General features: G+C 26.8%; 4 protein-coding genes across 6 annotated transcripts; 2 read left to right on the top strand and 2 right to left on the bottom strand.

Annotated features, from left to right (window-relative positions):
• Nucleotides 1-4,621: 4,621 nt before the first annotated feature.
• Nucleotides 4,622-23,673, bottom strand: LOC129983626 (LETM1 domain-containing protein 1-like). The gene is made up of 9 exons (XM_056093162.1): nt 23,444-23,673; nt 21,755-21,918; nt 17,444-17,556; nt 16,363-16,445; nt 15,414-15,600; nt 12,525-12,626; nt 10,793-10,936; nt 7,751-7,847; nt 4,622-5,118 (listed from the first exon to the last, which is right to left on the bottom strand). Exons 1-9 carry the CDS (start codon nt 23,464-23,466, stop codon nt 5,039-5,041), a joined length of 993 nt encoding a protein of 330 aa, XP_055949137.1. The 5' UTR covers nt 23,467-23,673; the 3' UTR covers nt 4,622-5,038.
• A 375-nt stretch (nt 23,674-24,048) lies between these two features.
• On the top strand, nt 24,049-73,669 carry LOC129983624 (leucine-rich repeat and calponin homology domain-containing protein-like). Of its 2 annotated transcripts, none has more exons than XM_056093161.1 (16): nt 24,049-24,744; nt 28,347-28,491; nt 28,802-28,928; nt 29,540-29,645; nt 31,276-31,412; nt 31,537-31,655; nt 32,684-32,801; nt 33,213-33,298; nt 42,116-42,256; nt 44,679-44,766; nt 45,846-45,944; nt 49,111-49,210; nt 52,429-52,526; nt 53,009-53,146; nt 56,686-56,763; nt 70,187-73,669. In XM_056093161.1, exons 1-16 carry the CDS (start codon nt 24,576-24,578, stop codon nt 70,286-70,288), a joined length of 1,851 nt encoding a protein of 616 aa, XP_055949136.1. In that variant the 5' UTR covers nt 24,049-24,575; the 3' UTR covers nt 70,289-73,669. The 2 variants fall into 2 exon arrangements, with proteins under 2 accessions (XP_055949136.1, XP_055949135.1); XM_056093160.1 differs by lacking the exon at nt 70,187-73,669 and adding an exon at nt 59,641-59,973 and having other exon boundaries at nt 24,053-24,744.
• Nucleotides 73,670-75,511: 1,842 nt separating this feature from the next.
• Nucleotides 75,512-80,392, bottom strand: LOC129984251 (39S ribosomal protein L49, mitochondrial-like). Its single transcript, XM_056094091.1, has 4 exons — nt 80,214-80,392; nt 78,884-79,064; nt 76,883-77,010; nt 75,512-75,685 (listed from the first exon to the last, which is right to left on the bottom strand). Exons 1-4 carry the CDS (start codon nt 80,331-80,333, stop codon nt 75,539-75,541), a joined length of 576 nt encoding a protein of 191 aa, XP_055950066.1. The 5' UTR covers nt 80,334-80,392; the 3' UTR covers nt 75,512-75,538.
• Nucleotides 80,393-80,815: 423 nt separating this feature from the next.
• LOC129984617 (mitogen-activated protein kinase kinase kinase 11-like) lies at nt 80,816-109,048 on the top strand. 2 transcript variants are annotated; one of them, XM_056094540.1, is made up of 10 exons: nt 80,817-82,885; nt 86,745-86,925; nt 89,689-89,837; nt 92,065-92,240; nt 93,054-93,297; nt 95,048-95,176; nt 96,072-96,254; nt 100,133-100,378; nt 101,329-101,595; nt 107,146-109,048. In XM_056094540.1, the coding sequence occupies exons 1-10, from the start codon at nt 82,258-82,260 to the stop codon at nt 108,108-108,110; spliced, it is 3,168 nt and encodes a 1,055-aa protein (XP_055950515.1). In that variant the 5' UTR covers nt 80,817-82,257; the 3' UTR covers nt 108,111-109,048. The 2 variants fall into 2 exon arrangements, with proteins under 2 accessions (XP_055950516.1, XP_055950515.1); XM_056094541.1 differs by lacking the exon at nt 95,048-95,176 and having other exon boundaries at nt 80,816-82,885.
• The last annotated feature ends 6,666 nt before the right edge of the window (nt 109,049-115,714 follow it).

Genomic DNA, 115,714 nt, shown 5'->3' with positions numbered 1-115,714 from the left:
AGCAAGGGTTATCATCTGAAAAAAATAAATAAATAATTTAAAATAATAAAACTTAATTTTTTGTTAATTAAATGTAAAATTAATAAAATCAATGTAATTAATTAATGTAGAATTAATTATGTGTTATTTTGAAGCCAAAAAAAAAAAAAAAAAAAAATTGCGCTTGCCCCTTTGTCGGAGTTGCCTTGAACCCACGTCGGCAAATCTCTGGCTCGTGGCAATACGGTTCGTATATACAAAGTTCACTCGCCTATTGTTTTGGATTCAATTCTCTCTGTTGATTCGATTTTTTTTCTTTGCATTCAATAATTCTTCCACGTTGCTAATGATGATGAGAAACATTAATACTTCTAGCATATGATTAGCATTTTAATATTTCCATTTTTTTTTATGAAAAAGCATTTTTATTAAAGCAACATAAAAAGAAGCTAGAGCGTCTCTAAGTAAAAATGCAGGTGATCAAAGAAAAATGGAAAACCCAAATAAGAATATAATTTAGGGAGGAGAAGGGATATTTAGCATTTCGATCTGCCGATAAGCTCGCGTAGTTAGTTATTCCATCATCGCAAACGTAAATTTTATCGTAGTTATCGATAGAGTTGCCTTGCATTGCGCTACTGTTGTAAGTGAATGTTTTTTTTTTTTTTTTAATTATGGAATATTGATTTTCCCGAATAACTTAACTCATCTTTCAGCACATTTTTGTAAGTTTCGTGAGTTAGAAGAATCTAGCGAACATTTGCGAACTCCCTTAGCTGTTTTTTTTGCATGCGTTATCCCTAAACCGAAAGCTATACATCTTTGGTTTTAATCCAATAAATTTATTAATAGGTTCACATTTTCGTGTTTTACCGTTCCTACTTTCCCCCTATTAATCTCACTATATAATGAGTGGTTCTGAGGAAAATTGCTGGTGTCTGATACAGGGTGCGGCAGAAAAACCGGACAAACCATTTTTAGTATAACTTTATTAAAAATAAATTCATTAACAAAATATAACAAATAATAATAAGAGTAAAACTTTACTAATAAATAAATTCAATGGGTTTCAAAGTGACCGTCTTTTGCAGCGATGCAGAGGCGCAAACGCTAATTGAAATTTTCAGCAATAGGCAGCAAGTTTTCTAACTTTAATCCATCCCATTCCTGACGAAGCTATTGCTTTACAGAGTCCAAACTTTTGTATGGTTTAGCACAAGCCCTAGACTCCAAAATGGACCATACATTGTAATTGATGGGAATGAGATTCGGTGAGTTCTGTGCCCATTCTTCAGATGATATCACGTCCGGAAAATGCGCCTTATACCATTCTAGTGTCTTTTTGGGCTTGTGAGCTGGAGCGTAGTCTTGTTGAAACTTCCACTTTACCTTGCCGAAGTGCGTTTTGGCTCATGGAAGTAAAACAACTTCTAGAATGTCCTGCTGGTGAACTTTTTGATTTATTTTAATGCCCTCATCCACAAAAACCAGCGGTGTTTTGCTGCTTGCGCAAATTCCGCCCCAGACAAAGGTCGACTTAGGATTTTGGCGATGTTCAATTGCCGAGGTGCTTGGAATGTCTAGAGATTAGATCCTATTGTTCTGGGGAGTTATGAGCTCGTTGGACGGTAAACAGCTTCTCATAAGTGAAAAGGAATCTTTCGCAGCGCTGACTTGTGACCCGTTTCAAAAGTTTTCGGCATCATTGGGCCCACATGAATTTGTTTTTTTTTTCAGTTAGAAGCTGAACTTTTTGGAACTTGTAAGGCTTTAGTCCAAGCTCTGTTTTTGCCATTCGCCACACTGATCGGTCACTTATTTCCATTTCACAGGCGATCTTTCTCGGGGAAACCCTCGGATTTGATTGAACTCGCTTTTTGATGGCCTTACGTACGTTTTTGTTCATTTCCTGGATGCCGACCATCATTGTCAAGTTCTTTGAAATGACAGATATCCTCAGACGCCATTTGCTAAGACACATTAAGCAAACGAACGAATTGACATTGTCGTTTTCCTTGCTAAAACAACTCTAAAATAGTAGAACTTTTACTTGATATTGTAAAAAAGCAAAAAAAAAAAAAAAAAAAAAAAAACGATACGTAAATTAAAAGATACATTATAAAATATACACATTTTAAAAAAATTAGTTAACTTCTATTCTATGATGCACTAATTCTGTCCGAGTTTTTTTGGCCGCACCCTGTGTATCAGATGTTTGATATCCTCATATACATTGTTTGTGTACATGTGTAAATAGAGTGAATCTGTATATAATAATTCACAATTTTTATTATATAATTTCTTATAATTTGAATAATATAGCTCATACATTTGGAGTTTAGAAATTTCTAAAATTACAAACCCTATATATATTGGTTTGTCTAAGACTAAGTTAGGTTAACGCATCTTAAACAAAGTTAAATTTTTGTTGATTGGTTCAAAATACTCTAAGGCTGAACTTGATAGAAATTTTCGATTCATCTCAGATGTAAGCGTACCCCTTAAATTTATTCGTTTTCGCACATTTTGTAAGTATTTCCATTGAAAGAATTATTCAATTAAAAAAAAAATCCCTTTCTGTTTTACATACTATTCTTTTTGAATTATTGAAATCCATATACTCTCTCAACCATGGTTTCTAGCCAAAAGCCAAAATTCTGTGAATCTTATTCAATATTAATCCCTGTTCGAGATAAAATCTTCAAAATATATATAGTTTAAAAATATACATTGAATAACTATTACAAAGAGAATTAATAGCACTTATCAAAAAATATTGTAACTCCATAAAATTTATACAAATGTAGAATTCTGTTAGTTATCGGAAGTACAGTACACTGACGAGTATCCGGTCTAATGTAGCGGAAGAGCAGGCTGGATAAAAAAGCCGGATTTCTATGAATTCATTTCTTTGCTCACCAACACCAGAAGATGAAGTTTTTATATCAAAGCTCACTGTTATAATATGTATTTCCTCACTTCTTATTGAGTGCCAGGACTTCCATTTATCTCACGACACGTAGAATGTGAACGCGACCGCAGCTGGGTGAATCATACAAGCAGTTGCCGGTAATGCGTCCAGTTAAAATAAAAGGCTCTGTACTGGTAGTTTATATACTACAACGCACGCTTCAAGAATTAGAGAAAAAGTAAGTTAAAGAATATAAACTGACCACATTTTAACATCAATTATGTAATCTTCACTGTGATACCCTTAAAAAACGTTAAGCATACCCCGTGAGCTCTTCACGAATACTGTCAGTGCTGTGGAGTTACAATCACGAGCAACGGAGGCCCGTTAGCAGAATGCTGCTCGTTTCCGGTTACAACTTGTATTTTGCACACGACTCGTAAGAGGATCTTAAGACATCCACTTCCAATGCCTTAGCAATGTTGCCAACAACGCCTTGCCTTCCTCAATTAATTACCATAGAGAAAACTAAGCCGGATAATCGCGAACCGGATTCTCGGGTGTGTACTGTAATCAAATTATTGGCCGGTTTATTTCAAAGCTGCTGGCCGGATTAAGAAATCCAATTGATATTTAGTTGTATTCTTTTTCAACGGTGGTCTCAATTCGCTGATAACAAAATGAAGATAAAAAAAAATAATTATTTCATGCATCCTCACCCAAACATGTCGCGTGAGATTCGGAGAGTGCGGATGTCAGAGCCAGTTTAGTTTTTTAGTTTAGTTATATTAACGTCCCGTTTTAAAGCAAACTAGGGCTATTTTGGGACGGACCTCGTCATTTTGAACAGCGGTCAGATGACGGGGACGACGCCTATGCTGGCTGCTTTACTTGCAACAAAATCAATAAGACACATTTTATTTTTAACCTAAAATTTTCCTTAAATATAATTGTCAGACAAAAATAAATAGGAAACAAAATAGTGACAAAAATAAATATGAAACAAAATAGCAACAAAAATAAAATTGAACAAAATAACATAATATACTTATTCATAGTATGACAAAAATAAAATTTAAAATATTATTTTGCAGAAAAAATAGGACATATATAATCCGAAAATATTTCTTCCTCTCAAGAATCTGTATCATTATAAGCTGATTTATTTTCTTTAAATAAGATTTCTTCAGCTAATTTATCTTCCAATCTATCAATATTTTAAGAACATCATACAACATTTAATAGAAGAAATTCAATAGAAAATACAAATTTTATGAAATAAACAAATATTTAGTAATTGCAATTGATTATAACATGAAATATTTCATTGGTACTGCATGAAATCAGCATATTTTAAAATTGATTTTTTAAACTGAATGAACATAATATGTGAGACTGAAAATACAAATAATTTCTTGCTGTCAATACTATAGCAATTATTACTATAAAAATATTTAATTTAAGAAGCCATCTCTTTAAAATATTTGAATATTTCAATACATTCAGTGTTCTTTTATAAGTGAATGAGTGGTTGCACTAGTGCAATGAATTCATTTTTTGAAAGCATATTAAATTATTTAACGATACAAAATATTTTATTTTTAAGCTTTCATTTTGTCCTTACTTCACAATCATTATTATCTGAATTATTTATACAGGAAAAAATGCTACACATGCTAATATTTTACACATTTTTAGTCTTATTGAGAGAATAAAATTCAATACAAATGGTATAGTACTCCATATGGATTTTATTATTTTGTACAATGCATAATTTTTTAAATTTCAAAATATGTAGACATAATGTAAGGAATTCAAAAACAACAAACAATTTAATGATATGATTTCATTAGTCAATTTGCTACATGGAAGACATTTCTAGCGCTGGTATGAAAATGTATCATAAGAGGTGACAACCCCTTTTGTATATTTTCTGATTTATATAATTAAATAAATAATAATAAGAAGAAATTTTTATATTCTGATTCAGATATGTGCATATGCAAATGTCCACACATAAACATTCAAATTCATTTCTTTCTAATTAATTAACATACGACTTAAAAAATAAAAGAGATGCCACTTTTCAGAGTTGAATTAAATAATCTACTCAATATTGAGAAAAAGACATTTTTTTTTATTGCTAAATCAATGAATGAGGACCCAGTTGGTGGAATAATTGTAAGACAGAAATATGGGGCAATGGAGAAGCAGGGACAAGCTTTGACCTAAAAAGTAAAAATTAATAAATCAAATTCCATAAATTGAATAATAATAGAAATGTGTTTTATTTAACCATACAAAAATTCAATATACACGATTAAAATCCAGAAAAAATTATGCAATGGAAACAGCAAATTTCTAATAAACCCATATCAATAAGTTATTCACATTTAGAACATATACTTATTTGTATAAAAATAAACCAAATAAAAATTTCCAAGAAATAAAAGAAAATTATTTGTGTAAAATATGATGATGCAAATTTTAATTTGTTATTTTAAATCAGGGAATTGTAAGAAATTATATTGAAGCTATTTTAATTTTGAAGTATAAAAAAAAGAGACGAATTTGATAATTTAATAAAATAGTAGACTATCAGAAGAAAAAACAGGAAAAAAACATTACTTTTTTCACTATTAGTATTTTTAATAAAGTTATTCTAATAAGATGATTTGAAATATTAAATTAGAAAAGTGTAAAATTAAAATGTTTAGCCTTTTTCTTCTTATAGTAAACTGCCTTAAAGAAATTTTAAATATCATATTTGTTGTGGTACTCTGTCAAAACTTTCAAATTATTGCCAAGCAAGAAGCATTTACCTTAATTTTTAAAATGCAAGAAATTTATTCAAGCAAAACAAGGTAAAAACAATAAAGTTTACAAAAGAAAAAAATTGTTAGCCAACTAAAATGCAATATTTTTTATGTTAAGTATTCACTATTTTTAAATTTAGTATTCATTATTATAAATACTTAGGTTATGTTCAAATGTAGTGACTGCAGAATATGAGTTGCTTATGTGTTTAGATAATATGTGCTGGTAGGTGGCATTGCAAATTCAATTATTGCCCAACTTCATTACTCTAAAGAGATGGATGTGTAGCAAAAATATCAGGTAGAATAGTATACACTAATTGACATTTAAAATGATTAAAAAATATGCAAAATCCTAAAGTTCTGAATATAAGGGGTAAATTTGTAAAACAATGTTATTCATAACCCATTAGAGTTTCAAAATAGGGAAAACCCCTAAAACTTCATATTTTACTAAATGTAAATATATAAACTTACTCTATAATTCATTATATTTCCAAATTAAGTAATAAGTGAAATGTAGTTTTATTTGTATTTTTCATGAATTTAAAATCTTTACTGTTGTTTACAAGACTATTTACAAGACAATTGAAGATGACACTAATTTTTAAAATAATGTTTTTTTCTTCTCACTCAGTTAAAGTTATAGAATATCAAACTTACAAAATAAATCTTTGTTTCTTACTTTAAAAAATATTGTTATATATTTATCATAAGCTAAATGCTTATGATGAATATATTAATTATCTATCCATTAGTGGACACATGTATATGGTTTTCTATAAAATGAGTGTTCATATTTATTAAGTTTCTATATACAACTATTTCAAGTGTAATTAAGATTATTATTCTTTAAACATTCCAGTAAAGTTGTTCAGTACTCATACATCCAGCTCCAAATTCTATCAATTTTTATAAAATAAAGCATGTTTTCTCTTCTTTTACATATTGTAAACTATTTTAAGAATTAAAAATAAATAACAGGTTTAATATTGTTTATGATATTAAATTCAATGTAAATATATAAAAAAGGGAAGGGGGGGACCCACTAATGTACTTCCTATTTTAATTTGTTGAAAATGATTAATGAGCATCTGTTATTGAATATCTTGAAATATTTGATATTAGAGGATCACTAACATTTATTAATTTCTATATTGCTTTGAGTAGGCACTAAATTCTGTTTCTTCTCCAGGTAGCCCATCACAGGTAAAAACTATTGTTAGTTTTTGAAGCATTTAAAAGTTTTTCAATTCATTACATTCTATATGCACTTATATTTTTAATACTTCCCATTCTTCCGAAATGTATTTCTTTAAAGTTGAGTAGATTTTAATGTAATTGTTATCATTTCAGCTTTTGTTATATTTCATTTATTATCTCCACATCTAGAATTTTGTTGACTGAAATTATGACTTCTTAACCACGTTTAAATCATTATCTGCCACTGCCTTAATATGTTCTATAAGTTTATATTCTTTATTTGTGCATTCTTTTTCATATGCCTCTTCGCAACATTACACCTATTCATATTTTCTTTTTTATCTACATAAAATCATAATAACAGGTTACAATTGTTTTTTTAATATAATTAATTGAGGATTATTAATGGTTTAGAGCAGTTGAATATTATTTCACATTTTTGAAGGTGCTTATAATTAGTGCACTTTCATTTCCATATAGGAATGTCAATAAATTTGCATTTTACACAAAATGTTTCTTTTTAAGTGATAAGAAGAACTGTTCAGTTTATACAAGTTATTAACTGAACTTTTGATGGAAATTGCAAGGGATACATGGATTTGATAGAACACGAAATTATTTTAAGCAAGAGAAATGCTTGAATACATAAGCAAAATATTTTCAAACAACAAACAAATACATACATACACATACAATTTTTTAGCATTGGAAGAATCTGAAAAGTGATTTAAACATGCACATTCATAAAAAAATATAAATCATAACAGCCTAAAATTTGAAAAACATATAATGAAAAAAATAACAAATTTGAGAAACATAAAATATGACTAAAAATAATTACTTTCACAGTTTTGCGCAACATATATCCATTGTGAAAGCCAAGCTATCATTTCTTCTGTAGACAAACCTATTGGGCTCAATCCCCTTAAAAAACAAGCCTATAAGAACAACAAAAATGTTAAAGATAAAATGTTAGATACATAACAATGAGTAGCACAAATAATAATAATAATTAAAAAAAATATGAATGAAATGATGTTAAAAAATAATAAGAACGAAATAAAGTTTTTCTTTTTAAAAAAAAAATCAACTCATGCATTAGTCATAAAATATTTCAAGAATTTTTTTTAAACAAATGAAAACTGAATATAGCATTTTCTGACTCATTATTTAAGGCATGATCACTTTAAAAAATACAAATATGATTGAAAATAAATAAAGATTATTAAATTGAAGCTTTAACTTTTGGAGCCTTGAAGTCATCTTTTTACATTCTTCACTTAAAAAAAATCGTTTAATAAAACTATTTTAATAATTAATAAAAAAACATACGTGCATTATCTCCCTTTTTGTAAATTTCTTTATCATGCAGCGTAATTACTTTTAATGGGCTGGCAGTATGTTGAGTAAAAGTATTACATTTCTGTACTTTTAAAGCACACAAAAAAGTGATCCTCACAATTTAAAATTTATTCTAAATTTTGAATGCTAATCTAATTTTACAAGAGCAGAGCTTGGACATATGAGTAATATAAATCTGGTTTAACAAGAGTGCTGCACAGGCAATAGAAAATTTTACATTTTACTAAACTTATTTTTTATTGAATTTTTATTTTGAATAAAACTAAAGTGATATAGATAATACTGAAGATGAATATTTCTTAGGTCTGTCAAAATAAGAATGTTCTTATTTTAAGTTTCCTTCTGAAATTGAAAGTAATTCATATTTAGAAAACTTGAAAATGCTCATCAATGATGTTCACTGAATATAAACATTGGAAATCCAGCTTCACCATTTTCATATTCCTAGTATGTAAAGTTTCACTAATGTTCAAATAGTATATAGAAATGAATGACATGCAACATAAAGATTAAAGAAAATATTTTTTAAAAAATCAGTATTAGGGTCTCCTGAATTACATGCAGCATTTTCAATGTCTTGATCTACTTCATGTACCAGATATTGCATTGCCAATTTCTGATAATTTCTTTCTTTTTTTTTTTTTTTTTCATTTTACAGAATTTATTTTTTTCACATTTCAATTTGGTTTCATTCCATTCACTAATTTTAATAGCAGACATCTCTAAACAATAAAGTTATTTTACGGCCGTCCTGAATTTTTTTCGATGCAGCTTTCTAATCTTCAGAAATTTTGTATGCAAAAACACATAGTGAGAGAAATCTGCAATATAGAACCAAAATAATAAAACAAATAATTGAAAAATGCCATTCAGCTGAAATTTCTACTAAACCATCATCATCTAAAAGAGGGCATCCATTAAGTCTTCAATCCATCAAGTCTGAAAGACACTTCATCAGATACAGTCCACTGATAGTAATTAAATTTTGTATGTAAATGTATAATTTGTTGTTCAAAGTGGGTCAATGAAGGATAAATAAAAAGTGAAACTAGATATTTTTTGTCCACAACCTAATGTCCAACTCAGCACAATAATTGCAGTTGGATTTTTCATGAGCAATTCAGTTTTTCTAACGAAATATGAAATGTAAAAATTATGTTTAGGATAAAAATAAAACTTATTTATCACCATAAAAAGTAATTACTCTTTGTGTTGCATTTTAGTTAACTATGTAATTTAAAAATCTAATTCATTATGATATACAGAAAGTTAGCTTTGCATAAAAAAAAATTCTTTAAAGCCAGCAAGTTTCTAAATTTAAGGTCCAAAATTTCACACATACACTCAAAATCAAACTTTACATATAAAATTTTACAGAGCATGGATGGTCAAGTAAGGCTAAATTAAACCAAATTAATGCAAGCTATCCTTTTAAATACCATTATATGTATTAAATACTTTTGGAGAAATTTTTTGTATTTCAAATTTCTGTCCATGTATTGAATTTAAAAACATACATCTGCTTTCAAATTGGAGCAGGTAATTTTTCAGAATGACAGCGCAATTGAATGGCAATTTTATGCCACATATTAAATAGGCATTAAAAGCCATACATAAATCGTTATGATTGAAACAAATGAATTTTAGAATCATTATTGAATCTATTATTATTTATTGAATAATCTATTATTAATTAATTAGTTCAAGGGAAGATCAAGACAATATAAGATTGGTAGAATGTAGTTTTGACTCTTCAACTGAGAATGGCACAGACATTTCACAAAAATTTGTTTCATCTGGAAAATGCACATAACCTTTTTATCTGGAAATTCCTTTATTCATTTTCAATTAAGCTAAATTCTGCATCAACTGTTATGTATTAAAGCATAAATAAAAAAATTTAAAAATTCGTGTAACTGTTCAAATGAATAAACACAACCAGAAAAAAACTGACAAAAGCTTGCACATTCTTCATAATAATTTATTTTAAAGAAAAGTATTGGATAAAATGGAAATCCTATTAATAACAACAACAACATATTAAACAGGTAATTTGCAGTCTTTTCTCTTCAGTCTAGAATTATTAATTAAAATAGCTAGGAATAAATTTTCACATATTTTTGTCAATTATCATAAGCTATTCCCAATCATCAACTAATTCCTATGTTTAAAAATACAATTTTTTTGAAAATACATTTAAGTTAGAATTTGTCATTAGTTATTGTTACTATGAAATTCTTGAAATTGTATTGCCGATATATATTTGTAAGCAAATTTTATTTGATAACATGTATGGTACATAAAACAAACTTAAAAGAATGGTTGAAGAAATGTTCCGGAATTAGGAAACAGGAAAAAAAAAAAAAAAAAAAAAACTTAATTCATTGTTGATTTTGAGGCATTATTTACTAGAAATAAAAGCTGAATTTATTTTATCATCATTTAACTATAGATATAATAAAGATATGTGATAAAAGGCAAGTACAAAATGAGAGAAAAATGATAGGTACTGATAAATTACCTGCCGGAGATCATGGTGTGACATGCTCTGCCATCCTTCCCTGTGAATAGCCAAATCCATTTCTCTTATAAATCCAGCATGCTTCCACAGACGCCACTGTTTTCCAGGCAGAGTAGAGATACCATGCATACGACAAAGGTTATGCTGTAAATAATTATATTAATATTATTAAAATTATATTTAGTTTTCTTGTTTAGTCCATCATGCATAGCAAAAATATTGAAAAGCAATTATCATGATGCATTAAAAAATTATAAGAGTGCTTTAAAAATTAGTACTTCAAGTGCAGTGTCCTGTGACATTATTTTAAAAATTTATTTACATATCTTCATAACAACTGTCAGCATACCTTTATTGAGAAATTAACAATCATTCAAAAGGAATTGAAATAAAATGTAATTCACAATAAAAATTTCTTTTCAATCTAATCTTACCCATGAAATTTAGTTAAAAAAATATTATCAACCAGCAAAACTTGAAGTGAAGTAATTATGTAGAAAATTAGAATCATTTGGGAGGGGGGGGGGGATCTGTTATTCAGCATACCATAAAGACATATAATTAGGACAGAAAACAAGAGAAATAAATTTTTTTAGGCTGCACAAACAGACTAACCTTAATCAAAGAGAAGAATGAGAAATTAGCATTCCTCCTTGATTTAATCATTTAATTATATGTAAATCTTCCAGTAAATTTTATGCATTTATAACTTTCTTATTTCTCTTGCTATAAACCAAGTATTTAGATAAAGACAATTCTTTCCAGAGAGAAAAATTATTTTGGAATGATCATAACTGTATTCATTACTTTGGAAATGTATTTAAATACCACTGTTGTGACCACTAAGAAAGGAGAAAATTAAACATACACTAAAATTCATAAAAATCTTTGACAAATAAGGACATACTTAATTTTTTTCACTTAATATTAAATAATGCACAAAATATAGTTAGAGAACAGATTTCCCTTCCATTTTCTGCGGAATTCTACAACAGCTGAAAATTCTTTTTTCACAAAACAGTAACAACTGATCAACGTTACTCAGTTGGGAACATAGTTGAATAAATAAATACATTTCCTATTTATATTATATGGCATATATTTTTTTGGTAATGAAAATGCTTTTTTAACAATGTCCTCAAATGAAAAAAAAAAATTACAATCAAATTTATATGAATTTTTATGTTTTCAAAATGTAAAAAAAAGTAATTTTTATAAATTCTTGCCCATTGTCCCTTTCAAGTCTAAATTTGATTGCTGTATTTAATGAATCAAGCATTGATGCAGTTACAAATGACAATTTTTCTCCAAACTGAAATGCATTAATGAATTTTCAACTCAATGTTCCTAATTGGGAATATTGAATTTAGCTTTAGTGTTTAAGAGATATATAAACAATTAAAAATAGCATACATAAATGATATACACAAGAACGAAAAAGTATCCAAACAGTGATGTATAGAATTCAATTCATATAATTTTCAACAAAATACTGCAGTTTATTTATTATTTAAGATTACTAAATAGGCTATCATTAGAAACATTTTGAAAATGAAATTTTAGAAACCTAAACAATAAATAAAATGTTACTAAATATAACATGTATAAAAGGTCTCATCTACAATTTATGGAAGTGCTTATTTTTAGGACAAACTTTTCTAGAATTAAAGATAACAGAAAATTTATACACACATATTCAATTTATAAAGATATACAAATGCAAAAAACTCACCAAATGACCAGCTGATAAATTAAACACTCCATAAGGTTTATCTATAAATAATCTTTTTACACGTAAAATTTCATCAGTGCTTGGATGAGTTCCACTACCAATCTAAAAAAATTAAAACATATTTTACTTTACAATTAACTATTTATGATATAATAAAACAGTATCTGCTTCTCTCTGAAATTTATTAAATTTCCATGTTTAATAATTAAGAAATGAACACTAAAATGCATTACTAATATAGTAATAATTCTTTCTTTTACAAAAAGCATGCCAGTTAAAACGGAGATTCTATTTTTGAGGGAGGAGGGAAACAACTTTACAAATTTTAGGCTATAAAATTCAATACAGGTATTTAATAAGCTTCTGAATATTATAGAAATAAGGATAACTACAATATATTACTAATATTGAAAGAACTTTTCGTGTGCCATTTAGACAATAACTTGTTTTAGGACAGAAAAGCAGTTTATTTTAATCAATTAATACCCAGTATTCTATTCACTGGACAGTCATGTTTCATATACATAGTTAAACTGAATATATTCATTTGTTACTGCTTTTCTTTGTCAAAGAACTCAATAAATATCTCGAAACTCCTAAACAATTTTCATCTTGAATATACCATTCATTAGTTAGATGTCAAAGTTAAAACATTACATTGCATGTAAAATTTTCTATTTTTTGCTTTAATTTATTTTATAAGTAATGCAAGGAATTTGTGAGCAAATTATTTATAATATTTTACAATATATTAAAAATTGTTTAATGTATAATGTACAAAAAAAAAAAAAAAAAAAAGTCAAAATTTAGAGAATTTGACATTAGCAGGAGGATCTTTGAAGTAATAATGAAACAAATTGTTACAGAATATCTATAAGAAAATATGTAACCAGAAATTAAAATAATCTAACAAATATTCTAAAATAAAAGTAAAGGAAAAACAAATTTCCAAGCTAAAAGGACTAATGCAGTTTCTCCCAATTGAATTTATTGAAAAATATGAAATTTTAAATAAAATAGATGTTAAACTGCTAATTTTTTTCCACTATAAAAAATATGTGATATTTTTAATGTTACATAATTATTGAATATTTGTTTAAAAATCAACTCATTGTTCATAAGATATAAAATTTAAAGTTTAAGTTTTATATCATTTAAAGAAATTTTTTCCCTTTTAGAAATTTATAAATAAATCATAGTATTACCAAATAAATACAATGGTAAAAAACAAGACAGTTTGAGCTATAATTTTCTGATATTTACTAAATTTTATAATATTATATATTAAATATTTTAGGGAGTTAAATATCTAGTAAAAAAAAGTTATTTTTTAGTAAAAGTTTAGTACTTTTTTTATGTTTATATGTTAATCATTTTTTAAAATATTTATACAGAGTAGAAGTTGGAAATAAAAATAGGGCCAAAAGTTTTTTTACTTTATTCTCAATTTATTTTTACTCTGAATCAGTTATTAGATGCTACAAATAGCTTTTCCAAACAATTTTATTACATTGTTTGGAAAGAAACATTAGAGTTCAATTATAAAAGCAAATGATTTTATTAAAATTATTTAAACTACACATATTAATTAGATTAATGCAAATCATGTTTATTTTCACTATATGTTTTGGTGATAAAGTTTGACATTTATAAACTTTTTATAAATGTCAAATAAAGTCTTTCAATATAAATATCTTTGTTCTTCATTGTTATATTATTTTCATTTTCTTATTTTTTGCAACAAATACTTATTTATTAATAGTATTTCTATTAATAAATAAGTTTAAAAATGCTTTTTGTTAAAAGCATACTGAATACTTTCTTAGTTATGGCGAGAAGAAAAAGTTATATGAAGAAGAATAAGGTAACATACTTAATTTCAGAGAATGTGATTTGTCTTCCAGAGAAATTGCAGTGATATGATGCTCCAAAATGTTGTGAATAATTTCTTGAAAGACCAGATCACTATGTTATATACAAACGATCTGGTAGAAAATTAATCTCAATTTAATCGATCAAAAAGAGCCACAAGTAATCAAGCCTTTTCTCAAGACCAATTTTTTTATTCAAATTAAAAATAAACTGCAACTGTCTTGTTCGAGAACATTGCATGCGTAATGTACTTTTAAAAAAATCACATGTAAAATATACCAAAATGAGAAAACAGCCTCCACTAACAAAACTGCAAATAGTTAATCAGGTAGAATTGACAAAATTGCATAATGTCCGTGTTAATAAATGGAATGATACAATTTTCTCAGATGAAAGGAAATTTAATTTGGATGAATCAAATAGCTTCCTGTATTATTGGCATGATTTATAGCTTGAAAAAATTATTTCTTCTAAAAAACAATTAGATGGTGGTAATGTTACGATTTGGGGTAAATTTGCTTATTATGGAATAGCTCTGATAGCCTTCATGAAACCAAAAACTAACTCTGAAGGATATCAAGACATGCTTGCTGAAAATTTATTACAAGAAGCTGCTCTCATTACAAGTAGGCTTTATATTTTTCAACAAGATAATGCCTCTATCCCTGCATCATCATTTACAAAGTTGTGGTTTTAAGAAAATGAAGCAGAATTATTGGATTCAAGTTTAATTACTTCTGTTTGAAATTTTAGGGCAGCTAACAGAAAATATGAGAAATGCATGATAAAATTAACAGAATGACGTAAGATTTGTAAAATATTATGAGATATATATATATATATATTTTAAAAATTTAACCTTAAAAATATTTTGACATTAAAACCAAGTTACATAAAAAATTTTTTTGAAAATTTTAGTGACCATTAATTCTGGAAAAAGTTTTTTAAAAATTCTTTTTATAATATCAAATTATAATTAAAATCTATAGATTTATAATCATTTTGAAATCAACTTACTTTATAAAATAAGTTCTGACACTGGTTTCTCAAAGTGAGATCTTCTATAGACTCCACTCGCGCTTGAAGATTACGAAACACTGGTCTATAATATGTTAATTTTTTCTTTTGGTGAATGATTGAAAAATCAACTTTCTGTTGAAGAGTCCAAAAATGAGATGAGAGACATTTTCTAGGAAACAAATATCTGAAAAAAGAATATAAAATGTGAAGAAACAAATACTAAATATACATAAAATTTCAATTTAAAAACATTAAATAGATGATTTGCTTATTAATTAATAATTTTGTATACAAATATATCTTCACTTTTGTATTGGTGTTACAATGAAATTCACAAGATTATTTTTACCTAAAATTAATATTGTGGTTGAAAAAAACTGAAAAACCTTCATGAAGTAGATTGGATGTAATTCAGAATTTTAATATGATGCATATAAAAGGTACATACAAACATATAATATTTCAAACAGTTTCAACAGTGAATTAATATTCATATATATTAAAGTTTTACTTATTTTTTCATCAAATCCTTTTACTAAATTACTTATATTATAGTTTTTTTTTTTCAATTAAAAAGAAAAACTGTTTTTAGTTCACTTTTAAGTGCGAGATTTAAATTCTGGAATGTACAGTGTCTATATTTTTATTTGTTAAACAAAAGTTCAATATAAACAAAACAGGTCATGTAATGGTTCTAGCAAAAAATATTTCAATATTCTGATTTCAAAAAAATGTTAGTTAACATTCAACACAGTATCTAATAGAATATCCTTAACAATAGTTTATGTTTTGCCTTCTTTTTCTAATTATTACAGGTAATGTTAAACTAACATACTCTGCAAGCCATGTTATCATTATAACTCTTAATATATTCTATTAACAATGAATTCATATTTTACATTTAATAATCAATCTGTTCATTATATAACAAAAATATTATACTCACATCACAGGTAAAATAACATAATTAGCAAATGGAAGAGCAGCCAGTAAAAGAACTGGGGCTACTTTCATCAAGTCCTTTGGGACCTAATCGGAAACAGATTGAATTTTAATAAACCTCAATTATTCTGTTTTATAAGAATAAAATTATAACAAATTCAAAGAGCAAAGTTAGCCTTTTAAAATTTCAAATTAAATCCAAGAGTATAAGAATATTTGTTTAATTGAAAAGAAAGTAGCAGAGTTTGAGGGATGGAAGAATACAATTAAACCCACTGGAACTATATCAGAGCTATTTAATCTTTCCCCAAAAATAGTAAAAATGTTATGGTAAGAAATTTTAGATTTTGACAAAAAAAAAAAAAAAAAAAAAAAAAACCTCTGCATATGACATATATATATTATATTATTATGCCAGTAGGATTTTTTCCTCATAGCACTAATTTGTTAAGCTTTCAATCAACCTCTGAAAAGGGAAACTTTCTTGTTTTGCCGAAATAAAACATACATGATAGATATGCTTAATGCTAATGAAGGAAAACTAAGATTAGGTAACCACCATACATAGTATAAAAGAAGATATTTTTTAAATCATTTCATGATCTTATCTTTTAATTATGAAGAGAAGAAAACTTTCAAGTTTCTTCATCAATATAGTAATTTTAATTAGATATTTCAAATTTCACACAATCTAACATGATAAAATGCAATCTAGTAAAACTGTAATATTAAATCAATAAAGAAAAAGAAAAATATATATCTTGTGAGAGATCAAATATCATGAACATGAGATTTTATATACTAATCAGTATTATATTTAAAAAAGAAAATAAAATTTAGAGGTATAAATGATTATTTCATGTCTTTATTTTTTTATCTTTTAGTTTAAGATGATATAATACAATATACAATTATTTATAATTTGAGAAGGAAGTAATACAAAAATATTATTATAGATAAGGATGAAATTTTAGTTTTATTACCAAATTAAATTTCAATAAAAATAACATAATAGCTGATTAAGAGAACTTCTATATACTTGTCACAATAGCAAACAGGTGAAAAATAACTATAAATTCTCTAACTTGAAAGTAAACTTCAAGCTCCTTCCTTTCCAAATCTCTCACAGACTTCCCTGCACTTAGAGTTGATGATATTCGAATGTATTCTTTGATGTCTGTATACAGAGATTTTGTACCTAAAGGAGAAATAATATTAGATAAATAACAATAAAAATATTACAACATGGAATTAAATAAACTATTTATATTACTAAAGAGAAATTTTATCAAAAATGCATACAGGTCACCAATTGTAAATAGGTTAAATATGTTTACACAGAAAAATGAAGGGAAAAACTTTCTGCTTGACACACGTATGTCTACCATATCATTACAATTTCAGCACAATGCTTCATCAAAAAGGATCTTCAAACTTTTTGGATAGATGGACATTTAAAAGTTATTTTTCATATATTATAGTTTGAGTTTATTTTGAAAATGTGAATGTTTCCTCTTTTATTTCCATGGCTTTAAAAGCTTATATAAAACTATCTTTTTTACAGAAAGACTGCCAAGATTACTTTTTATTGCTCTTTCTGGTGTCTTTCTGATTTAATCTTTAAATTATTAATTATATTCCTTCTCAATTTAAATCCAAATTGGATATACAATTTTTTATATAATAATCTCATGACGCCAATAAACAAAACTTAATTAAAGTGGAATGATGGAAAATAATCTAAAACAACTGATTTTAATTAATATTCAGACATTGATAGAACAGGTATCAAAAGGGAGAAAAGTAACGAGATACATATTTGGCTATACAATTACTTTAATATATAATGTTTGGACTAAAAAGTCCAGTGTTAGTATATAATACTAGGAGTTGCGATTTTTCATATAAAGCTTAGGTAAGCCTTGCACTGAACCTCTTTTTTACTGCCTTTTGCATTGACTCCTGCTAATACTTTTTGAGTCCATCAAAAGACATATCTTTTCATAAATCTAAACCTTACACACTGTCTGCCAACTAAAAAAAACACAAATAGAGAAATTGATGCTTTTTAAACATACGTCAGACTTTATTTAAACTTGGTACTTCACATAGTAAACAAAGATAATTAGTAACTGCTTAAAATGGAAGATTACAGCTTACATGGGACACAATCTATTGAATATATGCAAATTATAACACTTGTTCCTTATATACATACTAGCAGACCCGGCCACTCGTTGCTGTGGCTAAGATTTTTGTTATATTACATAGTAGTAAACTATTCAAGGGAAACGGTAGGAGAACACCAGTCATGGGGACCACCATGCTTTTTTACATAGATGCCATTTGTAAAAAAACATGGGGACCTCCATGATTGATTTTCTACTACCGTTGATATTAAGCAAAAATCAATACAAAAAAATAAATTTAAATTTCTTTATTTTTGGTATTCAAGTTTGTAACAAATGAGTACATTACAAAGTTGTTAGTAAAAAACACGTAACACTTAAAACTTATAAATGAGGTAGGTAGGGCAGATAGTTTTAAATCTTTGACAATAATGTTTATTATTTTGAATTATAAATACTTTTAATTTCAATTTAATTTAGCACTAATCGGTGCACAATATTTTGTGGTTAACCTGTCTTTAGTTAACACAAATAGATTTGACGGTTTTCCTACACGTGAACATGCAACATATATTTGCCCATGAGAAAAACATGGATTTTCCAAATCTAAACAACTTTCCAGTTAAAATGGTAGCTTCAAGTATATTTCCAGTGATCTTTTTGATGACCAAACGCGTGCCATTGCATAATCGAGGTGGATTCAAATTATGCAGGAGAATAATAGGTGAACCAATCTTTAATCGAAGGTTATGTGGTGGCATTCCAGGTATATCTAGTGAATTTAAAAATTCAATTGGAAAATTTACACTATCATTTTCATCAACAACAGTATCGATTGATTTAAAAGACATCAGATCGCCTGGTAACAACTGTTGTATTTGGAAGTTAATTTCGTCAACATCAACATTTTTGGCTGCCAAAATAGCCCGATCACTGAGCCAGTTATGATTCAAGTAATTACTCTGTATATCCGGAAAAATACTCTGAATCAATTCATTTTTCCCCTGAAGAACAGTTCAGAAATTGTCTGGCAGTTTAATGCATTGCGAATTTGGTTGCAGTTCTATTTTACCGTTCCCAATATCTAGTAATTGTTCAGAAAATATTTGTGCTGATGGATCATTTTGCAATTGTACGCGCATGTTTATGGCCAATCGAAGTGTTTCAACACTTCGCCATAAGAATGATTGTTTTAAACATGCATTAACCTCATCCGCGAAAGTAGAGCGAGGTATAACCGGTAAGGTCTGACGGAAATCACCTGACAAAAGTAAGATAGCACCACCGAAAAGTTTATCATTGCCGTTTAAATCTTGCATAGTTCTATGTAATGCTTCGAGTGAATATTTGTGAGCCATTGTGCACTCATCCCAAATTATGATTAAACTCTTCCGCAACACTGCAGCTATTCCACTATTCTTTTTTATGTTACATATTGCATTTGGTTTATTATGAATGTCCAAAGGCAGCTTGAATGTTGAATGTGCCGTTCGCCCACCATCTAACAAAGTAGCCGCAATGCCTGACGATGCAACTGCCAATGCGATTTTCCTTTGTGACCGTATTTTGGCAAGAATCAACGATATTAAAAATGTCTTACCGGTTCCACCTGGTGCGTCCAAGAAAAAAACCCCGCCTTGCTCAGCAGCAACAGTCAGCATAATCCGATCATAAATAATTTTTTGTTCTGCTGTCAGTAATTGCTCACTGTTCACGATAATTGTTGCTAAAATACCATGGTCATATTGTTTTTCTCGTTGTAAATCGGTGTTGACTAAGTCGGTGGCTGGGCGATCAGTGATGGCATACCATAATGATTAAGTGGTAAATTTGTTCCTTCTTAATACCTTCTTTCTTAGTATAAACCTTTTATGATGTATAATAAATCCTCTAACTTCAGTGATACAGATTCTGGCTTCCTCAGCTTAGAGGAAAGATTTTTTTTAAAAAAGTTCTATATTCCACACATGAAGTTGCCATGAGATTTATTCCGTCATTGATACATTTGTCTGTTGCAATAATTCAAAATTCATTAACAAAATGAAATCAGTTTCAGAAGCATTTATTAAATAATGATAAGCATTGTAGCTGAAGTGAATGATAGCTGACATAACTTGATACGTACATGCAGTTTATTAGTAAAGAAATGAAAAACTGAAACGATTATTGTAACCATTTTTTATTATCATATCTTCAATAATTTATATAAAAAAAGATTAAATTTCATTTAGCATACAAATGAGTTAATATTTTTTTTATTATCCGATTAGAGGAACTTATTATTGGCTCGTTCACTTACCTTTTTTACGATATCGTTAACAAAAGAAATAAAATAATTTAATTGAAAATTCAATGGAGGTAACAAATGTTATTGCCATACAACATTTTTCTTAGTAAACAGTCAGATAAAGAATTGGAATTCATTCAAAACGAAAAGTAATAATTATCCGTGTGCACCTCCAAGTATTTTTCCAAACTTCTTTATAATTAAAAAAAGCAGAATTTTAGCATGTTGTATTTATCAGTGATCTGTTAAAACGTTTGTAATTAATCATTTTCAAATAAAATATCTTATTTCTGAGAATTGCCACCGTGCACAGTAATGCAAAATTCAAACATAAGATCGTGATACTTTATCCGTTGCAACGTATCAAATTTATTGTATGCATTAAAAAATAATTGTGGAAAATGATATCTTATTCCTGAGAAACGTTTTCGGATAGGATCATAAATAATTCGAACATTCGGATTCGAAACGTAACGCAAATGCGTGAGTTTTTCTACGCCAGTTGGGGCAACGCTATTCAGATTAGAAATTTTTAATTTCCTTTATTCTGTTTTATTTTAATTCAAAAGTACTTAAGAATGAATTTGAAAGATCGATTAATTAACAATGTTTAATTTTAAATGCATCAAACATTAAGAAAATAAATAGAATCGTTTCAAATAATCAGCCGAAAAATCTTAAGCCTAGCCTCATGACTGTTGGGAAAGAAACAGAAGCCGTACTCATTTGGCGGTGGGGAAAATGAAGAGATTTTTTTGGCGGGAAAGTTAGTTTTTAATTAATAATTAAAATTCTAATTAAAAATTCAATAAAAGGGCTATCCTATCTTTTTAGTTAGATCAAACTGCACATGGTGTGCAAATTTGATTAAAATCGGTTAAGTAGTTTAGGAGTCCATCGCGGACAAACAACGTGACATGTAATTTTTATATATTAAGATATATAAAAGAGACTTGGACATATATAAAATAAGACCTTACCTACAGAGAAAACCTGATAGATCTTAAAAGCACTAGGAAATTTGGTCTCAAGGATTTTCTCATAGCCTTGAACAAATCCAAAGCATTTTTGTACCAGGTACTCCTTGATACCAGTCAAAGGTTTGACATAACGACTCCCAGGAGTTACCCTCTGAGAAAAAAAACTGGGGAAAAAAAAAAAAACCACAGAAAATTAATTTATAATTTTATTTTCTGTTTCTAATTCTAAAGAAAAATGTTACTTGCATATAGAAGCTTCATTAATAAATGATGTGTCAGAATTGATAAGGAATATTTCTATCTATAAAAACATATTTTGATAAAAATAATTTGGTATTAATTTTAATCAGTTTCTTCATGAATGTAAACATAGAAATAATTTAATACACAGGTATATAGTAAAAGATTTAAATAAAGTAGTAACTAATTTCTTTAAAGAGTAATTAGTTTAATTTATTGATATTAAATGACATTTTATACATAATATTTCCATACAAGCATAAAATTTTAATAGGTAAATTTAACAAGTTTTGAGAATATATTTTAATATTGGCTTTGCTACAGCCAAAAGTAATAATTTTCATTTTAATATGATCTTATTTTGAATTTTATCATACCATATATTAAATATATTTACTAAAAACTATATAATAATAATTTCACACAAATTATTTGTAAATTTATTTCTCTACATTCTGCTATCAGCACTGATAATCTTTTTCTTTTCAGTAAATGTCTTAAGTGAATACATTTTTTATAACTAACTTTTAATCGAAATACTACATGTAAAAGGTTTTTACTTTAACATGTATTACACTTTAAAGAATGTAATTGAACTAAATTTGGATTTCATAATTCTTCAATTTTAGAAATGAAACATTATTAAACCTATCTAAGTCTAGGTCTAACAATAGGTAAATTTTTAAAATTTGTCAACATTTACATTTTTAGGCATTTTCAACAGAGTATTAAAAACACACATAAATTGTTACCTTTTATATGTGATGATTTATCAATACATATCTTCATATAATAATTAAAAAAAAGATAAAAAAATTACCTTTTTATTTTTTTTAAATACTACAAAGATACCTTATCATGCAAATGCTATAATGGGAAATCATGTTGATAGAAAAAATTATAAAATATTAAAAATGAATACAAACTAAAAAAAGAAAGAAACTGCATTATTTGAAATACAGAACATTCTTTGTTTACTAAAAAGAATAAAATAAAACTTTGGTAATTATTTTATTAGTAAATAAGATTTATTAATACAATATCTACAAATAAAATTGAAAAACAACAATGCATTTAATATAGCTACTTTTCTTTTCCTAATATATAAAAAAATACTTCGATTATGTCAATACATAGAATTTTATTTTTTAAAAATCATAATGAAATACACCATCTCCTTAAAATGTATTCCAATTGTATTTTAAAACTAACAGCAGCTTTTTCTTTCCAGTGTAAATTTTTAAATCAAAGTATGTTTTCTATCTTTTCAATAGAGATCTTTTTACCCCAGATTTATAAACTAATGATTATTAATCAATTTTTAAAACTTTTTATTCTCTTTAATTTTTTTAAAATTTTTAAATTAGTTTCCAGATTTTGCATCTAACTACCAATTACAGATAAATTAACTCCAATAATTAATACAAAGAACACATTCCGCTACCGTACCGAGTAATCATATAATATTTCATTGTGCATCCCCGTTTTTACCATCATCTTGAATAAATAGTACTGATGAATGCTTTGCTAAGGGCATCTTGAAAACCAAGGGCACATTAATAGAGCCAATACAATTCAAAAGTTGAAAACAAATTGTCCTGTCCTGTCCGCCGTAACTATATTGCATCAGTAAGATCACATGTTAAAAATGAACGAATCAGAAATAAAAATCATCTCTTCTCAGAAGAGAATAGCTTGATCAACTGCGCATACTGGTAGAAACCATGGTGACATGGTGAAACCATGTCACCATGGTAGACATGGTGAAAAAAATACCATTTTTATAACAAGGATTTAAAAATCAGTTTTTAGTTTTAAATCCAAGTAAAAAGTAACATCTTTACAACTTATTAAAAAGAACAGACATAGATGAACAAATAAAAAAGAACTTATTTATTTATTATATACTGAATGTATCAATTAGTTTTGTCATGTAATAAAAAAAAAAGAAATGATCACTGGGATCGTAATCCAGCTGCAAACGCTTCCGCTTATTTACGTTTAAAAGTTGCCAAATATTTATTGTGGAATGAGAACGAAAAATATTTTTTTCTTATTATATAGGCAAATTAACTTTTTCTTTTAAATATAATTTGTATACAAACAAAATGATGCAATCAAAAATTTTTTAATGCTTTCGATATTTCTGCAAAATGACGAGATGTGCATTAGATTTGGTACTTGTATATCGATTCGTGATTTAACTTTAACTTTTTCCCCCAGTTAAACAGATACGGATGAATGGGAGCATTGTAATATGATGTTGTTATTGGCCACAACTGGAAAGTTAGAAACTAATTTAGCTCCTTGCTATGAATCATACGATTGTTTTTATTATTAATAAGCTTTTATGTCGCATTTGTCGATTCTAACTTTCTATTTCATCCCTGCAGTAACATAGTGTTTCTATTACTAATAGCTAGTGTCGGAGTTACCGATGTTCTTTCTTCCTTGTGATTTCAGATTTTTAAAACTTAGTGCAGATATCTTTAACAAAATGAAATCGACATCATCTGTATAAAATGAAATATTTTGTGTTTCCTGACTTCCAAAGAAGATATGTGCCACATTTTCCTTAAAGATGGCCTTTGTGAACTCTATATTGAGTAGCCCCGGGACTTCAATGAGAAATATAGACAAAATATTTGAAGATGCTCAACTAAAAGGAATACTTCAACTGAATTCCCGGAAACTCAAAGAGTTTCCAAAGGTCTCTTGTAAATATGATTTATCTGATCTTGTCAAAGCTGGTAAGTTTCTTTCTTCTTTGACCCTTTATCTATTTATTTATTATTTTATTTTTTAAAATCACATTTCGGTTCGTAACTTAAGCAAACAATTTTATTTTATGATAAGGTCGCTTTGATAATTCAATTATTTTGGTATGCAGTAATTTTCATAATTTTTTTCTTTTATCCCTTCATGTTTCAACAAAGATTTAAAAGATTTGCTTTAAATTTTTAATATGAACGCAAGTGAGATACTTAATATTAAATCTGAATATTAATTTATAGATGGGGAATGGTATTGAAATAGAGAAACTGATTTTCTCTATTTGTTTGTTCTCAATTTGTTTGCTTGTATATTAAAATTTTCCATCAATCAAAATGTCAAAATGATACTTTTTTTTTTTTAGGACAAGTTTGCTTAATTATTGGGGTCGACAGGTTTGATTGTTATATGGCTTTTAAAATTCAATTTCGTCAACTTATATTATTTCAGTATTATAATACACTGAACATGAATTATTTTTTAATTGATTTTATGAAGTTTTTCAAGTATTGATGCATTTGACTGTTATAGAGAAGGAAAGTTTTATAGTATTTCATGAGTATTCATTGGTAAAAAGATGGTGATAAATCCTGATATGCATTTGAAATTCATGTTAATGTCTACAGAAGAAGAATTTCGTGTAAAAAAATGACCTAATATTTTTAACTGTAAGTCTAAAAAAGTTGCTGTATGAATAACATGATGTATCATATTTTGATTATTTACATTTCATTTTATCTGAAATATATTAAAGACCACTTCAGCAAATAATTTTTTTACTATTTGATTGAGTGTCCCTTGCAATTATAATAATGATAATTATTTATAAAACTACTTTGATACATAATTGAATCAATCCAGTTAAAATTTTTCATTGGTGCTCTGTCACTTAAGTACAATAACTTAGTCATAAATCCACTGTCATATGAATGCTACTTTTTTTGTTCAAATTTAGGTAGAGCTGTTTCAGTCTATCTGCATTAGATAAATTAATTTCTTTTCCCGTTAAAACTTGTACTGCAGATTTATACTGCATTCCAATAATTTTTCTTTCAGGTTTAGAAGAATAATTTTTAACAGTATTTAATTTTTTTTTATCTATTAGAAGATAAATCTTAACTAGATTTAATCTAAGTAAGAAAATTATATAAAAAAGGAAAATTAAAATTTTGCTTAAACTTTCATGACTGCAACTTCATTAATTTGGAGTTTTAATAATATTTTATTTTAATTCTTTCTATTTTTTAATTTGTAACTACTTTTATTGGTGACCTTGTGGTTTGCCAGTAATATTGGTTATATTTGATTTCACTTACATAGCATAGAAGTTATTTCAAGTCAATGGTTCTGCCAAATTGTCAGACATTAATTGTGAGACTTTTATTTTATTATATATATTTTTTGTTGTTGTTGTGTGCATGAATTTTACTGCACTTCATTCATTGACATATGTCGCTCATTTAACTGTGCAGTATTGAAAATTTATTTCTTGTGTATGACACAGTATTAAACAGAATCCTTATTCCTTAACTTTCAACAATTGAAGTAACTCCACGACTAAATTTTTGATAAAGCTATGGAAATGGTTTGAATTTCAGATCAAGTATAGATAGAAAGAAGTTAAAGAAAAAATATTTTAAAAAATTGACAAAAATCAGGACACAATTTTGTAATTATTAAATTTATATCATTAGAAAATAGTTTTTGGTTTTTAGAAGTTAATAAAAATATAATAAGGTATAAGAACCATTTTCACTCAATAATATTTTTGAAAGTTCACGAGTAAAAAAAATCTAAAAAAGCCCTCGCATTTATTTGGAACCCCCTCCATAAATATAATTAATTAGAAATAGTATTCATTAATTAATTAAAAAAGTGTCTGAAGATGTAAATTTACTCTTTCCAAAGTATATAACTACTAACTTATTAACTATGGGCTAAATAGTCTGGCTTGAAGATCACCAACTCACACAGACACACATTCAGTCATCATTAATACTGAATTTGTTAGCCATTTTAATTATAGTTATTAATTTTAAATATGCACTTATTTCATATTCCTTGTTTATTTTATGACATCACTATAAATAATAATGATTTTTTAAAACCATTCTTCTGAGTCGGTTTGGAAACCAAAAATTTTATTTCGAATCTTTTATAGAAAGCATTTGATCACTATATGTTATAGAAATGTATATTTTAGCATTTAATAGATAATTTACATATGTAAAATATTATTTCTTTAAAAGATAAAAGGATTATAAATTATTATTACATATGCTATAAAATATCTTCAAATATATCCGAGATAAATTCCCTGAAGTTAAATAATTCTTATCGAAATAAAAAATGTTTAAATCTTGCATTTTGTGGGCCATCCTTCATGAAAAAAAGCTTAAGAAAACTGAAATTAATATGTTTTTTTTTTTTTTTTTAATATCAAACAGTATCACATTTAAGAATTTCAAAAATGAGAAGATATGAATTATATAAAGCTCACATTCTAACTAATATATAAATTGTTCCAGCTCAAAATTCAGCTGTTGAGTTAGCTTCAAAATAACTTATTTCTTCTTTTTTTTAAAAAATTTTATGTCTTACATATTTCTGAACTTTAAAAAAAATTCTGCTTTTTAAAGTTTTAATATGATATATAATGAGATTGAAATCAAACTAATGATAATGTTTTAAAGGCTGTTTGTATAAAAATGTGATGCTTTTCACACTTGATGAAAAGTGATAAAAAATTTTGCTCATTTGATTCATTACATAAAAATGCAATTATTATCTTCAGGTGGCTGATATTTAAAAGGGGAGGGGGTTACTTGCCATCATTTTGTGCTTTTGAGGTGCAATTTTTTACCTATTTATTTATTCTTAAAAAAATCTTCTTTTTCAAAAATCAGCAAATTAAAATCAAAAAGAAAATTATTAATTAATTCAAAATAAAAGAAAATACCAATAAATTAAAACTTGATGCTGAGTAGTGTGTGTCATAGAGTAAAAATCTATATATAGCTATCTTTTGCATTTACAGTATTATTTGTATGCCATTGTCAAAAATAATCAAATTATTAGAGAATCTGTTAGCATATAATCATTGGTGATTGGGTAATACATGAGTGTACTTAATCGTATTATAAGTAAAAATATAAACAAGTACATTTATTTTGAATTGCATTTTTCTACTAAGAAATTGTAAAAACAATATGCATTTTTCCAGGTAAAAAAGTAGTAGAAACAGGGGAATTTGAGATTTTTTTTTACTTAGATGTTTCTAAAAATGATATGTATATTACTAATTTTGTCATGGTACTGTAATTTTTTATTTAATTGTTGTTGGATACAAAAAAATTAATAATTATTGAATATATATCTGTTTGATTTATTTTATTGTATCTAATTTTAAAACTTTTTTTTAATTATTCTGTTTTTGTTTCACTTTTACAAAATTGTATTTTTAAACTATTACAAAACTGTCGTAGGATTCATTTGTACTCTTCTTTGAAGTATCGGGACCTTAATGTAACAATGTAATGTCTGGTTGTATATTTAATTTTTTATGTATCTTTTTTAATAGATCTCTCAAAGAATAGATTAAGTGAACTTCCAACAGAAATATGTGGATGTGTATTGCTCGAAGATTTGGATTGCTACAACAATGTCATACGCTCAGTGCCTGATGCTGTTATACAGTTGCAGTCATTAGCATACATTGATCTCAGGTGGGGTTACTTTAAACTTTCCCTTATCCATTCTTTATATGAATGGTCCTTGTTTCAGGTGAAGAAATGCATTTTTCTCCCTCGGATTCTCTATATTTTTTTAAAGCCAAGCACTTTTTTTTCAATTAAAATTGCCTTTTGATGTTTAAATTATCTTTCATAATGGAAATTTTGAAATGATTTTTTTTAAATTTTTAGTTGTATTAATCTAGCAATGTTATTAAAAGCATTAATTGTGTTTCTTTTAATAATAAAATGTATTGTTATTTAATTTGTTTTAAGTTCATTTCAGAGTTTATTTGCTTTTCAGTCGCAACCAACTTACTGTTATACCAGTAGCTTTCTGCCATCTTCCATTACAAGTGTTAAACTTGAGGAATAATAGACTAGTTTCAATTCCAGAGGAAATTTCAGCCATGAAATGCCTCCGAGATCTGGTAAGAATCCTTTAAGCAATTTTAACTTCCTTATTGACTTCAGAATAATATTATTTTAATATTAATTTGATGCATGGCATATTCTGTACCAGATTAGAATAATCATTTAAGAACTGATTATATAGGATGTATGGTAGCTTTATTTGAAATGCATATTTATACTGTATAAAGATTAGTGAGAGTTTTTTTAAATAATTGATAAAATAATAATAAAAAAAGCCCACCTTCATAAAAAAATCTCTTTCAATTCTAAATTATTTTTCTGCTTTAAAAAGCTTTTAAAGTTTTTCAGTGAATAAATTAGTATGTTAAAGTAGGTAATTTTATTTTTGAATGTATCTTTCTGCAGAAGGCACAAAATATTAAATTAATTTCCCTTTTTTATTATTTTTTAATTATATTTTCTGTGTCAACAATGCTTAGTCCCAAAGACTAAAATAGGGAGAAAATATTTTTGGACTTCCCCTTCATTAATGTTGTAAACATTTAAAAATTTGTGAGAAAAACAACCATTGCATGAAAAAGGTGTTAACAGAAAGCTTAATAGTGATATAAATAATCTTTTAATGTATATGAAATATTGTATGTTTGATTGTCACTTAATTTTACAGGATGTTAGTTGCAATGAAATCACAATAGTTCCACCACAACTGGGTTGTGTGACATCACTGCAACGCCTCAATTTAAAGAGGAATTTGCTTTTAGAAATTCCCATTGGTATGTTTATTCTTCTAGATAAGTACAGGATTAATGATTATAAAAATATAATGCTAAATTTGTACTTTGATTGCAATTTTTCTGTTTATTTCTATATATATATTCTGTTTATTTTTATTTTCAGTCTATGTTGTGTAATACATTCAGTCAGTTTTTATTCATACAATTTACAATGTTTAATAAATTTTTTTTTTAAGGGAGGCTTTTTTTTATTGTAAATGTAAACAATATTATGTAGTATTATGTTTTTAATGATCTGTTTATTGACTATTCATTTTCCTTTATTATTATTAGAATTAATGTGCTGAAAGAATTGGCTTATTGAAAATATCTTTTATGATTTCTTGAACTCCATGATTTTCTAATTGATGCCGAATGATTAGTAGGTCTGGCCAATGACTGAATTACTTCAGCACAATACATTGTCACAGATTAATCGAGATTTCTCAATGTATCATATTATTATTCTTTATTTATTGCAATAAGAAACTATAAATATCCTCTCTTAGTATATTCACTTGTCAGAATACCTTGAAAAAAGTGGAATTTTCAGTTACTTTGCTTTTATTAATATGATTAAAATATTTGAATTTTTCCTTCTAATAAAATTATTAAAATCTAATAATATTAAAACCATTTCAGTAGAGCATGTTGCAGTAGCATTTTGTTTTAGCAATGGCTGGGTTCCTCAGTGTATCAAAATATTTTATTTCTTGAATAGTAGAGTAATTTTTTAAATACTACCTCCTCTAATGCTTTTCTTAGAAAATTTCAGCTCCTTTTATCTTTTATGTGCATATAAAATATTTATGCCCTTCACACAGTAAATTAAGTAGTTTTGAAATCTGAAGTCTAATGTCATAAAAAATTAATTTAGAATAGGTATAAAATAAATTTTTATTTAAGGAGTACTTGGGGCAGATTTCGCTTAGCTTAAATATGCAGTTAGAATTTAAACTCAATTTAAAGCTAAAATCATTACTGCTAAAGAAGCTGGAAAATAAAATTTCAGAAATTAAAGGTAATTGCTTCAGAATATGTAGGAATATTAAAAACATTTCGAGCAAAAACAGAAAGCTGATATTTTTGAAATTTTGATTTTTTTTCCATTGTATTGGTAATTGGCACAGCCTGAATGATTAGTGCCGTAACAATCTTTTGCATCTCTATTATTTTAAAATTGTATTTATTTTATTTTCTATTTAAAATTGTGCTTTTGTATTTATCTTGCCTTCAGTTACCTTTTATTTATTTAGTAGTAAAATATTAATAATCGTATTTTTTCCCAAAAGAAATAGTCTGATGCTTAATGAATATGACAATTTTATTTATATTACTGCTTTTTAAAAGTTTTTATATGTAAACACAACTTATACTTCATAATTTTTCTCTGGGAGTTTGCCAATAAAAAATTTAAGAATGCGATTATTTTGCATTATTTTTTATTTAATTTCATAGTTAAATTTTTTGAATTTTTATATTTATAACAGTTTTTTTCAATTCATTTATTAATCTAGTGTAAAAACTTTTTTTAAATTCATATCTTAATAATAATATTTTATTATTTTTTCATCTTTTAAAAAATTTTGGCATTCTTTATACATATTAATAAATCCTGCAATTTTTACAGAGTTATGTCATTTACGGCTGGTTCATCTTGATGTGTCAGCCAATCGTATCTCTGCTATTCCTACTCAGTTGCGTTTCATGACTTCCTTGCAAGATCTCATCCTTGACCATAATCCTATGACATTCCCTCCAGCTGTTGTGAGCATTGCTATTTGTTCTTCTAAATTTATTGTATTATTAGATTGTATATTATTTTTGTGATCAGTATGAAAACATTTGATGTCCAAACTATGATTTATTGTCATTTTTTTCTTTCTTTCAGCTCTGTAAAAGGGGACGCATACATGTCTTCAAATTCCTAGAAATTCAGGCCATCAAAGAAGATAAACGAGGCATTGTTTTGGAAACTGAATTCCATAAATTTAGAAGTCCATCTATCCTGTAAGTCTATTATTGTGGACAAGAAATGATGTGGGCAGTACAAATATTCATACTGTGCTGCAGACCATTGTATTTATATTGATTATCTTCTCAAACCATAAATTTAACATGTTAGTTTATTGTAAGTTAATGTTTTAACATTAATTTGCAGAAATGATATTTGTTAATTTTTTTTGATGATATACATGCTATGCCAATAGCATATTTTCCCTTTCGTATAGAATGGTTATATAAGCTGAAATATCAGACTTTTAGAATGTCCCTCCGTAACCTCCCTCCCTGAATTTGATGTATTTTTATTGCAGTGCAGATATTTTATTTGGCTATTTTTTTTTTATATCTTCATTATATGATGGTGATATTTACTATTAAATTGGAAAAAACTTTCTAATTTTTTTTAATGATTTGGCATTTATTGTATCAGTGTTAAAATAATAAAAATTTTGTTAGATGCTGTATGATTTGACAGATATTTAAATAAACATTTTACTGAGTGAGAAATATATTCCAAAGTGTAATAAAGCTATTTGAATTATTCTGCATAGTTAAGTATTTCTTCCCATTCCCAAAAATATTTTTTTTTCTCTATCTTAATATTGTCAATTGCTTTTTGTTTTTTACAATTAATATGTTATTATGTTGACTTTGAAACATATTAAATCTTTTTTAGATTTGTATTTGTGTATATTATTTATCTCCCCAATAACTGAAGGAGATTAGATTCCCAAAATTGATTCATAAGCTAGCTGATATTCCAAACTTATGATTGATGGAAATTATTTATATTATGAAATTTTTATGAGTGTCATAATTTGTATATCACTGTGATTTTTCAAGATATCCCATTCTGCATTTATCATAATTATTTTTATTTTAAGGGATCCTGAGCTAAATTGATTGTTCAGTATTAAAATTATCCATTTATATAATTTTAAGCATAAACATCTTGTGTGTGCAAGATGTTTTATTCACTATTGAAATTTTATGAATGTAAGGATGTAAATGTTTTTTGATAATTTTGCTTTCAGGTCAGATAGCAGGTTAACAAATGGTTTTGGCCCTAGTAGTTGTTGTCGTAAGAGCTACACATTTGACTCTGGCTATAGTACATCAGATGGTGATTGCCGATCTCAAGAGTCTCAAGATGTATGGCTTCTTCCTTCATTTTCCATTGTTTATTCTATACTGTTATTCAAAGCTATTTTTATTATATAAAATTATGCTACATTGCTATTTAAAATATTAACTGAGCTAAGAAATATCATTTTGTGTTGGAATTTTGCTGAAAGAATCTTACTGATCTGCAGTGTTCTCTTTCCATATTATTGTAAAATTTAACACCATAAATGAAAAATTCTTGGAAGATAAAATACGTTTATTTTCTCTTAAGCTATTCTGTGTAAAATTAAGTATTTCTGCCTTTACTGACAATGGAGCATTTCTATCATTTGATTATATTTGCCATTCTTTAATTTTTTTTCTGTAACTTGTACATTTTCCCATTAGGTTTTTCAGCTTATTTATGTAATAGATATTTTTTTTTCTTTTCTTTAATAGCTGAGTGGTGGTTTCAAGAAACCATCAGTTGAATCTCCTCGCTGGGAAACTACTGGTAATCTTTCCATTAGAAATCAAAATACTAAGTAAGTATTATTTGTATACTTACTTTGTTTACTTACTTATACAAAGTAGTGCTTATATATATATTTATATGGGGAAAGGCAACGACTAGCATTAATATGTGAAATATATTTATTAAGATTAAAGGACAAACATTACTAACATATAACATATAAAGATACATGAGCGTGATGCATCATCTCTCATCGCCCAACTCTCGTCTGCCAATAATGGTGGGAAAGCATCACATGATTAATGATGTAACATGGCACCATACAGGATACGAGATCTGTTAACAGTTCCCACATCGACCGTCATGACAGGATAGGCGACCTCGTCTTAAGGTATACAGCACATTGAAGTAAACATATCATAAAACAGTAAATACTGAAAAAATAATAAGATGCAAATTGAAATATTTACAAGATATAAAAAATAGTCATACCATCTGTGACAGCTTAAATATATAGCAATACAATAGTGTGCACAGAAAATTTTGAATAACTAACTAAAAATAAAAATAACATTAGTGTTGAGCATATAAAAATATAATAACACAAAATAAGTAGAGAAAAAAATCAAAGGCTTCTTTCGTCCAAATACACACTCACAAAAGGAAAATAGTTGTCTTTTTCTTTAAGTAGTGTTCAGTTTCTGCACAAGTTGAAGTTTTTGATGGTCCATCGAAGAAATAACACTTTTCAACATCATATATGTTGTTTGCTTTAATTTTCATCACTTTATATGGTCCAAGACCAGGGCCAAATTGAGTGCGCTTTATTGCAACAAGATCATTCAATTGAAATTTTTGAGCATATTTGTGACACAGATTGTAAGTACAGCAATTTTCTTTTTGGATTTTGAGGATTTGTTGTTATGCGTCTTTACTGAGTTCATTACGCTGTTGAAGAAATGCAGATTGGATCTCTTCGTTCACATTTTCGAGGATTTTTATATTATGCTCAGATTTCATTTTAGTTCCAAACAGAATTTCGAATGAGGTAGAATTGATACTTCGTTGAAATGTAGAATTTATAATTTGCTGAATGGCAGCAACATGGCTATATCATTTTTCAGCGTTTTCTATGGATAGCTTGGAGAGTATAGCTATGACAGTAGAATTAAGTGTTTCTACCTGACCATTTGATCTCGGAAGTCCAGCTGTAATGGAAATATGGGTGTTATGCTGATGCCGACAATATTCTTTGAATGACTTGGATGTGAAAGCAGTACCTCTGTCCGTAATGATCCTTGAAGGATTGCCGAAAACAGATCTTTGGCATTTGAGCTTATTGAGAACTTCAGCCGTGTCGGTGGACTTGATCAGATAAAGCCACACAAGCTTCGTAAAGGAATCGATGATTGTCAGAATAGGCTTATATTTCTTAGAAGTGCTGGGGAGTGAACCCAAATGATCAAAGGGAGTGTCGTCTTTGTCAAGTAAATGCAAAGTGCCATCTAATTTGCCACGTTTACTGTTATTTAGGGCAAGCCTTTGAGATATGTCCAAAATTGTTACAGTTAAAACAATGCATCTTACTGTTACTAAGATTCGATTTTGATTCTCTTTGTTGGACAGGAATTTTATATATTGTGCCACATCTTTGGCTGTCACTAGCATATTTAGAATACGACGTCTTTGAATTATTTGCATTTATTGCACTTACGATAGTTTCGAAAATTCGTACTTTTTCTTTAAACTCAGAAAAACATTTTGCACCATAAAGAATAATTTAATCAGAAGGGGAGCCCTGTATCCCATTTATTATGTATTGAATAACAGAACATTCATCAATAAGAGTTTCAGACTGATTCGCAATTTCAAACATGGCAATAAAATATTGCATAGAAATTTCATTCGAGTGTATTTTATGTCTTTCTAGTTGTTTATGTATTTCAATAGAAGTTACTTTATCGGAAAATTCATTAATTTATGCACTTTTAAAAGCATGATATGAATTTAGATTTCTTTGAGAAAATAAAAAAGATTTAGCAGTACTGGAAACTAACCTCTTTGCAAAGATTAATTTTTGTTGTTCGTTTAAAGAAGGAAAAAGTGAAAAATTCTCTTCAACATCACAAAAAAAAAAAAAAAAAAAAAAAAAAAAAAAAACCTTTTTATAGAATAGGAATCATTGCCTGTGAAGTTTCTACAACTACCACAGAGATCACGCAGTAAAAAACAAGACTGAAGGTTTATTTTATTCATCGTTTGGTTATTCGAGGGATCATTTTCAAGTGATTCCCTATTTGTGCCAGTAATTAATGCCTGACTGTTATTTATGAATGTTTCGGGGATGGGAAAGGAAGAATTATTACCGGCATTACTAGATGAACTTTCAGTTTGAGAAATTGTTGAGGAAACAAAGGTTCTTCCTCTATTTCCGATAAAAAATTAATATCTAGTGAGTTCTGAAATTCATCTAAATTATTTTGGGCTTTAAAAATATTTTCACACAAATCATCTTTGTTACTTTCGTTTACTTCTAAATGTAATAAATCAGAAACGGAGATGAAATCAGATAAGGAAAAATTCTTCAGCAATTCTTGTTTATGTTTTTCTACATCTAAATTTTCAAATCTTTCAAAATTTCTCATTCTTTTTTTGGGAAGAATGGTCAAAATCTGAAGCTTAACACAGTGTTAAGCAGTTTTATTGAATTAGTTTTAGCTTTTTTAGGGAGTTAACGATTAATTGAATATCACCTAATTTTAAAGACATTTTAACTAATTAAAACAGAACTAATACACATTCAATTGGGATTAAAATTTAAAGGGAGAATGCAATAAAGCAATGCACTATAAATTACAAACTTATTAAGAATCACATTTATTTAGAGTGGAAAACTTGGGGAAAAAATTGCACCTACGTGGTTGGGAGCAGTTGAACTATTCACTCCTAAATGATTCGCACATTTTCATATAATTCAGTTTCTTCTGTAATTTAGAAATGTTGAACAGGATAATGTTCCTTTTTTAAAGCAACCAATATATGTCAGCACAGTTGCACAAGAGCACGAAGTAATTGAATCTTGAATGTTTTCACTTGAATCATATCCATCAAAAACATGCACTAACGTCCATTCATAAGTCCAGTAAATCATCCACAGCAAAAATCCATTCTAATCAAAATTTTTAGTGTCATAAATTGTACTAACGTCCATAGCTTTTTCAACAATTTGGCAGGATTTGCTAGGGGTATTCACATGAAAGGCCGAACCCCCAAAATGTGGGGGAAGGCAACGACCAGCATTAATATGTGAAATATATTTATTAAGATTAAAGGACAAATATTACTAATATAGAACATATAAAGAAACACGAGCGTGAGCTGTATGTCTTACAGACTCACTGCCCAACTCTCGTCTGCCAATAATGGTGGGAAAGCATCACGTGATTAATGACGCAACATGGTGCCAAACAGGATACAAGATCTGTTAACAGTCCCCACATATATATATTTGTTAATTTTTCCTCTATTGTGGTATGTTTCTTATTCTTAGAAGAAATTGAATACTAGTCCATTCTTCATATTCATGTTAATTAATTTGAAAGCTAATATTGGCTACTATTACATTTACTTAAGCTGAAGGGGTGGAAAAAATCCAAATGAATTTGGTTCAGTTTACTGTTTAAGAAGTATACTAATATTTTAGAAGATTTTATGCCATTAAAAACTTTTCTTTTTGTACAATGGCATAATACGATTCCCTCTAATCTTTGAAGATTCTTTGTCTCTTATATTTGGAAATTCTTATATCTGTTATATTTAAAGAACTTAATTTTTCTTGAAGTCCTTGAAAAATAAGCAATTTTTTTTGTTGTTGTTGTTATTGTTGCATGTGAATTGGAGGGGGGAAAAACCCTCCAATTTTTAAAAAAGTTGTTCTAGGATTCAGATGGTATTATAATGGTGGATATCCAGAGAAAAGTGGTAAAAATTAAATTTGAATTCAACATTTGGTCTCACTTATTCTGAATACATTCTCTGACAATTGTTTTGCTTGAGAATGCTATAGTTTAATGTTTTTTATATAACTGCACTAATATTTTATTTTTCCACTTCAGATTAAATATCTGTCTCTTTTTTCTGACAATCAACTGTTATTGTACCATGTAAATGCAGAACAACATTTTTAAAATGGGATTTCTTTTCTGAATACAAATTCAGACAGGTAGAAAAATTCTTATAATCATTTGTTTATAAAGAAGTTAACTTTTATGCATGTCCCTCCCCCCATTTATTAATAAAAATTTTATAGTAAAATTGAAAAAAAAAATTATTTTTCAAATTTACACTTTTCTATAATTTATTCCTGTCCTATATAAACTATCTTAGCATTCAAGAGCTAATTATATACCCTTTTTAAAATTTATAACTTTTTAATTTAAACTTTTCATCTTAGATTAATAGCTTTTTTTAAAAGAAAAAAAAATCTAGCATGAGAGCACTTTTTGTACAACTTGAACCAATTAAATTGCTGTTATATATATATATATATATATTGACATTTTTCATGACAATTTAACTGGGCAATTGGTTTTTCATTGGGAAAAGAATGTAGATGTAGGAGCTTTGTCAATTATCCATCTTATCTCTCTGAGTAGCATGTGAAAAAGGGGGGGGATGCAACAAGCAGAGTTGCCACACAACTGCAAGAAATCATGAATAAACCTTCCCTTGTTAGCTTTATTGGGGGGGGGAATGCAATGAAATTGAAAATTTTTGAAAAAAAATGGGGGGGGGGATGCTTATTCCAAGTGCATCGAACATGTTCTACCAAAAAATGAAGAAAAGCATAAGGAAAGGAAACACATAGCGGATAAAATTAAATGATTTAAAATTAAAAAGGATAAAAATTGAAGAAATGTCTTTAGAAATTTATAAGCAAATTGTTTAAAATAGCATAAAATAATAGAAGTTTTTATGCCTGGCAGAATCAAATAATTTTAGGAATCGAGTTTTAGCAGAATAATTTAAAATGTAAATTAAGTTGTATTGATGACACACTATTTCCAGTTCATTTGCTTAAATGTAATTAAAGGTTCTTGATTTGTATCAATTTCTTAAATTTCCTCCTTCGTTCTGCCAAGCATTGATCAAAAGTAAAATTATATATTCTTATGGGATTAGCATTAAAAAAAATTGTTTAAACTGAAATGTGAATGTATTTGTAAAGTGGGCATCTGATAGTAATTAATTTGAAAATAGCATCAAGTATTTGATGTGGAGCTGCATATATTGTCATTTTAGTGTGGAACACAATAACACACACAAAAAGTAGAGCTAAACCAATTTATTAACTCAACTCAGAACACAGTGACTGACAGATCTTCTGCTTTTATACTAGCAGGGAAAGTTCCAGCATACTTTTCTGGAAACAGTATGAAAAGTCCAGAACACTTATTGGTAAACTAAAGAAAGGTCCAGAATCTTCTGGGACTTGAAATAAAGGAAAACTTAAAATCAAGGAATTATATATTTACACAAACTGTGAATCTCATTGTCTCTAGTGGATTCGAACTTATGATCTCTTGATTATGAGATCAGTGCTATGACCATTCGGCCATGGAAAGTCGACTGCCTCTTTTCAATGCGGCAATATTAAGAATGCTCACCATGTGAACTTGAAAGTCACTTTGAATTGTAGTTTTAACTGAAGCTAAGCATAGCTAGTGATCTTAGTGCTATTCACTGAATTACTGAATTGAATACTAAATTGGTATTTATTGCGGGGCATAATTACATTGTTGTTTGAATGAAAACCAGTGCATTGAAATTTTAGTTTAAAGCCATAACATTTCAATAATAGCGATTTCTTTTGTGGTATACTTTTTAAATGTCACTTAAAATAGTTGCAAATTATCTTTCATAGAAAATTGATATTGCAACACAATAGAGGAAACACCACAGGAAATACGAGTTAAGTTTTCAAAAGTTGTAGGAAAGGTCAAGTGAAAAAAGATACGTGGACATTTCAGAGAAAACGCAGCATGTTTTGTTTGAAAAGAAAGGAATAAAAAAACTAAACTTGGTTTTACCTAAGCTGTGGATTTGCAAATATATATTTAATATTTATTTCAACAATTCCAAAGATAATGAACAAATCAGAAGATAATGAAACAAAGCATTTTTTACTTTGAGGAAAACTTTCACGGGAAAATGCAGTAACATTTGAAGAAAAACCAGTTAGAGTGAAACTTTCTTCCCAAAACTTTCTTGCAGACTCTCCAATAAACTTGTCATGCCAGAGAACGCCTTACATATATTTGGCTTACAATAAATATTTACTAAATATTAAATTTTGGTGTGAATTTAATATTTTTACCGAATATATCTTGTCATCCTTGGCGATTTATGACATAAGGTTAATCACATTAAAAAAATGGAATTTGTGCTTTGGAGATATTTTTCTTAATTGAGTGAAATAAAAATTTGACACAAAACTGCACTTGTATTACAAAATCCCATACCTAATTTGATATATTTAAGATACTGCATTTGTGAATTGTCGCGTTTACATGTTTCTGAAAGTAAAGACCTATAGATAGTCATCTTTTTTTTTTTTTTTTTTTTTTAAACTTTGTGATGTGTCTACACTATAGATGTTAAATCTGTGAATCTTATCAACCTAGTTCTCTTTGATTTATAATTATTGTATTAACTAATATTCGAATAGACGGACTTTCTCAAAACAGATTTTAATTAAAATTTGATAAAAATCCGCAAACTTAGTGTAAAAATTGTATATCAAATTTCAACAATCTTGCTCAAAGCGTTTTCTTGTTTCTTTGTTATAGATAAATAGACAGACAGACATTTTCCAAACATATGCTTTTTGAACTCAGGGAGGTCTAAATGTGGAGATTTGTAAATATCTCGAGTTCGAATTTTTAAACAATTACTATACTTTCTTTATACTACGTATACAAGAAAATAATCATCGAGAGAAATGAACTTGTATAAGGTATAGAATCTAAAAATGCCAAAATAAATAAATAAATAAAATAAATAAATAAAAAAAAAAATAATAAAGCCAGCTGTAATAATAGTGTTTCTCTACTCCTTTCTTGTTTTTCTGCTTATTATTTCTGTTCTTATAAATATCTATATACCTAGTTTTTTTTTATAAAAATAAAGGCAAAATAAAAGCGATATGTATCAGTTCATTAAATTAAATTTATAAATATCAGATGATTCTGTCAAATTTTTATCATTTTAATTTTAAATTGAAAATTTTAAGATTAGGAAAAAATAGTCAGTTATATCTTATGAGTTAATTTTTAAAAGTTTTTATGAGTTAATTTTTAAAACTGTACACATAAAGACATAAAAATCTGATATGTTTTTTTTTTAACTAATTCGAAATTCCTAACTGATTAATTATGTTTTCCAGCAATTAACATAGATGTTTGTGTTAGGAAATGGTAGAGGTTCCTTTCTCCTACAACTTGTGCAAATACCCCCCCCCCCCCTTTGTTTTTCCATTATGTATTTATATTAGTTATTATTTAAATCTCCATCAATTAAAAATATAATGCAGATTTAACTCTCTAATATTAATTCTATTGAGTTTGTTCATAAATATTCAAAATTTCCTTGTTGTATTACTAATTTTTTAAGATGATGTTGCCCGTCTAAATAAGTGACGAATTTCGATTCAATCATTAAACAAAGTTTTGTGTTTAGAAATTGCCATATCATATTAGAATATTTTGACTAAAATGTAAAAAGGAGTTTCTTGTCAAAGATTAAAATTATGAAACTACAAATTTAAAACTATAGCAGAAAAAAAAAGAAAATCCTGTACATAGAAAATACGAGGGTTTATGTACCAATGTGTGTACAAAGGTGCTTAATTTTTTTCACTAAGGTGCTTGAAAGTGCGTAATTTTAGCATCTATTTCTCACTATGCACCCTGAAGGCAGTAATCATTTATGTTTTTTATATTTTAAAATATGTAATTTTTATGGTCCTTGAATTTTTAAAAAAAAGTTCTTGAATGTCCTAAAATTTTTTTCTTCGATAATATTTTTATGCCAGTAATATTTTTTTTGCAATTTTATATAATGTAGAAAATATTAAAAGCAACAGAGTTTGCCTGATTAATGCAAATGAGTTTTAATTGTATATGGAAAAATGTCAGGTGTTACTGTTGATACTTGAGATTACAAGATGTGCAGTTATTAAGAAAGAATATTTTTTCATTATTATTTAATATCTATTAATTTAGATATTAAAGGAAATGTGTTTGAAGCTTATGTTAATAATAATCACTCTGCTATTAGAAAGGGGAATCTAAGGGGAGACCGAACTTTTCTCTTAATATTTTAAATTCTTTAATTATTGTATAGTAATAATTTAGTAGCTTTAAACATCTTGAAAGCTTAAAATTTATAATTAAAGATGTTTGCAGTTATAATAAATGATGCTTTTAAATATATATTAAGGAATCTATGGAATATATTAAAAATGTAAAAATAATTTTTGAACATGATTTTTAGCTTAATTAGATATATTAATTCAATTAAAGTAATTTATCAAAAAAATTTTCCTTTTTAAATAATAAAAATGAATACTAGTAATTTTATTGATATCTATTGGGTTAACCAAGACTAATTATAAAAAGAAAAAAGTGATAGGAAAATAAACGTGAGGCAGTATAGCATAAGGTTAATTTTTATTTTTATGAAAATGATTGACCCTAAATTGCATGTGATGGTTAAAATTAATGTTTTAAAACATATTACTAATTATTTTGCAATTTAAAATGAATGGCACATTATAATAATGTTTTTTAATGCTCTGAATTAATTTATTGATATGGCTTATTTGCAGTACTTTATTTAACTACATTCCCAGTAATGGAGAGGAGGAAACTCCTGAAGTGCTTTCTGTACAGACTTTCAAAGAATATAAGGAGGCTCTTAAAAAGAAAAGGGAAGCACTAAACATCTACAAGAAGACCGAAGAAAATGGGTTGGTCCTTTTTATTTTTTTATAGTTAATTGACAATCATGCTTATCTATACAAGCAATGCTTAATTAAATATTAAATATCTTCTGCTACCTTACATGCCAATATAGTTTTATGTAAATAAAATTCAAAATTAATAAGCCATTAAAAATGTTTTGCATCGGTGAAGGCTGAAAATGGTTTAAAAACTATGAGTGTCAAAATGGCTTTAAAATGTTGAAGATAAAAGCTTTTGAAGTTTTTTTACTTTTGCTTGAAATATTTATAAGTTTATGTTTGGTTTTAAAACTGCATATTTTGTCACATAAAGTATTATCTAAATAATTTTAATCATAATGTTCTTATGAATATAATGAATAATAAAACTCATTTGTTATTCATAATAAATTTCAAAATTCATAATGCTTCTAAAAATATAAATTATTTATTTAATAAACACTCTGCTATTAAAATTATTACTTATTTATTGTAATATGCCTTGATTCATCAATTTTTAGTTTTCATTTTATGGCATTATATAACAATCATATAATATAATCAATTATTTTGATATGAGAATAAAGGAATTTACAAACCTGGATCTTTTCTTTAATTAAATCTTTAAGTGTTGAATTGAATCTAACTATATACAGAAATAAAGACAAATGTGTGTTTGTGTTGGCATTCAGCAGGCCAGATTGTTTTATTTAATGCAACTGAATTTGGCACAAATATTCTTTGAAGGATAAAAATGTGCAAATCATAGAAATCAATTTAAAATTTTAATTATTAAGCAAAATTTTGGAATTTCCCCTGATATATTACACTATGGAAAGAATTTTGACAACATCCCATCTTTCAACTGATACTAATTCTATTAAGATATAAATTAAATATTTATTTTAATAAATTTTAAAAATATTTTAGGCATATTTTTTATCAATTTACTTCATATAAAATAAAAATGTTAAAACCCTATGAGCATGTATTGCTTGCATGGAGAAAATGAACTTTTATCGACATGTTAATATCACTTTGAAAAAATTTCAATTATAAAAATTTAAGTTAATTCTAACTGCTAACAAAACCTTAAAAAGTGAGATTTTCAGTGTGTTCTGTAAGAAACAAAGTAAACAGGAAATATGATATTTTCTAGAAAGATATATGCAAGAAAAGCAATTTTGTGAACTCAAAATATGTATATATATTATTAATTCAGTAGAATTTAAGGCTAGTATTATATATGTAATGTTGGATGTCCACTCTTAAATGAGTGTCAGCACTTAAGTTCAGATGAAAATTCAGATATTACTATCTTATAAAAATACACAATTTAAAGCATTGTATTTATAAGAACATGCATCAATCAGTGCTCGGAGTTTTCGAGATTGAAATTATTGGTTGACTTAAAATAGTGATATTCAAAATCTCATTTTCTTGGTCAGATTTATTGCAATAAATAGTAGATTAAAAAATTAAAAGTTGGAATGTCAAAAATATTTCACTAAATATAATTCTTTAGGATCAAAGGTAAAATGTAATGAAAACTTCATAATTTATTCAGAATTACATTTATTGACTAAAATGAAGTAAAATATTATTATTTAGTCTTTAAATCCTTTTTAAATAAAATTGAAAATTTAATTTTTTGATGAACTAGAACAGTTTTTATTGAATAATTCTTCAAGATATTATATAAGTTATAAAAAAATATTCTGAAATGCACATAGGATTTCAGTGCTGAACGATTCTGTTTTCTGTATTCACCTTTTTTTTTTTTAAGAAATCATGTTTGGTTTCAGCAAAATGTTTTTATTTTAATTGAAGTTTGATCACTTCCATTTCAATTTAAAGTTCAAATTTTACAGGAGCTGCATAAAATTAGAAAGATACATAATGCAATGAACAAAATAACACAAGAGTTCCTTAATAATATGAATTATATATGATTATCAAAATTTGCACTATAAAAATATTTTATTGAAGAAGTTAACTAGAGACCAATTTATATAAAATTTCAAAAATTTTAGTGAGTATTAATCCTGGCATTCCAGCTGGTTGCCAAAGGTGTCTAGTGTTGAATAAAATGAGGAATGGTTTGAAATTCATATCATAAAGAAATGGAACGATTTTATTGCTAATAGAGAACTGCTTCATAAGCTGAGAAATACAGCTTAAATTTAGAAAAATGAATACTTTTTATCGACAGTTATAAATTTTATATGGTCCAGTTTATAATATCACAACTATATATTTGACATACTTTAGGAATATGATAGTTTTATATTAATCTCCTATTATGTTTATGATTAACTGTTATGGTATAAGATAACTTTTTATGTTATAAATAATAAACTATGATTTTGCATAAAGTTTTAAGTTTTAAAATGTCAATTTTTTATCTTTTAGTTAAAAATTGTCATTGTTGTATTTTTTACTTTTTAAGAGTGGAACTTTCTCCAAAATTACAAGTTTCAAAAACCAAATCAACTGTTGCTTCGAAACAACCACTTCGCAGAAATGAAGTTCCATCTGTAAGTGCCATATTTTTTTAAAGATACTATGCATTCTATTAAAAGCTTGTTTGAAATAGCAATTTTATTTTTAAAAATATGCATAATGTAAAAAAATTAGAGTTCTTTGAATGTTATTTTTTTCCTTTTCTTTTCGAAATCTGTACAATTTTAGAAATATACCAATATTTTGTCAATATATTCATTGTTATTTATTTTTTATTTTCACCTTTTATCATCTTACTGTTTAAATTTAAGAATAAGAATTTAAAATAGGATGAACTCAATTCTGTGTGAACCAAGTCCTTCTTTTTCATATTAAAATTTGCATTAATCTCTAATTCTGTAATTTAACATTTAGTGTATAATAAGTATCACTTTTGATAGATATATTGATTGACTTATATCCCAACTCATGCCAGAATTTATTGCATTCCATTGTGTAGTCAGATTAATTAAGAAATAAATATTAACCAAACAGTTCTAAAATTTGATTATTAAAATTATAGTTTACTTATTATTATTTTTAAAATTGCTGTTATATTTATTTTATATAAAATTTTGGTATGATAACATTTACCAACTGAGGAGAGAAATCTATTATTTTTTAAGCTTAACTATGTTAATTTAATTTTGGATGTTTCAGGTTTTTCAAAATTGTTATTATTAATTATTAGTTAATGTAGAAAGTAAGTTAGCAAAATTTAAATATTATGTATTACTACTTGTTGAATGTCTGGAATGCTGAAAGGATTTGCTATTAATTTCTATTCATGATTCAAGAAACAATTTCTTATGATCTAACAATTTTTAACTGAAAGCTTTTAAATTTACTTTTTGAAATGTAATTGAAATGTTGAACTATGAAGAATATTTAATCTATGTAGTTTTAGGTTAAAAAATGTGAATATATGTTAGCTGTATTTTGAAAATAAACATTAGAAATGGACAAAGTTAGACTGCTAAGAGGTTTAATTATTTTTCAATTTTGAAAATTTGTTTTCTGAATTTCTTTATTAGCATTGTTTTTCTATTATAATATTTTAATATTTCTATTAAAATCAATTCTTTCCTCAAATGAATCAATTTCTCCACTTCAGGTGGAAGAATCACCCAGAGGAAACAGTAGTCCCCTAGTCAATACTTCTATAGATAACTTGCCAAAGAATATACATGTACCAAACAGTGAAATTGATAAGGTAAGAATATCAGGTTTTATATCAAAAATAGTTTTTGTGCATGTTTTTGTAAATTATTTTTTGAAAAATTGTAGAATTAACATGAGGTTTTTATTTAAAGAAAAAAATCATTAAAATCACTTTAATTTTAAATTTCATACTTGGCATTTCCACTCTTTTTTCTGCTTACAATTATACTAATAAATATTTAAGAAATTTTGTTGTAAAAATACATTTGAAAATTAATATTGTTATGCAAGGAGGTTAAGGACTATCATTATCTCTAGTTAATTCAAGACTTGATATTTTATCATACATTTTAAATAGTAATAATAACTAGTGGGTAATTTTTTTTTTAAAGTTATTACTGCTTAGTTTTAATGATTTGTGACTTTTATAATTTGAAAGGCTATGATTTCTATTAAACAAATATCCCTAAATATCAGTAAATTAATGAAGGAAAGAAATTTAAAAATTGAAAACTTTTTTTTAAATTCTCTAGAAATATTGTGCCAGTATATGTTTCAGGATTCTCATAGTCCTTGAAAATACTTGAAAACTCCTTGAATTTTATTTACTATACTCTGAGCTCCAGAAAAGTACTTGATTTTGCATTAGGTTCTTGAAAAGTCTTCAATAAAATTTTGAAAAGAACAGAAGTGAAAAGAAAACCAGCTTCTGACTTGATTTTGCTTTCAAAGCTCTATCAGTTTAAACCTGTGGAAATAGTCTTCTTTTCATATGCTCTTTAATAAAGGTGTTATCTTCTTTTCCACCCACATAAAAATTGTTGATCTTAGCCAAGATTGTTAATTATACAAATGCTATTTTCTTTCTCCTTTTTTCAAACCTGGAACCTAAGCATTTGTGTGTTGTAGTATGGTGATGAAAATCAATTATACATTTTGAGTAAATTTTTTTTGGAGTGATTGAGAGCAAAATTTGACAAAGAAGTAATTTTAGTAATAAGATTTCATACCAAATTTCATATGTAAGTTGGTTGGCTTTTGAGTTATAACATTTACATGAATCCTAATGTAGAGAATGATAGATGATCAACCTCTTGAGAGATTTGGTGCAAAATTTGGTGCAAATTTACAATTTAGATATTAAAACTGTTAATAACAAATTTTGTTTCTATCTATTTGTTTACTGTAGTTATCATGTTCACTTTCTCTCAGACAGCCTGTGAGACATGCTTCTTGTGAATGGGTTTCATCAAAATTTTATAAAAAATTACAAATTTGGTAGGAAGACAATATACCAATTTCATCCATTTAGTTTATTAACTTTTTTTTAATGATCTTGTTCATAGACAGGTATAAATAATCTTGTTCATAGACAGGTATAAATAATCTTGTTCATAGACAGGCTTTTTTTCCCCAAGGATGTCTGAAATTTGTCGATTCGTCAAAATTCGAGATAAAAGTTTTTGATGATTACATTAATTTCTCTTTGTTTTTTCACATAAATGTCCTTTTTTTCTTTTTTTCTCTGGGTATTTTGGAGGAAATAAAAGCAAACAAGATATTACCACCACTGCTGTATAGGAATCTTCAATAGAATCAACTGCTAAATATAATATTATGTCACAATGTTTCAATGCAAAACTGAAATAGTCTTTGAAATGTGCAAAGAGTTATTATTTATATAATTTGCAAGGAGTGTTTAAACATGCTCTGGTAAATATACCAGATAAAATTCCTGAAAGGTTCTCCTGTGGGCTAACAAAATGCTCTTGCTTAATTTCATTTAGCTTTGCTCCATATATTAATGATATTTTATTTAACTGCATTGTTTTTCTTAATGTATAAGATGTAGTAATGACAGTTATTTTTATGGGTACTTTAGCAAATTGCAAAAAAATATTGTAGACATTTTTATATTTTCTCATGGGCAAGCTGATAAAAGAGGTTTTTCTGGTAATCAAAGAATTGAATACTTTATCAATCTTTAGAATCTAAATGTAATTGATAATAATAATATAATTGATTATTTGAAATGTTCTGAAAATTGAAATTAATTTGGATTCATGATGGAACTAAGATTGCAGAGAAGACAAAAATATTTCAGTGTACTTTTGGCTTTTAAATATTGAAAATAAATAAATTTAAAAAATAAAAGCACACAAAAATAAGGAAAAATTCTTACAACTTGCTGTTGAAGAATTGTTAAAAAAGCCCTGAAGAATTAGCAGAGAAGCCAAGTTGACAAATTATATATCTATCAATCAAACAGTTTTCACTACTTGGTAAAGGCGGGAAAACGATTTAGAATCTGAAAGTATAGAGGAAAAGTAATATGGTACTTAAAGAATTTAAAAGAACATTATCCCTCTCCCCTCCCTGGTATAAGGTTTTTTGCATTTTCAAACATAAAAAGTTAAAGTTATCTGACTCACATGTAAGAAGAGTTGCAATTTTTAGTTAGTTTAGAAGAGTTGCTCTTCACATTGTTATGAAGAGTAAATTGTGATGAAAATATGAATAATGTTTATTCTTTTAAAGCATTATTCACAATTTAAAAAATTTCAAAGTATCAAATTGTGTATATATTTCTTTATAATTTTTTTGTTTATTTTATCAATTATTTATAAACTGAAATTCAAAGTAGTATTGCAATTTAGATAGAATTTCATATTTAACTCTTTTTGTAACTAAGTTGTTAAATTATTTATTAATAATGATCAAATCTTTATTATTCAAATTGCCTTAAAAATTGTGGGAGTAGCTCTTAAAAAAATCCGTAAATTTTTATACTGGGAAATAGTGGGAATGCAGTAAAAAGATCTCTGAAAGTCTTGAAGCTTTTGAATTTTTTCTTCTGTAAGATTGCTTGAAACCCTGCTTTTTCATGTCTATTGAGAGTTAATGTACTTTTTTATTACTAGCTTAAAGGAATTTTATGAAAGTAATTGCTTACAATATCTTTTTTTTATAACACAATAAAAATTTATTATTTAATTTTTAGTTAATTATTTAATTTTTTTTTTTTTTTTGAATTTTGAAAACTTAATATTTTTTAGAATTTTATAGTAATGAATTAAGCAAAATTTACAGTTATCAGATTTTAGAGACAGTTGCTTGAAAATACTTAAATTTGACAGATTAATTATTTGTAGTGAATCATGCAGATTCTATATGAAAAACATCATTTATCCCGTTTATCTTTTGATTATTTTAAAAAGGTGTGCTTTGCTGAGAAGAAGGTTCTTAAATTGGAAGAGATTGGATCCTCTTCTGTAAATAAGGATTCAAATCAGAGCAATTTTGCTTGGCCAAAGAATTGTAAGTAGAAAACCTTGCACATAATTAACTAAAAAGAAATTTTTGTTTCATTTTGCATTACTTTGTCATGATTATTTCTAAATTAATGTATTTGGTATGTTATTTTAATTTATTATATTAAATATTTGAATATATTAACATGTATGAAATATTCAATTAATTAGCCAATTTTTGTGGTTTTTACCTTTTTGTTATGTATAAGTGTTTTTTTAGTTAAAATATTGAGAAAATATAATGTGTATATAGTTTTATGATATTTTTTAAAAAGGATGATGAATTATAAATAATTTTATATTGCATCATAACCATATTTCAAACTAGTTTTTTTTTTTGTATATTAAGTTTTATAATTTAAAGTTTAGCAGATTAAATGTATATTTACTTTTTGTCATGTTTTAAATGTATAATTAAGATAAAATAACTTTTTATTTCCTCAAATATGAAGCATAGAGAAAGAACTGTAAACATAAAAAAATTCAAACTTGAGATTCTGGCAAAACTCCATTTTTAAACCTTCCCGAATTAAAAAAACACATTTTTGGAAAATGTTTGTCCTCTGCGTCAAAGATAACTCAAAAAACACTTTAAGCCAGATGAAAGAAAATTTAAGTATGATTTTTACACTGAATTTGTAGGTTTTTATCAAATTCTGAGCAAAATCCACCCAGATGAAATCTGTCTGGCTGGCTGTTTAAATATATAAGTTAACATGATAGCTACAAAATGAAGGGATATAGATAAAATTCAGTACATAGATTTAACATTTACATTGTGGACACCTATCAAATTTTGAGCTAATCCAGTAAGGGTATTGACCTTCTGTTGATCTATACTTTCAGAAACATGATAAATTAAAAATACAAAAACCTAAATGTATAATAAATATATATTATGGATTTTGTGACTGTTGCAATTTTGTATTAAATTTTTGCTTCAGTCAGTTGATTAAAGTACATCCAAAACACAAATTCAGTTTTCGAATACAATTAACCACATGCCATGGATTAGTTAAAGAAAAAAACTCTCCAAGAATCCCGTCAGCGATTCAGTAAAAATGCTAAATTCATGCCAAAGGTTAATATTTCCTAACTGTCGTGTACCAATGCCATGCAAAGTGTTCTCTGGGATAACACTTATAAAGAGTATGCAAGAAGGTTTTTGAGACTATTCTTACTGTTTTATTTATTTTTTTATTGCAATGTATAAGAAGGATTGTATAAACATACTTTTTAATTAACATTTTAAATTTTTTTTAATGAACATACTTTTTTTAATTTTTACTTAACAATATTTCTTGTAGTTAAACATTGAAAGATTGTAAATGATACTCAGAAATATTAAAGAAATTATTGTATTTGGGATGAATATTTATTGCACCAGACACAATTATAATGTATCTTATATCTTATACAATTATAATGTAATTATATGTTATTTATTTATTCTAAGAATAAAATCAACACCTTATTCCTAGGCATTAAATTTTGAACATTTTGCATTGATTTTTATACTTTTTTGGTACAACCATTGTTCATGTTCTTTTCATCTTTGAGAATGTCTTATATAATTATTTGACAAGTCTTATATAATCCAAAATTTAAACCATTTCACCCATTTGATGATGATATCACTTTTCATATATATATATATATATATATATATATATATATATATATATATATATATTTCATTTTGGGATTTAAATACAGTACACTCCCGATTATCCGCGGAATTGGGTGGCGCGGCCGCCGCGGATAACAAAAATCGCAGATAATCCGAAAAAAGCTAAAAACGGGTATAGCAAAAGAGAAAACAGTCATTCCAACTTTGAAAAATCGTTTTATGTACCATAAAACGTAAAATAAACTGCAGGAAATGTTTAACTATCGATTAATATTTTAGTATATCACGCAAAACTAACCTAAAAGGCATTTTGTTAATGAAAACAGAAAGTGCTTTGTACTTACGAGAGGCGTCAAGGATACACAGAAAAATTAATACATATGTATTGTTTTAATACTGTAATGTATTATGTAATTACAAAAGCATAACTGTAAAACTGTACCTTTTTGAAAAAATCAGTCAAAAAAAAAAAAAAAACCTTTGTGCGGCAGGCGCGGATAACCCGCACGCGGATAATTGGGAGTCTACCGTACCTCAGACAAAAAATCCTTCTGCTTATATTAAAAAAAAGTTATAAAATTTTTTTAAATGGCTGGTTTATTGATTTTTGTTTAACAGCATCATTTGTAAATTTATTAATACTTCAAAAATGTTTAAAAATTCATTTTGTTATTCTTGATACCAGCTCAAGAAGTACTATTAGCTTGAAGAAATATGACTTGTACTACAAGTCATACTAGCTTGTTGCTTATATGGACTAATATTGAATATATGTTTGTTTTCTCATATTTTTTATAATTGTTTTTAAAAAGTAGATAGAAACTTTGGTAATAATGCAATATTTTGTTTTTGGTAAACATACTTTTGAAATTTTTTCTTTATTGGTATAATTTATATGTCAGATGTCATATATTTGTATATTTTGAGCATATGCTTCACTGTGGGTTAAGACAACATTCTGCTTCAATCTGTGGTTTTCATTGGGATGATGGCAATGGAATTTGAGCTCAAAATCACTTAAATTCAAACTCAATATATGCTTAAAATAGTTGGAAATGACATCTTTGAAATTATTTTGGGGTTGTTCTATTGTAGCAAAATTTACAGACTGATACTCAAGTCACTTTTTTTTTTTGTTCATCTCTTATCTACACTAGCTTTCTCTTTTTATTTTGTATCTTTTTTTAATATTCATGTGAAGGAAACAATATAATTAATAATAGAATAGCAATATGTTTTAATTTTACTTTTATTTATCTATTATTCATTAATAATTCATTTGATGTTATAAAATAGTTGGGTTGATACAATTGTTAAACTTATATTTTTGAATATAATTCACATCATGTTTACTGAATACTGTGGCAATGTGATAAATTGTCCATCATACTCTAGGTATAAGAATTTTTATTTAATAAAAGTTAACAGCAGGGAGAATGTATTTCAACCTATAAGAACTATCTTTTGCTGTGATTTGGATTTTCAGTTAGATCAGATTAGCAAGGTCTTTTTTTCCCCCCTTCAAATATATGAAGAAAAAACTGTTATATACTTAAGACAGATATATTTATTAAATTTAATCATAATTTTTGTAGCTCTTTCAGTTGTGAAACCTTCCAAATCTAGCTTCACCATGCGTAGGGAGTTAGACAAAGCACGAGAAGAACAGGAATTGATATCTCAACTCAGAGAGGTATTTAATTTTCTCTATTTTAATTCAAATTATTGTAATTAGCTAATTTAAGTAAAATATATAATTATTTTGAATAACATCATATTACTGAAAATATGATTGATTTGATAGCGTTGAATAATTAATAATTTAAATGGGGCGCGGTGGCATGGCTGTAAGGATCGGGTTCGGAACCAGAGTGTTTCAGGTTTGAGACCCGATTCCATTGAAAAATGTCATGTAAGTGGGTTTGGTGTATATTAAAACCATTGGGGCCAAACATCCTCTTGCTGGTATGGTGTGGAAGTTTGGAGGGAGAGGTGCCAGCTCAAGTGATGTCCTCATCTTCTGACCGTGACTCAAAATTATGAGGTCCATCCCAAAATAGCTCTAGTGTTGATTTAAAACTGGATCTTAACTATAATAATTTTAAAAATATCCAATTTCATAGTATAATGTAATTAAATCAAAACAGATAATTAATGCTAATTAATGCATTTCAGATCTTAGAGAGCCGACTGAAGTTGAAGCTTCCTGCTGATCTAGAATCTGCTTTGAATGACGGCGTTTTCCTCTGTCATCTGGCCAACAACATTAGAGCTAATTCTGTGACCTGCATACATGTGCCTTCTCCTACTGTGGTTAGTTTTATTGTGAATGAATTACTGTGATTGATTTAGCAATTATGATTGATTAACAATTCTAATGAAGGTTAAAAATAGTTGATTATCTATTATTTTTATCAATTGCTTTTTGAACTATCTTGGCCATTGAAATGTGTCCAAATACTTTAATAATGCTTTTAAAATTAAAAAAGTAGGAAGGCTATACTTGAACAAAGCATTTGTCTTAGTTAATTAATAAAATAGAAAATGTCAATACTTACAATTTCACATTTCTGTTCTAGCTGTGCTTAATTATTCTATCATCTTTAATTTAAATTTTTATTTCATTATTCTTTTGTAAATCTTTGTTTCTTTTTGATTCTTCTTTATCCTTTGTTCTGTTTTCATTATCATTCTTTGTTCCTATTCTTCATTATTCTTTGTTTCATTCATTACTAGCCGCCTTTGGCGACCAGCCGGTTCGCCAATCTTAATGTTTGTTTAAATTTTAATAATTAAATAGGTTGAACCGGAGTTTAACCCCCTTCTTCGCCAAGATGCGATAACGCTCCAAAGTTGGCAATCTTTATTATGCACTATAATTGAACATCTGCTCCTTTGCTTTTGAACAATTCGCAAGGCCGTTGTTGGCGATTTTTAAAAAGTGAGCCAAGCAGGGGGTTAAACTCCGGTTGTACCATTAAATATTTTACGCAATTCAAACTTTAATAGATTATTCAGCAAAATATTTTAAAACTTCAAATTTTGATAGTCATATAATTCACTCATAATATTATAAAGGCCTTCTGTCATAGCGTGATATGTATCTCTCTTTCTGTTACCCCTCGTAGAAATTATACTTTAAATTAAAGTGTAAATGATTAATCTGCAATTAATATAATAATATTTTTTACTGAAACAAAGCATTTTTTTTAATAATATGATTACTGATAATAGAGTCACTGAGCGTTTAAACTTTATGGGCACTAAAGAATATCTTTCTTAATTTATGTAATATCTCAAGAATTTGTCAACAAAAATTTCTCAGATTCATCATGAACAGATCGATTCATTAACAATGTTTAATTTTAAATGTAACAAACACTAAGAAAATGAAATGAATCGTTTAAAATAATCGGTCGAAAACAGGTTTAAAAAAACTACTTAAAAAATGATGTACTTAAAACTATAAGCATATTTAAAAAATATATAACTAACATAAATACAATTTACTTACAAAAGCATGCAACTAACCTAAAAGTAATTTTAATCATCCGTTGATAACGGTTGTCGTGGCAACAATCAGAATGTGCATGCGTGAATTTTCTTCGCCACTTACGGTAACGCAAATGCATGAATTTTTCTACGCCAGTTAGGGTAACACTATGCAGATTAGACATTTTTAATTTCCTTTATTCTGTGTTATTTTAATTCAAAAGTACTTCAGAATGAATCTGAAACATGGATTAATTAACAATGTTTAATTTTAAATGCATAAAACATTAAGAAAATAAACAGAATCGTTTGAAATAATCCGCCGAAAAATGTTAACCCTAGACTCATTACTGTTGGGAGAAAAAAACAACAACTAAAGCCTTACTCATTTGGCGGTGGGGAAAATGGAAGAATTTTTTTTTGGCGGGAAAGTTAGTTTTTAATTAATAATTAAAATTTCAAAAAAAGGGACCCCAGGTGCACATTCCCGACCTCTAAGGTATACATGTACCAAATTTGATAGCTGTATGTCAAATGACCTGGCCTGTAGAGCAATAACACACACACACACATTGAGCTTTATTATAAGTATAGATTATTCTTTGAGTTTCATTATTCTTTTGTATTTCTTTGGTTCCTAAGATTCCTGTGATAAATAGAGATGACCATTTTTATATTAAAAAAATTAAACTAATTAAAATTATTTTATATTAAAATGTAGTATCTCAATTTATGTAACTATTTTGTAGTATTCGTCAAATGATTTTTGGTTTAATGATAAGTAGTGATTAAATTTTTTTGATATAGTTGTTTATTATTTCATAAAATAAAGTTACTAGATAAATGTATTTAAGCAAATTTCTAGTAAGTATGAAATTAAAAATAAGTTTATTTAAAATATTTAATGTAAAAGTTCAACTAAATATATTAATACAGTATGAATAAAGTATTCACAGTTTCTTTCTAAATAATTTATTTAGGTTATCTCATATGTTTAAAAAATAACAAGAGAAATTAAGCATCGGTATTCAAATAAAATTAATGATTCATTATTTGCATGAAATTGAGGGATTAAAATATATGTAACCGTGTTAAAGAAATAACATTTAAGAGAAAATAAGATAATGAAATATGATTCAAATTTTATATATTTTATATACTTTTGTCTTCTATTTTAGTTAATGTTTAACAATCAAGATTATATTTTAAACTATTAAAAAAATTCAAGATATTTTTTATGAAAACCAGTTGGCTGTACATAATTAATTAAATACGACATAACTAATTAACATAAGTACTAAATTTAAAATAAATGGCATCTGTTATTTCTGAACATCTCATTTATTACCAGTTTTGCTATAAAAAAACATATTTTATTGAATAAATGTATTTTGAAATACAATTATTTCCGCATTATGAATCCTTTAGTTTACTAATTCTAACTTATTTTGTTAACACTAAGGATAGTTTCAGTAGATTTTTGGATTGCAGATGCTTTTCCAACTTATCTCTGATTGCATTCAATGAGAATAAATGATTATCAAGATCTTTTACAATCGCAAATTGTGTGGTTCAGCTTGACCAAATTAAAAATTCTAAGGGGGAGAAAAATGTATAGATTTTTACCTTTCTTCAAAAAATAAATAGGAAACAATGCAAAAGTAAAAAAAAAAAAAAATGCAACAATGCCCTTTGCAGAAAGGATAAAGTAATATGAAAATTTCATTTTTAAATAAAATAAAAACATACAGTCAAAAACTATTTCAAAATAAACTATGCAATTGGTTTTTTTCTGGTTTCTGCTACTTTTGCATTAAGTTAATAAGTTCTTATCTTTTTAATTTTTTTTTTATTCTGTTGCTTAATGCTAACCTTACTTTAAACTACGAGTATTAAAAATAAGATTTTTCCAGTTTATTTAAATAAGTAAATATTTTTTTGAAATTAAAATTTAGTCACAAAAAATATTTAAACATACAACATTATTCAAAAATCACAAATTGTATCATTTTTCTTCCCTTAAATTATAATTCTTTAACCTGAAACTTATAATGGCATCTTGGTATTACATTCATTTATGAAGTAAATAAGATATTGCACATGTCCTTTTGATTCTGTTTTCTCATTTGTTAATCCAGGCAGCAAGATCGCTGGCATTTCCTATTCTCTTGAACAAGTTATTGCTTCTTATTAAGTTCCAATAAATATTTCGTATTTGACTTAAAATGTTCTATTTAAGAAATTTAAATATAATTTCTTTTAGGCAAAACTGTTAGTTTCAATTTTAATAATGAATGAAGTGTTGCTAAATTTAGCAAGGAATCATATTGGTTGGATTTAAAATCATCTTTGTCTTCTAGCCTAAGTTGACGGTTGCCAAGTGCAGACGGAATGCTGATAACTTTCTGGAGGCTTGTAGGCGTCTGGGAGTGCCAAATGTAAGAGACATTAATTTCTGATTTGAAAGTATTTATTTTAATATATATTTACTTGAATCAGAAAATTAAAAAAAATTTTTAGGAAAATTGTTTTTTTAACATCATAATATTATTAAGTTTGAGTTTACTGTTGAAGTGCATATTTCAAGCATATTTTTGTCAGTTTGATATGATTTTTTTAGGTCTTTCATATATTTAGTTTGCAGTAAGTTAGCTCCATAAAATATATTTATAGCTAGAGATTTATTTATCTATTCATCTTCAGAATATAGGAAAGTAGTAATTGCAGTAAGCAGTGATTTTCTGTTTAGATTAAGTTGTTACATATGTATATAAGAATTAATAATTCTGTTTATATGGGCATTAAATTTTGTGTCAGATGATGTAATAATAAAGATTATAGATGGAGGGGGGCATGAAGATAAGATAGTAATTTATTTTACTTTATTATGCAAAGTAAAAAATATCTTCTGAGTCACTTCTTACAATTTTCATACCGCTTTTGCTATAATAAAATATTTGGTGTATTATTATTATTTTTACAGAATACATGTGGATATAATATTTTTGCTCACAATGTGAAAGGTCTCATATTATCAATTAAATGGGCTTAACATTGAAGATTGATAAGTTGAATCATTGATACTAGGCTGGCTGGCATTGAAAATATGTTTTATTTGTAATAATGAAGGGATACTGGTAGATAATTTTGATAGGTGATTTTCTTGCACTTTAAGTTATACATTCTTAAGAAACTGTAGTTTTCTAAATTATTTTTTTATATGATGTTGCACTTTTTTTAAAAAATATAGAATACTAAAAGTGTCCTGAAATTTGATTTCTAATCAACATTTAGTTAAAAAAAAATTGTTTACTTTTAATTTATACTTTTACTTTGAGTTACATTTGTTTTATGCTGTTGAATTTTTGAATGACTTGAATTATTTCTACTAATATTATTCCTACTAATTTTTGTAATAGTAATAAAATAAAACTCATTTTACTCTATTAATTCAAAATTCCCAAAAGATATGATTCACTGATCTTTTTTATTCATACTTATGCAGTTGTATAAGATATGTTTCCTTTTTTATTGAGCCTTAAAAGGTAAATTTTATATTAAGAATATTTTATTTACTTGTTTATTTTATATTAAATACTTGTTAAGGTTACAATTAATTTTAACTGTTCTATTGCAAAATCACTGAAAAATAATTTCCTAAAAGGAAAAAGGCATTGATAAGACATTATTGAGGTCTCAATTATAAAAAAAATCATATGATGAAACAAACAAAATGCCAAATATGTTCAAAAATTTTCTAAATACTAAATAAGCAACAAAAAGTTAAATTATTTTTGAAAATCAATGCTAATGTATCAGACTTATTTGATGTCTGAGATTCCTTTTTTACTTATCGGCTAATAATTTATCTATTCTTATTGCTGAAGAATTTTTTGGTAATCAAAAAAAAACCAAGGCTTTTATCTATAAAAATAAAATAGTTATTTTCTTCCATCATGCTTGACTAATCTGTTTAATATTGATTGGATATAATAGTTGATAATTATTGTTGTCATTTGATTGCTTTTCTAAACATAACTTTTTAATTCAAGTATTTTCTGCTCTCTTCTTTATTGAATTTTTCTTCCTTAGTATTCATTATTCACTACATTATTTCTCATTCTTTTGGTCCTCTGTGCACAAAAGGCCTCTGTTTGTGTTTCAGATAATTTCAATGAAAAGAGAAGCTAATACATTCCCCTCCCCTCTTGATTTTAAAATAGCTCAGAATTAAAAAACAAAATTATTTATATTGATCTGTTGATTCTTTTTTTCAATAAATTGTGTTTGCTTATCATTATCTAATGAAAAAACAAAAATGAAATGAGATTACGTTAATTTCGAATTAGAGGAATTTGTATTAATTTGTCAGATTATCGTTTCATCTTTGCAGGCTATATTTATTGTATAAAAGAAGTTCAGGTTTTATGTACTGTTATCCACAACTTCTGTTCATCTAAATTTTATAATAGAAAATATTCATAAATAAGTTTTGGAAAATTTTCCTCCCCAATACATTGTTTGTTTGTTTTTCTTTCTTCCTTTTTTTTTTTTTTTTTTTAAATGTTGGAAGTATTCAGTTATTTTTGTGCATCCATCTGCTTCATATGATAGAAATTATTTTGCATACTTTAGTGTGATTTGTTTCCTAAATTCGTTTAACATAGTGTTTATAAACTCCTGCCTATTTTTGATTTCTGATTCATTTTATAAAATAAATGAATAGATTTATTGATAAAATGGTTTGATAATTGGAATTGCATTTAAAATTAATTAAGGAAAAAAAGCTAAAATATTATATTTAAGGCTTTTTTAGCAATTGTATAAATTTATTTAGAACTAAAAAATATGAAATATAAACTTGGGTCTATGCATCTATACAAAGTACTAAACAGTTCACTAATTTTATGAAGAAAATATCTCTTTTTAAATTTAATTTTGTTGTTGTAGACATCGTTTAATTGAAGCAACATTTAGAAATATTATATTTTTCGAAGGAAATAGGCATAGTTTTTTCAGACAAATTGTTTCTGGCATTAAAAATAAAATTACTTACGTGAATGTGTAACTAGTTTCTTAAAAATCTTAGTTGGTTCCCTCCCCCAAATCCTATTAGAGAGTAACCATGATTTTTTTTAGTATTAATGTTTTTTAATACTATTATTATTAAACACATTGAAATAGGCCCTTCACGGAGTATTTTGATTGTGTAAAACTCTTTAAAATTTTTAGTTGTGGGTTTTAGTGGAGTTCTTAAGTTTTTTGTATTTGTCCAAAGCTGTTTTCTAATATTTAATGTTCTTGCCTTATTTCAGGCAGAACTGCAGTCTTGGGCAGAAGCCTTTCTCCACTCCAAAGAAACCTTTCACACCAAAGATACTTCTAATTCTGCTACTGAAGTCATTTTTAGCTGTTTTTTGCTTGCCATTTTTGTTGGCACCGCTATTTTCCTATATGAATTTCCTGAAATGGAATGATATATCGTTTGTGCTTGCAACTATTTTTTTATGCCTAGATGTTACTGAATCAAACATATTGTGCTCATTATAAAAAGCTATTTACATTAAATGTACCTAAGTTATATATATATATACACATATACACAGTCAATCTACTTATTTAATAAACAGAAGAAAATTTGTCTTGTCTTTTTTGGTCTCGATTTTTTTTATCAATACATTTGTCAGCAACACTGCTATAAAGTATCTTTTTTTTATAAAGCTGCAATATTAATGAATTATTCTATAAATTATGTGTAAAATTTTTGAAGATGAAAATACTGCTTTTGGACATTAAAATAAATTTAATTTGTGAATATAAAATTGAATATTTTGCTTCCATTTCATTATGGCATCTAGTCATATTTTTAATTGAGTGACTATTTGAAGAATTTTTCATTTTCTAGCAATAAATATTTTTTTGATACAGAATCTGTTCCTCTTTCCATTGAAAATTTTAAAAATGGATTAAAATTTTTTTAAAAAAATAATTTCATTTTTTTGTTGAAAAGTTATTCAAAGGGAATAGTTAAATTTTCCACTAATACTTTATCCTATATATTTTGATTTTAAATCAGCTACTTTGCATTTTGGCAGTTTGATATGTCAGTGAAGTATTTTATGATTCGTTTAGGAAACATTGAGGTCATTAGTTAAAAAGTCACTAATATATTTTTGCAAACAGTTTTACTATTGTTAAGCTTACTACTCCTGTAATTACCCTTTTATTATTTTTTTTCTTCTTTTCTGTTGTCAGTTGTATTAATTTATCATGTGCTTAGCTATTTAATTAAATTATTATGAGGCATTTTTCAAAAAGAACAAAATTAATTATTATAAAACATACCTATAATTTATTTGATGTATTCATTTAACTTGTGTTCTACAGTATTATTTTTAATTCCAAAAAATCTGGCTGTCATTGCATTGTGTACATTGTCTCTAATAACAGTAAATATAAAACTATCCTGTTTTTGTCAGTTACAATTAAAATGCCAAATTCGGCCATCCTGACTTTTCAAATGTTCTCAATTAAACAAACATTTACAGTATAATAACAAAAAAATATATATAATGAGATATAAATATGATATGAAATATAAATGAAAAATATGTATGCATAAATTATATAGAATTTCTGTTATGCAATTGTTTACACATAGTTCTTTAGGGTCATTGCCCTTTTGGCTCATCATCAGAATGAGCACTGGAATTATCATCATCATCAGCCTAACTTTTCTAGGCTTTTAAATGGCTGACATAAGCCATAGTGGCAGGTATGGCTAGCTGCTAGTTGTGAGATCTTATATGTAACACTAATAAGTATTTCTATGGCAACCTTTGATGCTCCTTACCATGATTGAGGTTTTGTTGATTCTCCTGCCACCTTAGGATTTCATTTAAATATTACAATTTGTCGTTTATCAAAGCATAATATGCCAAGAATTTTTGTTTTATCATGATATGCTCTCATTTTCTCTTGTTCTTATGCATTTTTTTTTTTTTTTTTTGTCTTTCTTTAAGTTGTAATTCTTCTGAATCATTTCAAACTCCACCTTCTTTATCAGTGAATAATCTGAAAATCCCATCATTGTAATGTTATATAAATATTATACTAACTTCCCTTTCTCATCCATTTTAGTGCCCAGTCTGTGATGAATTTTAAAACTGAATTCTTGAATGAGGAAATTTTGAAAGCAATCTGGGCAAGCTACTTGGTTTTTTTTTTTTTTTTTTTTTTTTTGCATTTATATAAACTAAAACTTGGCAATTGATTAATATGCTCAGCAGCTGATTAATATGCTTCAAACATGAGTTGAATCTCCATCAAGTTGTCTTACAGATAAACTTTTATCACTTAATTGATTATTTTCAGCTCTAGCAATTATATTGTTTGCTTTACATCCTATTTTATTACATTTTGAACATGTTAAAATTGATTTTAGCAATGAGCAAATCTTTGAATTGTGTCCAGAATTGTTACAATTGAAGCTTTTTTTTTTGTTCAGTTCTTTCATTGTGAATAATTCCTTATATCTATTTCTTTTCATTAATTGTAATAACAGGATTATCTTTAAAGGAGTTCTGTCTGTTGTAGTTCCCTTCCCTATGTGGTTGTTTAGTCTTGGAGGTTGATCTTAAGGTAACAGAGTCATCTAGTTTTTTGATTAGATAATCTGGTGAAACAAATAAAATTATCTTTTTCTTTTTGGGACACTGCATTTTATCTGCTATCATAAGGCCACTCCTCAAAATTATAGAATTTAACATTATTTGTCTATTTACTAAAAAATCTTAATTTATATGCGAAGTTTTTCTATCATGTGCTTTCTACAACCTTTCTACTACTGCTACTCCTATCTTTACCATAAATAGAAATTCTCATACTTGAAATATTTAATTATTTATTTCAAACTTCTAAATAAATGATTTAGTATTAGAATTATAAAGCAGATTTTTTTTTTTTTTTTTTTTTTTTTTATAAATGCTCTTTTATATGCTATGTTGTATTTAATGAATGTTCTGAATGCATTGGAACTTTAAATAAAAATAACAAATTTTTTATGCAGTAAAATGGAATGATACTGTAAATATATTTTACCAGTTGATAATTGTAATGCATCTTATAATTAAACTCTTTTAATCTTTTTTTACTTGTAAAAAGTCAATGTAGTTTTTAAAATGAAGGTTTCAAAAAACATACCACTTGTAATTTCTGTTAATTTCTCTTGTATTTAGCTATTTAATTAAATGTTTCAGAAGCATATCTTTTAAAAAAGGATTAAACTAAACACTTATTAGATATTGAAATGATTATGACTACCTTCTTGTTCCATGTAAGCATTTTATAAATTGCCACTCACAATGTTTTAACTAAATATTTTATCATTCTTTAAAAATTATTAATGTTTTATTTGAAAAATTAGCCTTCTGTAGATTTAAAAATTGTGTGTTATATTCTGTAATTTTTTGAAAAAAATTCTTTGGTACAACATATTATTTTAATTAAAAATGAAATTGCAAATATTATCCATGGAGTACTGATATCAATATATTTTTACTCTCTAATGTAAAACATATTCATGAATGTTGCTTTAGATTGATGATTTGATATATTATAATTTTTAATTTTTTGCTATAAATATGTGCTAATTAAATTTTCCTTATAAACACTGAAATATAAGATACATTATAATAAAAGTTTTATGGCAATTAATTAAATATTAAATTTTTATTTAGTAAAAGAATGTGGAAATAATTTCATCTCAAGAAATATGGGATATATCAAATAATAATAATTGAAATAAAAAAATATTATTAATTATATCATTGTATAAGTTTAAATAACAGTTGGCAGTTAACGGTACTGCTGAAATGGGGGGGGGGGGGTTTCTTAAGCTAATGTTTTGCAAAGATTCCAGTAAATTTTATATGTTCCAGTTCTCTTTTGAGAGACTTGCATTTAAAGGTATATGATTGCAAAATTATTAAATATTAGTACAGCAAAAATGTTGATGGATGAAAAAATTGCAGAAAGTAAAGTTATTTAAAAATTTTGTTAGTTTGGGAGTATAACTATGTTAACTATTAAAACTGGCTCAATAAAGTCCATTCAATAGTATGTTGCTTTTTGAATATTCTTTGAAGCAAATATTTTTAATTGAAATATAAAATAGTTCAAGATTAGATACTTTGTTAATTTTTAAATTGAAATACATTGGATGCTATCAAAAGTTAATTTTTGAATTGATATCTGAGGACATTTATTTGCAATGATTTAGGCCTTTAGGATTAGTTTCAGTAACACAGAGTACAAATTAGTTTAGACAGGCAAATTAGACAGAGTTTAAATTAGAAATGTATTAAATATTGACATGAATCTATTCTGACAATTTTTTTAATTGTTAATGTACTTACCTTCACTTTTAAACAGTAAGTACAAATTAAGAATTTAATCACTTTGGTATATGTCCATTATTGTACTGATCTTGTGTTTGCTCTTGATTTTCTTAACCTTTATGATGAGTATTCCAAGCATTGAGCATCTGCTACTCGCTTTTAATTAATTGTTCTTTAATGAAGGCCAGTCATTTACAGTTGCTTTATAATTTTTTAGAAATTACATTACAGTATTTCAAATGTTGATTGAATATTTATTCATCATAATTGTATGCAAATCGTCTTTTGGAAAAAGCTAATTTTCTTGTTCATATTTCATTTTAATATTTTTATTGTATTTAGGGGTGGAAATGATTCTGAACTTAAATATTCTAAAGAATATTATACTGGTAGTTACATTTTGTCAGTGAAAAAAAAGAGGAGAATTAACATAAAAATTTAGAATTAGAAAATTGAATATATAAATGTAAAATCTATGGCTGGGAAATTAGTCAATTAAATATGATTTATAGAAAGATGAAAAGTTGTAAAAATAAATGCTAACATGCTTATTATATCAATAATTCCCCGATTTTCCAAAAGGCAAATCCATCCCTTTTTTTAAAAAAGCACTTTTAAATTAAATATTTTTAGTTCTTTTGATAATAAATTTCATATGAATTTTTTTATAGTTAAATTGCCCAAACACTAATCTAAGATAAATTATTTCTTCCTTTAAAATTTATTAGTTAATTTTTTAACCATTGTTTGCATGATAGAATTGCATTAAATTTATCTTTCTACTGTAAAAGAATAATGAATTTTTGAATTTATAATATTCTTGTTTCACAGATAAAACAAAAAGTGCAGAGAGGTAAAAAATAATTAAACAGATTTTATGATATTGTTTCTTGCTTTGTTGGATTAATGTACCATTTTGAATCTTCTTAAGGACTATTTGCAGAAAATATTGTATTTTAATTTATGAGCAACTGAAGTTATCATAAAAATATTTGATTCCTGAGGACAGACTGAACTTGCATCAGCCCTAAATGCATATAATGTTTTGAGTAAAATTGAATCCCGAATATGTGATAGTGTTATATTAACCTCTTAACTGCTGATGGGATCCAAGTAATTCAATGACCAATGTCTATTTATCCTACATAATCTCTATTTATCATCGCCTTTACAATAATATCCCTGTCCCTTATTCTAAGACATGGGAATCTTTATTTAAGATCAATGTATTGCATTTCAAAGCAGTAGTTATAGTTACTTAAATAACAATAAATAGCAGTTGAAATTGTTTCGTAAAAGTATACATTTATGCTTTTGACTGTTATTGCATAGACTAAAAATGCACATATATAACAAGTATTAAAAAACCTTTATTTTATTTATAAAGTGTTTTATTTTAAATATATGTTTGATTAGTACTATAAATACATAAAATTAAAAACTTATTCTTGTAAAAATAAAATTTATTAAGTTATAACAAGAAATAAATCGACCAGAAGTATATCTAAGTTTATGCTTAAAATAAGTATTTAATAGAGAACACTGATAACAAAAATGAAATGAAAAAAGTAGCAAGTAATATGTTATCTGCTTTCATTTGTGATTTAGTACAGTCTTTAAGCTTATATAAATGGTTCTTGAATGTACTTTTTAAAAAATCAAAATATACTAATAAATGTTCACTGGGGTCAAGTTTTGAAGATTATGGAAAATGCTCCAATGAATTAGATGTCCTAAATCAGAATCATTCATCCAAATTTTTTCTGTGTATTTTTATCATGTTAGAAGATTCAACTTTGTGATAATTTGTCTATGCTAGGAACAATATTTTCTCAAGATGAGTAGGCATCTTGTTTTGTACGTTATAAACTGGTAATACTAAATTTTCGTACATTGTTACCACACACACCAGACCATAACAGAATCCGTACTCATTTTGAATTGTTTTAACTGTATACTTAATACTAAATTTTTCATATTTTTATCGACATATTTTTGCTTGTTTCTTTGTGCTAAAAAATTACTTCCATTTTTTATTACTAAATAAAATTGGGAAGGTCAGCCGACCAGAAACTGGGAATTGTTAGGGAAATTTATTTTAAAATTGTATTATTTTTTTTTACATTAGCAATTATTAATTATCAAATTTGACAGAGGTCAGCCACATTTCTTTTCATGCACCAGATGATGGAAGATGTAAATTTTAATTTCTGAGTGATCGAAATTTGAACTAAGTAGCATCATAGTATTTGAGAAGTTTCTTCAGTTCTGGAAAACTGTCTTGCATCTAGTTTATGATGATTCTTATTTAAATTATGCTGGCTATTTTTAATCAATTAACCATTTCATTATTTGCCTTACTTTTATATTCTTATCTAAAAAAGTTTACTCCTCCTTCTCATTTTCTTGCATTATTTATGATATTGCAATTTTAATTCGTTAATTCATCACTTTTGATTCAGCTGTGATTGAGACTAGATTTAGCAGTAGCCAAAACAGTTTAGTCAATAAAGTTGGTTAAATGAACATTTGAAACCATAATGGAAATGAATGATTAGCACCATATTTGATTTACTGCATATATAATATTTTCTCTGAAAGTTTTTGTTTGCTTTGTCCCCCACCCTCCCAAGATGTCAAATGATCAGCATAGTAAAATCAGAACCATTTTTGCTAATTTTTTAAGAAGGAAGGTCACCTCTGTAAAGAAGGAACAACTCCCATTACTGTTATGATTTTAAGCTTTAATGACTCTCTTTAATTTAAAGAAATATATGTTTTTACCTTTTCTTCCTTTGAATGTCAAGCCATTCACAGCGTATATTACGAATGCTGAAGTATAAAGTTTGGGCATTAATTTTCAAAATTATTTTAAACTGGATATAATACATTGACCCAATATTAAAATTTCCAAGAAATTTATTCTAATTAAATAAGTATTTTCCAGAATTATTCTCTCCCCCTCCCCCCTATTCCGAGATCTTTTTGAATTATGAAGTATTGGACGTTATTACTGTGGGGAAAGGCAACGACCAGCATTAATGCATGAAATATATTTATTAAGATTAGAAGGACAAAACATTACTAAACTAACATAGAACACATAAAAATATACATGAATGTGAGCGGTATGTTTTTTACTGTCAAGCTCTCGGCTGCCACTTATGGCGGGAAAGCATCATGTGATCATGACGCAATATGGCACCATACAGGATATGAGATCTGTTAGCATCTCCCACATTATTAATATTTTCTTAATTTTTTTGTGCTTATTTTTAAAAACAGATCTTTTACTAAATTCTTTGTATGGGCGACTTGGAATAGGCATTATTGCTAATATTTTATTAATTATTTTTATTTTACAAATTTTTATTAAAATTTCCTATTCATCGAATTCTCCACATTCAACAAAACGCTCCATAATATTAGAATATAAGAAATTAATTTGTTTGACACATTATAGATACACATTTTGCATGTAGTTTTCTCAAAATTTTAAAAAAGGGCATCATTTTTCTTATGTTTGTTTCCAATTACCATAAAAATTTACAAAATTCTTTCAAACCGTCTCCCCCCCCCCTCAAAAAAAATCTAAGATATTTTCTTTTTTTATGCAATAAAGAAAAATAAATGTATGTGTTCCAAGTGTACATAAAAATATTTAGTAAATGTCATCACTACATCTTTTAATATTATTAGATTTGAAGTAGAAAATTGAAAGATCTTTTCATTCAGCTTTAATGATTGGAAATTCTTGCACTTCCCCCTTGTTAGGAAATACTGAAAACCATTTTTCCCATAGGATAGCGTTCACATTTTTTGTTGTCTGACTTTGATTAGGTCATTTTAATTTGGTTTAAATGGACAGCTATGCTTCTAGGTCTGGTCTGACTTGAAATCTGTTGAACAATCATGGTTATTGTAGTTTACAGTTGCATTATGAAAGTAAAATGGATGAAAAAAATGCTTCAAGTGTTAAAGACAATCTGAAATTCTTAATTGACATGAAAGTTTACAAAAAATTAGCCATCACAATGCTGCTTCATAATTGAAAATTGCACAGTCCCCTTCTTTGTACAATTTTGAAAAAATGAACTTTATATGAAAATTAAGCAATGGATGTTGATGATTCCGTAGAAGATAAATGTGTTGGAAACACTTCAACTTATACTGAAATAAGTCAAGCAATTGCTAATTTAGAACCCAGTATGTAACATTGTTCAACAAATTGTAAAAAATATTATGAATACAAACTATTTATGAATTGTTAAGGAATAACTGTTCACGAGCAACCAACAATTTTTTTGTTATTTTTAAAATAAATTACCAATTGAGAGGATTTTAAGTAAGTATGGGTTATTTTCCTTTTTTTCTTCATGCATTTAAAATGTAATTGATTTGATCCAATTCAGTCATTGTTATTACTTGGTCAATGGCATCAAAATCGTTAAGTATTTCTAAATGATCTCATTAAATAGTAGACAAAGTTGGATGATTCAGCATTCCTGTTCATTATTAATGCAAGATTAGCAATAGCAACAAAACTGCATTTTTTCTAAATAATTCCTATTGACAGTTCTAGTTATACAGGAATGAATTTTTAAGTAAAAACGTTTAATAAACAGGATACATGAAATTATTCAGCTTATTTCACACATATAGGAATGGTGGATTTCTGACATGCCGTATTTTCATTTCTTATAAAAGACTTATGTTTTTCTTTCCGTACAATATTTGTATAAATATATATATATTTCCTCTCAAAAAATTTCTTAGATTATCATTTTAATTTTTAGTTGGTAGTAGTTTAGTTAGTTTTAGTAGGTAAAGAGATTTTTGTTTTAGAATTAAATTGGTAATTGAAAATTAAGTTAATGTTTAGAACTTCAAAATCACGAGATGCTTTGTAGATTCTCACTTATTAAAAAAAAAAAAATTCTTCTTAAGGGAAATTTGAAATTATCTGGTGTTTATGTGATAAACTTTTTTTTTTCTCATTCTTTTGATTTTTTTTTTTTAATGTTATGAGAATAAACTGCTTCTGCTTTGAAATCAATTATAAAAGTATAAAATTTAATGTATTTCTCATGTTTAAATTTCTTCAGCTGTTTCTAATAATAATATATTTTATTATTAGGAGTTACAATTTACATTTTGATATATATACTTCAATTCTGTTTAAAATCGTTTTTGGAGTTCAATTATCACATTTTATATTTTAATCCTTTGAAAATGTGACAAAATTGTTTTAAGTCACTGGCAAGCTTAATTTAATTAATTGTTATATTTTAAGGAACAGAAAAAGTTTTAAGGGAAACTTTTTTTTTTTACCCCTTAACTAATGACCTAGGAATGGCTTAAAAAAAATGATTTATCTGCAATTAAAGTGCTCAGTATTTTAGAGATTATAGATGCAATGAAGTTAATTTTAAAATTATAAAGAAAAGAAAATTTTTGAACTCTAGCTTTTGAATAATTAGATTTCTATGTTTAACAATGAAAATTAATTATTTGAATTTAGTATTAATAATCAATTCATTGAAAATGTATTATTCCAAGCACAACTTATTTTGCATTTTCTATATATAATGAATATCTGCTGTATATAAAAAGTTTTTGTTTGTAAGCTTAAAATTATTTAAGAAAAGAAACAAATTTATGGAATTATTCATTTTAGTGTGAATGAAAATAAATGATGAAATAAAACACAACCTATTTATTTGGCGATAAGTACATAGAAAAGTATTCACATACAAATGTAACATACACAATGTTAAGTTATTTAATTATGGACCTTACAATTTTTTTATGTATTTTGGTGTGTGTATGCATTTTATATTTCTTCTTTAACTACTGTTTTTCTTTCACTATCCATTTTTTAAAAACTAGTATAACCATATCTTATTTTTATCTTTAAAGAACATGACAATTTGAATGCCAGGAACTGGATTCTCATTAGCAAGATTTAAATGAACTAACTTATTTATTGGTTTTGTTTAAAACTTTCATAATGAATCTGTATTGTTTGTTGATTATTTTTCTAAGTTCTTATAAGACCTATTATCCCCCCAGTTGCAGAATTGCTTATTTTACTTTCAATCCGAATTTCTTACTTATTCTAATACCTCTTTCACCTCAAATAAAGGAATATATCTTTTTCTTTGTAATATTTGATTCAATCTTTCATATTCCTGTATATAATAAAATATTCCCCTTGATAGATATCAGTAGACATCAACTTAATTGACATGAATGACCTTAAAGAAAAACCTGATATTAGATATTATTTTGTCTCCAAATAAAAATTTTATAGATTTTCAAGTGAAATTTCAAATATATATATATATATAATATTGATGTATACAAAATCCAATGAGTATACATGTATATATTTAAAAATTAATTTCTTTAATGTAAATTTGTGTGCATTGATTTAATATTATTGATTCTCTCCTTTTTTCAGGATCTTCTGTGCTCACCACAGGATATTCTAGGGGAACAAGGAGGTCTGGTGCGAATTGCTATAACAGTTCAAGAACTCACCACACAAAGCAACAAAACTTAGCCAGACACTTTTATACTAGTCTATTTATTCAATTGACCTGCACATATATTTTGTTTTGTAGCAAAAGTATCTACAGGATCTGCACAAATAGATCTATTGTGACCTCAGTGAACATCTCAAGCAAATTTTGCAGTGACAGAGATGTTCTTTACATCCTGTGACTTTTGTGACCAGTATCATCTAGTTTTACAGAGATGCTTTTTGTGTATGACAATTCTTGAGTGACTATTTTCTATGTGTTGAATTTTCATAAAGCATGCATTTGAATTTTAAAATTGCACACACACACACACACAAACAAGCAAAAATCATTAAAGTAATCTAGTCATCTGGTAATTAGCTTCTGCTCAAATGTACAAAATGTAAACCCAAAATATTATTTCATATGATTATGCTGTAAATATCATCAGTAAGGTTGTTTATAAATTATACCATGCTTGACAGAGTGATTGCTTTTGGGATAATTCACAGGATTTCTACTTGATTGAATTCATTATTAATTTTACAGATAAATTGCATAAGCATTTTTTTTGCACGTTTTATTTTTTTTTAAAAAAAGGATGTGCTTTAATTCTGCATTTTATATTTTAACTTTGCATACCATTTTTCTGAAAATTAAAAAAACAGTTTTTTTTTTAATATCAAAAAAAAAAAAAAGTAAATTCTATAAATAGGATCTATTTACATATTAAAAAAAGTATTGCAAATAGAATGTAGTTTCCTAGTCAGACTAGCAAAAGTAATCTTATGATCAGATCAGCTGATTGAAGAAATGTTTTCATTCTAATCAACCTGTGAAAATTATTTATTCTTTCAGATGTGAGATTAGAAATCCTGTAATAAATCCTGTAAATTCATTTTCTAATTGATCTCTATTAAAAAATCATGATTCATCATTTCATTTTGATACATAAATTTTTATATCTTATTTATGCTTTATGAGCCTTTTTGTATATAAGCTTGTTTTGTTAATGTTTTGTCAGTTTGGTATTGCAATATGTTGTATTTAAAAGAGGATCATCATATTATCATGTCATTTAATTCATTATATTCCAGGTAAGAAAACACAACAAATATCACACAATTTTAATGGAGCTTTGTATTAAATCCTGTTCAGAATTTCCTGGACTTTTATTCAGTGTGGAAGGGATACATGACTTTATATATAAGTATATTTGATTAAAATTTTATGAGAATTTTTTTTAATATAATGATTTTGTATTTTATTATTTAACCATAACATATTTTTAATATTATTTTACTAATTTTTTATTTCTTAGAAATACTGAGTTTTTTGAAAAATCTGCTTTATGCTTTCCTGTTTCTCCTCCCCCTTCTAAAAATTTGGTCTTGTATACAAGATATATGATAATAAAAGCGATAGTGCCTATACTATTATTTATTTATTTTGTATTTAGCCATAAATACTATCAGAATCTTTTAACACGTTATGATTAGGAATACTTTTGTATAGTGTTGCATTTTATTAATGTTATCAGATAAAATTAATCATTTCTAGATTTATTTTGGTATTCACTTGTTTCATATAAACAAGTTATATTACCTCTTTATAAAGCATTCTATCAGATTTCTAATTCATGATTAAATACTAAATACCTTTATGATTTTTGAATTGGGGGAGGATATGCTAGAATAAAGTTAGTACTCTAAGTAGAAATTTTTATTTTTCCAGCGTTGTTTTCTAATCATATTTGTTTAAGTATATTCTAATATCTAAGGTATAATTCCTTTACTCCATTAATAAGTTTAAAGTGGATGAGGCTATATATTTATTTCCACCATTAACACATTCATTGTTGTGTTGGATTTACAATAATTCCCAGTAGTCATATTAAATTTTTATAATAATTTTTTTTTAAAATCATGATGCATTAATAGCATTATTAGCTATAACCATTATTAATATAAAGGGCTTACTAAAAGTTTATTTATATTATTGACTCGATATAATTGTATAAAGTAATCTGTAATTTTCTCATGAATAAGTTTTTGTAATTGAATGTACATAAATATAATTTTAAAATAGATTGAGAAATATTTATTAAAAATCAAGAAAATAGCTAAAAAAGTTGATTTTTAAGAAATTAGTATATTTCATTGTAAGATTTAAACAATTCTAAAGAATTTATTTTGCATCTTTCTCATGCCTAGAAGTTGATAAAAGCATTCTTTGTCCACATCTTAGTATGCATTTGGGTTAGTACCCTTAACTTAAGGAGCTGTACATTTCTTTATATACCAATTTTCATCACCATCAATGAATGTGTTAATAACAACTCATCTAACCATTTGCACTTCTTGATAAGAGAACTTTTTGTTGATTAGGTTTCTCAAGGTTAATTGTGTTAAACTTTGACATTCATTAAATGCATTGATCAATTTATTTTTTATTTAATGAATAAAAAATATTACTTATAATTTTACATCTAAAAAAATGATAATTTAACAAAGCAATAATTAAAATAACCATGCATTTTGTAATTTAATAATTCATCAGCTTAATTAAATTAATTTTTACTGTTGGATGAATGATTATTTGTTTGGTGAATAATGGTAATATAAGTGAATATCAATCTTTCTTTTAGACAACAACAACAGCCACTAAGATATTTGTAAATAGAGTATCAGCTTTTGGCATTTCTTAGCAGTAACTTTTGGTAGTACTGAGTTATATTAGATTACTTCATCTGTGAAATATATATTATCATTGCTTCATCTGTGAAATATATATTATCATTGCTATGCTGCAGTTCTTCAAATTAGAATGAGAGTAAAAAATCCTTTTATAAAATACTCAAAACTCCAAATCAATATGGTAACAGATCAGTCACTGAACATTAATTTTTTATACATAATTAATTTGAATATTATATTTACTTTATGTGAAATATGCTATAATAGATTTTCATTAAATGGATGATGAAAATAATAATGTCCTATATACATTTAGTGTATTTCACACACACACACACATACATATTGCAGTGGTTGATAAATTATTCTGTGTATTTACTTAAAAGCAAATCAAATAATTGTGCCTGTTATAATTATTTGCCCAAAAATTAAATTATCTAACAATATTTATAAAATTTTAAACGTTCAGAGTTGTGATTGAAACCACCGATTTGTAGTTAACAAAAGTATTATGTAGTGTTTTTTTTTTTTTTTTTGTTTTAAGTATAAATAATTTTGTTACTTGAATACAGTTTTCAACCTTATTATAAAAAAATATTTTTACTTTCCAGTATTGTATTTAATGAAACACTAAATTTTCAGTTAATTCTAATGTTCAAAAACAATTGTTTTATCCAGTTTAGTTATATCTTTTCCTTAATGTCATTATTTCATAATATTTCTTGTTGAACTAAATGATTTATTGTTGTATTATAATCTTTTACATCTGTATTAATTTTTTTATTATATCATATGAATTTTCTTTATATATTTTATAAAAACTTCCATTTAAATTTTTAGCACATGACCTGTATATCTGTGATTTTTTTTAAATATTCTTTTCTTCTATGTTTTATACAACTGCTCTTACTGTTTTGTTACAAATTGATTCGCACTTATACTTTATACTTGGTTATTTTATTAGTATATTTTGTTGTAAAAAATTAATATGGATTGATTTACTTCTACCTTTAATTGTGAAAAGGTCTATGAAATTTAATTTTTACCCAAAGTTATTATTATTAATTCCTATGATTGATTCTCTGATTAGATGTTGTATGTGATGTTGGACTGTACTTATTATTTATTTTGTTCTAAGATTGAAAATGAGTACTTAATTTTGGAAGGAAAATCTTTACTAATTTATTTCCATATTTTAAAATGTTTTTTTTTTTTTTTTTTTTTTTTTAAATTCATTCAAAGTCTGCTTAATCTGTTTCAATATTGTTTAAAAGAATAATGTTGTGTAACTTGTATGTTTTAACAAGGTGCTCAACAAAATATGTAAATGAAATTTTTTCATACTGAATAATAAATGTATATTATAATGATATTGTTTTGTAGAAATATTAAAATTTTCATGCTTTTCTCTGCTTAGGTGCAACATACTTTATTTTTAAAAAATATTTCTTATAGTTTTCTTCAGTATTAGATAGTATAAATTGTTTTATACCAGAATACTGCTAATTTATATTTCAAATTTTTTTTATCGTAGAATCACAATTTTTATTTAAAAAGTGCCAAGAATATATGTACAGAATCTTTCCTTAGCAAATGAAATTACTAATTTTAGCATTTTAATATTTCTTGAGACTCTCGAAGACAGGAAATTGAAATATGTTCCAAAAATTCTTAGTTTAAGAGGAGCTGTGTTATTCAAACGATTTTGTTTTTATTATTGCAAAATAATTTTGCTCGAGTTTTATTTGACATTATAAATTAAATGTAGGTTTAATTCAATAAGTTGCCTTTCTTAAAATTAGAAATATTGAAAATTGGTTTCTTTTAAAGATTAATTCATAGATTAGATACTAAAAATGTAATTTGTGATTCATAATTTTTTGAGCTAAAATAAATTTCAGTATACTTTTCCTAAGAATACAGATGTGAAACTTTTCATCAATTTAACTCTCTTTTCTATATAGGATAAAGGATGCAGGCATTTGACATATTTCAATAATTAATATATATTTTATTTTAATTATAGTAATTTCAATTAAAATTCAAAATCCCAATGAAACTAAAACATTTTTACTAAAAAATAAAAATTTCAGAAATATATGCCAAGAAGAATTTCTCCTATTTTTTTTCTATAGCATCTGAGAAAATGTCATAGTTAATGTCAAAATTTTTAATAAAAACATATAAATGGAGAAATAATATCCTGCATAAACCTCAGAAAGAAAAAAGCCTAATCATACTTAAAAACTTTAAAATAAATAATTTTACATATGAGCACTTTTTATATATATATATTTGACTGATTTTGTTTTCCATTAAAAAAATAAAGGATAAATTTTTTAATAAAATGTATCTGGTTAAAAAATTATTTTTCATTTTCTCTTCATATATTTTTAATAGTGCTCATTTATTAAATGCTAAAAAAATTATAGGTAATTATAATCATTTGCCTGATTATGATTTTGTAACAAATTTCACGAGCAGTAGATTTTCTCACAATATAGAACAAATGCATTATCTGATGGCAGAGTGGTAAAGGTTGTATTTTGATTCTTTTTCACAGTCAAATAAAACAGAAATGAGAACTTCTTTATTTTAAAAACCTTTATCATACAACCATTCTTTAATTATATCTACATGACGACCTCTAATATTTACAAAACAGCACATTTCATTTACATGGGATTCTACTTCTTCACCCAATTTTTCTTGCAAAAACTTTTTAAGATCTACTTCAAATGCCTGCAAAGAGAGAGTAAAAAACATTTAATAATATAATATGTAAATTGAATGTCTTTATTACCGAAATAAATGACATTATGTTTGGAGAATAATAATACTGGAAAAAAAATCCTATGAAATTTAAATCTTAATAACTTTATTATACAAAAAGTATGTCTATACATTTATATAAAATAATAACACTTGAATTGTAACTAGACAAAAATATAATAGTCAGAACATTACCTTAATTGTTTATAAATATATAGTAAATTTAAGCTTCATGTATTTCATTGCTTACATTTTATAAAATTCTAAATATGAGTAAAAATATTTAGATACAAAAACATAACAGCTCCATTCAAGAAGTTTATTATATAAACTGTTTCTATTTCATTTAACAGTACTGAATGTGCATTAAATAACATTTAATTAATTAGAGCAATAAGTTCAAAATTCATTTCTAGAAAATAATGACACAAATGTGCACTAAACACTATAATCAGCATGCATAAAACACTGCATAAATGCTTAGTTTGTAATTAACGCTTAGTACTGCATAAATGCTTAGTAAATATGTGAAAGTGAGCATTGGCTAGAATAGAACCTGGAACCTTGTGGTTCGCAGCCGAGTAACAAGACTACAAGACAAAAGTAATTACTCATGTCCCGTAGCTGTTATCTGACTTATAAGCTTCACCACAGTACTCTTCCCTTCATTGAGTCGGAGGTGAGACGAACAATATGGCTGTTGAGTGGTGATGTATCGTGGCTGTTAATGCACCTGTACTCATTTGAGTAGTGCAAAGCATGATGGAGAGTGTGTGTGGGTGAGTGGTTGCTGTTGCGTCAAGTGAGTCTAATGACTTTGTGAGCTGCGTAAAGTGAATCTGATGACTTTGGGTAGATGGTGCCACAACAGCTGGTTGCTCATCACGCCCGGGTCACCAATGTGGAAGTGAGCACTGGCTAGAATAGAACCTGGGATCTTGTGGTTCGCAGCCGAGTAACAAGGCAAAAATAATTTCTCGTATACCGTAGCTGTTATCTCGCTCATAAGCTTCACCACAAATATTCTATATAATCCTAATATGGAATGTAATAATTGCAAACCTTAATTGATTTAAATGATTAATTTTATTGAAATTTCGATTAAAGCAAACTAATCAATATTTCAAATTCAGTTGTAACTATACAAATAACAGGATGTGTCTATACCCATATATCTCCTTGAATTTTCTTCACTTGTGTTACACGCACCCTGTCCTTGTATACATGATCTTCATATACAGGAAGCATATGGTTCCTAGTTCTCTCAATAAAGTATGGCAAATCTGGCAAATTTTCTAGAGAGAGAGTGAGAACAGGGAGATAAGCAATGCAAGGAAGTAGTTGGGGAAAAAAATAGAACTTGTTTCAATGAGCATTTGATAATACAATTAAGTATAAAAAGTAATGAAATTTTATTCAAAAAAGTGAAATTACTATTATAAATGCTTAATATAATGCTTTTGCTATGGTAAACATGATAAGATTAAGATTTTTTTAAAACAAAAAGTCATTTAAAACAAGTAATAAATAATTTATGCTCCCTGAAATGTTTGAAAGTAGCCATAATGAAGCTGCAAAGGGAAAAAAAAAAAGTTAACCATTATTGTTACATAAAAAATAGATAAAGTGAAAAGCATTGCTTTCATATGACATCTAAGATATATAATTATACAAAATATCCTTCATCTTTTAAAAAGTGCTATACACTTTACAGAAGAGAGACAGTCAATGCATGAGTTTTTATTTTTTTAATCTTTAAATAAAGAAAAATGTAGTCTCATTTTTGCATCAGCATCCACTGATGGATTAAAATAAGAAAATTTCACATTAACATGTATTTTCTTAGATGAACTAGAAAAACTTTTTTTTTTCTATAAGATTTCTAAGATTTTAACATTTTTATAGCTTTAGCTTTAGATGCTTGAAAAACACACATTTTTTTTTAACCAATAAAAAAAAAAATGTTTTCAATTTAAATTATTTGGAAAATTAAACAGCAGATCTCTTTAACTTCCCATTTTTTTTTTTTTTTTTTTTTTTTTTGATATTATTGTTTATAGGCCTTGTACATGGATTATGATTTTCAAAATGTAAATTTACATTTCAATAGATAAAATGAATCCTTAGTTAAATTTACAACCAGTGATGAAATGGAATGAACTTTGATGCAAATCATTAGTACATTTCAACATTTAATTATTCAAATTGAGATAATTCAATAATCTAAAATTATTGAATTATCTCAAGTATCGGATTGCTGGAAAGTTAACAGAATTTTTCCTATGAGTTGATGATCAAGGAGGGAGGGGGAAATCACGCATTGAATATATTTCAAATTTCCGCTTCTCAAAAATCTAAGGCATATTTTAAACAATTTTTGAAATTTTAATATTCTTACAAATGAAGTTTAACTGTAAGCAATGAAGAAAAAGTATTAAATTTTGGCCATTCTTAAAAATTGCTGCTCCTTCCTATAATTAAATGTATTATAGTTCTTATAACTAGAAAATCCCTCTTTTATTATAGTACATAAGAGTTTTTGTTGAATTAGAGACATTTCCATCGAATAATCAATATTCTGAAATTATAAAATATATTCAGTAGTACACACAAATTTTCAATACTGAATAATTCTACTTTTTGTCCTTAAATTTTAAATGGATATGTTTAGTTTCAGCAATAAAGTTATTGTATTAGTTGAAATTTAATTATTTCTATTGCAATTTAATCCGAGATTGAAATATGGCATCTATTCAAATTTTAGGTCAGATAACAGAAAAATAAAGAAGATGAATAATACAAGGTTTTAAAGCTTATAAACTAATCAAGATTTAATGTTAAATATTTCACTGTAGAAGCAATTAAGAAGAAGTTGCATAAAATATGTAATTGGAAATTTTAGAAACTATTAATCTTATTACTAAACCAGCTGGTTGCCAAAGGCAGCTAGTTAAAAATGTGCTTTCATTCTATAAAAATCATTTAATGACATATAAAATTAATTTCTCTTTTAACTTTAGTAGGATCATGTTCAGAATATTTTCACTTACTCCAAGAATAATGCATCTTAGCCTCTTCTATACTGTGAAACTAATTTGAAACTTGTTATAATTAATTTTTAAAAAATTAGCTACAAAAATCTAAAGAAAATAAGAAATTATCAGAAACCTGATGGTGCTTTCCATCCAACAGAGGAAATTTTTTTTGCAGGCTCTGGAACTCTAAGTTTTGGAAAAAGACGCTCAACAAAATGCCACCTATCTTTCACTTCTTCTACTCCTGTGAATTTAGGGTCTTTACTTTCAGCCCAAATATCTTCAGGTATTTTTTTAATACGAAAAGGATGAGCCTAGAAGGGAAAAATCAAATGTAATAATAAAATGAGATTGAACAAATAAAATTATAAATAAAACAGCTTCTTTACACTGCTATAAAGTAATACATTAAGTGAGACTGAATTTTAGATGAATAAAAAATATCTAAAACTAAATACTTGTTTCTATACTTTAATGATAAATATAAATATTCTTAACTTTTTTTTTATGAGTAGTAGAAATGCTACAGCTGACTTTTTCCTCTGCTTAAATGACATTTACATTTTGGCTCAACTAGGATTTCATTTTAAGCATAATGAAGGAAAAGTAATATAAAAACTATAAATTTAAATATACAAAGACTATTTTAAGAGTTAGACTTTAATTTACATACACAAAACACACAACAGTATAGTTTTTTACTAGTAAAATTTGCTGAAATTGAAGTATTAATATTACTCTTTTACTGACTTCTAAGCATATCATTACAACACAGATCTACTTAACAAAAATTGAATCAAACAATATTAGCCATATCAAAAATATTTTCAATCTAAAAATATCCTTATATGTTCGGATTTATTCAGTAGTACACTGTCAGATATCACAATTAAATTGTTAATTATTTAAGCAAATGTAAGATATCAAACTAGAAGATACCTCAAAGATGGCATGTACCATTTGTCTTTCAGATACAAGAGCCAGCCTTTCAAATAATAATAAGACTTCAATTTTTTTTCTCCAAATGTTGTCAAGTATAGGAATACATTTAAAATAACACATTCATTCTAAATCGAAAGGTAGTCTAAATTTTATCTCAAAAGGAAAATTTGTAATGAAATTAAAAGGTAATAATCAGTTATGCAAATTTATTTTAAATTCATACTGAAAAAAATTTCAGTTAAAAAAAACAGCCCTTGGGATTTTATAAGAAAATTTCAATCGAAACTATATTCATATAAGATCATTAAAATAATATTTTTGATTTTGAAAAGTACGATTGAAAAATATAAAATAAGTATAGAACGTGATAAATTCGTTCTTAAAACATATTCTACAGAAATAATATTATCGAGTAATTCTAATAAGGAATAAATAATAGACGTGTAATCTATTAAAGAATTTGTTGATAAAAGAAAGGGTAAATAAATGATCTATACTCAGAAAAGAAATAAATTACTTACAGGATCAAATGCCCTTGTAGATTCTGTACACCATGCTGTCCATTTATATAAACATAAACGGGTTAGTTTCTCAAAACTTTTAGTTTTTGGTGAAATTAAAGAAAAAAACATTTTTTTCATTTGGAGTTTATTTTTGTTTAGTGTTTATGATTTCAAGAGGACATATTGAACAGTTCCAGTTAAAAAAAAATACTTAAAAAATATCATGAAATTAAAAAAAATGCTCTAATTAAAGATGGATATTTTAAGGAAAAAATAATTATGTCAAAAATGTTTCAGTTTATCAAACATTTTAAACGAATTTTTAAATAATTGATATCTAGGATACCTATTATTGCTATTAAACCTTCGATTTCTTAAATATATTGCTAAACCTTTGTTCTATAAATTGGTCTTGATTTGTAACAACGTCATAAATAAAATTATATATCATTTAATTCCGGATACATATTTGAGTAATAGAAGTACTTAGCACTGTGAATAATGAAATTATACTTTATGGCTTAATTGTACAGCTAATGTTCCCGAAATATCCGTCTGGTGGAATATTCTACAACTATTTGAATCACATGCTTTTATATGAGTTGTGTGTTTTTAGGTACTTCTACACATTATAAGAGTATAGTGGCGATGTAAATTTGTTTGTTGTGGTAATAATAGTGGCTGATATGTCTCTCAATCAGAGGGAATTTCAGCTAAAAAGGAGTATCGGAGGCTGCTATGATCTCCCACGATTCTTTTGTGTGTGCTGCTTTCTTTCTTCTTCTAACTGCAGAAACAATCCTACTAAATGAGAGGGGCCCACCGTACTGTGTGTGTCCATCTCTATCAGCTAAAGCCGCTAACTCCTCTCTTGCAGGAGGTATTTTGCCAACCCACAATAATGAGGATTTCTTATTAATAATTTCATTGTAATTCTGTATTGTGTGGAGAGCATTTGAATAGTCAGATCTGAAGAATATTTCTCAAAAAATGAATTTATTAAAGAAGAAAAAGGTAGAACACATGAAGAAGCATAAAATTTTAATTGTTGTCTAAGATTACTATTCTAATTAACAAATAACCCGCCTTAATTTTCTGCAGAATAGATAGAACTGTTGTATTAGAAGAAAAACACTTCTATCTAAAACTGGACAGTCTAAATTTTTTGAATTTGTGAAGTACAACAGTTGTGGAAACAAGTGGAATTTTATATATTTATTATATAATACAAGGGTAAAATTCTGTAACATTCATGAATATGAAAGTTGGTAAATGACAATATTCTGAAGATTTATTAAATGGAAAATAATGAAATTATAAATTATCTGTATAGGAGCAGTGATCTAAAAAAATATCAAGTATAGATGATAAAATGCATCAATTGCTATGTGTCATTACAAAAATCAATGAATAATCCAGATATATTTTACTAACAAATTGTAGTTTTAGTGCACGTCTGCCTAATCTTTGATACATTCTGTTTTTACTATATTTTCTTTGTTTAGAAGCAGTATATTTATGTAAAGTGTTCATCAAAAAGTCATGAAGTACCATTAGTAAAATCACAAAATAGACAAAATGCAATTTTAGAACAGGTTTTAGTGAAAAATTAATTTTATAGCATATATAAAAAAATTATTTTGATTTACAAATGTAAAGCAGAAGAACTGTTTAAATGCTTAGTGTTGATTTGAAAGAATTAACCTGAAAGCAGTGGCTGAAGTGCAAATATTTCTAGATTCTAAAAAATTAAAGCATTTTAATTAAAGCTATTGACATAAACTGAATTTCATTAGATTCAATGAATTACATTCCACAATTTTGATGCAACTATTTTTCTTTTGTAATAGACATATCTGAAAGTGATATATTTTAAAGTTAAATTTAATATGGTATGCTTATGATTGTAATATTTTTTCTCAATGAGACATGAAATTAGAAATGTTATTTATTATCAATGTAATATAGATCAAAAGTCTGTTGAATCAGATTTGTTTTACCATGAACAAAACTAAAAGTAACAAAAAGGATCCATCCTAACAAAACCCCCATCATTCAACTGATGGAATCAGAAGATCTGTATCGCTTCTGGACGGCTGTATATGATTATGAAGCCTCCGGAGATGATGAATTATCTCTTCGCCGAGGTGAGAAGGTTGAGGTTCTCTCAAAAGATTCCAAAATCTCAGGAGATGAGGGCTGGTGGACTGGGAAAATTGGAGATAAAGTTGGAATTTTCCCCAGTAATTTTGTATCCCAGCGAGATGTAAATCAGCCCTTTGAAATACCTTTTTCTGAGTTAGAATTAGAAGAAGTAATTGGTGTAGGTGGTTTTGGGAAAGTCTATCGAGGGTTCTGGAGAGGTGAAGAAGTTGCAGTCAAAGCTGCACGTCAAGATCCAGATGAAGATATTAGTGTTACTGCAGAGAATGTACGTCAGGAGGCAAAGCTATTTTGGTTGCTAGATCATCCTAATATTGTCACATTGAAAGGCGTATGCTTGGAAGAGCCAAATTTGTGTCTTGTGATGGAGTTTGCTCGAGGTGGGCCACTAAATCGGGTCCTTTCTGGTAAAAAGATACCTCCAGATGTTCTTGTAAATTGGGCTATTCAGATTGCCAGGGGAATGAATTATCTTCATTATGAAGCACCTGTGTCTCTAATACATCGAGATTTAAAATCCAGTAATGGTAAGTTAGTTTCTAATTTCATATATGTATTTGTGAATGTTTATATTTTTCAGTAAGAGGAAAATTTTGCATTTATATGTTGAAGATTGCATAATATCTGATGACTCAATCAATACTACAGTTTTATCTTTTTGATAATTTAAACTAAATGTAAAGTTAAATTTATGTAGCTTTCATAAAATCCCAGTGATTACAGATTTTATACTTCCAAGATACAAAGAATATTAACGTACATGCTATAATTAGTAATTCAGAATTTACCAATAATAATAATAATATATATGTATGTATGTATTTATACATATTTTAGCAGTTGTGTTTTCGGATAGAAGAAAGTTTTGAAATTTTGATTTGTTTCATCACGGAAGGCATAATATGAACAAGGAAGAAGCGATGATAAGCTGAAAGCCACTTGCATTGCAATACAAGTGCAAAGGGGAGCGATTTTTTTTAATGGTTTTACTATAAGCTTTGATAGGGACTTCTTTAACATATATCAATTTAAGAAAGGGAATTTTAAGTATCTTTAAAAGAATGTTGCAAGCATTAAGGAATTTTTATTTCTTCACTCGGAGCATGAGAAAATGCTGAGATCAATAGTTTTATAGAGCGTATGTAGAGTTAAATAAAAAAAATAAGATTTGGAATAAAAAAAAATAGTAAGGAGTAGGAAAATAAGAATATTTTTAAATGAAGTTAATGTAAGCTAAATTAAGATAAAAATAGAAATTTAGTTTGGATTTAAATTAGATTAAAAGATATCATTACACACACACATATATATTACAACAAAGAATACCTGCATATATTGCAGAAAAACATGCAAGAGAATTTGGAATTAAATGAAACAAATTATAGGTAATCTAAAGAAAATCTGAGTTTAAAAATCTATAAACTTGGTTATTAAATTTGCACAAGTAATTCTGCAGTCCTCTGCATAAAATATAGTATTTCAAATGAATATTTAAGTTTAATTGGCTTAAAATAAAAAATTACAAAATTTTAATCAGAATAAACGAAAAAGAGTCTTACCAGTTAAGCTTCTGATGAATTGATCAATGGAAAAAACATTATATTTTATTTGGTCTAAAATAGTATCTTTTAAAATTATTTTAATTGTTCCATAATTACAAAAACTTGCTGTAATGTAGTTTCTGAATTCGAAATGTAATCTATAAACTTACATTGTTAATCTCTTAATACCTTACAAGAAGAAAATTTGGGAATTTTTATTTTTTATATATATATTTTTTATTATTTTATTGTTATTTTATTTGAAATATTTTGGTATTAAAATTGGAACTTTAAATAAAAAGGGAATCTTAAGTATTCATACAGAATCATTGGCTATTTATGTCTTATTTATTGTAAAACTAATATCAGTAAACTATATTAAAAATATTGAAATTAGTGAAATTTGTAAGTGCTTGATTTTGCTGTCTAATTTTTGAAAATTTTCCTTTCTTCTAAAATAATTGAAATTTTATTTCTTTTTAAAATTTTCAGAAAATATTGGATTTTTAAAAAATATTGTTTTTAATTAATAATAGTAATAAAAATCTGCATAAATTTTTGATTACTGTGTTTTTACTCTTGCATGAAATTTTTCAAATCTCAAATTTATAATTGTTGTATTGATCAAAACTTAAATATCATTTATTAAGGGCCCTTAAAAGTTAATTAGGGAAAGTAATGTTTTATCTTATCTTTTATTTATTCAAGTCTGTTGAATTCGTCTTTCATGAGGAAAGTAATTTGTTAATCTAAATATTTCTTTAAATTTTATTTTTATAGCTTCATGATTAGCTTTCATTTCAATGTCGCTTTACATCTGTAATATTAGTTTGGATTAAATGGGTCAGTGAGAAGAACATCACAAATATAATTTCTGTATTACTGTTAGCTTTTTAAAAAAAATCCTTTTGATTGATGTGAATGTAACAACTTATAGCAATACAACACCCACCTCTCTCTAATGTTACCAGGAACATTTTAAATTTGAATGAAGACAGAAAAGTAATATCTCCCAAACTTAAAACTTGATTGTCTCTAATTGAGATTTTTGGACACATACTTTTATTTTTGTCTTTGATTCAATTTATATTGCAGCTTCAAGTAAAATATGATTTAAATTAAAATATTTCACTTTTTTACATGTAATATTTATTGTTCAATGTATACATAAGTTAGTAAGTTAATTTAATTGACATTGCTGAATTTTCTGAAAAATATAGAATTTACATACTTGTAAAATCAATTAAAATGTATTAATATTTATGTGTTAAAAATAATTTTTTTATTTATTTGCTATAAGGTTTTTTCTTATTGTGAATTGCACACTAATAAATTTTATTTGATAGACAGCTTCACTGGATACTTCTTTTACTCTTTTCACCAGTGTGCTTTGGTACTAGTTTATTTTTACAACCCCTACTCCATCTCAGGTTTACTTGACAATTTTTAGAATATGTAAGATTATCAAGCACTTTTATACATAAAGCAACCATCTCGACCGTATAACTCGTTTTCTTGGTTAGGAAACTTGGAAGCCGTAAAAATGAACAAGTACTTTTGCTTTTACCAATTCATCAATTTTCTAATAAATTCAAACATCTCTAAACTGTGCTCTTGTAATCTTTGTCCTTTAAACATTATTATGTCTTCTAAATGTGTAAAATAAATTATGTAGCAATTTTTTTTGCCATGAACATTTTAGGTTTGAAATCATAAGCTTAAATATCTTTCCTTATCTAAATAAAAAAAATCATCATGCTAACATAAGTTTTTAGAATTGATTCTTTTTATTAATTATTAACTGAGCAAGTTTCATTACTTAAAAAGTCACATTTCTTTAAATTCATCTGCTAAATGAATCGTGGTAAAATCTGAATGGGAAAATGTGTTCACTCTTTTAAAGTTGAAAGTAATGATATAATGAAGTAAGGTATTGAGTGAGAAATTTTTAAAGATATAATTTTTAATTCTTCTTTATTTTAATTATTAAATTTTTATTCTTTAATTCCTTTTAGAATTTTGTGAGTTATTTATTTATAGTGAGTAATATATACAGAATTAATAATTCAATAATAATTTTTAATCTAAAACAAAGGAAAAATTTGCTACAGAAAATGAAATTTTTCATTATTTAAATCTTTATTAATAATTTGAATACATTAATATTTTATATTTGTTTTTTCACTGTTAAAACATTTAATTATTTTTTAGTTGTTTTAGTATTTAATTTTTTAACTGTGATTTTTAAAAATTTTAATTGAAAGAATATCTTTTGAAGTAATTAATTATCTGTTCATGTATGGAAGCAATCTAGTATGTCATAAAATATTTATTATGATTATTATTTCTTAGTTTTTAATATTAGTATTTATTTAGTTTGCTATATTAGTTATTATTACTTAGTTACTATATTAGTTATTAGTACTTATTTAGTTTTTAGTAAGATCTATATTTTATGGTATTTGTTCATTACTTGTGTTAGGAATCAAATTTTATGAATGCATAGTTTTAAAATGCACCAAAGAAATTATAACACACATTTACAAAAAGGAAGACTCACAAAGTAATCTATTTATTCAGTAAATCTTATATTTATGAAAATTTTGTTTTATTAATATATTAAAATTGTAAAAGAAAAGGTTGCATCTGAAATTCCATTTCTTTCTTTTTTTCATTTAGTAAATATTTTTATTCACTCAAGTATATCAATTAATATTTGTTTGGAGGGAAATTATAATGCAGTGTAGAAAAGATTAAAAGGAATTATACTAAAAGTATTTATTATAATTAAATTTTACAGAAATAATCATAATTTTTTACAGCTGGTTTATTTTTTTGTTTTCAGTATTGCTAAGTGAACCTCTGGAAAATGGAGACTTGAGAAACAAGACCCTGAAAATAACAGATTTTGGATTGGCGAGAGAAGTGTATAAAACAACTCGCATGTCAGCAGCTGGGACTTATGCATGGATGGCACCTGAAGTTATCAAGTCATCTACTTTTTCCAAAGCCAGTGATGTTTGGAGGTAGTCTTACTTTATGTTTCATTCATGTTCATATTGCTGTTGAACGAAACTTTATATCAATAAATATTATAAATTTCAGAAATTTTATAGAAGAAAAGTACATTTTACATGAATCCAACTTTGCTTTCTTTGTATGCAAAGAAAAAATTTGTTTTAAAAAATTCTCCTATTTTTAGATTTTTTTCAAATCTTAGTTTATATTTTATATATATACTAGCCGCCTTTGGCGATCAGCCGGTTCGCCAGTATTACCACTCGCTATAATTTTCAATTAAATATTTTAAGTAACTGGTCTCTTAATAGATTCTCAAACAAAATATTTTGAATCTTCAAATTTTGATAGTCATACCAAACTTATACTGTTGTTTAGATGGTTCTGTTCAATTTACTATATATATTTTGCTAATTTGTTGTCATTTCCGGTGAAACTTTAATTTGAAGTGGAAATAATGAAATTTCAATTAATATAAAGATATTTTTTAATAAAACCAAGCATTTTATTTTATTTATCATCTTTATTGTTATTTATTTATTATTATTATTATTGAATATGAGTAATTGCAAACAGAATCGCTCGATATTTAAGTCTTATGTGAACTACAAAATATTTTTCATAATTTATGTAATATCTAAAACAATAATTCAACAAAAATTTCTCAGATTCAGCATAAAATTCAGTTTTTAGTTTTGCTTTCAAAAGGATTGAAATGAAATCAATAATATTTTGTTCCGGCCTATAAATATATTTCAAAAATTATGAAATTTAAATTTAATGCAGTAAGGTATATTCTGAGAAATTTTCTGGCCACACCAAATTTTAAATAAATGAATGAACATTTCTATTTTCCACGATCAACTAAGACTTATTTATGAAGTTTTGAATGTTAAAAATTTAGAAAAACTCAGCATTTTCATAATCTTAGGCCAATTAATGTTGAGAAATCTGCACGCTGATTGGTGTATTTTCTTTGAAACGATCGATGGAAAATCAAAAATTATCCTTTTTTTATTGAATAGTGATATTCAAATTTTCATAAATCAGTCAGTTTAAGTAATTGATTTAGTTGATTGGAAATTAACTCTTTTTATTTAAAATATTAGTGTTTCAAGAACATTTTGTTATTCGTGATTTCCACAGCAGAAGCTTTATGTAAAATCAAAAATTCATTATTTATTAGAGCATTTATTGAATCAAGTTACATAAAATATAATCATTTTTCATTTAGACCATTTTAGCAGATCTGTGTCTTACTAAAGGTTTACAAATTAGCTGTGTGGCCCTGATTTGAATGGATATCCTGTTCATATTAAACAAAACTTGAATTAAAATAAAACTGATTTATTGGATTAATAATATAGAGAGTGTAAAAGATCATAAAATAATTTTTCTTGAATTTATTTTTTAGAAAAAATAATATTTCAAATTTGTTTCTTTTCCTACAGACATGTGCCGAAAATTATATTTTTGTAGATTTCATTTCCAAAAAGATTTAATTTGTTTTTAGTTGGAGCTTTAATCAATATGATGGCAACACTTTGAAAAAAGCTAATTTTTTCCCATGAATGCAAAACGTGCTCGTGCAGCTTAAATTTTATTTTTATTTTGTACGAAAAAAATTGTTGAAAAATATAGTTAAAATTTTTATTTAAAAATTCATTAAAAATAGAAATTTAATTTTAAGGTTAAAACATTTGTATCATTTAAAAGATAATTTTTTGATCTTTAACTTCATGTAAAAATCTTTTTTGTGTGGTAATATTTTCGGAAGTTATAGCAGAAATACGCCACAATTTCACTTAATTTTTAAATAGATAAAATTCTAATTAAAAATTTTAAAAAATAACCCCCAGGTGCATATTCCCGGCCTCCAAGGTATAAATGTGCCAAATTTGGTAGCTGTAGGTTGAATGGTCTGGCCTGTAGAGCGCCAACATACACACACACACATTGAGCTTTATTATAAGTATAGATATCCATTAACTAGAAAAAGTACTTTTTCTAAACACACAATTAAATTTCTTCACTGAAGAAGGGGAAGGGAGAAACACATTTAAAAAATTGTTTTAATATTCATATAACTTTATAATTTCAAAAAAGAAAAAAAATATATACTAAGTTTAAATGTTTAAAAAATTGCCAGTGAATTTCCAAAACAGCATATAAAACCATTTATGATTAATATAATTTGAATTTATTAGATTTTTCTTTTTGGACGCGAGGGATTTGTCAGATGTTCAAGAAACTAAGAAGGTCTGCAAACATTAAAACAAAATATTTTTTGATCATATATTACACTTTTACACAAAAATTTACTAAAGTGTTGAGAGGACATTTTTTACATGGTGTTTTCAAGAGCCTCATATTAAAAATAAGAAAAATCTTTTCTGATGATTGCTTACACTAACCTTTTTCAAAAATGTGCTCTTAGAAAAATAAATGAAACTACAGTTCCTTGTACATGGATTAAATTTGTATTGTTGATATTTGGCAATGATCAGTGTAAAATTTTGCATTGCTTTACAAAATGATGATTTTAAATTCTCTTGGCATACTTTCTAAAACTTTCTCATGAGAACATGAATACTATTGTTTTATAATATTGTTGTCATTCGAAAAGGCAATAATTAAAGAATGCATTTTCATATTTTTAATGTATAGTGGTTGGTTTTCCCTTTATGTATTTTTTTAAATATTAATAAATAAATAAAATATTTTACAGAATGTACACTTTGACAACTTTGTATGTTTTTTTTTTTTTTCAGTTATGGTGTTGTCCTTTGGGAATTGTTAACAGGAGAGACTCCTTATAAAGGTATTGATGCTCTAGCTGTTGCTTATGGAGTTGCAGTTAATAAACTGACATTGCCCATTCCTTCTACATGTCCTGCTCCATTTTCTACTCTTATGGAAGGTATTTATTTGGACTTTTTTTTGTAGTAAGTGTTGTAGAATGATTTGTTTTCTACTATCGCCATCTGCATCAAATTGTGTCCACTTAATATATTTAAATTACATCTGAGTTTTAAAATAAATATATAAAACAATATATATGATTTTTTTTTTTATGCGCTTGCAAAACTGTTACAAACTGTAATACACATCCTGCTCTTTTGATTAAATATGATAACCAATGATTGTGCACAAAAAATGAGCACCATGGCTTTCAGAATGGAAGAGGGAATTTACTTTGCCATATCAAGGATTAACCCAGACATGAATTACATATTCATGTACTATTTCGTAGTTTGTCCAAACAATTCCTATTATCAGTTACAGATATTTTTGCGTTTATGTATAATCTTCAATATATGTTATTACTTATTTACTGACATTTGGTGTGTATATATGTAAGCATTATTTTATGTGAAGCAGGATGCAGTTTTGAAGACAGTGAAAAGACTTTCTATTTCGTGACGTCGTTTCATTTCATTTTGAAGTAGCAGGCATTTGTACAAGTGAGAGCACACAGAACGACACAGAAAGGAATGATGAAAAAGCTCTTAGACATTTTATCCCTGGTCTTATATAACCTAAGATTTTGATACTGAAAATATTTCTTCATAGTGCTAATATATAATGAATATATTAACAATAGGGAATTTTCATTACACACGTCAAAGAGGTAGGAGAAACGCAGGGATCTTTTAAAAAAGAATTTGTCTCATCAGCGGTATTTTGTCTCTTCACGCGAAGTGTGGGAAAGTTAGGCTTTTAGCCGATTCTGCAATTTCACATATCTTCTCTTGAATTAATTAAGTAGAAACAGTGGAATTGGATCAAGAAATAAGAGAATAATTTAGAGTAAAGTTACTATGGGCTAAATTAAGATAAAACTTTGGAAATTAATTAAATTGAAATTGAAGTTTAAAATATCATTACACACACACACACGCATATATATATATATATAAAATATTATATTTGTGTAATTACTTGCATTTGTTTGTGGAAATCATTAAGAATGGAACTATTTTCTAATTTAAGAAGAAATTAATTTCTAATTTAGTAAGAAATTTAATTTTTTTTGGTTTGATAAATAAATTTATTTTTAAAGTGAGAAGAAAATTTGCCTGATAATTCATTTTTTAAAATAACTGCTCATTATTAAAATTAAACTTAAGAGCTCATATTAAAAAATTAAATTTAAAAGCTCTTAAAAATTATTAATAGTTTAAACTTAGAAAAAAAATGAAATATTTTGATATACAATTGTTTTTAAAACATTTGTTTGTAGAATTGAAAAATACCTTCTTTTGGCTATAATTAAGATGAATATCTATATTTGAAGACAAAGCCTGTAGTTTTTAGGAAAGGAATTTTCATTTCCATCAGATATTTTATTTTATCAGTTGAGGGCAAATTTTAATTCAGTGATTCCATATGAAATTCGCTGAATAAGATGAGCTGACTGACTAGAAATAAGCTCATTGATATTTTCAGTTATCTCTTTAGTATTTAGTGCATTTATTCATTTTGTTACTTAAATAATTTTTGCGTATAAACAATGAGCTGTTCTTGATAGTTTGAATTATTTCAAATTTATATTTTAGATAATTTCTTAATATTACAGATTCTTAATTTGAATTAGAAGATCAATTGGTTTTATGAGAAATGAGTTTATTTGCCACTCAAGATGGCTAGAAAGGAAAAGTAAAAATAAAGAAATTAAATGACATTTAAATTAATTAGTAAAAAATATTTTAAAAAGCAGACTGAAATTTGAAGTGTAATGTTTATTATTAGTTACAGCTATTAACTTTTGTCAATTTACTTTCAATTCTGTTATTTAAAACTTTTCCACTTATGACCTCTTTTGAATAGGAGGGAAAAAATGCATGACAATATTTTCATCTGAAATTTTTTAACTAAATTTAATTCATCATAATTAAAAGAAAGTTTAAGATCAGTTATTAGTAAATATTAATGAAATAATTTGTATTAACTAATTATTATTCACTAAATTAACATTATTTTGAAAACTTGACCTTTTTACTATCACAAATTGGGATGAATTCTGTTTATATCATGATAAAATGCTTGAAAAATTTCATAATTTTATCTTCTCTTCTTTTCTAATAGATTTAAAATTGATTTTGCACATTTGCTTTTTGTATTAAAACTTTTGTTATCTTTTGAAGCCTGTTGGCATCCTGATCCCCATGACCGACCAACATTTGTGGATATTCTTCGACAACTAATGGAAATTGCTCATTCTCCTTTTATGAATACCCCTCAAGAATCTTTCCACACCTTGCAGGAAGATTGGAAACATGAGATTGCTGATATGTTTCATGAACTTAGATGTAAAGAAAAAGTGAGTTCTTGAGTTATTGAATTCTTTTGTTATTTACTACAATGTTTTACCATTATAGATACGATAGAATTTTATCAATCTCATATGTTGTCAATGATTTTTTTTGTAGCACTTGTTTAAAGAGCACTAAATAATTTTATAACTGAATTGATTGGTATGTGTATTGCTTGGATATACCTGAGTTGATTTAACATTATTCATTTTGTTAATATTAACATTGGTAGTTAATATTCTTCAGTTAAATTTTTTGTAATTCTGTAGACAAAATTTTGTAATGTTTATTAAATTAAATTATTTATAGTTTATAGAAACTGCAAATATCTGTTAAGAAAATGATAGTAAGAGACTTATTATTTATATGAAGCTTTTAGAATGACATTTCAGTCATTGCAAACACATTTCACTGTCTTTCTGCGGTAATTTAAATAAATGTTTGAAGCATCACAAGACACTTTTGATTGCTCTAAGAAATGACTCTGAGTTTAATGTTAACTTTTGTTAATCCGTATTTTTTGTTATTTAAAAAATATATATTGTAATTTTTTGTAATTGTACTAGAATTTTATGCTGAATTGCATTGGTTTATTTAATTTTTAGCCATTTTATTTACTTGAATGATTCATTTTTTTAATTTAATATTGTACTTTTTTATTCTGAAATATTAATACTATATCTATCTATTAATTACACAAAAATTTCATATATAGATAAAATTTAAAAAAATAAATAAATAAAGACCCTTATTTCAAACATTTAATATGTATTTTTATTGCATTGCTCGAATATATTATTCTTATAATCAAAATATTTTAGGAATTGCGTTGCCGGGAAGAAGAATTGACCAAGGCTCTTCTACAGCAAAAAATCCAAGAGGAATTTTTGCGTAAGAGAGAGCAGGAATTGGCTGAAAGAGAAATAGATCTTCTGGAAAGAGAACTTAACATCATGATTCTGCAGCAGCAGCAAGGAAGGCCCACACCTAAAAAGAGAAAAGGAAAGTTCAGGAAAAGTCGACTCAAGCTGCTCAAATCTGGAGGACAGATAAGCATGCCTTCTGGTAAATTTTTGTCTTGTTGATGCCAGTTTTATAACATCAAAATGTGATGTTTCTATTAAACATTAATAAACATTCCATTTAAGAATCACAAGTTTTTTTTTTAATTCAAATTAATGGCTTTTTGTTATTTTTCTATTGCTTTTTGATCAAAAATATAGAAAGTGATGTCATATTAAAAATAACTGTAATATTATGCTATTAAATGGAAAGGAACTTTACTAAAATCCTACATTCTTGTAGCATTTTTTTCTTTCCTTTATTGGAAAAACTTTTACTTAATATTTTTAGGAATGTAAAAATTCTCTTTATTTAAAGACTGTCATGAATATATTACTCTGTAAAATATTTGTCAACAGTTCAATGTTATTCTTTTGTTTGTGTAAGTAAAACATTTGGTATATTTCATTCATTAATGCTTTCTGTCATTAGAAAGTTTCTTTTAAAATTTTTAATCAAAATAAAACCAAACTATTTAAATTTTCTTATATTCATTTATATTACATGATATTTTATGCCAATGACAGTAAGCAAACTAGGCTAAACAGTATGATATTTCAAAATATTGTGTTATTTTTCTTGCTGAGTCCTCTGAAATAAATATTTCTTTGTGAATGCAGTGCACTCCTGAGTATCTGGTTCACAACTTTCTGGCATATTTTCCTTTTATTGTAATTAAATGAGGAATGCAAGGTATTGCATTGGTAACATTGCCCATGTTATTGGAAGCAGCCATTTCCTGCAATCCTCCTATGTGTCATTTGTAAAATATAAGTTGTGGTTGAAAAAGAGCAGTGTTCTGCTTATTGTTTATTGTTTTGTCAGTATGTAATGGACCTTAATTGTTACCATTGTTTCTGATTATAATTGCACAGTATGTACAATATTCATGAATTCACATTCTACGTGGTTTGAGATGGACTTAATATGAAGTGAGAAAAGGCGTATTATAACAGTGAGTTTTGGTATAAAAAGTTTGTCTTCTGGTATTGGTGAGTAAAGAAATGAGTTCATTGAGCTCCGACCTATCCGGCTTCCTTGTTATCCGTCCTGCCCTTCCACCACATTAGACCGGATACTCAGGAGTGTACTGTATTTATCTTTAAGATGTAAAACACTTAACTTTAGAGCATATAACTTTTCTGGTGTATCATTTTGTGCATGAGTTGTGCATCCTTTATTTTTTTTTTTAAATAGGATTTTTCTTTATTAGTATATCATTTTTTGCATGCATTTTATTCTCGATTTTTATTGAGTGAATTTAAAGAAAAGGATTAGATTTCATTATTCCCATATATGCTCAAACAACAAGGATTTAGACATCCTACTCTCCACCAAAGCAGGCACATTCCTAACAACTTCTCAAAGTATTGTATTTATTTAGTAGAAAATGTATATGCCAACAACGTCTTCATAATTAAAAAAAACTGATACCGGTTAAATAAAAAGTAAAGCTTATTAAAAATTCAGTCTAATTGACTAATCATTAAATTCCAACAAATATTTCCCATTTGAAAATGGATGAAAAAAATTCACACCATTCACCCAAAGGTTAAAAAGAAGGAAAAAAAGATCCTTTGAATTTCTGTCTGATATGTGTTCTTGTACTAAGAATTAATCTTTAAATATCTAGTTGATAATACCTTCCATTGCTTTAAAATTATGAAATAACATACTCAAACTAGGTTAAAAAATATGGACTTAGAAAGATTTTGATTTTGGCCAGCAGTTTTGAGTCATCTTTTTGTTTTAGACTTTCGGCACAACATCACTGTGCAGCCCTCTCCTACCATGCGCCCAGAAATAGCGAGCTTGCGCATGCCTGCTAGTCCCGAGAGCCCTCCGGCTTCCCCCAATCTACCTCGTCTTAGAGCTTATGCATGTGAGTACCCTGCCAAATAAAATTGTAGTTGTCCATTAATAGACTTATATTAGTTACAATATAACGTTTGTTCAGTCAGCAAATGTTAATAGCATTATGTGTTTTAAATTCAATGCTTAAAATCCATTTTTATATTTCTTTCTTTTCATAAATTATTATATTTCATTTGCTTGATTTCGGCCATTTGCAAAGTATTTGCTTTTTATGTTTGATATCAACTAAATAAGCAGTAAATTTAAGTTTCTTTTGATTATATTAATGTATATTAATTGATGGCCTATCTTTTTATGCTGAATTTGCACTGGGGCGATGTGAATTTGATGTTTATATCGTCTGTGAAATCTTAAACTTATTTGGTTTGTATACTGCACCATGCATTTGGTTTATAAAGTGCATACTCCTTTTTTAAATTTCTCTTTTATACTTTTTTACTTGTTTCTCTTAATCCTTTGTAAGTTATTGTTTTTTTGTGCTATGAATTCTACTTTTATTTATTCTTATTTAATACTAGGAATTTGCTTAAAGAATTTAAAATTCTTTCCAAAAAATTATTATTTCCATTTCAATCTTATGTAAACTCAATCATTTTTAAAGGAAGATAAAAGTAATTAAATTGTTTTATTATATGTCATTTATTATTATAACAGTAACAAAAAATACAACCTATCTCCCTCTAAACACATATGTCTAAATCCACTTCTCATAATAATGATAAGAATATTGCTGAGTGTGTATTTTAATGAAAAGCATATTTTTAATAATATTATGTAGATCTGATCCCAAATTTTGCAATCAATTTCATTAATTGAAGGAAGTGTCTTTTAAATACATTTATAGTTTTATTCTATTTAATGATCTTAATGTGTGGCTTTAAAATAATATTTATTTATTGTAGTACCAGTGGATGGTGTAAAGGGCAAGACGTGGGGCCCATCAACTGTTCACCAGAAGGAGCGGGGGCACTCCAGAAGGCTTCTCATCGAGGGTAACAAGCGATGGTCCAAGAGTGCCCCCAACCTGGAAAAATCTCAGAGAGGAGCTTATTCGGCTGGGTATTTTGGAACATTACCTGAATGTGGTAAATACTTCCTCATGTTTATGTATCAAATTATAGTGTGTTAAAAAGTTTAGTATATGGATTTTGTAAAGTTAGTTGTACTGTTACAGTGAAACTTCAATTAATGAGCAGGATTTGCAATCAAATCTTGCTGATAAAGTGAAAGACTTGTTAATCAAAACAGTTTTCCTTACATGGGAATTCATGTTAAGTAGGACAGTTTGTTCCATTTTGAAGAAATACTCAAATTATGTATTATTTATAATGAGTGTTTTTTCTATAAAAATAATTCTAAAGTCATTTATCTTCAGCTACATTTGGGATTGCCATGCCACCAGGAGAACCTTAAAAACTAGGAAAATACAGGAAATTTTGCATAAAAACCAGGAAAATGCAGGGAAATTTGGAAATTTTCATAAAAATGGGAAAATACAGGGAATTTTAAATTTCTTAGTTATTTTTTTAATTTTTTTATGCCCAAATACATGAATTGGCAATAATGAGTAAATTAAAAGAAAGTAATCTTGCTTTGTAAAGTTTTTTTTTTGTTATGTAATCTTTAAATGATTTATATCATAATAACAAAAATGTTTTTTGTCTTATTTCACCCTATTCCTTAATTTTGTACAGTTTGCTGTTAAAGAGTATGAGAAGTAATCCTTAATATATAAATTTTGTCTGCTAAATTCTAGATATTAAATAAAAGTTTTTTTTTTTTTATGTAAATACAAACCTTCTTTTATTATGCTTTATTTTGAATAATGTTAAATTATTGATTCCTTTCCTTGCTTTTCTCATTCTTTAAAAACATATTGCATGAGTGCTATTTGTGCATTTCCTTGTATCTGGCATATATACACAGGAAAAATACAGAGAATTATTTTTCCAGATTTAAGTGACAACCCTGTACATTTCAAAATTTGATGAAAATGAGACATAGTATTTTCATTAAATGAATTTGTGGACCAAATAGCCATTCCCTGATTAGGACAAAGTTTCTGAATGTTTGATCCATAAAATTCTATGCCTTTAGCATTTCCCTTATTTCATTGTAAGATTGCTGAGAGGCAGAAGAGGCAATTTCTGTATGTTATCTCCTCACCAAATCTTATCTATCATCAAATCTCATTTGTGACTTTTTGTCATTACATCAAATGCAGCTAATTAAGCATTTCAATAATTTTGCCTTTATTCTTCCACCAGCTCTTCAATATCTTGCTGTACACCTTTAGACCTATTTAGCCAGAGACATGAACTTGTGCATGTAAAAATAAAGATTCTCTTGTAACGAATTCTTTTCCTCTGATGACCAAATACCATCTTCAACTTTTTCTATGACACAGAATGCAGTTTAAAAAAATGCTTTATCAAATATTTTTTTTTCTTGCATTTTTTTCTTTTTTCTTTTTATTACACAAATTTTACTTGTTGTGAAAAGTGCTCATTAAGTGAGGTATGACTGTAGTTATGCAGAAGTGGGGATACAAATACTTTGTTACTTATAACATCTTCATGAAATTGGTGTCAATGGAAATGAATCCAAAGGTACATTTTGTTCCAGTTGATTAAGTTAATTTAACTATTATTTCAAAAAATTTCTAATTACAGCTATCTTTTTTTCCCCCTGAATTGATTTATATTCATGCAGTTATCCTCCCCAAAAATTTACATGGTTTTAAAAAATAATGCTTCTAACGTTATTTAGTATCTTTCAGTAATATCTTGGAAACTATTATATATTTACAAATTCTACTCTTTGTGAAACATGAAATTTAATAAGCTTTTGAAAATTGCAGTTGGATGAATATTAAATTTATTTTCGTGTTAAACAATTTTAATATGAATTTTACTTTCTTTTCAATTCCCCCTACTCCAATGATGCATAATTTGCTTGCTGGAGATATTAACCGAAAGAATGTTTAATCAATTTTTGCCAGCAATTATCATTTGAAAGTAATTGAAATAGAAATCCAAGGAAATCCACTTTCAGTAATTTAATTAACATTAAAATGAGAAATTAATTAACATCTACAATTTATATTTTCAATGGCTTGATGATAAGCACTCATTCAAAAATTTCTTTGATTTGACAGAGGATATTTTTAAAATATTCTTATGAAGATTTATGCAGAGCTATAAAGTATTCTCTTCTTTGCATTTATATAAAAAACACCAGTTCAAACCTCTAGTTAAAAAAATAGTATCACAGTATTATGCAGGGTTTGATTCATTCACATTTGTCTTGATTGCATCAGCCAGTGCATAAGAGAATTCATTTTTATAGCAGCTCTGTATATCACTAATTTTTTTCTTTTTATTTCAATTAATGGTTTTCACATACATCATCACATAATATTACAGATTGTATGTCACCCTACAAATAATAACATTTAAAAAAAAAGACTTATAAGTGTCATGTAGCCCATAAAAAAATTTCAACCTTCTCATGACTCTAAATTCTACAGTTTTTCTGTTTATTGTCAAAATATGCTTCTGCTCAGCTTCTTCACTTAGAGAAAACAATCTAGTATATCCTTTAAGCCTCATCTTTTTGACAGATTAAATCCAAACTTGATAAAGAAGAGCATTGAGTATCAGTAAGCAACAATGCACAATCTCAAAATTAAATGAAATCTTAATTAAATGTAGTTTACTAACTTCTTTTCTTGAGGACTGATGCAAATTTAGAATTTGATGATTATTAATCAAAATGGCCAATTTTAGATAGAGGTGGATTATACATTTTGAAATATAGAACACAAAACAATTTTAAATATATTTAGATCTAGCTATAAACTTGTCAATTGAAGAGAGAATTTTTTATGGTTCAGATTCTTAATTTGTGCTTTGGTTTGTCATAAAAGGAATATAATAACAAAATGCATGCAGGTAAATATCTAATGCAAATAGCAAGAGAATAATCTGCTCTTTGGGGTATAGATTTTTTTTTCTTTTCTTTTTTTTTTCTTCTTTTTTTTTAAGGAACATTTTTTTTTTTTTTTTTTTTTTTTTGCCTATTTTTAATCGTAAAGAGAAAGAAAATAAAAATAAAAAAATGTCAAGCACGGCACATTTCTATGAAAATGTGCCTTTAATCATTTTCAAATTCAAATTTTGTCATTCTTCTATAGTATTCTTCATATCTCAAGCCCTTTTATATAAATTTATTCATTTACATATATTTAGTTTATTTACTTCTTGGTCTTTATTTTTGGCATAGTTAATTATTTTATGAAATTAAGTTTTTATTTGTTCTTAGTCTATGCATTGTCTGAGTTTTAGATATAAATATTTCCATTACAATTGAATTTGTCTGTTGTTATGATCAGTTAACACATTAAGTATAGCGCTTTACACGCTCAACGCTCTGCTAGGGATCGCATATTTTTAATTTGCATTTGGTATTATATTTACATAAACTATTCTTAAATATTACTTCATATTTTATACATCTATTCATTATATAAGATTTTTTACGTTTTTAAAAGATATTTCCTTGCAAATTCATACACGAAATTTGAAATAACAAAATGTACAATAATAAAACCCCTTTATAAGGTACGGTAAACGATCGGCACAGATCTACTGACGTACTGGCTATACTGACCGATAGTTTCCACATGCTTGAAATGTCAACATTCAGTTATTTTGCTAATCATTTGTCATAAGAATGTGTAAGGCTTTGTTACCCTGGTAACGTAGCAAAAATATTTTCCTCTGGTTGGTTATTCATCGATTCAGCCAAAAAAACACGAAAACGAAATATCTCGTTATTCAGCCACAATGTTCGGCCCGCTAAAAGGAGAAATTTCGTGACCTGACCACAACATTCGACCTGTTAAACACGAGAAGTCTCGTGACCCGGCCACAATGTGTCAAGAATAAATCTCTTTTTGCAGGTTCAGAGGAATGGCACCTGGAGAGTTTGCCTACACCCAGATACCATACCTTATCAAATGGTGACAGCCTCAAGCGAAACACACACTTCCTGCACCTTTCTTTGTACAATATGGCTGCCATTGCAGCCAGCATAGCAGCGGGTTTTGACATTCGGTTAGCAACGCAGACTACTGTCCACCCTAAGCTTTCTTCCATGTGGTCTGAAGATGAGGAGGAAGATAAGAGGTGGTGGTACCAAGAACAAGGTGAGTTTTTGTGTTTGAGTTGTGGTCCCCTTCCAAAATCTTCAATTTTTGGTTATTGTGTTTTTCCTTTTGCATACAATTCATCTATAATTTTGGTATATTTGATCCAATTTTTTTATTGATTACTAGCTGGTACCCGAGGCGTGCAACTGCACATGAAATAATTTCGGAAATATCACTTAAAATTAGAAACAGCTACATTGTTTAATTAGGAATGATTACATTTATTTTCTTTTCTACAATGAATACATTCAATGAAATGAATGATATATAAAGGAGAACTATAAATAATATTTATTTATTTGAATTCATTATTTAAGTATACTTTAGGGTAGACAATTCCCCCCCCCCCCATCTTCGGCAAAAGCAAATAAATTTCATGACTGTCCGACTCATGAGCACCCAACATACAACTGCCATGTGAAAAACATGGATTTTCTAGGTTCATTCCAATAAGTTAGCAAAGTTTTATTGCCAGCGGATTAACAGTACGACAGTGCATAAAATATGAACAAAAGAAAATTCATTTTTGTATATTAGATTTGTTTATAAATAATAATGTCTCACATTAATCTAAATGTAATAGTTCTAATTGAATTGAATACCATTAAAATTTTCAACAAGAATTAAATTATCAATAAATTAAAACAACTTTTTTAAAGCTTTGCTTTTTTTTCAGTATGGTTAATATATTGATCATGTTTCAATCTTTATAATAAAAATAAAGAGGATACAGATGATTAAAAAAAATTTATATGATTTTGAAATGTTATTTCATCTATCATGGAAGAATTTCATTATTGATGATGCTGTTACTTGCTGTTCATTGTTTTTCTATTGGCAGCACATTATCAGCAATTAGCTCATTCTTTGTAATTAATTATGTGTGCATTATACCTTATGTGAGTATTTTTTGCTTATTGTGTTTCTAGAAATGTCATATTTTTTAGGTTCCCCTTTGTATCTGGGTTCCGAGTATGAGTTCAGCTCTCCTTCTGGCTACCCTCACAATACTTATCATGGCCAGACTATCCACCACAGGCCAGGGTTGCACTTTGATTTCATCTCCTCCTCGCCTCACCACAATCCCAGTATCAGTTCTGGAGGTTCATACACACCCCATGCCCACAGCCCTTGCAGGAAATCATCTTCTGCTTCAAATGAAAGTGAGCATCCAGCCACCAGCTCTAGCTCTGGCCTTGGGCCATCTCCACTAGGTTTGTAGACACTCAATTCAAAGCTTGTCCTTGATGATGTTTTTCTTAGATATTCTTTGCTAATGATATATATTCTATCTTCCTACTGCTCATATCTGAAAGAAAAAATTAAAATTGCCCATGATGGAAAAAATAAGGAGGAGTCATAATTGGTTGGAAAAAGCATAAGGAGTCATTAATTCTTTAAAAATGAAAAATTGAAATGAATAATTTCTATAACTTTATTAATTGTCTTACTAATGAAGCTGTTAAATATATTATTTTGATGGTATGCAAACTTTTGTCAGAAAAAAGTAGATAGATTTGTGGCATCCCATTGACAGATTATAGTGATGTCAGTTACATGAAGTGCAAGATGGAGCTTCTTAGTTCATGAAATAAGAATTTGTGAATTTTATTTTATTTTAATGTTCTACAGGATGTTTATTCCAGTCATAACAAATAATTAATTTTTATGCTGTTAGAGATAAGTATATATTTCAAATTGGAACTTTTACAAAATGATTTGAAGAATTTTATTTTATGTTATTTGAGTCATAAAATATACAAATAAAATTAATAAGTTTAAACTTTTATGCACTTTCTCAGTTTTATTAATCACATTTAGTAAACTATTCTTTAGATTTAAAGAATTTAATTCTTCTGGCAAATTCTTCAAAAGAGTAAAACTAACCATTTTATGAAACTTTGAATTCATTATTTTTATTTTTGGCTGCAGAAGTGCTGGACATTGGTTGACATCTATTTCTCTATTGAGTTATTGAAGTAGTTTAAAATAGTGATATTCATAACTTAGTCATAAAAGAATGGAACTTTTCTTGTTTCAAATGCTAATTTGTTAAAACAGTTTATTAAATATCACTAATAGGATCAAACAATATTATATAAAATCTAATTATTTTGAACACCCTGTATATCGACAATGCTTCAAATTTTAGATTATTTCAAAATGAAAATTTTATTTTGGTCTTAAATATGAATAAGTTTTGATTTATCTCTGTAATTATGTTAAGAAGGAGGAAAAAATGCTCTATAATTATAATTTTTGAGGTGCATGTCTAAATCATTTTTGCAGATTTTCTCAAAATCTCTTTCTTGTTTGTCTGATCACAATGATCCATCCATCCACCAGATACTAAGTGTGAAAAGAAGTTTTAGTTTTCTGCATAGAATTTTTCTTAATTGTAAAGAGATTTAAAGAAACCAGGAAAAGATTGGCAAAACCCTGAATAAAAGTTTTAATAATGGTAATAAGCTGATTAGAACATTTTGTTATGTTTTCCCTAATAAAGAACCTTATATTAGTAGCTAAAAGCTCTATTTTTTAGAAAATCTTAAAATTCCTTGTGGCTTCATGTAGCTGTTTTTATTTGAAGTTGTCTTAGTTTTTATGTATTGAATATGTGAATTATGCAGATTTATTAAACTCTATTGGCTATAGAATGATTGCACTATTTTGAGGTACGTGAATTTGATTTTTGCCCTCCTTTTCTTCTGAGTAAGCACAAAAGAATGCAAAATATTTTAAATCACTGCTCAGCTTACACAAACATATATAGATATATATTTAAAACTTGTTTTAAAAAGTAGTAATTATTTTAATCCATATTCATAGCATATTAAATGATCAGGATTTGTTGTTATAAGAAATATGAGTTTGAAATGATAAATATAGAGCATTTAATCAGGTATAGATAAGTACTCTCTGCCATCACTACAAATAATAAAGATCACAAAGTAAAATGGGTCTCAATGCCATGTGTCTTTTGCTGCAAGCCCACTCAAAGATGATAATTTGTTATTGGGAGTAAATGCATTCATTAGTTGGCTTTTTAAAAGAAAAAAAAAAGTGGTGCTGAGGGAGTGTCCTAAAGCCCACTAATTATCCATTGACTTCTCATCTTCACATTTGAGATTGTTCCTGGTATTATGTGCTAGGGATAAAACTGCAAAGACCTTCTATCAAATGAACAATTAACATTTCTAGCAATGCTCATTTTTTACAACACACTTAATTTAATTCAAATGAAATTATTTTACTCAGAGCAAATATTATGTTGCTTTTAGCATACATGAACTCCCTATATCCTTGTTCGAATCTTTGAGTTTTATTTTACTGTACTTGGAACTCTGGAAGAATGCTTTTTTTTAATTATTATTATTGTTGTTGGGTCTTTAAAAATATTGGTAAAATATACATTTATTATTCTGGCCAGGGAAGAGAAAAATTGGTTTGCAGTTTGATTTTGTTTTGAGAATTCCACCAATAGAAATTAAGTGGGTGTCATTTCCATGAAAACTTTCACACATACTTCCTAATAAAAGTATTCTCCTCCCTTTCCCACAAAAATTGTAGACCTCAGGCGAGACCATGAATGCTATGATTGCTCAATTTTTTATTTTGAATTCCTGCATATTAGTGCTCTGTGTTTTGTAATATAGTGGGAAAAAAAAAACATAAATACATTTTAGATGCCCCCTTCCCCCTTTTTTTACCTTCAACCAATTGAAATCAAAATTTGGCAAGAATTTACAATTTCATAATAAACTCAAATACCATATTTTATTTTTCAATGTACTGCATTTTTGAGTTATATTCCTGTGCATGCAAATGTTTAAATTGAAAAATGGTTAACTTGTTAACAGATCCAAAATATCATATCGATTTCTGATCTAGATGTTCACTTTGTAGCTATCATGTTTTTAGGTAGACTGTGATTGGATTTCATACAAAACTTGAAAGAAATCTACAGATTTAGTTTAATGTTCTCATATCAAATTTCATATGTCTAGTTCAAACAATGTTTAAAAAAAATAAAGAGATTCCAAAAATGTCTTAAAATCATATTCAGTGACAAACAAATGTAATCCCAGATCCCCCCCCCCTCCCCATTGATTCAGAAGTCTTAGTCATTTTTTCAGAGAGACAGCATAATTATGAAAAGGTTATTTTTAGACATAAGATCTGAAATGTAAAGATTTGTCAGAATCTTGAGTTTGAATTTTTGATGATTGTATTACTTTCGCATTGTATACCTAATATACGAGGGCATAGATTATTGTGGCAGCATCATTTCGATCAGTTTTGTTTCAGCTAAATTGTGAATGAAATTTTGAAATGAGCACATATTTCAGTTTGTGTGAAATTAGAATTTAGTAATAGTTGAGGAGAATATTTGTATCTTGAAATCCATTTTTATATAGAAAAATTTGTGTCTTGAAACCCATTTTTGTACTTTTATTAACTGCAAAATAAATGTAATAGGTGTTTTTTATTCAAGCATCTAGAGTTAGTAGGCAAGAAAAAGAGTAGTGCTTTTGAATATCAATAATGTAAATATTTTAATTAAATGTAGAATTTTTATTTTTATGTCTAATATGTACTTTGACAGTTTTTGAATTTTTTAAAACATTTTCTTTAAAAAATCCTCGGGTTTTTTTTTTTTTTTTTTTTTTTTTTTTTTTTTTGTCAATAAGCAGTGACTTTAGTCAAACATATTTTATGGCATATTGTATTATTATGTCATACTTCTTCTAAAGATAGTATAAATGTTATATTGCTGCCTAAGACTATATGGCAATGTTTTCAGTTTAAGAATCTGTTATATATTTATTTCTGTGAGTTTTTGTATTATAGTTCTGTTCCAGTTTCAAAATTCTTAGCAAGAATATTTATACTTTGTTTTATCTTATAATATTATACTTGAATCTGTTTCCCTGGCTACTTAATATTCTTGAAAACAAAAGAGGAAGGGAAAAAAATTAATACATTTCAAGTGGGCATTATTAATAAATTTTAGACTTGATTATAATTAAATATTTTTCGAAATCACTAGAATGTATTATTTTTTTAAATCTCTGAAATTTAATAATTTATGCTTTAATTACAAATATGATATACATTATTGAAGAAATAAGTAGGATCTAGATGTTATGCTCAATAATTTTGTTTAAGATGCAGATTGTTACATTTTTATATAAACTTGGGTGTGTAAATAATTTATTTTAAATTTAATCTTTGTTTAAGAAAATCAATATTTAGTTCATATATTGTCTATAGAAATGAAAAACCATTCCATTATTAATGAAATAATTTTTGTTATTGATTTGTGAAAAGTAAATTTAATTGTTAGAATTTTCATATATTTCTTCATTTTGTTATTTCTTTCAAATTTTACATCATACATATATATATAAATTTTAGAAAGTGAATGCCTTTTTTTAATGTGCAAATTAAAATTGGAATATTAAATAAACTCTTGGTTTTTAAAAAAAAATCTAGAATTGAATCCCCCTCCCCTCTATAGAAAATTAGTCATTTAAGACTTATGCTACTAATACTTTGTGTAAGAAATGACTTAATTGTGGTCTATTCATATAAAATACTGTATTCAATCTTATGTTTGCATTGTGTTTGATTAATTTGCTAAATAAGCTATATACTATGCATGCTAAAATTATTTTTGTCATTTTTATTATATTTTAAGGCTATGTTGTCATTTATTTATTTACATTGTAGGCGAGTTCTTATTTATAAACTTAGAATAAGTGGAAAAAATAAATTAGAGTATGATTTTGTGTACTTGTTTTGATACTAGGAAAAGGAGTGCTTTTGTACTTTGTCACTTTCAAATGTATTACCTTTCAAAGGGATCTTTGAAAGTTAATACATTTTCTAAATATTCTTTATCACTTTACTAAAAATTTTTTATTTATAAAGTGCTGCTCATTGATAAGTACATGAGGGATGTGTTTAATCCTTTGGCTACATTTGACGTATCAGTACCCCATGCAATTTGGTCAAAGATGCGGATGACGTTCTGACGTGTCATTGAAACTGAGACTAGATATAAACAGTTCGTTTTGGTTTCTTTCAAAGTAATGCAATTTCTGTTGCAACAGAACAAATAATTTCAATAGTTTCGTAAACCTTGTTTGGGATATACAACACCAAAATGGCAGAAATAGAGAATATATTTTTTTCAAAGTGATAGCGATCGTTTTAATGAAAGTAGTGATCTTGAATCTGATGAGAAATTTTATAATGATCCTTTAAGTGATAAAGGGAGATTTCAAAATGAAAATAATGAAGAATATATCGAACTAGAAAGTGATAACGACAGTGAAATTATTCCAAGATGTAAAAGATGCTATTTATTATAACCCGAGTTTATTTGCTTTAAAAATATTTTGTAATACTAACTGCCTAAAGTTATTTCAGTATTGTGTAGGAGTATATATATATATATATATAATGAATAATACGAAATAAATTAATTCTTGTATAAAATCTACAGTTCTTACTTGCCCTCAAAATTAAATATGCTCCAAGTGCAAAAAAAAAAAAAAAAAGAAATTTTTCAAATAAATGTGTACCCAAAGGGTTAAATCTCTATATTGCTCTAAATTAAATGCTTCACAGGATATCATTTATAAAAGAAAATGATTAACATTGATGCATTCATTATTTTCATTAAAAGAAATGTCATTCAATTTCTTTAAATAATTAAATGTGGAATAAAATAAAACAAAACCTTATATTTTATATAGGAATTTCATCAGTGTTTGAGCGCATGTCCTATCTGGAAGGACACAACACTCCTCCTCCACATTTCCCTGATCGACCACCAGATGTCTCCTATCACTACTATCAGGAGTACAGAGGTGCAGGTGCTGAGTCTGTGTGCTATGTGGAAAAAGTCTACACAGACCAGACTCGCCCTGATGTTTATATTGTGGAGCGACTATATCCTGAGTCTGTGAGTCCTCCAGATGGGTTCCATCCATATGAAAATCCTGGGACAGCTTCCCCAAGGACGCCTCAGCGGATCATCTACACCCACCGACGGACATCGTCAAATATTTCTGACACGTCCACCGATAAGCGGTCTGATGATCATGAGTTGTTGACTGTCTCTCACTCTTTACCTCCTCAAACTATAGAACCTTACACAACAACGACAGTTATCACCTCGTTGCCTGGCACACCCAGGCGAAAAATGGATGGGAGTCTTTTTGAGCCATCTATTAGTTACCGTCTGACTCATCCAAAAATCAGATCACGTCTGGATTCAACAAATGGGGAAGACAGCCCATTTGAAAACTCGGGGACACCTCTTCATGCCACTTATGGCCATCGAAGGACACCTTCAGAGGATCGGCAGTCAGAGACTGATCACGATTCACTGACTGTTTCTCATTCACTATCAATTGAACCTTATACAACAATCATCACTTCCCTTCCGAGTACTCCCAGACGGAAAAATGATGGACCTTCATTTGATCGCTTGACCTATTCTAAGGTGAGACCTCGATTCGATGGAACGATGTCTCCTTCCCGTGGTTCTAATGGGATGGGAGAAGAAAGTTTGAACCGGGTTAGATTTAGCATTGATGAAGGAGAAGAAACAAATCGCCAGACAGTCAATAAAGCTATTGGAACCGATGATTTGGTGCAAAGTTCAACAGACTCAGTAGATTTGGACTCTTTGCAACAGAATTCTTCAGTAAGGTAGTGTAGAATTCTTGTTGCATTTTTGCTCTATGTAATAATGTTTCACATTCCAGTGAAATCTCAAGAAATATGAAACTGGTTAACTTACAAAAATTCTTCCGCAAAATAGAATAACTAATGGCTCTCAAAAACATGGAATTTAGTAGGAAAAAATGATAGCTTTTCTTATTGAACAGGTACAGTCATCTCATATCGACATTTAGTGAATAAAGTTTTTCTGTTCTATGTATATACTGATCCAAAAAAAGAATATTAATGTACTTGTGCTGATATTGTTGAAAACTACTGGCTTTAAACAAATTTGTATTTTTTTCTCCATAATTGGACTTTAAAATGAGGGTCCTTGGAAAAGTGAGAATCAATTTATTAATACATTAATTCAATGCATATTAACCATTTAAAATTTTTAAGAAATAGTTATTATTTTTCTAATTTTCTTACTTTATTTGTTAATATTTATTTGCTACCTTAAGCACACATTCCTATTCTTTGAAATTGTCTCTGGTAGAGTTTAATAATTGTCTTCTGAAGTTTCATATTTTTTAAAAACCAGTTTCTTTGCTAATATGTCTAGTAACTTTTAAGTTTTTAAAAAGATATAGATGGCATATGGTTTTCATAAATTTAAAATCACTATGTATGAAACAAAAGTTAATCTGATTTGTATTTTACTGTTGCTAACTCTTTTCGAATTTTTTTTCTTTGATTTTACATTTTCAGTGGCATTTAAGTAAAGACATTTATGGCACTGCTAAAGCTTGCCCATACAATTCCTGTCGAATTTAACTTAGCACTGCCAAATTATGCATATTTCTATCATTTACATTTTGGCCTTTTTTTTTTCAGTTAATTTTGAAAATTTAATAATTAAAAAATAAGGCCATTTACTTGTATTTTTATTTGAAAGTTTTTCATTTCAAAATAAGAATTAATTTAAAATATTGGACTAAAAATTAATTATTTTTCCTAAATTATTTTTATATATAATTCTTATATTAAAGTATGTAAATTTGCATGACTTCTGGTAGATTTATTTTTTTTAAAAAATATTGTGTTTCTTGTTAAAATGAAACTTTTTGAAGTTAATGAAATATGCATTTTAATGATAATAATGGAAAACAGAATTTACAAAATATTAATTATTTTTAAGATGAGATGAATCCTTGTAATAGTTTCATGCATATTGAAATTCTTACTTTTAAATGTGGCCCTCATTATTGATCTCAAGCATTTTTATTTGAATATTATATTCTGATCTTTTTTTTCACAGTTTTTTAACAGTGTATCTGAAAATTTAGGCTGGATTTCTTCTCAAAATTTAAAATGCTTGACTAGAAATAATGTTGAATCTGATTGTTCGGAATGGAAAGGTTTTCTTTATTTTCTTTCTTTATTTTTTTAAATAAGTTAGCCAAGTGAAGTAATTCCAAAATATATAGTGTGATTCCTATTTTCTACCATATTTATGTGTAGAAAATATTGTTGATTACATCCTCCAGTTCCATATTTTGTTAAGAATTTATCTTCATATGTAGCATCAATTTGAAATATTTAATAGATATAAATAATTTAAACAATATTGACACTATAAATTTGAAAGAAATTCATGTTAAGAAGTAATGCTTTATACTAATCACTAAAATGTCGATAACATTCCTGATGAATAACAAAGTATTATATTTTATTAATAACAAGTTTTTTCAATTTTTTTTAATAAATTTTTGATCATATATTTTATTTTCATTAAACATCATCCATTAAATTATTTTCATCCCATGTATATACAATTTTTGTACTATAATTTTTTTCTAAGTTGTGAGTATTGTGATTTATTTTAATGTGTTTCGTGTGGGCACTGACTCCAAATGTTGATGGCAGATTACTATTTATTCATAGATAAGGGGTACCTTGACTGCAATTTTAAATTTTGATTTATATTATTACTGTGTATGAATTTCTTTCCGAAGACAAAAAAAAAAAAAAATGGATAGTTGTGATATTATTTAGTGCATTTTCCCTGAATATATATTTTTATTAGAATTAAGAGTATGCATGATTTGAAAACATGAACTTTATAACATATATATAATATTGAAAAAAGCCATTATTTTTGCTACTTAAAACTAATTTTAATAATTTTTTAGAAAGGCCAGAAAAGGAATGTTTTTCACAGAATAATTGGTCCCCTTATGTATGATATGAAATTGTATTCAACCTAAAGCTTGAAGGCTACAGAGCACTTATAAAAACACATTCCATTTTTTAAAACTATAAATGTGTATGTATTAGTTATAAAAATAAATGTTTTTGGGGAAAAGATTAATATATTATGTGTATTTGAAATTGTTAAAAAATTTTGACAGTAAATATTGAATCCAAATGTTGTGTAAAATTCATTTGGATATCTTATAAAAAATGGCAGTGTAGACTCTTGATATATTTCTTTGCTTATTTTGCTGTAAGTAAAAAATAAGGGAAAAGACCTTAACTAGCTTTTAAAAAAAATGCAAATTAGTGAACTTATTTATATGTATTGTGAATTGAATTCTTTTAAAACAAATTATAAGGTTTTATACTCTGTGAGTTCATTCATAAAATTTAAATTATGGCTTTTAAAAAAATAGTTTGAAATAGAAAGTTTCTATTTTTAGTCATTTAGATAAAATGATAGAATTTAATAGATATATAAAAAAAGTTCCAGACCAATTTAATTTTTTAAAAAGCTTAATATAAAAAGTTATCTTAACAAATTGAAATGATTTTACCTTGTTTTTGAAGTGGTGAAGGTCCTGTTTTCTAATATTGTAAATGGCGACTTTTGCAACTGTAAAATAGATTTTTTAAAATTTTATTTTGAAACAGTATATTAATTTTTAAGCAGCTACTTGTTTCTTTCAATATTAATGTAATATTATTTTTAATTTCTTCATTAGTTAATATTTGAAATTATATGGTATTTCTCTAAATGCTTTTAGGACAACAAAATCTTATTTATTTATTTATTTTTTATCTTTAAAGCAATTTATATTCTGTATTTGTACATTTGAGAGGGAATGGATATTCCTTTGGATAAATAATAATTTTCTTATGTCATTATTTATTTCAAAATAGGAAGAAAAAAATCCTCTTAATACCAATTTTTGTTTCAGAATCAAACACAATTGTAAAAAGGTTATTTAAATGCAATGCAATTATAATGATATGGATATAGTAGATTCTTTAACTCAAGCAGGATTTTAATATCTAGACATCTGCTTTCATTTGCATAATAAACTTTAAGAAATTCTTTACATTTCTTATGTACCCACTTTTGGTTACTTTAGTATCCTTGTAGAATTTTTGTAACTTTTGCACAATAATACTTATCTAAGAAGTTCATTCAATTATATTAGTTTCACTATGTGCTTTATCAAGAATCTACTGCCATATACAAATTAAATAAGAGTATACATTCAGAGCAATATTTGAATCAATAAACAGATATATTTTATATATTTTTGTGACTGAGAGATTTGGAAGGTGCAAAAATTTGAAAGGTCTTGAAGTAATGAAGCAAACATATGCTTGTTTTTAAAATTTTGTTAAAAGTGAATATTGTTTGAAAATAAATTTGTAATAGCAATAACAAAATGTTTTTCAAATATCTTCATATTTTCTGGTATATCATATTTATTGCTGTTAATTAGAAAAATTCTTGACTGAATTATCCCATTTATGTCAGTATTAAAGAGTATGATTTTAGTATTCCATGAGAATCGATGCATGTGCAAATATTTTTCAGATCTTATTAAGACATGTACTTAATTGTTAAAATGAATGTTATCATAAAATGAGCTGTATTTTCTTAACGAAACCATTCCTTTTGTTATTTTGTATTGAATAATGGTGGATCTGATGATGCCATCATGAAAAATATGTTTATTATACCTTGCTTTAATAGAAATATTATTGAATGTGCTTTTTTTTTTCTGAAGTAGAACACCATAGAAATTTTTGATACATCATATTTATAAATATGCTGGACTTTTTTTTTACAGTATGTTGTTCCCTGTCTTTTACATGTTAATTTGAATTAAAATGTCAGAACTTGTGATTACAAAACCATTTTCTGTAAAGATAGATCAAACCATCTTCCATAATCAGTTTTGAGATTTTCTGTATTAGTACTGCATAATCTGTGAATGAAATTATTAAATATGAAAATCTTTCTGCAAGATTAGAAAAAAAAATCTATTTTTTCAACATGTAAATTGTATTGTAGACTGAATGTTGTATTCCTCAATGCAGAAACAAAGCAATGCATGTTTAATATTTATCTTTAAATGCACTTTATGAAATATCTATATCTATTAAATTTTGAAAAAAAAATTCTCAAACTAAAAAAAATTAAAATGTGTATGCAATATTTACCATAAATCTATCTTGATGCGGTTTAGATATCAATTAATTTTTTTTTCTAGCCCATAAATTGAATTTTTTAAGTATTTGCTTTAAGTTGTGACAGAATTTCTGTATGACACTTGAATCAATAATGCAAGGTCAGTATTTTGTGTGATTTTTTGTCATTTTTGATAATTTTGTGCTTATCTTTGGTACTGATTCTGTTCAAAGTTAGATGTACATCCTTTATGATCATAATTTTATATTGTGTTTAAAATAAGTGAAATTTCTCCTGTTTGTTTCCTTGGGGGGGAGGGGGCAACAACAACTTTTAGTGTTAAGGTGAATTATTTATTTTCCTAATTCTCTTCTTGGCATTCTATTCCAATTGCTTTTCTCCTTCTTTCATTCATGGAAGAGATTAGAAGACTTAAATATTATTTCTTGACATTTTCCTAAAATTTCATTTCTATAGTCAGTGACTACTCAAGTTGACAGTATTAGGAGATTTATATGGTATATTAATATATACAGTTAAAGAAATCTAAATATGATTGCGCTTAAAAATCATTAATATATACATATATGATTAAAAGTAAGTTCTAAATGTATATAGTCAATGTAATTTGTATAAAAAAATTATATATTTAAAATAAAAGTTATTTAATTTTATAGAATTGTTTTGCAATTTTAAATGAATAGATATGCATTATCTGATGACATGGTTATTCATAACTTTTTATTTACTGTCAACTTGAATTGTCATAAACTATGAAGCTTGTAGTATTTGGTTTTCTTAATATTGTGTATCATATCTCTTCCATTATGCAATTACTTTCCCAATATTTCATTCTATAAAGTTCTTAAATCTTCAAATTTTACCAACTGCTTGAATATGCTCTTATCTTGGATGATTATCAGGAAAAAATTCTTTAATAAGATGAAAAAAATTCCTTGTGAATGGAGACAAATTCTAGCTTGTCAATATTCAAATATTTATAATTATGCATGGCATTATAGTTTTGAAATATTTTGATAAAAATTATTCAAAATGAAACATTCCACAGTGTTGTGATTTACTTTTTTTAACTGTACCACCTTAATTTAAGTGGATGTCAATTTATCTGTGATCACTTTTGACCAATCAGCTTCAAGAGACAAAACCATCAAGAAAGCATTTGTTGCACACTGTATCCAAATTTTACTTACATTTTAAAATTAAATATACTAGATGCTGGAGTTAATATTATTACCTACAAATAATTCAATATGTGATGTACCTTTTGTTTGCTCGATTAACTTCCTAGATTAGTGTGTTCTTTGTGGGAGACTGTGCAACAAGTGTTCTCTCGATGCCTTTCAACAAACTGTGTTTCTACAGCTCATTTGTACATAGTGGACAGCTCCTACGCACCTGAATATCCGAGGCTTTCTGCACTTCAAAGAGTGCCTTTCTCCAAAAGACTCTGATTCTTGTAGAGTGAACCACTCTTTTTCCAGTATTGTAAATAGACCTGTGCTAACTAGATATCTTGCTTACATACAATAGAAATGAAACTACCACTATTTATTTCAGGATAGAAACTTTAAATCCTTGCTTAACATTCTGGTATTTTATTAAAGGTTTTATTTCTGTCATTTCATGGTGTCCTTTTTTATTTTTATTTGTGTAATATCAAGAATTCAAGCATATTAATAGAACATGCAAAAGCATTTCGGGCACTTGCTATTTAATGACTGCACAACTTGGGCAGTTTTAGGTTTTAATATATATATGTACATATAGCCAATCAATTTTTTTTTTTTGGAGGGGGGGGGGATTGTGCTTTTGTCGAATTGTGAATTGTCGATGACCCACTTGTAAGATGATAATTTGAACGAAGGGACAGAGAACTACTTAGATGCTACAAGAAGGATTTCTACTTTCCTTTTCTCATTTCTCATAAAGGAGGCCGCGGTGACCTGGTCGTAAGATTTCTGCTTCGGAACCGGACGGTTTCAGGTTCGAGGCCCGATTTCATCGAAGAACCGTCGTGTAAGTGGGTCTGGTGCACCTGGGTCTAGGGCCAAGTGTTCTCCCGTCGGTGTGGTGCGGAAGTTTGGAGGGGAGGTGCCAGTCCATGTATCGTCCTCCTCATCTGATCGCGGTTCAAAATGACGAGGTCCTTCCCTAAATAGCCCTAGTGTTGCTTTAAAAGGGACATTAATATAACTAAACTAAATTAAATTTCTTTGGAAGAGATTTATGGTACGTTTTGATCGCCCATAACTGTATCTGTTCTTGCCTTACCTTATCAGCAATAAGCCTATCCGTCATGCTTATTTTTGTATATAATGCAACAAGAAAGTAAATTGACGACCCTTTAGGTTACCCCTGGGAGGTTGGTGATGAAATCCTAATCGCTTTTTGGTATGTAGGCTAAGATTAGATGCTGTACCAGTAGCTGAGAAATCTGCTAATACAGTGTCTATACTTCTATAAAGAAAAAGTTAATTTGAAGTCTGTTGGTTCATATTGATGTTTCGAATTATAACGTCAAATACTCAATAAAAGCACTGACCGTTAGCCAATATTTGGAGTTAGGGAATGAATCTAGAAAAAAGTATGATATAGTTAAGGAACATAATTCATTGTAGTGCAGGAAATGTGTTAAAGTATTTGCGATGAATGGGGGGGGGGAATGCGCTTTATAATAATCAGCAATTTTTATAACAAAGTTTTTTTTTTTTTTTTTTTTTTACCTTTCTCTCTTTGAGAAGGATGTATTTTCGACGACATGGCTATATGCAAATCTTGAGCTGTTTATTGAAGGAATTTTGTGATCATGTATGCGGTAGCGATTTCTTGAATGATTGTCTCCTAATGAATCAGTGTTATCAAATGGATATCATTCATCATGCGGTTTTTTTCTGCAGTGCAAGTCAAATACAGATATGATTTACAGAATTAATAGCTATCGCCTATTTGGATACTACAATAAATATTTTAATAATAAAATGAGTGGAGAACTTTGACAGTTCACTTTTCAGTTGTTTTATGCAATGGGCGTGCGCCTTTTGTTGCGAGATTAAAAATCATCAGAGATGTCACATTTGGCATTACATCTTACTTAAAACAGAACCATCATTTTTCGAAATGTAATCATATTTTTGAATTGCGATTCGATAATTTGTTATAGTTTTTTTTAATGAGCTTTAAAAAAGCCCTAAATATCAAAAATCCTT

The sequence above is a fragment of the Argiope bruennichi genome, chromosome 9 (genome assembly GCF_947563725.1).
Source record: "Argiope bruennichi chromosome 9, qqArgBrue1.1, whole genome shotgun sequence".
Lineage (NCBI taxonomy): Eukaryota > Metazoa > Arthropoda > Arachnida > Araneae > Araneidae > Argiope > Argiope bruennichi.
The sequence above is the reverse complement of the archived record's forward strand: the minus strand, read 5'-3'. Positions and strand labels throughout refer to the sequence as shown.

What these genes read in the sequence shown, in the direction of transcription:
- LOC129984251 (XM_056094091.1), bottom strand. Translation starts at nt 80,333, where the DNA reads ATGAAAAAAATGTTTTTTTCTTTAATTTCACCAAAAACTAAAAGTTTT. An exon ending in CTACAAGGGCATTTGATCCT is followed by an intron (nt 79,065 to 80,213) that starts GTAAGTAATTTA and finishes TTTCCCTTCTAG; the next exon opens with GCTCATCCTTTTCGTATTAA. An exon ending in AAATTCAAGGAGATATATGG is followed by an intron (nt 75,686 to 76,882) that starts GTATAGACACAT and finishes CTCTCTTTGCAG; the next exon opens with GCATTTGAAGTAGATCTTAA.
- LOC129984617 (XM_056094540.1), top strand. Translation starts at nt 82,258, where the DNA reads ATGGAATCAGAAGATCTGTATCGCTTCTGGACGGCTGTATATGATTAT. An exon ending in ATTTTCTACTCTTATGGAAG is followed by an intron (nt 89,838 to 92,064) that starts GTATTTATTTGG and finishes TATCTTTTGAAG; the next exon opens with CCTGTTGGCATCCTGATCCC. An exon ending in TGGAACATTACCTGAATGTG is followed by an intron (nt 96,255 to 100,132) that starts GTAAATACTTCC and finishes CTCTTTTTGCAG; the next exon opens with GTTCAGAGGAATGGCACCTG.
- LOC129983624 (XM_056093160.1), top strand. Translation starts at nt 24,576, where the DNA reads ATGGCCTTTGTGAACTCTATATTGAGTAGCCCCGGGACTTCAATGAGA. An exon ending in GCAGAAATGAAGTTCCATCT is followed by an intron (nt 44,767 to 45,845) that starts GTAAGTGCCATA and finishes TCTCCACTTCAG; the next exon opens with GTGGAAGAATCACCCAGAGG. An exon ending in TGATATCTCAACTCAGAGAG is followed by an intron (nt 52,527 to 53,008) that starts GTATTTAATTTT and finishes AATGCATTTCAG; the next exon opens with ATCTTAGAGAGCCGACTGAA.
- LOC129983626 (XM_056093162.1), bottom strand. Translation starts at nt 23,466, where the DNA reads ATGAAATATTATATGATTACTCG. An exon ending in AAATATTATATGATTACTCG is followed by an intron (nt 21,919 to 23,443) that starts GTACGGTAGCGG and finishes TTTTTTCCCCAG; the next exon opens with TTTTTTTTCTCAGAGGGTAA. An exon ending in TATGTTATTTTACCTGTGAT is followed by an intron (nt 15,601 to 16,362) that starts GTGAGTATAATA and finishes TTCTTTTTTCAG; the next exon opens with ATATTTGTTTCCTAGAAAAT.